Source organism: Pteronotus mesoamericanus, unplaced genomic scaffold (genome assembly GCF_021234165.1).
Source record: "Pteronotus mesoamericanus isolate MK-2021 breed Mesoamerican mustached bat unplaced genomic scaffold, CSHL_Meso_final scaffold_137, whole genome shotgun sequence".
In the NCBI taxonomy this organism is placed as follows: domain Eukaryota; kingdom Metazoa; phylum Chordata; class Mammalia; order Chiroptera; family Mormoopidae; genus Pteronotus; species Pteronotus mesoamericanus.
Genome location: NW_026555306.1, coordinates 419,994 through 564,172, shown reverse-complemented (window position 1 = coordinate 564,172; position 144,179 = coordinate 419,994). Strand labels below are relative to the sequence as shown.

Sequence of the window (144,179 nt, the reverse complement as noted above, 5' to 3'; positions counted from 1 at the left end):
ACTGGTTAAGTAGTAACAAACTCTTTTAATTATTTTTGGTTTGGTAAGATCTCTATTGCCTCTTCCTGTTGGGAGACACCTCTCCTGGTCTCAGAGATTGTAGTTTCACTGACAGGTGAGAGGACTCCAAGGCTGGAAATAATCAAAGAGGCCTTGGGAAAACTGGCCACTGAGGACACAAAACTTTCCCCCTGGCAGGGGTGCAGCCCCTGCCTCCCTCATGTCACCCTGCTTGGCCCTGTGATGGTCAGTTGTTGATGACAGGAAAGTTCTTTCATGAGGAGAGATGACCTAAGCCAGACATTAGCCAATATCAGAAGCAGACAAGAAATTGGAAGACATGAAGAAAGGGCCAAAAGACCCGCACCCCTTGGCTGGCTTGGACATGGCTGGAGTCCTCATTATATCTGAAATAAGTCTCCTTAACCCTTGGTGGCTCTGCCCTGCCCACCTGGATCCAGCTTGAAACAATACTAAAGGAGATACATCCCTAAACAGAATACAGTGGATTCCAGGGACAATCAGGCCCAGAAGTAAGTTTCTCTAAATATATTTTTTCTTACCTCAAAAGCTATGATAACTGGCTAATACTGGGAAAGAGATTTACATTATTCACAGACCCTGACCTGAGATAGATTTCTTGTAATCATTTATCTATGATTTCTGTTTTCTGTAAACATAGCCTTTTGACATTGATTGATGAGCTTTGCATCCATTCTTCTGTGCATATGGTTCTCAATAAAAGCCTTTGGACATGGGGGTTTGAGACTCTTGGAAACCCCAATCTCTGTCACTGGATGAGTGATAAGGGTGGAGGCTTTGCTACACTAGGGCTGCAGGGTGACTCTTCCACAGCCAGGCCACAGCCCTGGCTTTGAGAGCCATCCGCCCAGCTCACCAGGGCTGATCTGGATGCTGGAATACTTGCCGTCAATTTGTGCTCATGATCCGTGTACCTTGGTCCTTCCCCAGGTTTCATTCATGGCAACCCTCTGGCTGGTGTGCTGTCCTACGACCTCTCCTGGTCTTTCCCTCTATTATCCAGTCATGTATAAGCCAGAGATGAGCACAGCAAGCCTAGGAATTAACTTCAAAATATACAGATCTGACCTTAAGGCATCTCAGATATGGGAGATTTGTTGACTTTCATTTGCTGACCTAAAAAAGTTAGTCAACATGAAATCAGGTTGACTAAACCAGGATGACACACATCAGAGTAACTTGCCTTATCAGAAGGGTCTGTACTTGTCTGCATGTAGAGAACTTCTCAATATTCTCCCTGGATCTCTTTGTTTCCTTTCCTCTTCCTCATTATAAAAACCTCTGCCTATACTGAGCTGTGGAGATGGGTTTTGAGACAAGAGTTTCCCGTTTTCTCAGGGAGATGGACTTTGAGGTATGAGCCTCCCATCTTCCAGATGGGCTGACACATGAACATAAACTACTTTTCTCCACACCAGCACCTGCCTCTTGCATATTGGTTTTTGGAGTGGCAGGAAACCAGACCTGGGTTGGGTTATAGTAGACAGGGCAAAGATGTATAATGGCTGGTTTCACTCCCAAAGGAGCCACCGGGGTTGTGGAGGTGTATCTCAGCTGTGGGGGGTTTCCACTGAGAAACTCGAGGCTTACACTTCAGGCTACCCTCCACAGCCTAGGATTCAGAGACAGGAAGAGGCACTGACATAACACCCAGCTTGAGAAAAACAGAGTTTCTGTCTGCCAAGGAAAGATGGAATCTACTGGACACACAGGTGCTGTATTAAAGGTCAAACACACAAAGTTAACTCACAGCCACTCACCCAGGGCTTTGGGGGATGGAGGGATGTGTAGCCTAAGGGTGACTGAAGAGTATCTGGGGTTTAAGTCTCTGAGAAGAAAGGTTGGGATCAGCCATCAGGATCCTGGTACAGGCTTATATTCTAATACCACAGTTGCCATCTTCATTTGGTGAAGCGTTCCACTCTGAGAAGCATCAGCCTGAAGAAAAGCAATTACCCCACCCTGTGGAATTGCCCACCCTATGAGTCTTAATCTCTTCTGAGGAGTCAGCTGCACAAGCTGGAATTTAGAAGTCTAAGCAAACACAATGGGTGTGGGGTGGTCCATGACTGACTTTTTGGTGAGATCATTTGTCCAACTTTCCTACAGACCTTACTGGCATTGCCCCACAAGAGAGACCTGATAGTACCACCCATACTGGCTATTGGCAGGCTCTCCCTCTGGGCTCTGGGGACCCCACTGACTGACTACTAGAGGTTATACCATGCCTAGGTCTGAGAAAAATCTATAACAGACTAAGTTGTAGGCTCTGGAGCAGGTGATTACAACCACCACTTTGCCTGATGTCTGAATGACACCTCACCTGAGAGAAGATACACTAGCTTCAAACTCCTCATTCCACCAGTAGCTTTTTACTGTCAATGTTTTATGGGCAGCTGGCAGGCACAAAAGTATTCTGGAGTTTCTTGGGATGTTTGCTGACCTACCCCCAGGCCTTGTACTGGTAAAAGCTAATCTTAGAGTGCAGCTAAATTTCCCCCCCTACAGCCCAGCCCAGCAGAGGGAGTCATAGGGTGTGGACTGTTTATAGCTTCAAAGAGGATGCTGAGAAATAGGAAACACTGGCTTGCGCAAAAGCATCTCTCAAGAGACACAAAACCAACACATTAAGTTGTCAGCTTCAGACAAGACTGGAATGACATCCAAGAAAGTTCACAAACAGCATTTCTAAAGAAAAATTGCAGCATGCACTAAACTTTTGAGGCATTCACTTTTTTCTTTTTCTCTCTATTTTCTTTGTTTTTTCTTTTTTCTTTATATTTCCTTTTCCTTGTTTTTTTCTTCTTCTTTTTTTCTTTTGTTATTCTTAATATTATTATTGGTCAGCAACTGCACAACAGCTCCCACACTGTGGGGGTAGTTGAGCAGCACATCAGCCAGCCAGAGTTTTGATACCACTCATAAAGAGGCCAAAGGCAATGAAGACTCAATTATAATGGTTGGGCCCCATAGTCACACAAACAACATTCCTTGAGCATCAACTCAGGAGGTCAAGGAGATTGTAACACTGGGTCGCACAAGATATCTACTACCTAAGGCCATTCCAGAAAAACTAGGAGTCATAGCAAATATATCTAATACATAGAAGCAAACACAAAAACGCAGCCAGTGTAGGGGAGCAAAAGAGTCAGGCCATAAGTGAAAGAACAGGAGAGCCATGCAGAAAAAAAAACTTAATGAAATGAAGACAATTTGTCAAATATATGGTTTAAAGCAATAGTTAAAGGATACTCAGAAAACTCAGTGACAACTAAAACACCATAAAGAAGTACATAGAAACCATGAAAAGAACAGTTGGAAATGAAAAACACCATAACTGACTTCAACAATACACTGGAAACAACAAGTCACTTAGATTAAGTAAAGGATTGATTCAGGAATCTGAAAGACAAGTAGATAATGACATCAAATCAGAGCAGAAAAAAGATAAAAGAATGAGATAATTTTAAGTACCCTTTGGGACAACATATAGTGTAACAACATCTGAATCCTAAGGGTCCAATAAAGAGAAGAAGGACATCAAGGGATTGAGAACCTATTTGAGGAAAAACTGACTACAACGTTCCCTAACCTAGTGAAAGAAGAAGACACTCAAGTTGAGGAAGTGCAGAGAATCCCAAAGAAGATGAACATAAACAGACTCACACAAAGACACACTATGATTAAAGTGGCAAATGTTAAGGACAAACAGAATTCTAGAAACAGCAATCAGCAGCTAATTGCCCACAAGGGACTATTTATAAGACTCTTAGTTGATTTCTGAACAGAAAGGTTTAAGGACAGAAGGAATTAGCACGAAATATTTAAAGTGATGAAAAGCAAGGAACGACTGCCAAGGCTACTTTACATAGCAAAGTTCTTATTTAAAATGGAAGATGTTACGGGGAACACTGCGTGGGGTACTGCTGAATCTGAGGGTTACTGCCCAGAGCCAGCTGAGGATGGAGTGGGGCTCTGGATCCTGCAGAGTCCATTCCGGGGTTGTCACGGATCATCACAAACACTTCTCTGTCTGCCAGGAAAGGTATATGGTAGAGGAGGACACACTGACTGAGGCCCTCAGAGCTTCTGAAGAGGAACCTGGGCACTTAGTAAAGGAAAGAAATTAAATGGGGACAATGGCCTGATGATCTCAAAGTGCATGGAACCCTAAAACCAAGAAAAAGACTATTTGGGAAGTTTGGCAATAGAGGGTTTCTCCAGACCTCAGAGCTGTTACCACAGTTTTCCTTCTTCAGACCTTAAAGGCTATCTCTATAGCATAATCTGCTGTTCAAAACACTAAGTAAAACTTACTCATTTTTTTAGCACATATTTTTTTCGACCACAATAAGTTTACAAATTGTGTATGAAGTTATCATGCCCCCAAGTCACCCAGTTTTAAAGACACTCACCATCAGGAGCATGATTCTCACTTTTCTTAAAGCCACAACAAGGGCTGACAATACTGGAACAGAGGCTCCAGGAGAACAAAAGGAAATGGGGACAGGAGCCCTCTGTTCTGCATTACAGTGGCATGGCTTCTTATGTTGTTTAGAGATTCACATTTACACTTTCTGTTTTGAATAAGGCAGCACATTTCCAGGTCCGACCCCAAAGGTGTCTCAGGTGAATGGCCGCAGCTCTCACACCTTTTCCTTGCCATCGTCACTCTTGATTTAAGCAGGGTTTTTTCTGTCTGTTATTTCAGAAACCTGCCATCACCCTGCGTCCCCTGTCTTGTGTACCTGGAAGGCAGCCCCTGACAAGGTGGGCCCTCAGACCACTAACAGATGGTAATGCTGGAGGTTAGAGAGACACCAGCTGCAAATATTCACAAGAAAGGGTCAGCTCAACATGCTCCAGACACATGAGTCCAACATGGGAGTCCTGGACCGGGAAAGCATTTCAGGTTCAGAAACTGTTGTTAGAAATCACATCTTTTAGGGAAATGCCAATCAAAACAACGAAATTATGTAAAAAAATGTAAAAATTGAACACACTTCCCACCAATTCAACTTATGGCAATTTGTCTGAAGAAAATGTAACCACTAATTCAAAATGGTATAGCTACTCCTATTCCCTTTGAAATATTATGCTGGTTAATCATAGAGCAAATAAGGGAGCAACATAGGTGTCCATCAATAGATGACCAGAAAAACACATATATGGTAAATAGATATGTATATCTATAGAATAAAATTGAATATTTCTCAGCCATTAAAAAGTAGGAAATATTTCCATTGGTGATGAAATAGATGACCTTGAAGGATATTATATTAAGTAAAATAAATCTCAGAGGCAAAGGCAAATACTGTGTCATGTTACTGCATGTAGAATCTTAAAAAGCTAGACATATGAACATACAAAAGAAACAGGTTCATACAAATGGAAAAAAAAAACAAACAGTAGATTCCAGAGACACATGGTTCCAGGGAGGTTCCCATATGTGGAGAGACTAGTAGATTCCAGGGAGGACAGTAAAAATAGATGAAGATAATTAAGAGGTTCAAACTTCTAGTTATAAAATGAATAAAGTCACTGGGATCTAACAAACAGCATAGAGAATGTAGTCAATAATATTGTAATACATTTGTATAGTGACAAAAAGTAACTAAAACTGTCATGCTTGGTAATGTTGTCATGAATATACTAGTTCTGTCCAGAAGGTATCCAGATGTGTAATATGAAGAATAGACGCATTTATTGGGGAAGATAGAAGACACAAGAAACATTGGATATAGGACAACGATGCCTCAGTTCCCTTAAAAGTAGGCAGGTTGGGACCTCACACAGTTCTTCCAATTGCCATCAGTGGCCCCATGGTATTTTCCTGAATCTCGTAGACAGTCTCTTCCCTTTCAAAGGTGATTTGAGTTTTGGGAAAAGCCAGAAGTCACAGGACGGAAAATCTGGGCTGTAGGGGGCTGAGTCATCTTTGTGATTTGATATTTTGCCAAAAATCTCTGCACAACACATGATGCATCAGTGGCTGCATTGCTATGATGAACCTGCCAATATCAGTTGCCCATAGCTGCATCCTTCTGAATCATCCAAACAGTTTCCACAGAAGAATGAATGTTCATGCTTAATGCAAAATTTGATTCAGATTTTTTGCTCTACTTTCTCAGTCATATTTTTGTTTATTGTTGACAATTGTCTCCATTTCCCTGACACCACGTTCCTCTGCACCACCCATGCCTATCCACCAGCGTCAACCTTACCCCCTTTGCCTTCGTCCATGGGTCCTTTATATACATTATTTGACAAACTTTCTCCCATTATCCATATCCCCCTATCCCTCCGATTACTGTCCCCTCTGATTACTCCCTCCACCCCTTTGATTACTGTTCTTTATTTCAATGGCTCTGGTTATATTTCATTTGCTTGTTTGTTTTATTGATTAGCTTCCACTTATAGGTGAGATCATCTGAAATTTATCTTTCATTTCTGGGCTTATTTCACTTAGCATAATGCTCTTCAGCTCCATCCATGCTGTCACAAAGAGTAGGAGCTCCTTCTTTCATTCTGCTGCATAGTATTCCATTGTATAAATACTTTTTTTGATCCACTCATTTACTGATGGGCACTTAGGTTGCCTCCAGCACTTGGCTATTGTAAATTGTGCTGCTATGAACATTAGGGTACACATGTTTCTTTGAATTGAGGATTCAGGGTTCCTAGGGTATGACACCAGCAGTGAAATTGCAAGGTCAAGAGGCAATTCAATTCTTTTTTAATGATATGCCATTCTGTTTTTCACAGTGGCTGCACCAGTCTGCATTTCTGCCAACAGCATACTAGGGTTCCCTTTTCTCCACAACCTTGCCAGCAATTGTTTGTTGATTTGTTTTGATGGCCATTCTGAACTATGTGAAGTGCTACTGCATTTTGTTTTAATTTGCATCTTTCTGATGGCTAGTAATGCTGATCATTCTTTCATGTGTCTCCATGACCTCCGTATGTCCTCCTTCGAGAAGTGCCTGTTAAGATCCTTTGTTCATTTTTTAATTGGATTATTTGTCTTCCTGGAGTGGAATTGTGTGAGTTCTTCATGCATTTTGGAGGTCAAACCCTTGTCTTTGGTATCATAGGCAAATATATTTCCCCTTGCGGTTGGCTCCCTTTTCATTTTGCCAATGTTTTCTTTAGCCATGCAAAAGCTTTTGATTTTGATGAAGTCCCGTTTGTTTATTCTTTCCTTTATGTCGCTTGTTATAGGGGACATATTGGTGAAAATATTGCTGTGTGGGATATCTGAAATTTTCCTGCCTATGTTTTCCTCTACTACTTTTACGGTGTCACAACTTATATTGAAGTCTTTTATCCATCCTGAGTTTATTTTTGTGTATGGTGTAAGTTGGTGACTGAATTTAATATTTTGCATGTAGGTGTCTAAATCTCCAAACACCATTTGTTGAAGAGGATATTTTTACTCCATTTTATGCTTCTGCCCCTTTTGTCAAATATTAATTGACATAGAGACATGAGTTTCTGAGCTCTCTATTCTGTTCCATTGATCTATGTGTCTGTTCTCATGCCAGTGCTAGGTTGCTTTGATTACTGTGGCCTTGTAATAGAGTTTGATATCAGGTATTGTGATCCTTCCTACTTCATTCTTCCTTCTGAATATTGCTGCAGCCATTTGGGATAATTTATGGGGTAATTTTGAGGTAAAAAAAATCAACGTTTGTTCTTTATCTGTGAAATACATCATTGGTATTTTAAGAGAGAGTGTGTTGAATATATAAATTGCTTTGGTTAGTATGGGTATTTTGATGATGTTAATTTTCCAAATCCATGAACAGAGTATGTTTCCACTTATTTGTGTCTTCCTTCATTTCTTTCTTCAATGTTGTGTAGTTTTCTCAGTACAGGTTTTACTTCCTTCTTAGGTTTGCTCCTAGGTACTTTACTTTTCTTGTTGCTATAGCAAATGGGATTGTTTTCTTGATTTCTGTTTATGATATTTAATTGTTGGTGTACAAAAATGCCTTTTATTCCTGAATATTGACTTTGTATCCTGCTGCTTTGCCAAATTAACTTATTAGGTCAAGTAGTTTTCTGTTGAAGTCCATAGGGTTTTCTATGTACACTCTCATGCCATGTACAAAGAGTGACAGTTTTGTAGATGTAATTTGACAATATTTTGTTGAGGATTTTTATATCTATGTTCATCAGCAATATTGGCCTGTAGTTTTTCTGTTTTTATAATTTTCTTTTTCTTTTCAAGTTCTAGGGCATTTATTTCAACTCATTTTCTTTTCTTTGTTTTTAATTTATTTTTTCAAATACATTTGTCTCTGCCTTCCTTCCACCACTTTCCCTTGCCCCCTCTCCCCTCCCTCCCTCAATCTTTCCCCTTTGGTTTTGTCCATGAGTCCTTGCTATATGTTCCTTGACTTTCCCTTTCCGTTCTTTTTCCCCACCCCTCCTCCCTCCTTCTCTCTCATCTCTGTTGATTTCTTTTCCTTTCAGTGTTGCTGGTCTTATTTTCCTTGCATCTTTGTATTGTTGGTTAGGTTCTGCTTATAGGTGAGATAATATGGTATTTATCTTTCGCCCCCTGGCTTATTTCGCTTAGCATAATGCTCTATAGTTCCATCCATGCTGTTGTAAAGTTTAGTAGTTCTTTTTTAATTTCTGCTGCATAGTATTCCATTGTGTAAATATACCATAATTTGGCCTGTAGTTTTCTTTCTTTTTTTCTGTCTTTATCTTATTTTGAAATTAGGATAATACTGACCCCATAAAAAGAGTTTGGGAGTCTTCCCTCTTCTTCAATTTTCTGGAGTAGTTTGAAAAGAATCAAGGTTAGCTGTTCTCCAAGTGTTTGGTAAAATTCTCCTCTGAATCCATCTGGCCCAGGGATTTTGCATGCCAGGAGTTTTTTTTTTTGTTTTTTTTTTTTTTAATTACTGCTTCAATTTCACTAGCTGATATTGGTATATTCAGGTTTTCTGCTTCTTCTTGACTCAGTTTTGGAGGGTTATATATTTCTTTAAATTTGTCCATTTTGTCCAGGTTTTCAAATTTCTTGGCATGTAGTTGTTAGTGGTAATTTCATATGATCTTCAGTATTTCTGTATTGATGGTAATTTCACCGGTTCTGTTTCTGATTTTATTTATTTGGGTCATCCCTCTTTTTTCCTTGATAAGTCTGGTTAAAGGCTTGTTAATTTTGTTTATCTTTTTAAAGAACCAGCTCCTGGATTTTTCAATCTTTTGGATTGTGCTTTTAGTTTTTATGTCATTTAATTTGGCTCTGATCTTGATTATTTCCTTCTTCTACTCACTTTGGAAAAAGATGGGAGTTTTAACAGCCACACAATTTTAGGAAACTTCACCCACACACCTCACCTGCAGTTTCCCTAGTTTTGGGTGATGCCCTGTCATCTAAGAAACATCAACATAACCATTGGGCCAAACTTAGCTTCATAAAGAGAGATGTTATTTTCAGTTTGTGGGCATCAGTCTGAACCTGGGCATTTGAATCAAAGCTTTATTTGTATTACTAATGATTCTTATTATATCCTATTAATAAAAGGGACAGAGTCATGCTAAACTTATGCAGATAAACTTACTGCCATGAAAATAAGAATACCCAAGAAGTCATTAGAATTTATGGAAAGAAGTCAAAGAAAGAAAAAGAGCTCAGAGTCATTACCCACGTAGGTGCCTTTTAGCTTATTCTTGTCCACACAGTGTCCAGGTGCTCTCCACAGGACCCCTGGAAAGAGGACCGAGTGGGGATTTCTGCAAGCTTATCACATCCTACCACTGGTCATCACATGACATCTGCTCATACACGAGGGACATGGTGTCTCCTGCTCTTAGATCACCCAAAGGTGGGGTCTGATGTAAAATGTAACTTTAAATCAACAGTGACACTGTCACCTTTTATTATCGAGCATTTATTGACTCAATGTAAGTGTTGAAAATTTTTTTCACTTACACGACACATCTATTTAAAAACACCAAAATATTTATTCAGAGTTAAATAACAGGTGAGGAAAGAAGGGGAACTCATATTTTATACCCAGGTTGAGGGGCTCACTCTCAAAGAGATTGTAGGATTTCCAGATATCACATTGACAATTCCCTCATCTTTTCTCCTGACAGGGTCTGAGATGAAGGTCCTGTAGCCACAGGACAGCATCATTCTCTTAAAGAGCCAGAGACCCTCACTGTCATAAACCACTGAATGGAGTCCACAACTGAGTAGCAGCCATAAGCACCGTGTTGAAATTCTGTGTGACTGTGGTGTTGCTGGCTAGAACGTTGGCACACTCACAGCTCTGTAGGGAAACAGAGGTTGTGGCTGATAGAGAGTGGGCTTGGTACCTGGGGCCACTCTGCACCTTCAGCCATCTCAGCCACCTGTAGTCCATAGTTTAGTTTGTAAAGGTCACCTGAGGGTGGTCCTCACCCCTGAAGAACCTTTGTTGAGGTGACAATGTGGAAAGAGAGGGCTAGACATTTTCTCTCAACCCACATTACCCCAGAGTGAGCTCTGAATTATTTCCATGGACGTCTCTATACTGTCAGCACAGAAAACCCCTTCCCAGCTCATGTGTCCTATAACCTCAATATCAGGTGAGAGATGGGTCTCTCAAGACCCATCATTGATCTTTTTCATGAACTTATTTGACTTTAAAAAGTTCAGGTCCCTCTGCTCCTATAAATGCTTGTGTATGTCAGGAAAGGCAAGCTTATACCCTCTGTCCAAATATGGGGCCAAGCAAATTTTACAGTTAGTGGGAAGGGACTTATCTTTCATGAAAAACTTTATTACTCAATAAAGGTAGCCCAAACTATTCTTCATGGCCTTGTATGTGAAGAATTTTTATCTAAAATTGTATTTTTTCTGTTTGAATAGGACTTTACTTTCTTGTCTGCAAATTGATAAATGTGCTGAAATAAATCTCTAGGGGAGAATCAAGAAGGCAGAGGAGTGAGTGGAAGTCACACTGACCTACTCCCAGGACCAATCTGGAATTACAACTAATGTAATTTCATTACCAGGTATAAATACAATCAGGTGGTTGTAGAGAAACCACCTGGAACAAACAACTGAATAATAGCAGGAAAGGAGCCTTATTACCTCAGACAGACAGAAGAATCAGCTTGAAAACAACCTAACTGGCAAGAAGTGTGGTAGAGACTCAAGAAGGCGGGCAGGGTGCCCACAGAAGGCAACACCAGAAATATATTTAAATGGACAGCTGGATTCCCCTGAGAAGACTGGAGTCTAAACCATAAGCAGAGATCTCCAACCTACAACACCAGAGCCCAAAAGTACACAGATAATAGCCAGCTGCAAAAAGTGGCAGGGCGGCTCTCAGTCAGAGATGGGCAGCTGGAGATGCAAAGACCCATTTAAAGAGCCAATGCATAAATTTTTATTTGCAGCCACTTACCCTGGTCTCTGGCAAAGGCGGGGGCAGAGTGGGCTACAGACACCTGAGAAGAGACTGGGGAAGGAGGTTTTGGGGAGAGAAAAGAGGGAGTCATCGGCTAGATCCCAGTACTGACTCATTCTTCATACAGCAGAAGCCATCTGTCTCAGGCAGACCACTTCCCCAAGCAGCAACAGCATGAGAGGACCCAGTAACTGTGCCCTGAGGAGGGACTCAGCCCAACCCTCTGCTGCCTAAGCCAGTTGGCTGAGTGTAGAGTGGCAGCCACAGATAGTAGATCCCTGGTTAAAGGGGGCATAGAGTGATCTAGAGACACTTGAGGAGAGACTGGAGACAGAGGCTTTGGGGAGAAAATGGAGAGAGTAGGTGGTGGGATCCATGTGCTGAGTCCTTCCACATAAAGCAGCAGCAGTCTGGCTCAGGTAGACCACTCCCCTGTGGGCAACAGATTGAGAAGACCCAATAACCACACACCCCAGGGCTCTGCTCTGCCTGTGGTGCCTAATCCAGCCTGTTGAGTGCAGAGTAACTAGATTAACAGCTGAAGGAGACAGCCACAGGTGGTAGATTCCAGAAAGTCTCAAACAGACTGCCTAAGGCCAGACAGGGTCAATATCTGACATCATCAGAGGTCCAGAAAGAAAAAAACAGCGGTCTCCTACCATAGAAGTTCACACCACAAAGTCAGGAAATCAAGACAGACCAATTTAAGAAGCAGAAGCAAAAAGGAAGAGTCTCACAAATAATGAGAAGACAAAGAAACAACCCCCAGTTGAAGGGAAAGGAGGAATCTCCAGAAAGAGAGCTAAATGAAATAGAGACAAGTAAATTATCAGATATTGAGCTCAAAACAACAGTTCTAAGGGAGCTCGATGAGCTCAGTGAGCTCAGAGAGAATTACCAAAAACTACAGGGAAACAATGAGGAACTTACTGCAAACTATATCAGCATGAAAAAGGACATAGAGATTATCAATAAGAGACAAGAGGAAATGAAGAATACAATTTTTGAATTGAAGAATGCAGTTGAAGGAATCAAAATCAGGCTAGATGAAGCAGAAGAATGAATCAGTGAGCTAGATGATAAGATAGAAAAAAGGTACCAGAAAGAGCAAGAAAATGAAAAAAGACTGAAAAGGAATGAAGTACTGAGGGAAATGAAGGACACCTGAAACTTAATAATATCTGTATAATAGGATATCAGAAGGAGAAGAAGAGAAGCAAGGGATAGAGAACCTGTATGGAAAAGTCATGATGGAAAACATTCCACATTTGAGGAGAGAAAAAGTCACACAAGTCCAGGAAGCACAGAGGGTCTTATTCAAGAGGAACATAATGAGGCCCACTCCAAGACTCATCATTAAAATGGCAAATATCAGAGACAAACCTAGAATCCTAAAGCAAGCAAGGGAGAAAGAGGTAATAACATATAAAGGAGCCCTGATAAAGCTAGCAGCTGGCTTGCAGTGTTGCTCAACAGAAACACTGCAAGCCAGAAGGGAATGGCAAGAAATATTCCAAGTCATGAAAAGCAAAAACCTGCAACCAAGACTGTTCTACTGAGCAGGACTCTCAATGAAAATATAAGGTAAAATAAGGAGTTTCCCAGACAAAAGAAGGCTAAGAGAATACACCTCCACCAAACCAGCATTGCAAGATATGCTAAAGGCACTGCTTTTAGAAGATGAAGTAAGAGTGTATGAATACCTACTTCCTTTCACAGTCACCAATATTTGATATTACCAATATTTTTAATATTTATAAATCTGATTATGACAATGATGTGTTATTTTAATTGTTACTTTTCTATTTGTTGAAACTAAACCTGTTTTTGTATATATATTTTTTGCCTATTTCTCTTATTTTCTTAAAAAAGGTTTAAATGACACTTTGGTATTCTTTATCTATTCTCTGATTAAATTTTTGTACAATTTTTTCTCTAAAAAGACAGACAAAAAAACCCCAAACAACTATTAACCCTTTTTTAGATATGTTGCAAATACTTTCCTAATCTATTACTTGCCCTTTAACTGTTTTTATGTGTGTATTACTGGATAGTCTTAAATGTTGAATACAGTCATATTGTCAACATTTTACTTTATAGTTTCTCGGTTTGAATATGTTAGTTCAGAGTAAGAAAAATATTATTTTGTATTTTCACCTAAAACTCTTTAGAATTTACATATTGATTTTTAACTCATGTGAGTATTTTTTGTATAATGTGTGAAATAGGGATATATATTTATTTTATTTCAAGGAACACTGATCCGTACATCTCATATGTCGAATAAGCCTTATTTTCCCCATTGATTTGACATATCAATTTAATCATATATTACATTGTTAGATATATACATTTGTTTCTAGAATGCTCATTTTATTTCATTGATCTGCTTAATTATTTCTGTGCAGCTCTCATGATTGCTAAGACCTTATAATAGATTTAAATTTTTAAATATTTTATAATGGGTCTTGATATTAAAAAATAAATAAATAAAATCAATCTGCATTAAAAAAAGAAAAAAAGAAAGAAGGAACTCCTACCCTTTGTGAAAATTGAATGGAACTGGAGAATATTGTGCTAAGTGAAATAAGCCAGTCAGTGAAACACAAATACCATATGATCCACCTATAAGTGGAACTGATTTAACACAATAAACTAATGAACAAAATAAACCACAGACAAGGAAACATGGAGCAGTTTGAAACTGACCAAAGGGAATGGGGAAGGATGACAATGGTGGAAAGAAGGGTAAGGGACTAGATGAAGAACATGTATGAATGACCCACAGACATGGACAACAGAGTGGGAATTGACTGTGGGGAGGGGAGCAGAGTGGGATATGTGGAGGAGGGAAAAGGGGGAAAAATTGACACAACTGTAATAGAATAAATATGATTTTAAAATAAAAAATTACATAAATGAAGCAGAACGAATTTAAAAAAAGAAATTGGAGACATTTTTGTATACCAACAATGAAATATCAGTAATAGAAATTAGAAGAAATATTCCATTTACTTTAGCAATAAGAAAAAAAAATACTTAGGAATAAATTTAATGAAGAAGGTAAAAGATCTGTACTCAGAAATCTGCACAACACTGAAGGAAGAAATTAACAAAGACACAAATATAAGGAAGCATATACCATATTCATGGATTAGAAGAATTAACATCATTAAAATGTCCATACTACCCAAGGCAATCTATAGATTCAACATAATCCCTATCATACCAGTGACATATTTCACAGATATAGGACAAACATGTCAAAAATTTACATGGAATCATAAACAGCCCTGGATACCTGCAGCAATCTTGGGGAAAAGAGCAAAGCAGGAAAGATCACCATACTTGATATCAAACTATATTACAAGGCCGTTGTAATCAAAACAGTCTGGTACTGGCATAAGTACAGACACATAAACCAAGGGAACAGAATACAGAGCCTAGAAATAAATCCATGTCTATATGGTCAATTAATATTTGACAAAGAGGATAGGAACATAAAGTGGAGTAAAATGACCTCTTCAATAAATGGTGTGGGGAGATCTGGGCAAGTACATGAAAAAAATGAAATTAGATCAGCAACTTACACCATACACAAAAAAAATCAAGATATTTTAAAAACTTAAATATAAGTCATGGCATCATAAAATTCCTAGAGGGAAATATAGGCAGGAAAATTTCAATTATTCCACACAGCAATATTTTCAACAATACATCCTGAAGAGCAAGAGATATAAAGGAAAGAATAAACAAATGGGACTACATCAAACTAAAAAGCTTCTGCATGGATAAAAAACAAACAAAAAATGCAACAAAATGAGAAGGGAATCAACATATGGGAAAATATATTTGCCAATGATACTTTGAAGAAGGGTTTGACCTCTGAAATATATAAAGAACTCACACAACTCCACACAGGGAAGACAAACAATTCAATTAAAAAATGGGCAAAGGATTTGAATAGATATTTCTCCAAGGAGGACATATAGAGGGTCCAGAGACATATGAAAGGATGTTCAGCATCACTAATTATTAAAAAAATGCAAAAAAAAAAAAAAACTGCAGTGAGATACCACTTCATACAAGTCAAAATGACCATCATTAATAAATCAACAAACAAGTGCTGGCGAGGTTGTGGAGAAAAGGGAACCCTAGTACATTGTTGGTAGGAATGCAGACTGGTGCAGCCACTGTGGAAAACAGTTTGGAATTTCCACAAAAAAACTAAAAATAGAACTACCTTTTGATCCTGTGATCCCACTGCTCGGACTATACTCTAAGGACCCTGAAACAACAATTCAAAAGAACCTATGTACCCCAATGTGTTATTTACAACAGCCAAGTGCTGGAAACAGTGTTAAGTGCCCTTCAGTAAATGAGTGGGTCAAAAACTGTGGTACATTTACACAATGGAATAGTACTCAGCAGAAACAAAGAAGGAACTCCTCTCATTCATGACAGTGTGGATGGAGCTGGAGAGCATTATGCTAAGTGAAATAAGCCAGGCAGTGAAAGGCAAATGCCATATGAGCTCACCTGTAAGTGGAATCTCATCAACAAAAGAAACAAATTATGAAATAAAACCAGAGATTTAGAAACAAGGAAAAACTGCTGGTGACCAGTGTGGAAGGAGGAGGGAGATAAAGGGGAAAGAAAGGGAAGGGGCAAGCAAAGGACACGAAAAGAGGCCTCATGGGCATGGACAAAGGTGGGGATTGACTGTGGGAGTTGTGGGGGGACGGGGGACGGGGGAGCCGTGGGGAGAAAGGCAGGACAACTGCACCTGAACAACATGACATTTAAAAAGGTGCTCCAATCTTATATTCTATAGAAAAACCTGCATCAGAGTAAACTATGTGTTGAACGTCAGTTTCTCTTCACTTAGTAACAAATCAGGAGAAAACAAGTTACGGCAGCCATATTGGAGGATCAAGAATACTCTTGTGTGGGAAGAGGCCACACCCCCAAAGAGCCAAAAGCTGAAAAGCACGCATAGACACCCCAAAAACACCCAGTGCAGGTGTGCACACTTGCGTCGAGTGACCGGCGAGGGATGGCCAGCGTGTCTGTGACCCCCGCGGGCTGTCGAACGCTTGCACAGGCTGGCAAGGCCTCCCACAGATTGACACCAATACAGCCTGTGAGGGAGTGCACAGAGCACCAAAGGCAGGCGTAAATTGACCCGCCCGCCCACGATTGTGGAGCAGCCCACAAAATTAGTTGATCACAGGCCAAAGGGGTCACAGAGCTGCCCAGAGTCCCTGGAGGAGAGACCGGAGACAGGATTAACCAGAGATTCCTGGAGCTGACTTCCTCCAATTTCCGTAGTCCCCATTTGGCGAGGGCAAGCAACGCACCCAAAGAGCTAAAAGCGGGGAAAACACACAATAGAAGACCATAAACTGACCAGTGCTGGGGAGCTCGCCAGCCAGGGGGGCCAGATGAGTACACGAGGTCGCGAATAAGCCCCCTGGTCTGGGGCAAGCACATGTGAGCCCAGGCAGGCGGGGGATCCTGCCCCGCTGGAAGCGAGCTCAAGGAGCCGGCGTGAGAGTGCAGAGCGATCCCAAAAAATAGCCCAGCACTGACTGAAAGGCTCACAGAGCTGCTCCAAGCAGGAGTCAGACACAGACAGAAGACTCCTGGAAGGCTCAAACAAACAACCCAAGGTCATATAGGGTCAACAACTGACATCATCAGAGGCAGGCCCAGAAAGAAAAGTAAAGAACAAAAATACTTAATAGACTCTCACAAAAAAGGGAAGAAAAAGAAGTTCCCCCAAATGAGTGGAAAAGGGGACTCCCCACAGAGACAGCTAAATGAAATAGAGGCAAGGGAACTATCAGATATGGAATTCAAAACGATGGTTCTAAGGAAGCTCAATGAGCTCAGCCAGCTCAAAGAGAACTATGAGAAACTGCAGAGAAACTATCAGGATCTTACAGCAAACTACATCAGCCTGGAAAAGGACATAGAAACTATCAAGAAGACACAAGAGGATATGAAGAATACCATTTCTGAATTTAAGAAAACAGTAGAAGGAATCCAAAGCAGGCTGGATAAAGCTGAGGATCGAATCAGTGAGATGAAGGATAAGGTAGAAAGAAGCTCCCAGAAAGAACAAGAAATGGAAAAAAGACTCAAAAAGAATGAAGAGACATTTAGGGAAATGCAGGACAACCTGAAACACAATAACATCCATATAATAGGGATACCAGAAGGAGAAGAAGAGGAGCAAGGAATAGAGAACCTCCTCGAAAAAGTAATGATGGAAAATTTCCCTAATTTGAGGAGAGAAAGGCTCTCATGGATCCAGGAGGCACAGACGACCCCACTCAAGAGGGACCCAAGGAGGTCCACTCCAAGACACATCATCATTAAAATGGCAAATGTCAAAGACAAAGAGAGAATCCTCAAGGCAGCAAGGGAGAAGGAGAAAGTAACATACAAGGGGGCCCCGATATGCCTAGGAGCTGACTTCTCAACAGAAACACTACAAGCCAGAAGGCAATGGCAACAAATATTCCAAGTCATGAAAAGCAAGAGCCTACAGCTAAGGCTGCTCTACCCAGCTAGGCTCTCCATTAAAATAGAAGGGGAAATACAGAGTTTCCCAGACAGGAGAAGGCTAAAAGAATACATCTCTACCAAACCAACACTGAAAAATATGCTAAGGGGACTGGTTTAAGCAGATGAAGGAAAAGAATGAGACAGAGAGGAACACAGGTACAAAGAGAAAAGATGAGTAAGTTTCTATCAGTAATATCTCTCAATGTGAATAGACTAAATGCCCCAATCAAAAGACACAGGGTAGCTGAATGGATAAGAAAACATGACCCACACATATGCTGCCTACAAGAGACCCACCTCAGAGCAAGAGACCTACACAGATTGAAAGTAAAAGGATGGAAAAAAATATTCCAAGCAAATGGGCAAGAGAAAAAGGCCAGGGTTGCCACACTTGTATCAGACAAAGTAGATTTCAAAACAAAGGCCATATATAGAGACACAGAGGGGCACTTTATCATACTTAAAGGAAGAATCTATCAAGAAGACATCAACATTATTATATGCTCCCAATATAGGAGCCCCCAAGTTTATAAGGAAATTGTTGGATGACTTCAAAAAAGATAAACAACAACACATGGATAGTAGGGGATTTCAACACCCCACTGTCAAAAATGGACAGATCTTCCAAACAAAACATTAAACAACATATTTTGGTGCTGAATAACACACTTTTTCAAAGAGACTTAACTGACATATATAAAACCTTACATCCCGAAAAAGAAAAATACACATTCTTTTCAAATGCTCATGGCAGTTTTGCAAAGATAGACCACATGATAGGACACAAAGCAAACCTCGGCAAATTCAGGAAAATTGAAATAATACCAAACTTTTCCTAAGACCACAGAGATTGAAACTGGAAATCAACTCAAAAAGAAACTTCAAAAACTTGCAAACTCATGGAGACTGAACAGTAAAATATTAAACAATGAATGGGTCAATAATGAGATAAGAGAAGAAATCAAAATATTTCTGGAAACAAATGAAAATGAACAGACAACAGTCCAAAACCTATGGGACACAGCAAAGGCAGTCCGGAGAGGGAAGTTCATATCAATACAGGCTTACCTAAAAAAGGTAGAAACATTTCAAATAAAAGACCTCACACTACAACTTCAAGAACTGGAGAAACAACAACAAATAAATCCCAGAGCAAGTAGAAGGAAGGAAATAGTCAAGATTAGAGAACTGAATGACATAGAGACAAAAAGAACAATTCAGAGGATCAACCAATACAGAAGCTGGTTCTTTGAAAAGATAGATAAAGTTGACAAGCCTTTAAGCAGACTCATCAAGAATAAAAGGGAGAGGACCCAAATTAATAATATCAGAAATGAAAGAGGAGAAATAACAACTGATACCACAGAAATACAAAGGATCATCAGAAACTACTATGAACAATTATATGCCAAGAAATTTGAAAATCTTGATGAAATGGACAAATTTTTAGAAAAGTATAATCTTCCAACACTGAAGGAGGAAGAAACAGAAAGCTTGAACAGACCGATAACAGCTGGGGAAATTGAAGCAGTAATCAAGAAACTCCCGGCACACAAAAGCCCAGGGCCAGAGGGTTTCATAGGAGAACTTTACAAAACATTTAAGGAAGAGCTAACCCCTGTCCTTCTCAGACTATTCAAAAAAATCCAAGAGGAGGGAAGACTCCCAGACTCTTTCTATGAGGCCAGCATCACCCTGATCCCAAAACCAGATAAAGACCCTACAAAGAAAGAAAACTACAGGCCAATTTCACTGATGAACATAGATGCTAAAAGCCTCCACAAAATATTGGCAAACCGCATCCAGCAATACATTCAAAAGATTATCCACCACGATCAAGTGGGATTCATCCCAGGGATGTAGGGATGGTTCAATATACGCAAATCAGTAAACGTGATACATCACATAAATAAAAGAAAAGACAAAAGCCACATGATCATCTCGATAGATGAAGAAAAAGCATTCGATAAGGTACTGCACCCATTTATGATCAAAACACTCAGCAAAATGGGAATAAATGGGGCATTCCTCAACTAAATAAAGGCCATATATGAAAAACCTACAGCCAATATCATATTCAACGGGCAAAAACTGAAAGCTTTTTCCACTAAGATCGGGAACACGACAAGGATGTCCGCTCTCACCACTTCTTTTTAACATCATATTGGAAGTCCTAACCACAGGGGTCAGACAAGAGAAAGAGATAAAAGGCATCCAAATAGGAAAGGAAGAAGTAAAGCTATCATTGTTTGCAAATGACATGATAGTATACATAGAGACCCTGTAGACTCTACCAAATCACTCCTCAACCTAATAAGTGAATTTGGCAAAACAGCAGGATACAAAGTCAACATTCAGAAATCAAAGGCGTTTTTGTACACCAGCAATGCAATAGAAGAAGAAGAAATCAGAAACAAAATACCATTCGATATAGCAAGAAGAAAAATAAAGTACCTAGGAATAAATTTAACCAAGGGGGTAAAAGACCTGTATGCAGAAAACTATACAACATTGAAAAAAGAAATTAAGGAAGACACAAATAAATGGAAGCATATACCGTGCTCAAGGATTGGAAGAATTAATATCATCAAAATGTCCATACTACCCGAAGCAATTTATAGAGTCAACGCAATCCCTATTAAGATACCAATGACATATTTCACAGAAATAGGACAGACATTTCAAAAATTTATATGGAACCATAAACGACCCCGAATAGCTGCAGCAATTTTGAGAAAGAAACACAATGTAGGAGGGTCACAATACCAGACATCAAACTCTACTACAAAGCCACTATACTCAAAACAATCTGGTACTGGCACAAGAACAGACCCATAGACCAGTGGAACAGAATAGAAAGCCCAGAAATAAGCCCAGGTCTCTATGGGCATCTAATATTTGACAAAGGGGGCAGAAACATAAAATGGGGCAATAATAGCCTCTTCAACAAATGGTGTTGTGAGAGCTGGACGGTTACATGCAAAAAATTGAAATTAGATCATCAGCTGACACCATACACAAAAATAAACTCAAGATGGATAAAAGACTTAAATATAAGTCACAACACCATCAAAGTCCTAGAGGAGAACATTGGCAGGAAACTCTCAGATATCCCATGCAGCAATTTTTTCACTGATATGTCTCCTAAAGCAAGGGACATAAAGGAAAGAATAAACAAGTGGGACCTCATCAAAATAAGAAGCTTCTGCACGGCTAAAGAAAACATCAGCAAAATGAAAAGGGAGCCAACCCTATGGGAAAATATATTTGCTAATGATACATCAGATAGAGGTTTGATCTCCAAGATATATAAGGAACTCACTCAACTCCACTCCAAAAAGACAAATGATCCAATCAAAAAATGGGCAAAGGACCTGGGCAGACGCTTTTCCAAGGAGCAGATACAGAGGACCCGGAGACATTTGAAAGGATGATCGGCGCCACTAGCCATCAGAGAAATGCAGATCAAAACCACCATGAGGTACCACCTCACACCAGTCAGAATGGCCATCATAAACAGATCCACAAACAACAGGTACTGGTGAGGCTGTGGAGAAAAGGGAACTCTAGTCCACTGTTGGTGGGAATGCAGACTGGTGCAGCCACTATGGAAAGCAGTGTGGAATTTCCTCAAAAAGCTGAAAATGGAACTGCCTTTTGATCCAGTGATTCCCCTAAGAATTCCAAAATGTCAATTCAAAAGCACCTATGCACCCCAATGTTCATAGCAGCACAATTTACAATAGCCAAGTGTTGGAAGCAACTGAATGCCCATTAGTAGATGATTGGATCAAAAAGTCATGGTACATATACACAATGGAATACTACGCAGCAGAAATAAAAAAAGAACTACTAAACTTCGCGACAGCATGGATGGAACTGGAGAGCATTATGCTAAGCGAAATAATCCAGGGGGCGAAAAACAAATACCATATGATCTCACCTATAAGTGGAACCTAACCAACAATACAGAGATGCAAGGAAAATAAGACCAGCAACACTGAAAGGAAAAGAAATCAACAGAGACAAGAGGAAAGGAGGGAGGGTGGTCAGGGGAAAAGGAAGGGAAGGGGCAAGTCAAGGAACATATAGCAAGGACTCATGGACAAAACCAAAGGGGAAGACCTGAGGGAGGGATGAGGGAGGGGGCAAGGGAAAGTGGTGGGGGGTAGGCAGAGACAAATGTATTTGAAAAAATAAATTAAAATAAAATAAAAAAAATACTCTTGTTCATTTTATATGATGTTTGAGCGAAAAAAAAAAAAAAAAAGAAAGGTGACTGCAGAGAGATGTAAAAGCCCAGCCTCCTGGGAGATGCAATCGTGGCTCTGCTCGAGGACTCTCAGCTATTTTGCCCTAGTGCCTGCCTTGCTAGGAACTGTCACCTCTTTATAAATTGCAGGAACTGATGGAGATGCAGACAGGCTTTTGGCTGAAAGAGATTCAATTGTGGGTCCCTCCACTGTGAAAAAGGCATTTTTGTTTTGACCTGGAGGCCTTAATACTCCCTCAGAGGCAATAACCTATTGGCAGTTTCTTCCTGATTATAGGCCTCTGACATCTATTTTTTTAGACCATTTGATTAAAAATGGAATTGCAATTCGGTAATTGTTGATTCTTTATTTGGTCTTTTGAAACATACGTAAGTGTTTCTGAAAGCTTCTAGCCAGTATTAAGAACCAAAGAATATCTGCCTCAAATACCTGGTCCGATTACTGTGAATTTTAATATTCCTCCCATGCTAGTGTACCAGTCTCTGAGGAAGAGGAGAAACCTACCGTGGTTGTAGAACTTCACAACCAAAGCATAAAATGCCCTCCTCTTCAGGTTTTATAAAAGGTTTGCTTTTCTTTGTCTAAAGTCAATTAGGAAACACAAATGCCCATGGTTTTCTCTGCTCTAAAATCTCTCCAGCCATTGAATCAGGCCTGTTGAGTTCTGTCCTACTGCTCTATTGCATGAACTTGAATAAAGTCTTACTTTCATTTTTAAACTTGTTTGATGCATGTTTTTCTTTAATGTAATCCCCCCATAACTAGTTAATTATGCCATTTTACTCAAATTGGCAATCCTTAACATAATTTTAAATCTTCTATTTTTTTCCTTATCTTCTTAATTAAAAAAAAATAAGGTTTGCAATTGCCCTGCCTCTCTTCTGACTGGGTGTTTGCAGCAGGAGATGACCTGACTGCCCAGACACTGCTGGGGCCCCAGGTTGCGTCAAAGCAGCCCTGGCTCAGAATCCATGAGGACGTGCCAGCAAGAAAGGGCGCATTCCCACAGAGCCCCGACCATCGACAGCGTAGCCATTCCACACCATTCGTACTGCACCTTCAGGAAACAAGATCACAGAGATTATAAAAAATATTCTATCGTAAAATTCAGCTACCTGGTAAACATGCAAGTGTCTTACGTCAGCCACCCATAGGCCTGCACGGAATGAGCCTCTTTCAAGCCCACTTTAACCTGTACCTCGGGGCAGGTGTCATTGGCTTCATTCTTTGTCTTATTTGTTCTTTTTATGAATTCCACATGCTTGCCCTTAAAGAGCCTGCATCCAGAACCTGGGAAATGAGAAATAAATCTCTTTTTTGTTTCTATATCCTGACATAGATAGACCTGACATGCTTATGGGGGACTCACACAATAACCAAACAACAACAATGACAAAAACGTATGGTAGTGTGTTAGAATAATATAATGCATACTCGGGTGATGTTCTTTGTTCAGTTCAAAAATGTTGGCACAGCAAAGAGGATGTGAATGAACTTACTGGACCAGACAGATCCAAAAATGAGAGTAAATGAAGTCACAAATAAAGAAGCCACTGACCAGACCCTTGGCTTTACTCTGAGTGAAGTGAGGAGCCACTGGAGGGTTGAAAGAAAAGAGATGTGAGTAAACTGGGTTTATTGATGGAAACCAATGTTTTGCCACCCTGAAAGTTTGGATTTAAGTTGTTGATTTTAAGCTATTTATTTGGAAATGCAATGCAGAAAAGAACCATGATCCGCCTCACATTCCTACCAAGAGATTCAGACAAGGAATATGCTTCAGGAGAAATCATTTTAGGCTAATTGGTTGTGTATGGTAAGTACAAGGCTTTCAGGAAGGCAACTGTTAGCTAGATACCCTCTGTTTCCCAGTGATTCTGAGTTGCCCAGAAAAAATTCTCTTGTCATATCGGACCTGCTCTTCTCATTTGCCTGTAAAGCACTCTCTGACTTCTGAAACATAAGGGCCCATTTTCCCTTTTTTTCTCCTTTTATCCAACATTTTTTTTAATGTATGCAATATTGCCATAGTGTCATAGCAATTTTTATGCTTATGTGAACTCTCCATGATCACATATTAAAAACTGTATTTCCTTCTGCTAATCTCTCTGTTATTTTCATGATTACACAAGCCAAAAAAAAAAAAAAAAAATAGAAGGTGGTAGGAAGAGTACTATTATCTTTTAGCTTCCAAATAGCCAGGATTTGTGAGGCTGCTGGATTGCAAGCAGGGAGTTCAGTGAGAAGACAAGTGCATCATCAAGGTGATGGGGGAAAATAGTTGGACCAGCATGGGGAAAAAGTGTCATTTATGGGTTTTCCTGAGCACCTGGAGTCAAAGAGTTTTCTGAAGAATTTAATGTGGGGCAAAAGAAAAAGAGAGGAGTTTTGAAAATACAAAGGGACTCAGAAAATTTCTGGAGAATCACATTGAAGTCAATAATTCAGCCTGGGTTAAACCTCTGAAGGCATTCTTAAGGGTCTCTTAAATATAAGTTGTCAAGGAAATAGTTCGATAACAGCAGTCATGTCCAATTGGTCTCTTTCATCCTCTACAGTGTCCCCAGGGCCCCAGACAGCACCAAGTAGGTTGTTTACAGTATGAGTTCATTACACATTCACAGAATCTACAAATGTACAAGTAATGAACAATCAAACTGTCTCCTGGACACCCATACACAACATTTCTTTGACTAAGAAGAGACAGCAGCACCACAGAGTCCCATGACTGCAGGGCCCTCATGAACTCATTTGTTGAGTGAGTCCCATCAGGGCCTCTCTGCAGCATTCATGGAGTACACATTTTTCCGAACTAAGTTAAGTTGAACATAAAAGTACTTGAATGATATTGAAACTGAGCAAACACCCCTCTGGGAGACTTCCTGGTCCCAGTTCCTCAACAACAGAAATGAGACTGGAGTCCTTCAGGCAGCAACAAGCTCAGCAATTTCTAATTAAAATTGGGGACAAGATAAAACACAATAACTGATGTGATTAAGCAATAAGTACTGACAGCATAAACACCAAACTGAGACATGAGCCAGGGTCACAGGACTCCTTGTTCTTCCTGAACAGCAGTGGATAACATCATAACACACGTGTTCAGTTACTTTCCAGGAATTAAGATGCCCCCGATTGGGAACCTGTGAACACCGACACTTGGAACATTTTTATTAGCAGGTTCAAATGTGTCCCTTAAATTTTGTATAAGAATTCAATAGTTGATACACTTGGATTGACAAAACAATGCCAGTATTTTGTCTTGCTTGGTAATATTTTAGGTACATAATGACTTTAGTTAATGCTTAGGTGTTGTAGGATTGAGCTTTCAGTTAGATTTGTCAAGGCAGCTGGGGGTTAGTGGCTGGGCTGTGAATGGAAGCAGAGTTGCCACCCCAGAGTTGCCTTTTAGGATATTGATTCTGATCTTGGTACAGGGAACCAGAAGGCTCAAAAAACCCTTAGAACTTCCCTCTTAACTGCTTAGAATGTTATCTGATGGAGGACCAGCTCATGGAGGAACAGGCACATGGAAATGTCAAGTAAACATTTATTTACCATTCATTTGCTGTGGAATCTCCAAGGTATGGCGTGTGTGTGTGTGTGTGTGTGTGTGTGTGTGTGTGTGTGTGTGTGTGTGTTTTGAAGCCTCAAACCACATTGCTTTTTGTTTTATATCTTCAGGATGGCATATGTCTTAACTGTCCAATACTTTGGGTTTTTCTGTTTTTCACTTCAGAATATTACCTAGTATAATAGATTATTATACTACACTCTAAGTATTTGCTGTATAATATAATAAGCTGTAAGTAAAAAAGTGGAAACTTGTCAAGAAAGCAGGTTACATGAAGTATGTTGCTCCCTGTAAGAGGAGGATGCCTGTTAAACACAAGGTAGATAGATCTGTTTTCTGCTCTTACATTAATGGCACCAACACAGTCTCAAAACTGGATGCAGCGCTTTGTGTTGTCTGCAAGCCGGGAGACCTCTGGACTCTAGTAACCAACAGCCCCCAAGCAGAATGATGGCAGGGGAGCAATCATTCAGATATAAAAGACAACAAAAATAGTAAAATGGAGGTGAGAAATCGTGCCTCCATGGCTACAAACTCTCAGCCACATTCCCCTCATTACTACTCTGGCAGACAGACAATAAATAAAAAGATTTTATTTGCAACTAATTACACAAGTGCAAACATTTGATTAGAAGTAGTATCAATTTGTGAGCGAAAAAGTAGAAATCTGTTGACATCTAATTAATTTAGGCATTAAAATTTTTTTAAAAGACTGCTCTAAATTTTAACTGAATAAAAGGCAAGCACATCTTTATTGGAAATTAGAAGCTTCTAGTAGAAGCACAGGTAAGTCCTCTCTTTAAAAAAAATAATATAAACTTTTAGGGCCTGTCTCTGATCTAAAGAAGGCTGCTATAGCTAATAAATGCGAGCACCTCATTCCTCCTACTACTACATTTCCATCACTACATTCTTTGCCTCTAATGTTTTTTTGAAATTTAGTCTGAATTTCCATCTTTTTTCTTATACTATCCTTTTGTCGCTTTTGTATCTCTTCCACTACTACTCCCTAATAATCTTTGAGAAAAAGACAATATAAATTTAGAGAGAAATAATCCAGGAATTCTAGCAGCCCCCTTCAGAAAAAAAGGAAAAAAAAAAAACTCCTTTAAGCAGAGGACAATGAGGGATTATATATATTCCTAAAACTAAAAAAGAACATAAAAATCTACCTAAAATTTCAAAGACTTTTTCTAGGACCCAGATAGGTTGGCAAAAAAGTTTAATTTTACTGTTGGCATATAAGATCATGGTTATTCTGACCTACTCCAAAGAATGTACCTACTGGTTGCTGGAAGTAAAGCAGCAGAATTACCCAATAAAGTTCAATGGGGAATTCTACAGAGAAGTCTGTTCACTTTCAAAGAGGATATAGAAAACTTAAAAAAGACTTAGAAAAAGCAAAATACAAAAGCAAGCATAATGTTGCTCGGAGGACTTTCCCTTTCTCTTTCTCTTTACTAATAGTTAAAAAGAAATTAAAATTACTACAACAGTGGAAATTCTTAAGGCCCTTATAGGTACTGGAGCTATTCTATCTGTTTTTAACAGCACCTAATTAAGAATAAAGCTTCAGTGCAAATGGCAGGGATACCTAATCAACCAATGACTATTCCTAAATCTCAACCTGTCCCTTTCAAACTATAAATTGTAGTGAGGCAACAAATGTATTTAGTGGTCTAATCAGCCCCAGTACACCTGACAAGGAGAGAAATTTCTTAAACTCATGGAACTCACATATTTTTTCCTGGAAGGGTAAAATGTATTTGAATATTGAAACAATTGGGAAAATAATAATTATGAAAGAACTTCCACAAGAAGAAGAAAAATAATTCAGTCTGAATGTTTGTTGCAGGATGTTCCAATGGAATTTGAGCCATTTCCACTATAGATATTCACAAGATCAAGTCAGCCACTCCTATTAAAAATAACTGTTGATAATACTTTCCTTCTGCCAAACATTTGCATTAACCTCTAAGATCTGATGAACTAGCTGGAATTAAGCCCGTTATACAAAATTACTTTTAAAAGGAGACATAATTTGTATCCCAGCTTCTGTTATTCTGTTATTACTAATTTGCTGGTAAAGAAACAAAATGGATGAAGAATGTACATAATCTCTGATCTATAAATAAAATAGTTATTTTCAGATATCCTGTGATTCTAAACACATATACATTATTATCCTTAAGATTACAGCTTCCAAGGGTACCAGCTAGCAGAAATCAGATTTATATTGAAGAATTAATAATTAATAATAGGAGAGCCATAGTAATAAGACCCCATCTCATGGTAAAATTGTTAAAACTGGATCGGTGTATAGTGTGCCCTCAAACTGTAAGTAAATGTAATACAAGATGCAAAACACAGAGAAATGGGAAAGGAAAACTTAGGTGATGACAGCTTACAGGTTAGAAATGACACAGAGTGCTTTTCTAAGAATGGCCTGTGGAGCCTGACTGCCTCCGCTTTACCTGCTTTTCACTTCTGAGAACCTCCGGCTTTGACCTCTGCCCCAGGTAAGGTCTTCTGCATCACCCATGGTTGGTCGCTCAGCAACACGAATCCTGCCGCTAAGACTTCTAATAACCCCTTCCTAGCACTTGAGACAGGATTGTCTCACTGAAAGATTGATTGCCAATGCATTCTTTAAGTTGACTTATAACCAAAACAGTGTGGACAAGAAAGGGGCCACATACTAAACCTGACAAGCTCCGGGGAGGCCTGTGTGATGGAATTTAAAACACATAAACTTAGGTAAACACATAGGATGGACTGAAATTAAAACTCTTAGCCAAAAGTGAGCCACGGAGGGCGGTTATGCCCTAGGCTGATATCTTTGCTGACAAAACTCAACCTTTACCTTAACTGAGGGTGTTTACTGTCTTTCTGCCTCTACCATAACATTCCTCTAAAATGTCAGGGTGATTTTCTTTTCTCCAGACCCCTCACTGCACCTTAGCAGAGGCCACATATGTTCTCTTTACTAAGGTTGTTGTGTTCATTGATAACTGCCAACTTTCCTGCACCAACCAGCCTCACAATTACATCTATTTGTTTTACTCTTTACCCAATATCAGACATTCCTGCACTTTTCTTTCTCCAACCTCCATAATCTATTGCTAATGCATTTAACATAACCCCTTAGGTCTCTGCCTTTGACTGTACTGTATAAAATAAGGTGCAAATGGGCCATTCTTCGGAAGATTATCTCAATCCATTGTGATTTGGCTTCCCGCAATTCGTCATGTTTGGGTCAAGGAGATTCATAAAAATTCTCTTCAGATTAGACATTTCGTACATTGACAGATGGAAATTCCAAGTTTCTGATCAAAACTTGGTCTTTCTGGTGACCTGCCTAACTATGCAACTACTCAGAGGCCTGAAAGAGTTGTCTCTTCACAGCAAAAGCACGCTTACTACCCACATCACTTACAAAATTCCAGGAGTTTTAGATGCCCTTTTCTAAAATCCAAGAAAGATGACTTATCTGAGGCCCTGTCTCTGTTACAAGAGACAACTTGATAAGCACAAGGCCCACATATGTCTTATTCTTCTTGGAGTTTCCAGGGCCGAGCCAATAGCCTGACCCATCACAAATGGTCTGTGAATGACCATTAAATTGTTAGGGGAAACCACATCATGGAAGCCTGTCAGTCTGAGTGACCCTTGCAGTCAAATTATGTTCCTCATAGACACAAAGGCATTGGTGTCAGAATTACAGGAGGCCACTGCCTGCTTGGGAACATCCTGCTGTTACTGCTCATGCAGTCAGGAGGAAGGGAAGGATCCTCCTAACAGTGAGAGGTTGGACTGCATTTTATTCTTCCAAAAGCACTGCCCTCCACAGTCCCGCCCTGTGAGTCATGTCTCACCTCCCCAGGCCTGTGATCTTCCTGTTCTCACAGGTACCTGACCTGACAGAATCTCCGGATTCTCAAACCCTTGTAAAGTTGCAACCAGGGAAGGAAAAAGACACCCTGACCTTTTAGGAATGAGGGATAATGTTTCATTCTCAGAATTCTAGCCTGTGGGACACCTGCTTGTTGTTCCTGAAGACATCTGTTTATGGCATGATGTCCTGGGGAACAAAGGAAACTTCTTGTGCAGAATGGGAGAGGAGGACCCGGAATCTGTGGTGGCTTCCATCTCAGAGGGGCTCAGGGTTCTATGACAACCTCTCTTCCGCTAACAAAAGAACACGCAGGGCCACTGGTTGAGTATTCATGAGTATTCATGGTGCAGCTGCTCTACCTCCTGGACCCTGGGCGCAGACAAGGACACAAAAATGACTTGCATGCAACACCCCAAAGTACTGATGGAGGACACACAGGGCATTTTAGGGTCAACCCTCCATGCCAGCATCTCTCCCAAAAACCTCCGGAAACCTTCACCAGGCCATTCCCTTAGATACTTGAAAGCAAAGAGCTCTGTCTGAGGCAGCACATGCCCCTGTTGGGACAGTTCTCCTGACACTGGACTCAGAGTGCCCTGGACAGTGCCTGCCTTTTCACTGAGCTCACCCTACACCGGTCAGCATCCCTCTACAGCACCTGGAATTGGCGGCCGGTCCAACTCCGTCCTCCAGGGGACAACATTGAGACTGAGAGGAAATAGAGGAACCTGCCTTTGTCTGGGAAGATGGAGAAGGAGCTTGGTTTTCATCCCCTGGTTCACCAGGCCTTTTTCAGGGCCCTGTCTCATGACTGTTCTGTCCGTCCTGCTGCTTTTAGAGACTGTAAACAATAAGGGGCTGTGCAATAAACTGACAAGCTCAGTGGACCACATGGCAGGACTGACAAGCCTCACCAGTTACTTGGATCAGAAATTTCTAACTGGGTGGATGATAGCAGATTGTCACACCCAGGCCTCTATTTTCCTTGTCAAAAGCCAGTCTTTAGCTTGAGTGAGCCCCGATCCTCTCTCTCTCTCTTTTTTTTCTTTACCTTCGGTAGCATAACTTTGACACATCACAGTGATTTTCTTTACTGGACCAATCAGAAGCACAGAGTCTGGGACTAGTGTATGAGACCACAGAACCCTTTATATTATCTGGCCCCCTGCACACCTTGTCTGTGTCCATAAATGTTAATTATCTTACACCCACCAAGGTACAAGTATCTTTCTCCATTTTGCATTTTTTTCCAATTCTAGAAATTTCCCTGCTATATTTTCTTTCACCTATTAATGGATTTTATGTAACTTTTTTTCAAATTCTACTTTGATTATAATGTATAAGATATGTTGGAAAACTGCCATTCTTCACAGGATTTGAGACTTTCCTCCCAAGCACATGTGGTCATTATGGCTCTGGTAAACCCATTAAATTGCTCTTCAGGTTTGGATTTTTTTTTTTTTACTTTGACAGGGCCTACGAGCACCTCCTTTCTCAGTGGTTTCTGTGCTGCTCTCTGCCCCATGCCTGGCACCACCTATGAGCAAAGTGAGGTGACCCCAGGAAAGCTGCCCAGCAGAACTTAAATGCCAGAGAGCACAAGAACAGGTCCCCCAAACACATGCAGAGGGATGGTCTGCATTAAGCTGTCCCCTGAGAACCAAGAAGCCCCCAGGCACCTGACCTTTTGCCACAGTCCTTTCTTCCTGGGACATGCAGGACACCTCCCACTTCACACACAAAATCTGCACCTCCTACTGAGACTTCTTGTTTTAAGTCTTTGTTCCTGGAAGCAAAATCCAGCCTGGTGACAACCTGAGGTGGAAGAAGGGACCCCTCTGCAGTTTTCACTCAGTCTGACCCCTTCTCATCCCCAGATTCATCTCTGTGACCTTCCTGCTGGGAGGAAATAGAACTTCCTCAGAGCATTTGTGAACATGGGGAGGATCCGCTGCCCAGCTGGGTTACTGTGTCGCAAACAGAAATCTCCTGCATTTCTCCGGGACACCGGAGCCTCCCTGTGGGGTGCTGACAGAGTGGAAACTGAGGTGCAGCAGAGACCGATGCAAGGTGAGGGGTCATCCTCTCAGGGACACAAGCACCCCCATCAGCCTTGCTTTGCAAGTGAGCTCCACAGGCCAGTAAATCAACCTTCCAAGAGTCTGTCACTTGCAGAGTCTCTGACCCAGCGCACCCCACTGAGAATCGGCGGTTTAGTGGGATCTGAAGGCTCCCCCTGTGCCAAGGAGAGCCAGAGAAGTAGTTCTACCCTCACGAGAAGGGAACTCATTTTATTTTTTGTTTTGTTTTTTGCTTTTTAAAAATTAATTAATTTATTTTTTCAAATACATTTGTCTCTGCCTACCCCCCACCACTTTCCTTGCCCCCTCCCTCCCTTCCTCTCTCCCTCAAGTCAATCTCATTTTGAATGGGCACCCACATTAGCTGGATAGATGCTGAAGCTGCATTTTTAAGATGCATCTGGGCATTGTGATACTGACAAAGTTTCACAGGTGATCGGATGCACAACAGAGGTGACATCCTTTTGACAGCTTTTTCTGAGTTACTTCAAGAACTCCTGCTCTGAAGGGAGAGGTCAAATGTGAGTGAGAGAGGCTGTGGGAAAGGCTACGGGGCACCTGACAGGGAGGCGTGGGGAACCCTGGAACCCAGACACCCCAGGGTGGTGCTTTTCCTAACACAGCATGAGGGCGGGTGTTTGTGTGTGTGTTTATACTCGTGTGTGTGTGTGTGTGTGTGTGTGTGTGGTTTTGAGATGCCTGAGGAGTTCTCAGGAAAGCAGAATACAAAGGATCAGTACTGGTAGGAAGGGATTAGGGTGGCAAAAATGAGGACAGAGAGTTAACTGGAGGGTACTGTGCCCAGACCCTGCCCCCAGCTCACATGACAAGAATGGAAATCTTGCCCCAGCATAAAGCTGAGCGCACAGGTAGGACACACAGCAGGTTGCACCAGTCTGGACACAGGTGCCTGTGAGCCTCACAGATCCTCAAGCTTTTCTCGAAGAGGGAGCCACAGAGAAGGTAGCAGCCACCATGGGATCCCTTTCAGTCTCTCTGCACAGAGGACTTGTCCACTGGCAAGGGCTCCTGCTGGTTGGTAAGTAGGACGCAATTCCTTAGGGTAGACTAAGGATCTGCCACAAAGACTGGCTGGGATCTGCTGAGGAGATCAGTGCTCTAGAAAAGAGGGAAGGATTCTGTTTGTGCCTGAAGGTGGAGGAGAAAGGAGCAGAGTAGGAGGGGAAGGGGCTCAGCAAGAGGAAATTCTAATGATGTGGAAGTGGTGAGAGGCAGGAAAACCTCAACTGCTACTCATTTCCAAAGTTATTCATTGTCAAGTATTGAATTATGAAAACTGATAATAATAATATTGATTTATATCAGGAAACACCAGAAAAAACTTCACCATGGAGCATATATTATCTTCACCACAAACCTAAGAGATGGGCAAATATACCCCATGATTTACCAGACCTTTGGAAAACTCATTCATTCAACCCCATGTGTTTTCAGGCTGCTGCCCTCACTGGAGGTACAAGGTCAGAGAAGCCCTGCTCTCATCCACCCCGTGTTCTATGGAGGAGAGAGGGACAAGGAAAGGTCTAGATGTGATGTCAGGTGCCCTTTTTTTAAAAAAAAGAAAAACAGAGAAGGGACAGATCAGAAAGTGAGAAGTTAGAGAAGTTGGTCAGCAGAAGTGTCTTTCAAAAGTGCTCCTGAGTGTCAGAAGGGGTCTGAACACAGTGAGGGGGTAAGACAAACATGTGGAGAAGAGCATTTGAAACAGAAAAAGTAACAGCTTCAGAGGCGCTGAAGCAATTGTGGCCATGCTGTCGATGTTGACCTTGGGAGACACACACTCTCAGGTAGACCAAGGCTGAGATGAGAAGCCAGCTCAGGACTCAAGGCCTCATCTTTCCAATGCAATAGACAGATACAAGTATTGATCAATTTCTTTTTCTTATTTCCTAGGCTCACTCTTAAACTTCTGGTGCCTGCCCACCACAGTCCAACCAGCTATTTGGACAAAAAATGCTGCAGAAGGGGAGGATGTGCATCTACGTATCCATAATAAGCCTTCTGATGCTACACACCTCCGGTGGTACAGAGCAGGAGGCAGGGGCAAAAATTGTATAATTGCATTTCTTACAGCAACCTCAAGATACCATTTAAGAGGTCCTGCAAATGGACGAGTGAGAATAAACCATGATGGGTCCTTGCTGTTAAAGAAGGTCACCGTGAAAGACACAGGAATGTACACCGCAGTAATCCAACAAGATTCCAAAATACGAATAGGATTTGGACAGCTTATTGTGTACCGTGAGTGATGGCTCTCTGACCCATGGGTGCCGGGTGGGTGAATTCTACTTCACACACAGGACTGATAACCCTGGACTCTGCCTCCATTTCTCTCTGCATTTTGTTTCAGGTTGGATTTTGGCATGCAATGCAGGATACACAGAGTGTAGACAAACTTCTTAAGATCTCAGTTCCCTTCCCAACCTGCAGCCCTGCAGGCAGTCACTGCAGACAGAAAGATTATTCTGATGGGGGTAACTCAGCAGAGTGAGACCAGTCTCAGCTCAGCACCCTGAGGATCTGCCTCTGAACTTGACCTGAGGTGACCCTGCTATACTGGGTCAGAACAGGTTCTGTGAGGCCCCCTGAAATTCTTACGGAGCTCAGCTCAGAAACCCCTCCCCAGAACCCTGTGCCTGGGTTCTTGACTCCAGGGACCCTGGTGAGTCTGGGCTGGGTTGGGTTTGGCCTCTTCAAAAGGGCTGAGTGTAACAGTAATGGGTGCCCACGTCCCAAGGCTCCTGAGCCATTCACCCACTGGGGCTCCTGTCCAAGAGACACATCTTGGCAGAAATGGAGTTTGGTCTGTCACCTGAGTCTGTGTGCGGAGAACACAGTTAGACAATGCCCTTGGATATCACCATCTGTCCTTGGGGACTTAGAAAGATTCAGAAAAAGGTAAGCATCCCCAGAAAGAAACTGAGAAAAAAAAGATGCTCCCTGCAGCTCATTCACCAGGGATCTCTCCTGGATTCAACCAATAAGAGATACCTCTTATTTGAGTAGCTCTTTTCTTCCAAGATTGAGGCCAGGTACTGTATATACTTCATAGTTGCTACACTGAGAACTTGGTGGCCAAATATTCACTGAGAATAAACTTAGACATAGGAAAATACTGTCACTAAATCAGTCACACAAACCATGAGCAGCTGATCAGAGTCGCTTGAGTTCTCTCTGTAGCCATCGAGTTAATTTTTTTATCTCGGGGACCATACGAGGGAGTCTTTGGAATCCTAAAACATTGAAATGGTTCATATCCTTTTTTCTTAGGCGTCCTCAGCTCATAGGAGTACATTTTGTCCTATGGAGTGAACAAACTGGAGAAATAACCTATTTCACTCTAGAACCTAATTACCTGCAGTAGCAATCAGTCTCTGCATAGACCGCCCAGGCGACTCCCCCAGGTGGCCTTTCCACTCCTCCTTGCACTGGCCTTGAACACAATTACTTATTTGTTCCCTGTTGTGGTGCAGTCACTCCCAGCAGATATAAAGGAAAGGACTTCGCCTCCTCACTCCCCACCCTACCCTTGAAACCAGCTAAGGACCAATATCTAACAAACACTCAGTTGCTTTTGTAAGAAGAAATAAAGGGTGATTGAGTGAATGAATGAATGAGTGAATGAATGAATGGGTGATCCAAAATTTCTTCAGAGCCAAAACCTGGATGCAGAGTCTTTGGAATTCTCACCACAGGGGATAGGGTTTCTCTGCCTCCAGGACCTGACACCATCATCTCAGATCCTTTTCTTTTCTATAATAAAATAGTCCTTTTTGCAGTGGCCTTAGGACCTGGGGTATTTATAATCATTTTCACTACAGAAAAATTTTAAGTTTTTTCCAAATTTCTATCTCATAGTCGCCTAATACAAATTGCCCACAAGCACCAGAATTTCAGCAAGCCCATGGTCCCCACTTGGTGTAAATCATTTGATTTCCATTTGCACACATCCCCACCTGCCCTTAGTGGAGAAAGAATGACTTTATTGATCAAGGGCAGAGCATAGGATTCTGTTGCCCAAATCAGCTTCTGCCTGTTCTTTTTCTTTCCTAAATCATTTCTTGAACTTTGCTGTATCACTTATTGGCTCACTGGCTCATTTCAGTCACATTCACCTGGAAAACACCTGACCCACCTCCTGGCCCAGAGACCTGAGTAGGCAGCTTACTGCTGGCTTGCTTCTGGTCCTTATGTGTTAGTTTTGCTCATACCCTAGTCTGTAAGACGCCATGGGACATGTTGCCTCATAAGAATACACCTCAGCTTGGCAATAGAAGTCTGTGCATCTGGAAGGAAAGGCTTCTGGTCAACTAGGCAGCCAGGTGGTCAGTAGAAAACCAGAAGTGCAGAGGTGTCTCCCTGACTTCCAGTCATGTCGTTCCATAACCAAATGCTGATACGTAGCTGTCACCCCAGACAGTTTGTATTTTTCCTCAGACATATCATTGGAGACCATACATTCTCTGTGCACTCAGATTCCCAAATATTTTCTTGTGATACACAGACCAGCCTTGTTGTTTCAAAGACTCAAGTCACTGAGAAGTGAGAGGTACCAATTCTGGTTGAAGAAGCTTTTGAGAAGCCAAAGTTACCACACAGGGCAAGTTTTTACCTCTTATCTGCAGAGCAAAGTCAACCACACCAGCATTGCAAGCAAGAAATTCAACCTTGAGAGCTTTGGTTTTCTTTTTTTAAAAATAATAATGGTGTTGAGCATCTTTTTTTTTTTTTTTTTTTTTTTTTTTTTTGTGACTCGGCCATTTGTATATATGCTGTGGAGAAAATTCTACTCAACTGCTTTGTCCTTTCAGAAATCAGATCACCACAGGACATAAAGCAAGTCAGTATGTTTCTGAATTCCAACTGTGGACAGTTTAATTACATTTCACCAAGGGATTAGGTGTCACACAAATTGGTATAGCTGTGCAATATTTTATGTTATTAAACATTCCTTTATAGGTAAGGAGTCTCTGAAAAGTAAATAATATAAAAATAACCAATATGAGTTAGTGAAAAAGAGACAATTATGTGAAGTTCTATAAACATTGGAAAGATAGTAAAAGAATGTTATTAACAACTTGATGCCAATAAATTTGAAAGTTAGATGAAATAGATAAACCAGAAAAATATATCTCATGAAAAACAATTCATGAAAAAAATACTTGGCTTGTTGCATAACTGTTAAAAAAAGTGAGTCAGATGTACAGTAGGCCCTCCCTAACCCCTAGTTTCACACCTGCAGGTTCAACCAGCCTTGGATCAAAAATAGTATGCATTTTTAAAAATATTATATTTGTTTATTTATTTATATTTAGAGAGAAGGGAAGGGAGGAAGAAAGAGAGGGAGAAAAACATCGATGCATGAGAGAAATATCAATTGGTTGCCTCTCAAACGTGCCCCAGCTGGGAACCCAGCCCACAACCCAGGCATGTGTCCTGACCAGGAATGGAACTGGCAAATAAATAAATAAATAAATAAATAAATAAATAAATCAGATCATTTGGTTTTCTGCTTATTGTTGAGTTATAGATGTGTTTTTTATATTCTAGATATTAACCCTTTATTTTCCATATGATTTGCAAAATATTTTCTCCATTTCATAGATCACCTTTCAACCTGTTGTGTTTTTTGACGAAGAGAAGTTCAGAGATGAATGTATTTAAAAATAAAGAAAGAAAGAAAAAAATTGTTAACATTAAAAAAAAAAGTTCTTCATTTGGACAAAATCCAAAATGTCTATTTTTTTTGGCCTGAGTTCTTGTTGTTATATTCATAAAATCATTGCCAAATCAATGTCATTATGCTTCTGCTTATACTTTTTCTAAGCATTCTATAGTTTCATGTCTAACCTTTAGAATTTGATCTATTTTGGCTAACTTTTGTGTGTAGTAGAAGAAAACAATCTGTGTCATTTCTTTGCATGTGGATATTGCTGTTCATCACCATTCATTGAAAAGACTGTCTTTTCTCCATTGAACAGTCTTGACCTTTTCGTTGACACAATTTGACTGTGTCTTGATGAACAGCAGTTTTTATACCCGTGTTACTCAATTTGGTTACTTTAGCGTTGCAGTAAGCTCTTAAATTAGGAAATGTGAGACCTCCTATTGCATTCTTTTTTTTTAAACCATTTCAACAATTATTTCATTGAAATTCCTTATGAAATGTAGGATGGATTTTTCTATTTCTGAAAGACCTTGGGATTACAATAGTGATTGTATCAAATATGTAGATAGTGTGGGGTTTTGCAACAAATGAACACCCATTGATTGTGTGTTTTCCCATTGATTTGTGTCTTTTTTAATTTCTTTAAAAAATATTTGGTGATTTTCACTGTATACTATTTCTACATTACTAATTGAGTTTATTCCTAATTATTCTAATTTTTGATGCTATTGAAAATGGAACTTTTTTCTTAATTTCATTTTGAAATTTTCCATTGATGTTGCAGAAAAAGAAAGTAATGCTCAGTGTTGATTTTATCTCCTGCATCTTTGCCTTATTTATTAGTTCTAAGTATGTGTGTGTGGGTGTCAGAAACTTTATGGTTTTCTACATATAAGATTATGCTGTCTTTCCAGAAAAGATAGTTTTATTTCTTTACCAATTTGGATACAACTTTTGTCATCTTCTTGCAAAAATGTTGTGGTCAAAACTTCCAGTACTACATTGAATATGTGGAAAAACCATATCCATTTCTTCTTCATGATATTAGTAAAGATTTTTCAGTGATTCATGGAATATTGTGTTAGCTGTGGGCTTTTATGTGTGGCCTTTATTAGAGCGAATAATTTTCTTCTATTCCTACAACTAATATCTTTTTTAAAAACTATAACCACTTCCCTCTAGAGATTAATTGTTTTCTTTTTTATTCTTCTATTATTGTTTATTAATTATTGTATTATTTTTTAAATTTTTGAGTCATGTTTATTCTATTAGAGTTGTCTAATTTTTCCCCCTTTGCCCCCTTCCACCCCTCACCCCACCCCCTGATCTCACAGTCAATTCCCACTCTGTTGTCCGTGTCCATGGGTCATTCATACATGTTCTTTGTCTAGTCCTTTCCCCTTCGTTCCACCATTATCCACTTTCTCCATCCCCTCTGGTCACTTTCAGTCTGCTCCATGTTTCCATGCCTGTAGTTTATTTTGTTTGTTAGTTTATTTTGTTGAATCGATTCCACTTATAGGTGAGATCATATCATATTTGTCTTTCACTGACTGCCTTATTTCACTTAGCATAATATTCTCCAGTTCCATGCATGTTGTCACAAAAGGTATGAGACCCTTCCTTCCTTCCTTCCTTCCTTCCTTCCTTTCTTTCTTTTTCTTTCTTTCTTCCTTCCTTTCTTTCTTTCTTTCTCTTTCCTCTCTTTATTTCTTCCTAATGCAGATTGATTTTATTTACTTTTTTAAATGTCAAAATCCATTATAAAATATTAAAAAATTTAAATCCATTATAAAGTCTCAGCAATTAAAACAACATGACAACAGCACAGAAATAATGAAATAGATCAATGAAATAAAATGAGTATTCTAGAAACAAAAGTATATATCCATCTAACAATGTAATATATGATTTAATTGCTAATTCAGATCAATGGGGAAAATGAGAGTTATTCAACAAATAAGGTGGATGGACTATTACTTGAAATAAAACAAATACAGAACCCTCTTTCACACATTATACAAGAAATATTCAGGTGAGTTAAAAATAAATATGTAAAATCTAAGGAGTTTTAGGAGAAAATACAAACTAATATTTTTTCTTTCCCTGATGTAAAATATTCAAACCCAGAAGCTATAAAGTAAATATTGACAATATGACTATATTAAATATTTAAGACTATATAGTAACATACATATAAAAAGAAGTTAAAGTAATAGAATAGGAAAGTATTTGCAACACATCTAAAAAAAGGTTAATAGTTGTTTTGTTTAGTATTTTGGGGGGGGGAATATTCTACAAAAATTTAATAAAAAAATGGATAAATAATACCAAAAAGTCATTTAAAGTTGTTTTTAATAATAGAAATAGGCAAGAAATATATAAAAACAGGTTTAGTTTCAACAAATAAAAAAGTAACAAAATAACACATCATTGTCACAATCAGATTAATAAGTATTAAAAATATTGATAATATCAAGTATTGGTGGCTGTGAAAGGAAATGGGTATTCATAGACTCTTCTTCTTCATCCACTTAAAGCAGTCCCTTTGCATATCTTGCAATTCTGGTTTGGTGGAGGTGTATTCTTTTCACCTTCTTTTGTCTGGGAAGCTTCCTATTTTGCCTTCCATTTTAATTGAGAGCCTTGCTGGGTAGAGCAGTCTTGGTTCCAGGCCTTTGCTTTTCATGACTTGGAATATTTGTTGCCATTCCCTTCTGGCTTGCAGTGTTTCTGTTGAGAAGTTAACTCCTAGCTGTACTGGGGTGCCCATATATGTTACTACCTGTTTCTCCCTTGCTGCCTTTAGAATTCTCTGTCTTTGATAGTTGCCATTTTAATGATGATGTGTCTTGGAGTGGGCCTGATTGGGTTCTTCTTGAATGGGACCCTCTCTGCTTCCTGGGCCTGTGTGACTTTTTCTCTCCTCAAATTAGGGAAGTTTTCCATCTTGACTTTTTCTCTATCCCTTGCTCCTTTTCTTCTCCTTCTGCTTTCTCTGATATATAGACATTATTATGTTTCAGGTAGTCCTGCATTTCCCTCAACACCTCTTCATTATTTTTGAGTCTTTTTTCATTTACTTGCTCTTTCTGGTGCCTTTTTCTACTTTATCCTCCAGCTCGCTGATTAGATCCTCCGCTTCATTGAGCCTGCTTTTGATTCCTTCTACTGTGTTCTTCAATTCAGAGATTCTATTCTTCATGTCTCTTGTCTCTTATTGATAGTTCCTATGTCTTTTTTCATGCTGATATAGTTTACATAAAGTTCCTCATAGTTTCCCTGTAGTTTTGGTAATTCTCTTTGAGCTCACTGAGCCATTGAACTTCCTTAGAATTGTTTATTTGAACTCAATATCTGATAGTTTACTTGCCTCTATTTAATTTAGTTCTCTCTCTGGGGACTCCACCTTTCCCTTTGATTACAGAGAGGTTCTTTATCTTCCCATTATTTGTGAGACTCTCCTTTTTTGCTTCTGCTTCTTAAATTGATCTGTCTTGATTTCCTGACTTTATGTTGTCAAATTTTACGGTAGGAGACTGCTGTTTTTTCTTTCTGGATCTGCCTCTGTTGAAATCGTATGTTGACCCTGTCTGACCCTAGACAGTCTTAATTTTAACTTGGTTTTGAATCAGGGGGCCAGGAAATAAAATCTTGTTCAGACTTAGAAGTGTTTTAGACAGAAACCCTCCAGGTCTGCCATCATGAAGATTGGATTGAGCCATCTTTACTACCTAATAGATTATTTAACAAAATCTAAATGCTTTTCCACACACTGTAAACTTCCCTTGGCTTTAGAGATGGACAAATGTGGTAAGCCTGCCTTCCCCAACATACATAAAAGTTTACATAAGTAGTGGGATTTTTCCTGAAGTCATAAAAGTTCTAAGAAAAGATCAATAAATGCTCATGAGAGGAAAAAGTCTACATGATGATGAGGTTATAAGACATATGGGCTGGGAAGGGGTTTTGTGTGCTGTTACTAAAGAGATGTCTGAGGGAACAGGTATAGAATCACCCTGAGATTATATGGGGTCAGAGAGGAGGTGCAGCTCTCTCTTTACATAGTGTCACCTAAACATAGACAATTGCCCTTCTGCAAATGTCAGAATCTTACTCTGGAGACTTTACATAGCTTACTGTGGGCTGTGAGTGGCTGAGATCTCTGAGGAAGCAGCGTGGCTCCATGTCTCAAGCCTACTCTCAATCAGTCACATCCTCTGTTTCTTCACAGGGCCTGTGAGAGTGCCCACCCTCCTAGCCAGCAACACCACAGTCATAGAGAACAAAGATGCTGTGTTCTTGACCTGCTACACAAATGCAATCTCCACCAAGTGGTTGTTCAATGGCATGAATCTACAGCTTACAGAGAGAATGAAGCTATCTCAGAACCACCAAAGACTCACCATAGACCCTGTCAAGAGGGAAGATGCTGGGGTTTACCAGTGTGAAATCTCCAACCCCATCAGTTCTGTTGAAAGTGCACCCCTTGAGCTGGATGTGAAATTTGAGTGACCTTCCTTTCCCTCTCTATGTTGTTAAAATCTAAATGAGCTTTTTTTTGCATTATTATAATAGATTTGTTCTGAAGGTGAATAGTTCTTTAAAAATTTGCATTGAGTCAATAAACAGTCAAAATATCTGAGGTGACATTGTCATTATTCTTGACTTAAAGTCACATTTTAGACCAACTTCCACCTCAGCTTGTCTCACGTGTACCATGTCCACAGTGGAGCTGACACTGCATCCCTCTGAGGATGAGCAGTGGTCATGTGATAACCAATAGGGTCAGGTAAAGAGCTTAGAGAATGTGAGCTCTGTCCTTTCTCCATGCAAACATGTGGAGGCACCTGTACACTGTTGTAGACAATAAGAGTGGACAAAAGGGCACCCATGTGAGCAGAAACACTGATTTTTGTCTTTCTCTTTGATGTCTTTCAAAAGATTTCTGAAGTCTCTGGAGTATTATTGCTTATATGTGAATAAAGTTATTTGTATGAGTTCAGTACCCTTCTGTTCTTTTCATTAAAAAGATATAATTGGAAACTTTGGTAATAATACCAAGGCTTTAGTACAAATGTCCTAGTTCAGAACCTTGCACATGGAATTAGAAAAGACCTCACACTTTATAGAGCTAAGTTTGAACTCTATTGTCTGTTGATACCTCTTGTAGTAGAGGACATCACCCAAAGCTATAGAAATAGAAGTGATGTGTGAAGGTGAAGCTTCCTAACCTCAAGTGGCTGTTAATATTCCCATCATATGTTTTACAGAAAAACCTTCATCAAGTCAAACTATTGGTGAGTGTCAGCTCCTCTGCAATTTGGTGCTAATCAGGCTAAATCAGGTGACACTAACCATGTTGTAGGATCAAGAACACAATTCTTCCTTAGTGATTATTTTTGATGAAAGAGAAGGTGACTATAGAGATAAATATCATGTCTGAAAGGAAAACTCCAGAAGCATTGTCTTTTGGGAGATCAGATCCTGGCTCTGTGCAAGGAGTTTCATTTATTTTTCACCTCTATAAATGACAGAGATTTATGTAGATGCAAAATGTATCTTGGCCGAAAGACATTTAGTTGTGTTTCCATCCACTGTACACAAATCAGGTTTGTTATGACCTAAAGGTCTTAATGTTCCTTCACAGTCACTAACCTTTAGACAGGTTCTTCCTAGATGGAGGCAGGCTTCTGACCTCCATATTTTAGGGCATTTTCTTCAGAAATGTAATTGCAATTTTTAATGGCAGATTCTTTCTTTTTCTTTTTGCCCATTTGAAATATGCATGAGTATTCTTAAAATTTTCTTGCCACTGTTAGGATTCAGAGAGTATCTGTCACAATATCCTGTGCCCATCCCTTAAAATTTAATCTCCTGAGTCTCTGTGTCTCTGTCTCTGTGGAAGGAAAAAGCCAAACTTGGGTGAGGGCATTTAAAACCCTGAGGTCAAAAGACGTCCTGTGAAGATTTTATGAAAAATTTCACTTTTCTTTTCTGTAAAGCCAATTAGCAAACAGAGATGCCTTTGATTCTTTCTTCTGTTCTCAAAAATTTCCACAGCCTTCTGTTTCATGGGTGTTGAGTTCTGGCTCACTGTACTAATGCATGGTTTCTAATAAAGTGTTTCTTGCCTCATATTTGTCTGATGCATGTTTCACTCTGATACCATCTGCGTGTTATCACCTAATCCTGTCATCTTGCTCATAGTGTCCATCCTTACCATATTTTCAAATCTTCCGATTATTTTAATCTCGCTGATATTTTTCAAGCAAATATTTCCAGTTGTCCTACCTCCATCCTGAATTGGTGTCCACAGCATAAGATAACCTCACTGCTCACATTGTTCTTGGAACAAGGTTGAATGAAAATGGCAAAATACATTTTGTGACAGCATGGTTGGAACTGGAGAGTATTATGCTGGATGAAATAAGCCAGATGGTGAAAGACAAATAATATGTGATCTCACCTGTAAGTGGAACCAAACAAATGAGCAAAATATAACGAGAGACTTAGAAGTAAAGAACAAACTGACAGTGACCAGTAGGAGGGAGGTGGAAATTATTGGGGCAAAGAATGGGAAGGGTTGTCAAGGAATATGTATAAAGGACCAATGGACAAAGACATTGGGGGTGAGGATTGAATGTGGGAGGTGTGGGAGGGTAGGGCAGGAGGAGAATAATGAGGGGGAAAGTGGAGACAACTGTAACTGCACAACAATAAAAAAAAATGAAGCCTTTAATGGAAAAAAAGAATAAAGTTTTTAAATACTGAGGTTAGCGCCCTGCCATCAGGATAAGAGGAGTACCAGTTGTACATTCAGGCATCGGTTATGGGACAGAGGACCTGGGATAAAAGACTAGGGAGAAAAGTAGATGAACATCCAGCAAGTGGCTTGGAGTCTTAAGAGTGATGAGACATGGTAGGATTGGAAACACCATGAATGCAGAAGATAACCTGAGGTCGTTTAGAAATTTGTGTGAGGAAGGAAGTTGGAGTGATGAGCAGTCAGACTAGAAAAAAGGTTTGATTAAGCCTATGGAAGGTAGGGAATGAAGGCCAGGATGGGAGTAAAAATCAAATTTAGGGCCAGAGTTGTCTAGTCTCCATTTCTGACACAGTAGACATGTATGAAGCTGGCTCTCAAAGTGTGGCCTGGGGAAACAGTTTGCAATTGTCCTGGAAGGGCTATAAAAAGTCAAATTTAATTCCTGTACCATGAGGTGTATCTCAGCTGAGTCAACAAGTTAGCCACATATTAGGAAGTGTGTACCTCAGTGAGTAAAGCTGACTAGGACTCTGGGGACAGGGAAGGGAGGGGCTAAAACAATGTATGTGAGAGAGGGGAGATTGAGGGCTGGGATGAACATGGGTTGAGTGGAGTCTTTTACTTTGTTAATTAGTCAAAGTGAACTTTCTGTGATTCCACAGATAAGAGCAATGTAACCCATCACTATAATGGAGTGGTTGATGCCAATCACCTGGGCCACCTCTCCTTGTCTAATCCAGAGTGTATTACTTTTATCTTTGATGGATATGGCTCTCTGCAACTGACCTTATGTTGATGGGTGTGATAGAACCCAGGTCTTGATGACTCTTTCTGGCTACATGGTCCCATTACAGCACACATTCAGCCACCCTACTTTTCCTCAGGCATACCAGCCAGGTGCAAACTGTGGTTTTACTTTTGTAAAAGGCATGGCCTTGCTACAAACCCTAGGAATAGGCATGCAATTATCTAAATAAGTCTAACTAGAGGAGTAGCATATTACTTTTTTTCTATCACTGATTGCATAATGGTACAAGTACAGCAATTTGTTCTTCACTCCAGAGGATACATCTAGCATGGACAACACTATTGGAGCCATAATAGCCTCATAGAGGTGGCAGATGCATGGAGGGTCACAGATGTGGGTGTCCCCACAGCATATTATTTGCTGATATTGGTGATCACTAGAGATGATTTTTATCACTGGTATCACTGTTATCACTGATGCCATTCTCTTAGCACACTGACATAAGTAAGCATATACTTGCACCCTTAGGAACATGCGCATCCTACTAGGGCATTTAAAAAATGATATTTTGTTCATCTTTAGTGGTCAGGATTCTAGTTTTGGGAAAGTGTGTCCCTCAGGCTGGATGTAAAATATGACTAACCTTCCTTCCTCCTCTATGTTATTAAATTCTAAATAAAAATTTTTGAACTTTCAGGGGCAAGGGAAAGTGGTGGGGGAAAGGCAGAGACAAATGTATTTGAAAAAATTAATTAAAAAATAAAAATTTTTGAGCTTTTAAAATAAATTTGTTAGTAAAGTAGAAAGTTTTCAGAAGATTTGCATTTAGTCAATAAATGCTCAAAAATGTGAGATATTCTGTCATGGAACTAAACATCTCTAGGAAATAAGGTGATCTCCGTCACATCAGCTAAGTCAGGCCTAGGCTTAAAAGACACTATTTTGGGCCCTCCATGACCTGGTACTCTGGCCAGACATCAGTGCTTTGGTTCTTTGCTGTTTTCACAAATTCCACACACCTGCCCTCGGAGTGTTCACAACCATAACCTTATACTTGGAAATAAATTTTGTCTCTTTTTCTATTTTTCTCTTGCTTACTGTGGCCTCTGGATTATTTGACTGAAATCGTTGAAGACCCAACCCGAGGTGGAATGTTGGTAAGCCAAGGTATTCATACAGTGGGGTGTTGAAGGATGAGTTCTGCATACCTTCAGAATGAGTATCATAGGCACTGGGATGTTTGAGGGTCTCAGAATTATATGGGTTCAACATGATCTAGGGTGCCATATAGGAGGGCTTTAGCAGGTCTCATGAGAAAGCTAAAAGTGAGTGGGGGGCAGACCTGCCTGTTGAGGGAAGACCCATGGAGCTGGTGCTGTGAAGCTGGGGTGCCATTTTTCTAGATTTGTATGTGCATGAAGGGTTAGTCTCTGTGTTGGAAGAAAAGATAATGTCTTGAACTGGGATAAGTTCCCTGACAATGGGACAAAATAAAGCATCAGATGGACAGGCTGATAAAGGGCATGGGACAGAAGTCATTAATGTGGGACAAGCAGATGAAAATAAGCATTCTGTGGAGTGCTAGGAACCTGGAGAATAATAAAATATTGTAGGATGGGAACAACTTGAAACCAGAATATATGTGAAGGAAGTTTGGGGATATGGGTCTGGAAGGTAGTTGGAATGTGGGGTAATCAGCCTAAAAAAATGGGTTGGAAAGGAGACTACAGAAGGTGGGGAACACAGAGCAAACTGGGGATGAAAACCAAGTTTTGAGACAGAAGTGTTAGTCTCTGCTTCTGACCCAGTAGAGTTGTGTACAACTGGTTTTCAAAGTGCGCTCTGGGGGCTGCAGGTTATACATGGCCAGGGAGAGCTGTGAAAAGCCAAAGCTCTCCCTTGGACCCCAAAACATCACTCAGCTAAGTCAGCAAGGTAGCTATGTCCCAGGAAGTTTGTGTGTCAGTGGCTAAGTCTGACTAGGAGCCTGGAGACTTTTAGGATGTGGCTGAAGGTGTGTGCACATGAGAGGTAGGATTGAGGGCCAGGATAAACTTAAAGTGAGGGGATCCTTTTTCTTCTAGTCAGAGTGAACTGTCTGTGATTCTCCACATAAGAGCTATGTGACAGGTCACAGTGCTGGAGTGGCCAAGTGCAACCACTTGCTTGTTACTCTGGAAGGTAAGTGCAACATGTCCCAGACCACAGGAGCCATGAAAGTCTCATAGATGTAGCAGGTCCCGGAATGGTCACAGATGTGGGTGTCTTAGAGCTCAAGCTTTGCTTAAACTTCTGATCAATAAAACTGATCCTGTTACTGGTGCCACTGTCATCATTGATGTTATTGTCTTAGAGCATTAACATCAACAGGCATGCAATTTTATCTTTCAGGGCACATGTCTAAGAAATTTTTAAGAACTTGTCATTTAGTACATCTTTAGCAGGAAGGCATTTACTTTTAACGATTGAGGATGACATTAAGTATAGGTCTGTAGGCTTTTTATGATGAATTTGGAGTGGAATTGACTTGGTGGTTGAACACATCCATTTCTAGTGCTACACATGGCCAGCTTCATGGGCTTGCAATCTGTAAAGTCACTTTGAACAGCCTGTGGTAGGTTTAATCTCTGCTTTTACCATCATAGAATGCTTAATGGCTTTTGAATAAAGAGCCCTGAATTTTCATTTGGTACTTACTTTTTTTGGTTTTGCTTCTAGGAGTGACACTGGTTCAAAAAAAATTCGTTGATCCTGTTGGGGAATGCAATTTGTAATGTGGCCATCAAAGGGTGACACCAATGCAAGGGAACCTGAAGGAGCTGTGAAGGGACATAGAGGAGTTTTTGGCCTTTTCACTGTATTTTTGTCATTACAAGTGTCTAATGAGCTGGACCACACTTCCCCCACATCCATAGCTCACAAAGAGCTGATTATCCATCTGCGATGTACTTCAGATATTAAAATTTAAAAAACAAAATCACAGGTAGTTTGCTTGAATGTGAATATCATTAAACAGACCCAATGAAGTCTGCCCTAAATATTTGCCTTTAGAAAAATACTAGAGAGAGAGGATGGGCAGAATGAGTGTGTGTGTGTGTGTGTGTGTGTGTGTGTGTGTGTGTGTGTTTCTGTGTTGGTGATATTAAGAAAAGGCAACTCACTCCTTACATTCCAGGAGAAAAGCACTTGAATTAGATAATGCCTAAAATGTAATAAAAAATAAGGAACCTCAAAGACTGTCATTGAGACATGACTTTGGTTCCATTTGGGGGAGCCATGTTTGTTTGGAGTGGACATCATTAGTGTTGCCCAGACAGGGAAGCCAGAACCTTCCTGTGATCTCTTTGAACAGCACAGGCAGAGACACAGGCTTATCATGGTGAAGTATGGTGTTGCCAGAAATATAAGAAAGAACATCCAACACGAGGGAGCCAGGAACTGTCTTTGCTCACAGTGTGAATATCAGACTTAAAATAATAATTTCATGTTCCAGCCACAGTGAGAGTAAAAATCTCCTTGGGGTTGCAGGTGATCATTTAAAAAACACTCACTTTGTGCATTACACACAGATTAGGATTTGTCTGAGAAAACCAAAGTTTTTGGCTTTTTCTGCAAATGCCCTTAACAGAGCACTGAAAAGGTTTTTTGTATGTGCTGTGTTTTGTTTTGTTTTGTTTTAATGTCAAGAACATATAATACAAAAATTATAATCTTTAGTTTATGAACCCATTTTGTATCCAAGCAGACCAGGGCCCATCCATGTGGCACCTTGGTGAATGACCCAACAATTAATGCTGGATGGAGCAGGTCTTTATTTACAACATTCCAATCTTGGGAGAGGGGCTCAGTGAATGTCAACCAGAGCCCTTCTTTCCCATGAGACCCAGTGCTTCCCATGGTCCTCACCAGGCTACTAACCAAAAGCATCCCCGAAAGTTTCCCATGTCCTTATTTGTGCAGGATCTGAAATACATTGCCATCAACCTCTGTGTAATAGTCAAACAAAACAAAACAAAAACCTGTGCAGTGTTCCTCTGGATCATGGTGAAACTGAGGAAAGGCAGAGGTCTTAATAGTCCAGGTTAAGTACAGGTGTCGCAGGACAGGATCTTGCAAGGAAGTCCTTTGCAGCCCTGGAGTCAGCTAGAGCCAGCACGCTCACAGCAGCAGCACCTCCTTCCTTACTGGTCCAGGCTGCATGGCCACCGTTCTCACTATAAACTACACAGCTGCTTGCTTACTTCTCCCTTCTCGAAACCTACTGCTTTTCAAACTGCAGGCCAAAACTTCCTTACTACAGACAGCATGTGTCTTCCCTCAGTACTACCCCCTGCAGGGTCAAGAGCCCTTGTCATACCCAGTACTGTTAACCTGTGAGAATCATGTAAAGAAGGGCCTGCTTCCTGATATCAGTGGCTATGTAACACAAGACGCCACACTTAAAATTTTGCATGACTGGCATAGTGGATAATCTGAAAACAATGAAATTCAATCACAATGACAAATTACTTTTTCACAAGGTATTAAAGACACAAAATAATGAGTGAAGCTCTCTGGAAAAAGGACACTGGGGTTTGCCTAAAGGGTCTTCCCTCCTGGGTTTGTATGACTCTCTTTACTCCATCTGTGGAATGATCCTGAGAAACCTGCCCTCTTTTCATTCTGTGTGTCAGTGAAAAAATGGGCTCATCCTGGAATTGTCTTATAACAGGGCATGAGATCCTGTTGGACTATTGTGTTGTTCTCTGTACTTACCTTCACATGTTACATGGATTAGACACATGGATCAGTACTTCTACTTTTTACTGAATATTGTATCTCTGAGATACATCCAAGTTGGCATGCGTGGTCTTTCTTTTTTAATTTATATAAGTATTTAATAATTTTTATTGTTGTTCAATTACAGTTGTCCCCATTCTTCCCCCATTACTCCCTTGCCATACACACCCCTCACATTCCACATTTAATCTTCCCCCATTGTCTTTTTCCATGGGTCCTTCATACATGTTCCTTAAATTGCCACTCACCTTCCTTCCTCTGTTATCACCCTCCTTATTCATCTTGCTGTCATCAATACTATATTTTTACTCTTCCTCAAAAAAAAAAGAAGCACACACACAAAAAGACAGGATCATCAATCTCTACAGGGCATGATACAGATATTTTGAAAGTCCATTATATGTTTAAAAGCATATTACTTGTTTCAAAGGGCAATGCCTCTACAATGAATAAGAAGACAAGATCATTTCATATTCTATAAGGACAGGATCGTTACTTTTAAAAAACTTAGTATGGTATTTTAAAGTAAACATAATTATTTTCTTGTTTGAAAAAATGCCATTTTTTTAATAAACGGCTTTATTAAGGGAAAATGTCACATCAAAATGGTCATTATATTTTTGTACAAATGTGTTTTTTTATTAAAGATTAGGCAACTACATTCAAAGACAAAGGATTATAAAACAAGTTCTAGAATGTAAATTTATAAGCTAAGTTATCTATACATCCTGAGAGCTGATACCATGTACATGAAATAACAAAACATAATCAAGCTAACGCCTAACTCCCCGAGTCAGGAGATAGTGCCTTCCAGGTCTCAGAGTCCCTCTGTGCACAGTGCTGGCCACAACACCCTTTCTTAAACTCAAAGTGACAATTTTCTGACTGTATGGTCTTTCCCATTATTTATTTCCTTCAGTTTTTTCAATTACATTAAATCTAGAGATTGAAAATGAGCGTTTGTCTTCTCAAATTACCAATAATGCATATCTGACAGCAAGTACTAACTTATCCTGAATGTGTCACTCTCTGTTAAGCTGTAAGTGTCAACCTCATTTTAGTAAATTGAGTTATTTTTATTGCAATAAAATACACATGAATAAAATTTGTCATTGTGATCATTTTCATGTGTATCTTTTTTTTTTGCAATTAAGTGCATTTATAGCATTGTGTATCCACAAGTACAGTTTATTTCCAATGTGATTTTTTTCATTTCTTTTATTTTTAATTTTTCAAATACACTTGTCTCCATTTACCTGCCACCATTTCCCCCACCCCACCTACCCTCACCTCGCCCTCTCAATCCTTCCTCACCTTGGCTTCACCCATGTATCCTTCACACCTGTTCCTTGACCTGACCCTTCCTCTTCCCCTCCCTGATACTGCCTACCTTCCTCTCTCCTGTCCCTGTTGGTTTCTTCTTTCTTTCAATGAGGCCGGTCATATTTTCCTTGCCTTCTTGCTTTGATGATTAGGTGCCACTTGTAAGTGAAATAACATGGTATTTTTCTCTCACCGCCTGGCTTATTTCACTTAGCATAATGCTCTCCAGTTCCATCCATGCTGTAGTGAAGGGTAGTAGCTCACTCTTTCTTTCTGCTGCATAGTATTCCATTGTGTAAATATACCATAGATTTTTGATCCAACCATTTACTGATGGTCACTTAGGTTACTTCTAGCACTTGGCTATTGTAAATTGTGCTGCTATGAACATTGAGGTGCATAGGTTCTTTTGAATTGGTGTTTTGGGATTCTTAGGGTATAATCCCAGCAGTGGAATTGCTGGGTCAAAAGGCAGTTCTGTTTTAGCGGTTTGAGGAAATTCGAAACTGTTTTCCACAGTAGCTGCACCAGTCTGCATTCTCACCAACAGTGTTTGAGGGTTCCCTTTTCTCCACAGCCTTGCCACCACCTGTTGTTTATTGATGTGAGTATGATGGTCATTCTGACTGGTGTGAAGTGGTATCTCATCATGGTTTTAATTTGCATTTCTCTGATGGCTAGTGATGCTAAGCATCTTTTCTGGGCCTTGTGTATGTCCTCCTTGGAGAAATATCTGTTCAGTTCTTTGCGCACTTTTTAATTGGACTGTTTGTCTTCCTGGAGTGGAGTCATGTGAGTTCTTTATATCTTTTGGAGATTAAACCGTTGTCTGAGGTATCATTGGCAAATATATTTTCCCATATGGTTGGTTCCCTTTTCATTTTGCTGATGTTTTCTTTAGCTGTGCAGAAGCTTCTTATTTTGATGAAGTCCCATTTGTTTATTTTTTCCTTTATGTCCCTTTTCTAGGGTACACATCATTGAAAATATTGCTACCTGGGATATCTGAGAGTTTCCTGCCTATGTTCTCTTCTAGGACTTTTATGGTGTCATGACTTATATTTAAATCTTTCATCCACCTTGAGTTTATTTTTATGTATGGTGTAAGTTGGTGGTTTAATTCCAATTTTTTTCATGGAGCTGTCTGGCTCTCCCAACAGCATTTGTTGAAAAGGCTATTTTACTCCATTTTATGCTTCTGCACCTTTTGTCGAATATTAATTGACCATAGAGACACAGGTTTATTTCTGAGCTCTCTATTCTGTTCCATTGGTCTACTTGTCTGTTCTTATGCCAGTACCACAGTGTTTTGATTACAGTGGCTTTGTAATATAGTTTGATGTCTGGTATTGTGATCTCTCCTACTTTGTTTTTCTTTCTCAAAATTGCTGCAGCTATTTGGGGTCATTTATGGTTCCATATCAAGTTTTTTAAATGTCTGTTCTATGTCTGGGAAATACGTCATTGGTATTTTAATAGAGATTGTGATGTATCTATAAATTGCTTTGGGTAGAATGGACATTTTGATGATGTTAATTCTTACAATCCATGAACACGGTATATGACTCCATTTATTTGTGTCTTCCTTAATTTCTTTCTTCAGTGTTGTACAGTTTTTCTGCACACAAGTCTTTATTATCCCTATTATTCCTGGTATCCCTATTATATGCATATTATTATGTTTCAGGTTGTCCTGCATTTCCCTCAACACCTCTTCATTCTTTTTGAGTCTTTTTTTCATTTTATTGCTCTTTCTAGGAGCTTTTTTCTATCTTGTCCTCCAGTTCACTGATTTGATCCTCAGCTTCATCTAGCCTGCTTTTGATTCCATCTACTACATTCTTCAATTCAGAGATTGTATTCTTCATTTCTTCTTGTCTCATTGCTAGTTTCCATGTCTTTTTTCATGCTGATATAGTTTGCAGTAAGTTCCTCATAGTTTCCATGTAGTTTTTGGTAATTCTCTCTGAGCTCACTGAGCTCACTAAGCTTTCTTAGAACCATTGTTTGGAACTTCATATCTGATAGTTTACTTGTCTCTATTTCATTTAGTTCTCTTTCTGGGGACTCCTCCTTTCTCTTCGATTGGGGGGTGCTTCTTTGTCTTTCCATTATTTGCGAGACTCTTCTTTTTTGCTTCTGCTTTTTCAGTTGATCTGTCTTGATTTCCTGAGTTTGTGGTGTGAACTTCTATGGTAGATCACTCTTTCTTTCTTTCTTTCTTTCTTTCTTTCTTTCTTTCTTTCTTTCTTTCTTTCTTTCTTTCTTTCTTTCTTTCTTTCTTTCTTTCTTTCTTTCTTTTCTTTCTTTCTTTCTTTCTTGATCTGCCTCTGATGGTGTCAGCTCTTGACCCCATCTGACCTTATTCAGTCTTTAGGAGACTTCCAGAAACCTACTGCCTGTTTCTCTCTCCTCCACTTGTTAATCTACTCACTCTGCCCTCAGTAATCATGGTAGGACAGAGTCCCTCCTGTGGGTGGGACTATTGTGTTCCTTCACGCTGCTGCCACTCAGAGGAGTGGCATGCCTGAGCAAGATGGCAGCTACGGAATGGTGGTGAGTCAGCACAGGGACCCCGCCATCCACTTACTCAGTTCTTCCCCCCAAGCCTCCCTCTGCAGTCTCTTCTCAGGCAGCTCCAGCCCACCCTGCCCCTGCCTCCACCAGAGCCCAGGGTATGTGGCTGCTACTACAAATTTTTGTGTTGGCCCATTAAATGGCTTTTGCATCTCCAGCCACCTGTCTCTTGCAGAGAGCACACTGCTGCTTTTCACAGCTGACTCTTATCTGTGAGCTTTTTGGTCTCTGGTGCTGTAGGCTGGCGATCCTCGCTTATGGTTAGACCCTGCTCTTCTCAGGGGGGTCCAACTGGCTGTTTCAATATTCCTCTGGCAGTGCTTCCTATGGGTGCCTAGCCCACCTTCTTGAGCCTCTACCACACTCCTTACCAATTAGGTTGTGCTACAGCCAATTCCTCTGTCTGTCTGAGGTTTTAAGGTTGTTCTCTTACTATTGTTCAGTTGTTTTCCAGGTGATTTCTTCACAATGTAGTTGTAATTCTAGATTGGTCCTCGGAGGAGGCCATTGTGACTTCCACTCACTCCTCTGTCATCTTGAAATTCTCCAATATGATTTTGTTATTTAAACATTTCAAAACAATCTGTTTTTTCCAGATATGTTACTCAATTTGTAATTAAACCACAATAACTAAGCCACAATCCCTGCTATTGGTTTGCAACACATCACCTGAAAAGGATTTTGTTTTTATTCTATTTTTTACTCTATTTTAATTATTGAATATATTACAATTGCCTTCATTTTCCCATTCTTTGCCCGCCTCTATGCAGCACCCACCTGTTTCCTGTGGCCATGACCACACTTTGTCTGCATCTGTGGGTTACACATAGATGCTCTTTGGCTAATTCTATCATTTACTTTTATCCAATTGCATCTCCCCTTCCCTCTGACAGCAGTCAGTACATGCAATGTATCCATGCCTTTGTTTCTGTTTTGTTTGTCAGTTTATTTTGTTTATTAGGTTTCACATGTGAGATCATATGGTATTTTTTTTTCTTGACTGGCTTATTTCACATATCATATTATGAGTATATTCTAAAAATTTCAAAACATCAAATCAAAAATTTATGTATTCTAAGAAGTGGGGTCTCTGACCAAGAGACAGGTTAGTTTTTACTTTTCTGAAAAAACTCCACACTCTTTTCCACAGTGGCAGCACACATCTGCATACTCAACAACAGTGCACTCAGGTTTACTTTCGAGACATCCTCACCAGAACTTCTTGTTTGTTGATATATTGATAGTAGACATTCTTGCAGGTGTGAGGTGATATCTCGTTGTCATTTTAATTTGCATCTCTCTGGTCATTATAGACATTGAGACCTTTTTTATATGTCTATTGGCTATTTGCATGATTTCTTTGGAGAAGTGTCTATTCAGTTTTGTAATTGGACTGAATTCCATTTCCCATTTTTCCCATTTTGTAATTGGAATGATTATGTCTCTGTTTTTGAGTTGTATAAATTCTTCATATATTTTAAAATTGACCCCTTATCCAATATATCATTGTAAAAAATGTTTTCCCATACTGTGGGTTCTCTTTCCATTTTATTGATGGTTTCTTTTGCTGTGCAGAAGCTTTTTAATTTGATATAGTTTCATTTGTTTTTTGTTATTTTTCTTGCCCTTACAGACATAATGGAAAAAGCAATGTTACAGGAGATATCTCTTATTTAGCTGCCTATTTTTTTCTAGAATTGTTATGGTTTTACAAATTTCATTTAAGTTTTTTATCAATTTTGAGCTTATTCTTGCATGGTGTAAGTTTCAGGTCTAATGTCTTTTTTTTTTCTTTCTGTATCTGTCCCATTTTAACAGCACTACTTATTGAAAAACTGTCATTACTCCATTGTATGCTCTTGTCTTCTTTGTTAAATAATTTTTCACATAGATGTGGTTTAATTTCTGGGCTCTCTGTTCTATTCCATTATTTTATCTCTCTGTTCTTATTACAGTACAAAGCTGTTTTGATTAAAATGTCCTTGTAGTATAGTTTCATATCAGGTATTTTAATCTCTCCAACTCTGTTCTTTTTTTCCGAAGCTTATTAAGCCCATTTGGGTTTTTCTCTTTTGTTTCCATATACCTTTTTAGAATATATGGTATAGAACTGTGAAATATGCCTTTGGTGTTTTAATAAGAATTACATTAAATGTATAGATTGCTTTGGATAGCCTGGACATTTTCATGATGTCAATTCTTCCAATATATAAACATGGTATATAATTTCTCTTATTTGACCCTTTCTCAATCTCTCTTTTCAATGTCCCTTAGTTTTCACAGAACAAGTCTTTTACTACCTTGGTTAAAGTTTTTCTAGTCACCTTAGATTTTTGTTGTTATTGTTGTTTTTCTTTTGAAATAGTAGCTGGGGTTGTTTTTTAGTTTCTCTTTCTGATATTTCATTATTGTTCTATGTAAATGTTACCAATTTTTTAATATTAATTTTACTTTCTACTACTTTGCTGAGTTTATTTATTTGATTCAGAAGATTGTTGATGGGACTTTTTTATGTACAATATCTTGTAATGTGTGAATGATGCATCTTATTTCCTCCTTTCTAATTTGGATGCCAATTATATTTTTTCTACTCTGATTGCTGTTAATAGGATTTCCAGTACTATGTTGAATGACTGCTGAAAGTGGACATCTCAGCCTTGTTCTTGACTGTATAGGTAACATTTTTAGGTTTTGCCCATTAAGTGTGATGTTGGCAGTTGGTTTGACATAATGGCCTTTGTTTTCTTTGTTTTTACTATGCTGAGAGGTTTTTTTTTTTTTATCACAAATGGGTGTTGGGTTTTATCAAATGCTTTTTCTTCATTTATTGATGTAATCTTGTAGTTTTTATAGTTTATATTATTTATATGGTGTATCACATTAACTTATTTTCAAATGTAGCAACCCTGCATGCCTATAACAAATCCAACCTGAACATGGTATATGATCCTCTTAATCTACTGTTGAGTTCAAATCTCTAAATTTTTGTTGAGGACTTTAGAATCTATATTTATGAAGGATATTGACCTATAATTTTCTTTCATTGAAGAGTCTCTATCTGGGTTTTCAATTAGGATAGCGCTTGCCTAACAATTGAGCTTGGAAGTTTTCTCTTTTCTTGGATTTTCTACCCCCACTTTATTCATTTCTGGTTTCTTGAAATATAATTTTTCATCCCTTTACTGTTAGTCTGTGTGATTCTTCACATTATAACTAAGTCACCCTCTTGCAATGATTTAAAGTTTGCAAATTTACTGTGGCCCCAGAAGCCATTGAAAATGAGCTTGTAAACTAAGAGTGGTAGAGGGATGGGAAGAGATTGAGGTCCTATAGGCCTTAGTGTTTGTGCAACATCAAAAATAGAGAAAAAGGAGAATAACCCCCAAGGACTGGGGTCAAATTCGTGAGAACACATTTTTCTAAGCCTCAGAATCATTTCCAGAGTTTTCCTTCTTCAGAAATCAAAGCCTCTCTCTGAAGTATAATGAGGTATTTCAAGCACTAATCCAAATGGCCCATTTAGGACATGCTTTTTCCACCACAATAGGTTTGATGTAAAACCAAATGATATTCACAAATTATGTGTGACATTATAGTGCCCTGATTTTCCCAGTTTTAATAAGATTTTCACCACCAGGAGCATGTAGTGCTCTCCTTTAATAACCACAGAAAGATGCTGGAAATACTGGAACAGATGCTCCAAGAGGATAAAGGACATCAGGACAGGATCCCTCAGTTTTGTTTTAAAGTGGTAGAACTTCCCAGCGTAGTGGTAGAGGTTAACATTTACACTCTCAGTTTTGAGAGTGGAGAGACATCTTCAAGTCAGTCCAAAATAAATGCCCTCCATGGAATAGTTGTTCCCCTCACATCCTTTTCTCACCATGGCATTCTTTCCACAAGCAGGGGTTTCTTCCTCTGTAACTTCAAAGATCTATCACCACCCTGCACCCCAACACATGTGTGCCTAGCAGAACATCTCTTGCAGAGTGTGGAGCTTAGACCACTGACAAGTGGTGGCATTGGAGTTTAATGAGAAACATGCTGCCAAGATTTTCAAAAAAAGGTAGGGTAATATCAATACACCTACAACGTTGAGTTTAGCATGAGGACCACAGCCCAGGACTGTGTGTTAGGTTCAGAGACCGGTAAGAAAATGTCTCATAAGAAAAGGCTAATTAAAAAGTCAATGATATTTTGTTAAAAATTAAAAGTAAACCTTCCATACAACTTAACAATTTACTTGTGGTTATTTGAAAAAAATTTTAAAGCACTAATTCAAAAATGTATAAGCACCTCTATTTATTACAGCCCTATGTCTTATTAATAGTAGCTAAAATATGGAAGCAACCTAGGTGTTCATCAACAGATGAATAAATAAAATAAATGTAATATACATACCATATATATTTAAATACACATTTATACTAAAAATGTTTCTCAGCCATTAAAATATGTGAAATCTTGTCATTTGTGACAAAATATTAGATGTTACTGGAGAAGATTATGTTAAGTAAAGTAAGTCTCACAAATAAAGACAAATACTGTGTGATATACTGTATGTGGAATCTAAAAAGCTAGACAAATGAACAAACAAAATAAATACAGGCTCATAGATACAAAGAAAAAACTGTAGAATCAAGAATGATGTGAGTGGAAGAATGCAAAAAAATATTTGAAAATGATTAAAAGGTGCAACCTTCCACTTATAAAATATATATGTCTTTAGAATGTACCAAACAGCATAGAGAATGTAGTAAAAATATTGTAATAAATTTGTATAGTGACAGAGGGTAACTAGACTTATCATGATGATAACCTTGTCACATAAATATGAGTCACTATGTTGATTACCTGAAACTAATACAATATTGTAAGTAAACTATACTTCAATTAAAAAAAAAACAACAAAAGCACAATAAGATACCCTCTAACACCCACTAAAATAGCCATTATCAAAAACCAGAAAATGGTAAGTGTAGTGATATTATGGGTAGGTCAGAATGCTTGTGCATTGATGATGGAAATGGCAAAATGATAAAATATAATGAGGGTTGCACCGCAATGTGAATAAAATTAATACCATTGAACTGTACCTTAAAGTGTTTAAAATAGTAAATTTATACGTATATTTTACCATCATAAAATATTTTTTTAAAAATTATGTCTTTAGGCTTTTACCTTATGTGATAAATTTACCAAAAGAGGCAATTTCAGAACACATGATGGGATTTTTATAAAAGGGCTTGGAACCAACTGAACACTAGCTGGAGAGAAGCCTTATATCCACAGACAGATGGAAGAAAACACTTCAGCACAACATGACTGGTAGGAAGTGGGGAAGAGGCACGAAAGTGTTGTCTGGGACCCAACAGGCAGCAGCTGAAGTTCCATAGGGATATTTCAGAGGCAGGGGATTTACCTTTGAGTAGTGTGGGATCTAAACTGCAAGCTGGGATCCCCAGCTTACAGCAACAGAGCTGGAAATAAATCCAGATAACATCCAGCTGTGAAAAGCAGCAGGTTATCTGTCTGCCAGGGACAGAAGCCTGGAGATAGAGTCTCTTACAAGGGCAATTCACAAAAATTTTTTGCAGCCACTTACTTGTGCTCCAGCAAAAGAAAGACAGAGTGGACTAGAAACACTTGAGAAGAGTCTGGGTTTGGTTCTTCTGGAAAGAAACTAAAGAAACAGCTACCAGGATCCCTATCCTGAGTCATCCCCCAGACTGCAGAAGCCATCTTTCTCAGGCAAAGCCCTCCTCTCCAGGTGACATCAACTGGAGGGGAAGCATTAGCTCCACCAACAGGAATTACTCAGCCACCCCCACCCCCGTGGTGCTTAAGCCTGACGGCTTATTACAGCTTGATCGGATTAACAACCGATCAGTTTAAGGACTGATTAGTTCAATATATAGGGCAGAAAATACAAACAAGCAGCCCAAATGGGAAGCTAAAGAAGCAAACCCCAAAAGAAGGAACAAGAGAATTCTCAGGAAGAACTAGATGGAATGGGGTAATAAATTAATCAGATAGGCAATTTAGAATAATGATTATACAGATACTCAATAATATTAAAAAAGACATGTAAAACATAAAAAGAACCAAGCAGAAATAAAGAATAAAATATCTGAGCTAAATAAACACTGGAAGGAATAAACAATAGGTTAGATGAAGCAGAGGGTAGAGTTAGTGTTTCGGAAGATAAGATAGGGGGGAAAAAATCCGGACATAGCAGCAAAATGAAAAGGAATGAAAAAATGAGAAGAACTTAATAAAAATTTTGGACAACATGAAATGTAACAACATCCACATCATGGGAATACCAGAAGAATATGAGCATGAACAAGGGACTGAGAACTTTATTTGAAGAAATAATGACCAAAAACTTCCCTAATCTGGTGCATGAAATGGTCACACAAGTCCAGGAAGTTCGGAGATCCCAAGCAAGTTGGACCCAAAGAGGCATGCACTGAAACACATCATAATTAAAATAACAAGGCTTAAGGGATACAAGATGGTGAAGGACTGAGTGAAAGTTACACTAACCTCCTCTCAGGACTAACCTTGAATTGCAGCTAAATTGTGGAGAAATCATCTGGAATAAACAACTGAACAACAGTAGGAGAGAAGCCTTATAACCACAGACACACAGAAGAAACAGCTTCAACACAACATGACTGCATGTGCACAACAGTATGCAAGACTTGGTGGGTGGAGAGATGCTCAGTCATCCAAGTGGAGGGAAGGACCTACCGAAGAATGACCCAACAACAATTAAAGCCCAATTACATTCAGAGAGCCAACATAAATGGCATAAAGAAGATCCCAAGAGCATCAAGTTTAGGAGATCACAGAGACTCCACCACTGAATCCCACAGGTCTATCATAGAAGAACACACCACAAAGACAGGAAATCAAAGCAGATCAATTTGAGAAGCAGAAACAAACAAGAAGAGTCTCCTCTAAAAGAGGGAGACAAAGAAACAAACACCAATCAAAAGGAAAGGAGGAATCCCCTGAAAAAGTACTAAATGAAATAGAGGCAAGTAAACTATCAGACACTGAATTCAAAATAATGATTATAAGGATGCTCAATGAGCTCAGTGAGAATTACAAAGCTCTATAGGGAAGCTACAAGGAACTTACTGAGAACCACATCTTCATGAAAAAGGACATATAAACTATCAATAAGGACCAAGATGAAATGGAGAATACAATTTCTGAATTAATGAACATAGTACAAGGAATTAAAATCAGACTACATGAAACAGATGATCTAATCAGTGAGCAGAAGGACAAGGTAGAATAAATCCCCAGACAAACTAAGAAAAAGAAAAAAAAACTCAAAAAAGAATGAAGAGTGGTAAAGGGAGCTGGAGGAAAATATGAAATATAATAATATCCATATAATAGAGATACCAGAAGGAGAATAAGAGGAGCAAGTCATGGAAAACTTGTTTGAAAAAGTAATGACAAAAAAACTTCCCTATGCAAGGAGAGAAAAAGTCACACAAGTCCAGGAAGTTCAGAGAGTTCCAATCAAGATGAACCCAAAGAATCTTATTTCAGACACATTATAATTAAAATGGCAAAATTCAAAGAAAAAAAAATCTTAAAGGCAGCAAGGGAGAAACAGGAAGTAACATGCAAGGAAGGTCCGATAAAGATATCAGCTGACTTCCCAACAGAAACACTACAAGTCAGAAGGGAATGGCTAGAAATATACCAAGTAATGAAAACCAAAAGCCCAGAACCAAGGCTATTCTACCCAGCGAGACCCTCATTTAAAATGGAGGTGAAATAGGGAGTTGCCCAGACAAAAGAAGACTAAAATGTACACTTCCACTGAACCAGCATGCAAGACATGCTAAAGGGACTGCATTAAGAAGATGAAGAAAAAGAGGGAGAGAAGAACACAGGTACAAAGCAGAAAAATAGCAATGGATAAGTACCTATCAATAATAACTTTAAATGTAAATGGATTAAATACTCCAATCAAAAGACATAGGGTAGCTGAATGGATAAGCAAACATGGCCCACACTTATGCTGTCTGTAAGAGACCCACCTGAGAAAAAAATACTTACATAGACTGAACATGAAGGGTTGGAAGAAAACATTCCAAAAAAATGGACAGAAAGAAGAAAAAAGCCAGGGTAGCAATACTTATATCAGACAAAATATACTTTAATACAAAGGTCATAAAAAGAGACAAAGAGGAACACTGCATAATACTCAAGACAATAAGATAGAAACATTGTAAACATATATGCACCCAACATAGGAGCACCTAAATATATTGGGAAAAATTTAGAGAACTCCAAGAAAGATATAAACAGCAACACACTTAGAGTAGAGGATTTTAACACCCCCATGTCAGCAATGGATAGATCTTCCAAACAAAGCGTCAACAAGGATATTGTGGCACTGAATGATGCACTAGATCAAATGAATTTAAAAGACATGTGGAACCTTTCACGCTAAAGAAGCAAAATACACAATATTTTCAAATGAACATGGAACATTTTCAAAGACACTAGAGGAGAGTACACAAAGCAAGCCTCAAAATTTGAGAAAACTGAAATAATATCAAATGTTTTCTCATACCAGAAGGGCTTGAAACTAGAAACCAACTTCCAAGAAAAAACTCAAAAACAGTCAAATTCATGGAAACTGAATAACATATTATTAAATAATGAATGGGTTAATAATGAGATCAAGGAAGAAATCAAAAAGTGTCTGGAAGCAAATGAAAATGAACATGTGACAGCCTAAAAACCTATTGAACACACTGAAGGCAGTCCTGAGAGGGAAGTTCATAGCAGTACAGGCCTGCCGATAAAATACAGAAACATTTCAAATAGGCAATCTAACCCTACATCTACAAGAACTGGAGGAACAACAACAAACAAAGCCCAGAGCAAGTAGAAGGAAGGAAATAATCAAGATCAGAGCAGAATTAAATGTCATAGACTAAGAGGCAATTCAAAGCATCAATAAATCCAGAGACTGGTTCTTTGAAAAGAAACAGAATCGACAAGCCTTTATATGGGCTCATCAAGAAAAAAACAAAACAAAACAAAACAGAGAGGACCGAAATAAATAAAATCAGAAATGAAAGAGGAGAAATTACTACTGACACCACAGAAATACAAAGGATTGTAAGAAATTACTACAAACAACTATATGCCAAGAGATTTGAAAACCTGGGTGAAATGGACAAATTTCTAGAAACATATAATCTTCCAAAACCAAATTTAAAAAAAATAAAGCAGAAAGCCTCAATAGACCAATAACAGCTAGTGTAACTGAAGCAATAATCAAAAAACTCCCGACACACAAGAGCCTTAGACTGGAGAATTTCACAGGAGAATTTTACAAAACATTTATTGAAGAGCTAAGCCTATTCTTCTCCAACTATTCCAGAAATTCCAAAATGAGTGAGGACTCCCAAAAAGTTTTTAAGAATCCAGCATCATCTTAATCCCAAAACCAGATAAAGACATATCAAGAAAGAAAACCACTGGCCAAAATTGCTCATGAACATAGATGCTAAAATCCTAAACAAAATATTGGCATACCGCAACCAGCAATACAAAACAAAAAGATCATATACCATGATCAAGTAGAATCCATTCCAGGGATGCAAGGATGGTACTATATTTGCAAATCAATAAATGTAACATATCATATAAATAAAAAGAAAGACAAAAATTGCATGGTCATATCAATAGAGGCTGAAAAATCATTTGTTAGAGTACAGCATCTATTTATGGAAAAAACACTCAGCAAAGTGGGAGTACAGGAAGCATACCCTGACATAACAAAGGCCATATATGAGAAACTTACAACCAACATCATACTCCATGAGCAAAAACTAACATCTTTCCCCCTAAGATCAGGAAAAAGACAAAGGTGTGGGCTTTCACCACTCTATTCAACACAGTGTTGGAAGTTCTAGCCCCAGCTTGAGACAAGAAAAAAATAAATGGCATCCAAATTGGAAAGGAAGACGTAAAACTACCTATCATTACTGCTTAATCATTTCTTCTGTTGTGTTTTTACATGTCCCTAATTTAATATTTGCTGAGCTTGTTGCTGCTTGAACTGCCAGTCCCACTTCTATTGTTGAGGAATTGGGACCAAGAAGTCTCCCAGAGAGGTGCCTGCTCAGTTTCAAAATCATTCAAGGAGTTTTATGTTCAATTTGACTTAGTTCCAAAAATCTGTGCAGCACTAATGCTCAAGAAAGGTCCTGATGTGACTTATAAGAACCCCTGGTACTCATAGTATATTTGTGGTATTGCAGTATTTTCTTAGTCAATAAGAAATATTTTTTATGATTGTCCAGGAGACATGTTGATTGCTCATTATGGGTTCACTTATAGATTCTGTAAATGTGTAATGAACTCATACTATAAACCTACCAGACACTGTCTGAGGCACTGGGGATATGGTAGTGGGTGAAAGAGACAAATGGATATGATTTCTGATGTCCAATTATTTGCTTGACTACTAACACTTAAAAGACACTCCAGGATGCTTTAAATTTTTTAATCCCAGTTGAATTATTAAACTCAATGTACTCCTACAGAATTTTTCTGAAACTCTTTGTATTTTCACAAGTCCTCTCTTTTTCTTAGACCCAGCATTAAATTTTTAGGAAAATTATTTGACTCAGTGCTAAAAACAAATCCAGAAACTAACAGTTTTCTTTTCCCCCAATGGTCCAACCATCCTCACCTGCCACCTGGATGACTGCACTTGTCTTCACACTAAACTCCCTACTTGCAACCCAGCAGCCTCACAAGTCCTGGCTACTATGGACACTAAAAATAGTAACACTGTCCCTCCCATCGTCTAAAAATTTTTGGCTGAGCTAATCACCAAATTAATAGAGACAGATTAGCAGAATAAAATAAAGTTTTTAATATACGATCATGGAGAATTCGCATGGCATGAAAATTCCAGTGACTGAGGCAACATTGGGTATATAAAATTTTTTGAGGAAAGAGAAAAAAGGGAAAATGGGGTCTTTTACTTCAAAATCAGAATGAGTGTTTATGGATAGTCGAGAAGAGTAGATTCCACATGGCAAGAAATTTTTTTCTGGGCAACTCAGAACCAGTGGGACGCAGCAGGTATCTGGCCAACAGGTGCCTAAAACCATTTATTCACCATACCTGATCAATTAGCCTAAACTGAACATCCCAATTTTTCTCCTGAAGCACATTTTCTATATGAATCTCTGGGAAGGAATGTGGAGAGGGTTAACAGTTTTTCTCTGAGTTTTGTTTCTTAATAAACAGATAAAAATCAACATTCTAAAACCAACATTTCTTGGTGGAAAGCACTTGCCTTCACCCTGAACTTCCTGCTTGCAACCCAGCAGCCTCTCAAATTCTGACTAATGTGGAGGCTAAAAAATAGTAACACTGTACCTCTCACCTTCTAAATTTTTTTGCTGGGATAATCACCTAATTAATATAAACAACTTAGCAGAAGGATATAAAGTTTTAAATATAAGATCATGGAGAATTCACATAAGCAAAAAATGTCCCATGACTGTGAGTCAACATTGGTTACATAAAACATTTTGAACAAAGTAAAAAGAAATGGAAAATGGGGTCTTATTACAGAAGTCCGAATGAGCACTTTACAAGTAGTTGAAAAAAGCAGATCCTTCATGGCAAGAGAATTTTTCTGAGCAGCTCATATAAGTGACAGACAGTAAACCACATATGTGTAAAGTTTAAAGTCAGATGAGTGTCAGCATGTGCACACACTCCATGTGTATCCATTTCACACAAAATTTTCTCATGTGCCTTTGTAATCATTCCCTTTCTCTGCTCTCCATCCAACCTCCTTTTCTTTCTTTCTGAGTAGATAAGTTTGCATTTTCTGAAGTTTTGTATAAATAACATCACATAGATTGTTCTCTTTTTGATCTGGCTTCTTTAATTTAGCATGATTATGTTATGAGGTAAAATTTACATAATAAAAATTCATCAATTTAAAGTGAAAAATTCAATGTCATTTACTGTAGTTACAATGTTATGTAGCAATCATATCTACCCGGTACTAAAATATATTATTCACATAAAACACTGTACCCTTTGAGAGGTTGCTCCCCATTACCCAATACCCTAATTTTTGGAAAGTACCAATGTTAATTCTGCCCTGTCTGCTCTTTGTTTTTGGCCCCATACACCCTGCATCAGGACCCCTGTGAGCTTCTACACCTGGTGCTCCCACTCGTCAGGAAGCTAATCTGAGTCTTCAAAACATGATCCATTCTCCCAATGCTGTGTCTTACTGTCACACCCATCCTGTTCTTGGAAAATGGCACCCCCACTTCACCACACAAGCTCCATTGACTCTCCTTCAACAGGTAGATCAGACTCCCACTCCTATTATTCACCTTCATTCTGAGCCTCCAATATAAACCCCCCTGGATCGCACCCTTAGTGCCCCTTGAAACCATGCAATGCCTCACACCCTCTCAACTCCTGGGCTTCACAGTTTCTCATCTGACCCTGAGCAGACCCCATTCCTCCATGACTTCACTCTGCGTCCACCTCTGCTTACACACAATCCACCTCTGGCCAGGCCCCCAAGAATCTCAGCCATATACCAGAGGCCACAGGGAGCAAGGCAGGAAATGGAACCAGAGAAGTGATTTCTTTCCCAATTCCCAGGTTCTGGGTGTAGTCTCTTTAAGGACAGGCATGTGGAATTTGTAAAAACAACAAAGAAAACAAAGAATGAGGACACTGATGTCTGCCCTGAGCTGCGGGTCATAGAGGGCACCAAGGAGGCTCATTCCTGTGGGTGGCTGACGTAACAGAGACCTGCATGTTGCCTAGAGTGGCTGGGTTTTATGATAGGATATCTTTTATAATCTCTGTGATCTTGTTTCTTAAGGTTCCGTGAAAAATTATGTGGGATGAGTACCCTGTTGATGGTTAGGGTCCTGTAGAAATGCGCCCTTTCATGCTGACGTTTGTCCTAGGATTCCGAGCAAAGGCTGCTTTGAGGCCACCAGGGGCCACAGGGGGGATCTGGGAGGTCAGGTGTTCTGCTGTGAACATTAAGTCAGAGGAGAGGCAAGTCTATTAGAAACCTTTTTAAAAAACAATAGTAAGATAAGGAAAAATTTGGAAGGTTTAAAATATCTTAAGGATAGACATGTTGAATAAGACAACAAGATTAGGTAGTTAAAGGGTGGTAAAGGAAAACATGCATCAAAACAAGTTTAAAAATAAAAGAAAGACTTTATTAAAGACCATGCATTAAAGTGGTGAGACAGAACTCAGCACCAGTCATCCAAAGGCTGGAGAGATTTTAGAACAGAAGGAACCATGGACGTCCATGTTTGCTAATTGACATTACACAAAAGAAAAGCAAGACTTTTCATAAAATACTGACAGGAGGCCCTTTTATGTTTTTGCTGTAAATTTCCCCAACAGAGGTGTGCTCCTACTGGGACACAGGAAGATTAAAATTCTAAGTAATGGGACCAGGTATTTGAGTGGTTCTTAACACTGGCAAGAACCTTTCAAAAGACTTATGTATGTTTCAAAAGACCAGAAAAAGGATCAGCAATTACCAAATTGCAATTCCATTTTAAATGAGTGGTATAAAAAATAGATGTCAATGGCCCAGAGTCAGAAAGAACCCGTCTAAAGGTTCCTGACTCTGAGGGAAGATTAAGCCCTCCAGGCCAAAACATAAATGCTTTCTTCACAGTGGAGGGACCCACAACTCAATGTCTTTCAGCCAAGACTCAGTCTGCATCTCCATCAGTTCCTGCAATTTATAAAGAGGTGTCAGCTCATAGCAATGTAGACACAGGTGCAAAATAGCTGAGGTCCTTGAAAAAAGCCAAGATTTCATTTCCCAGGAGGCTGTAGCTTTATATCTCTATACAGCCACCTTTTTTTTCCCCCTCAAATGTCATATCAAATGAACAGGAGTATTCTTGACTCTTCAACATGGTTTCTACAATTTTCTTTGTTCTGATTTGCTACTAAAGGGAAGAGGAACTGACATTCACCACATAGTTTGTTCCAATGCCAGTTTTTCAATAGAACATAAGATAGGAGGTTAACGGCCACTTGAAGTTGGGAAGTTTCACCCTCACACTTTACTTGCAGTCTCCCTAGTTTTGGGCAATGCCCTCTTCACCAAAAAAATGCCAAAATAACCATCAGGTCAAACATAGCTCCATAAGCAGTGAGGTTATTTCCAGTTCTGTGGGCATTAGTCTCAACCAGAACATTTGAACCAAAGCTTTGTTTATACTACCAATGATTCAAATTATATTGTATTAATAAAAGGGACAGAATCATGCTAAATTTATAGAAATAAGCTTAATGCCATGAAAAGAATAATACTATGGAAAACATTAGAATTTATGGAAAGAAGGCAAACAGAGAGAAAGAGATCAGAGTTTCTACCCACATAGGTGTCTTTTAGCTTAGTCTTTTTGTTCACACAGTATCCAGGCATCCTCCACATGAACCCTGGAAAAAGGACAGAACCTGAATTTCTGCAAGCTTGTGACATGCTCCCACTGGTCATCACAGGACAACTGCGCATACTCTGATAGAGTCGGTTTCTCTGCTCTGTAACTGAGCAGATGCATCTGAGACCAACCAAACATGGGACCGGATGTAAAATGTAACCGTAAGTCAACAGCAGTGACAATGACTGCTTTTATTATTGAGCATTTACTGACTCCATGCAAGTCTTAATATTCCACTTCTACAACAACTCTCTTTAAGAAGTGAAAAACATTTATTCAGAGTTTAATAACAGGTGAGGAAAGAAGGGTCACTCAAATTTTATATCTATTTTGAGCATACTTTCAATGAAACTATGGGGTCGGTGACATCATATTGATAATTCCCACACCCTCTCATGCATTTAAAGAGTCTGTCCTCCTGGGCTTGTATGACTCTCTCTACTTAGTCTCTGGAATAACCATGAGAAATCTGCACTCTTCTCATGCTGTTTCAGAAAAACAAACAAACAAACAAACAAACAAACAAACAAAAAACAGGCTAATACTGGAATTGTCATATAACAAGGCATAGGAAGCTGTTGAAGTATTTTGTTGTCCCCTGTACTTACCTATACACACTCCATGGGTTAGACACATGAATCAGTGTTTCTACTTTTTACCAAATACTGTGTCTCAGATACATCCAAGTTGGCATGTGCAGTCTCATACCCCTGCCTCTCATCCCTGTTGATTTCTATGCTTCCTCAAGAAAGGACACATTATTAAAGACAGGATCATCGATTGTCTACAGGACACAATGTAGATATTTTGAAAGGCCTTTACATGTTTAAAAAAACATTGCACTTTTCAAAGGGCAATGTCTTTACAATTAATAAGGTGACATGGTTATTTCATATTCTATAAGGACAAGCTCATTACTTTTAAAAAACTGAGTATGGCAATTTTAAATAAACATGATTACTTTCTTATTTGAAAATGATATTATCTTAATAAATGGCTTTATTAAGGGCAAATTTTTCATTTATCAAAAATAGGTCATTATATTTTTGTAAAAATATAGTTTATACTAAAGATAAGGCAATAATAATTCAAAGTCAAAATGATTGTAAAACAAAATCAAGTATGTCAATTTATAAACTACTTTATTTACAAGGCATGAAAAAGTTGATACCATGTACACAGTAATTAACAAAACATAAGTAACAACTGAGTAACCACTCAAGTCAAGAATCAGTGCATTTTCAGCATTCAGAAATCCTTCTGTGACAATAGTGACCCCACAGTCTCCTTCCTTAAACTCAAAGTGACAGTTTCTGGAAGTTATGGTGTTTTATGCTATTTATTTACTTCAGTTTTTTCAACAACAATAAATTTAGAGATTGGAAATTATAGTTTGTCTTTTCAAACTACCAATAATGCATGTCCTATACCAAATGCCAACTTATAAATCTTTCATTCTCTGTTAAGTTGTAAGTGTCAAATTCATTGCAGTAAGTAGAGAGTTGTTATTTTTTTATCTTTATTTTTATTGTAATAAAGTACACATGAATAAATTTTGCCATTGTGATCATTTTTAGTGCATATTATTTGGAATTAAGTACATTTATAATGCTGTGTATCCTGTAAGCACTGTTTATTTCCAATGTGATTTTGTCATTTAAACATTCCAGGGCAATCTGGTTTGTTTGTTTGGTTTTTTAGATATTTTACCCAGTTTGTCATTAAACCACAGTAATTAAGTCACAACCATTGTTACTGGTTTGCAACACATCACCCTAAAATGATATTGTCATTTTATTTTTATTCTATTTTCACTCGACTCCCTTACAGTTGTCTTCATTTTCCCATTCTTTGCCCACCTCTAGGCAGCACCCACCTGTTTCCTGTGGCCATCACCGCACTGTTGCCTGTGTCTGTGGGTTACGCATAGATGCTCTTTGGCTAATTCTATCACCTTCTTTTATCCAGTTCCTCCTCCTCTTCCCTCTGACAGCAGTCAGTCTGTTCCATGTATTCATGACTCCATTTCTATTTTGTTTGCCCGTTTATTTTCTTTATTAGATTCTACATATAAATGAGATCATATGGTATTGTTTTTTCCTGACTGGCTTATTTCACGACCATAACATGTGTATATTCTGAGAATTTCAAAAACATCAATTCAAAAATACGTATTCTCAGAAATGGTCAAAAGGGTTTTATTTTTACTTTCTTTGAAGAAACTCCTCATGGTTTTCAACAGTGGCTGTATCAGTCTGCATCCTCAATAAGAGTGCTCTGGGTTTCCCTTTCTGTACACCCTCCCAAGCATTTGTTGTTTTCTCATTTATTGATGGCAGACATTTGGCAGGTGTGAGGTGATATCTCGTCGTAGTTTTAATTTGCATATCTACAGTGATTACTGATATTGAGCCTTTTTAAAAATGTGTCTATTGGCCCTCTGCATGTCTTCTTTGGAGAAGTGTCTATTCAGGTCCTTTGCACATTTTTTAAATGAATTAATTTTTTGTGGTGTTGAGTTATGTATTAATTCTTTATATATTTTGAAAATTGACTCCTTATCCAATACATCATTACCAAAAATGTTTTCTCCAACAGTGGACTCTCTTTTCATTTTGTTGATGGTTTCTTTTGCCTCTTTTTTTTTAATGTAGTCTTATTTGTTTACTTTTTCTTTATTTTCCTTGCCCTAGGAGGCATATAAAAAAAAATGCTACAGGAGATGTCTGACATTTCACTGCTTATGTTTTCTTCCAGGATTTTTATGGTTTTGTGACTTTCTTTTAAGTCTTTTGTCTGTTTTGAGTTGATTCTTGTATGGTGTAATTTTGAGGTTAGTTTCTTTCTTTTTCTTTTTCTTTTTTTTTTTTGTATGTACCTGTTCAGTTTTCCCAACATTATTAATTAAAATACTGTCTTTACTCCATTGTATGCCCTTGTCTTCTTTGTTAAATATTAATTGTCTGCATAGGTGTGGGTAAATTTCTGGGCAGTCTATTCCATTCCACTCATTTATCTGTGTGCTTTCATATCACTACACAGCTGTTTAAAGTAAAATGGACTTATACTATATTTCATATAAGGCATTGCAATCTTTCCAACTTTGTTCATTTTTCTGAAGCTTCCTAAGGTCACTTTTTTTCTTTAAGTTCCATATATATATTTAGAGTATATGGTGTACAACTGCAAAACATGTCCTTGATGTTTTAATAAGAACTATATTAAATCTATAGGTTTCTTTGGGTAGCCTGGATACTTTCATGATGTCAGTTCTTCCATCTTATGAACATGGTATATACTTCCATTTGTATCTTCCACAATTTATTTTCAGTGTCCCTTAGTGTTCACAGTACAGGTATTTTACCATCTTGGATAAATTTTTCCTAGTTACCTTAGGTTGTTGCTGCAGTTGTTATTGTTATTTTGTTGCAATAGTAAATGGGGGTGTTTTTTAGTTTCTCATTCTGACAGTTCATCACTGTTCTATAGATATATTACAAATTTCTGAATATTAATTTTTTATTCTGCTAATGTGATGATTTCATTTATTTAGTGCAGAAGCTTATTGGTGGTGTTTTAAGGTTTTCTATGTATAGCATCCTGTGATATGAAAATAATGAGTTTTATTTCCTTCTTTCTAATTTGGATGCCTTTTAATATTTTCTTCTTCTCTGTTTCCATTAGGATTTCCAGTATTTTGCTGAATAAGAGTGGTGGATGTGCACATCTTTGTCTTGTTCTTGATTTTACAAGCAGCACTTTTAGTTTTGCCCACTGATTTTGATGTTGGCAGCGGGCTCATCATTTATCATTTTTGATTTCTCTATTCTTATTTTGCTGAAAGGTTTTGAGATCATATTTGAGATCATATTTGCTGAAAGTTATGAGATCATATCTCATAAATGGTTCTGGGTTTTATCAAATGCTTTTTCTGCATATATTGATATGATCTTGTAGTTTTTATATTTTATTTTGTTTACATGGTGTATCAAATTTGTTTATTTGCAAATGTTGCAGCTACCTTGCATCCCCAGAACAAATCCTACTTGATCATAGCGTACGATCTTTAAACTATTGCTGAATCCAGATCGCTAAATTTTTATTGAGAGTTTTAGGATCTCTATTTATCAGGGATATTGGCCTATAATTTTCTTTCTTTGTAGCATCTTTAACTTGTTTGGCAATTAAGATAATGCTTGCCTCATAAATTGAGCTTGGATGTCTTTCCTTCTCTTGAAATTGCTACCTCCACTTTTTTTCATTTTCATTTGCATGAATTATAATTTTGCCTCTCTTAACTTTTAGTACGTTTCTCCACCATTATACCCAGGTCATACTATTGCCACAGTTTTTTTTTTAATATTTCATTTTTTATTGTTGTTCTATTAGAGTTGTCCCAATTTTCCCCCATTGCTCTCCTTTTCCCCATCCACCCCAAGCTCCCACAGTCAATCCCTGCCCTGTGATCCATGTCATTGGTTGTTTATACCTGTTCCTTGACTAGACCCTTCTCCTTTTTTCCACCCTTATCCCTCTCCCCCCTCAACTCTGGTCACTGTCAGTCTCGTCCTTGACTCCATGCCTCTAGTTCTATTTTGCTCATTTGTTTGTTTTGTTCATTAGGTTTCACTTATAGGTGAGATCATATGACATTTGTAATTTACCACCTGGCATATTTCACTTAGAATAATACTCCCCAGTTCAATCTACGCTGTTGTAAAAGTAGTAGTTCCTTCTTTCTTTCTGCTGCATAGTATCCTATTGTGTATTTGTCTCATAGTTTTTTGATCCAGTCATTTACTGATGGATATTTAGGCTGTTTCCAGCACTTGGCTATTGTAAATAATGCTGCTATGAACATAGGGGTGCATAGGTTCTTCTGAGTTAGTGTTTCAGGATTCTTAGAGTGTAATCACATTAGTGGAATCATTGGATCAAAAGATAGTTCCATTTTTGTTTTTTGAGGAATTTCCATTCTGTTTTCCACAGTGGATGCAGCAGTCTGCATTCCCACCAACAGTGGAATAGAGTTCCCATTTCTCCACATCCTATTCAGCACTTGTTTGTTGATTTGTTAATGATGGCCATTCTGACTGGTGTGAAGTGCTATCTCATTATGGTTTTAATTTGCTTTTCTCTGATGGCTAGTGATGCTGAGCATCTTTTCCTACATCTATGGGCTCTCTGCATGCCCTTGCAGAAGTGCCTGTTCAGGTCCTTTGCCCACTTTTTATTGGATTGTTTGTCTTCCTGGTGATGAGTCATATGAGTTCTTTATATATACTTTGGAGATCAAACACTTGTCTGAGGTATCATTGGCAAATGTTTTCCCACACAGTTTGTTCTCACACATTTTGATATTTTCTTTAGCCATGTAGAAGCTTTCTAATCGAATGTAATCCCACTTGTTTATTCTTTCCTTTATTTCTCTTGTCCTAGAAAATATATTGGCAAAAATATTGCTGGATGTGATCTGAAATTTTACTGCCTATATCTTCCTCTAGGACTTTTAGAGTGTCTCTGCTTATATTTAAGTCTTTTGTCTGCATTGAGTACATTCTAGGTTTATGGTGTAAGGTGGTGTTCGAGTTTGCATTTCTGAAGGTACCATTCCACTTCCCCCAAAACCATTTGATGAAGAGGTTAATTGTACTCTATTTTAGGCTCTTGCCCTTTTTTATAAACATTAATTGACCATAGAGACATGAGTTTATTTATGGGCTTGTTATTCTGTGCTATGTGTCTGTTCTCATGCCAACACCAGAATGTTTTGATTACAGTGACATTGTAATGTGGGGGAACCTGTCCCATGAAGTACCCTGGTTCACCGTGAATGAGTCGTTCTAGACACCAATTACCTGTCATGAAAAGGGGGTGGTGATTTCCTCTAGTGAGGAATGCCCTGAACCCTTCTCTAAAATGGCTTTTATTGAGAATGATATGTGCAGAGGTATAGAGCGTATGTGAAAAGCTTATCAATCCATGTCAGAGAGCTATAGATAACAATAAGAGGAACACATAGATCAGCCTTGGGTTAGGGTCTGTCAGACATACTTATGTCAGATGGTCATCAAGCCAACATTCAGGGGCTCAGGGATCTTCTCTCTTGTTTTGAGACTGAACACTTTTTTTTTCCTATTCAGAGCAGTGCAAAGCAGAGCAAGCTTCAGTAAATATAATGCATTTTTTAGGCCAGATTTCACAAGATACCCTCAATGCCAGTATCGGGTCCTGTCTGCCATTCAGTATTTCCCGTTTTCTGGCAGAGACATACAGGCCCTTTTTCAAGGTCTGGCTTGCACGGGGCTGCAATTCCCGATACCATACAAAGTGGTCCCCGACATTGTATTATAGATTGATATCAGGTAATGTGATCCCTCCTAATTTGTTCATCTTTCTCAAAATCTCTGAGGTTATGCATGGTAATTTTTGGTTTCTTATGAATTTTTTTTCACTGAAAATACATTTATTTAAATTTATTTATTCATTTATTTATTTATTTATTTTTATTGTTCAAATACATGTGTGTCCATTTTCCCGCCACCACTTTCCCCTGCCCCCCTCTCCCCACTCCCTCCCTTAATCCTTTCTCATTTTGGCTTCGTCCATGGGTCCTTTATACATGTTCCTTGACTTGATCTTTCCCTTCCCTTCCCCTGCCCCCGCTTCCCTCTTGATTCTGTTGATTTCTTTTTTTCTTTCAGTGTTGCTGGTTATATTTTCCTTGCTTGTTCGTTTTGTTGGTTAGGTTCCACTTATAGGTGAGATCATATGGTATTTGTCTTTCGCCCCCTGGCTTATTTCACATAGCATAATATTCTCCAGTTCCATCCATGATGTCACAAAAAGAAGTAGATCCTTATTTCTTTCTTTCTTTTAAAATGCACATTGATTCTATTTATTTACTTTTTTAAATGTCAAGATCCATTGTAATATATTTAAAAAATTAAATCCATTATAAAGTCTCAGCAATAAAAACAACATGACACCAGCACAGAAATAATCAAGTAGATCAATGAAATACAATGAGCATTCTAGAAACAAATATATATATATATACATATATATATATGTCTAACAATGTAATATATGATTAAATTGATATTTCAAGTCAATGGGGAAAACAAGGCTTATTCAACAAATAAGGTGCATGGACCACTATTACTTGAAACAAAATAAATATAGAGCCCTATTTCACGCATTATACAAGAAATGTTCAGGTGAGTTAAAAACCAATATATAAAATCTAAGGAGTTTTTGGAGAAAATTCAAAATAATACTTTTCTCACCCTGAAGTAACATATTCAAACCTATAAGCTATAAAGTAAAACTTGGACAATATGACTATATTAAACATTCAAGACTATATAATACTATACCTATAAAAAAGTTAAATGACAAGTAATAGATTGGGAAAGTATTTGCAACACATCTAAAACAAGGTTAATAGGGTTCTTCTTTTTTTAGGGCAAAATTCTACAAACCTCTAATCAAAAAATGGATAAAGAATAGCAAGAAGTCATTTAAATCTTTTTAAAAATAATAGAAATAGGCAAGACATACACAAAAACAGGTTTAGTTTCAACAAATAATAAGGTAACAATTAAAATAACACATCATTGTTACATATTCAAGACTTCCAGGAATCTACTGTTTGTGGCTGTCTCCTTCACTCTGCATGCAGCAGGCTGGTTTAGAGATACCATAGGGTGGAGAAGAGTCCCTCCTGGGAGCAGGATTATTGGGTCCTCTCACACTGCTGCTGCTCAGGGGAGTGGTCTCCCTGAGCAAGTGGTCTCCCTGAGCTGCTGCCTTATGGGGGAGGAGTCAGTAACTGCATCCCACCCGCTACTCTCTCTGTTCTCTCCCCAAAGCCTCCATCTCCAGTCTCTCTTCAGGTGTCTCTAGCTCACTCTGCCCCCACCTTTGCTGGAGACAAGAGTAAGTGGCTGCAAATAAAAATTTATGTGTTGGCCCTTTAAGCAGCTCTTTGTGTCTCCAGCTGCTTGTCTCAGACAGAGAGCACACTGCCACTTTTCACAGCTCAGCTGTTATATGTGTACTTTTTCGGATCTGGTACTGTAGGCTGGGGATCCCCACTAATGGTTTAGACCTCATCCATCTCAGGGGGATGCAACTGGCCATTTCAATATCCTTTTGGTTCTGCTGTCTGTGGTGCCTCCCCCCGCCACCTTCTTGAGTCTGTACCACACTCCTTACCAAGTAGGTTGTGCTAAAGCTGATTCTTCTGTCTATCCAATGTTATAAGGCTCCTCTTTCACTATTCAGTTGCTTGTTTTGGGTGATTTCTGCACAATTTAGTTGTAATTCCAGGTTGGTCCTGGGAGGAGGTTAGTGTGACTTCCACTCACTCCTCTGCCATTTTGTTCTCTTAGTTTTTGAAATATGTGTTTTAAATCTGTGAATGACGCCTTTAGTATTTTAATAGGGATTGCATTGAATCTATAGATTACTTGGGGCAGTATGGACATTTTAATGACATCAGTAAGTGATTTAATCCAAGAACTATGGTACATTTACACCATACTACACAGCAGAAAGAAAGAAGGGGCTTCTACCCTTCACAGCAGCATGGATGGAAACAGAGAGCATTAATGTAGGTGAAATAAGCCAGGTGACCAAAGACAAATACCATATTATCTCAACTATAAGTGCAACCTAATCAACAGAACAAACAAGCAAGCAAAATGTAACCAGGGACATTGAAATAAAGAACAAACTGACAGTAACCAGAGGAGAGGGAGGAGGGGAATAATGGGGGAAAGAAGGAGAATTGATGTTAAGGAACATGTATGAAGGACCCAAAGTGGTATAGGATTCAAGGTGGGAAGTGGGGCTGGGTGAAGCATGGGAAAATGGTGGTGGGAAAATGGAGACAACTGTACATTAACAACAATAAAAATATTAAAAATATATTAATATTTAAAAAAAATATTTGAATCCATGAACACAGCATATGCTTCCATTTATATTTGTATTCCTTAATATCTTTCTTCAGTGTTATGTAGTGTTCTGAGTACAGGACTTTTACCCTTTGGTTAAGTTTATTCCTAGGTACCAGTAGTTAATCTAGTCACTCTGCACTCAGCAAGCCAGCATAGACAGCTCAGGGTGGGCTGCTTGCCATTTTAAATGAGAGGCTTGTTGAGTAGAGAAGTATTCATTGCAGGCTTTTGATTTTCATTCCTTGGAATATTTCTGACCATTCCCTTCTGCCTTGTAGTGTTTCTGTTGAGTAATCAACTGATAGTCTTATCAGAGCTCCCTTGTATGTTACTAGCTTTTTCTCCCTTGCAGCCTTTAAGATGCTCTCTTTGCCTTTAAGTTTTGTCATTTTAATTATGATATCGTAGACTCTTTGGATTTAATTTTATTGGGACCCTTGGTGATTCCTGGACTTGCTTGACTTTTTCACCCTTCAAGTTAGAGAAGTATACTGTCATTACTTTTTCAAACAGAACTTCCCTTGTTCCTCTTTTTTTCCTCCTGTTATCCCTATGTTATGTATATTATTATGTGCTATGTTGTCCTGTACCTCCTTAATCCTCTTCATTCTTTTTTAATTTTTTTCATGTCATTGTGCTGTCTGGGAATTTTTTCCTACCTTATTCTCCAGCTTGCCTATTTTATTCTCTGCTTCATCTAGAATGCTTTTAACTCCTTCTACTATGTTCTTCATTTTATATATTATATTATACATTTCCTCCTGGTTCTTATTCATAGTTTCTATATTCTTTTTCATCCTAGTATAGTCCACAATAAGTTCCATGTAGTTTTCTGGTCATTCTTTGTAGTTCTCACTGAGTTCATTTAGCATCCTTATAACCATTATTTTAAGCTCAATGTCTGATAGTTTGGTTACATGTATTTCATGTAGTACTTTTCATGAGGATTCCACCTTTCCTTATGATTTGGGACCTTTTTTCTTTTTCTTCCCTTTTTAGGTGATTCTTCTTATTCATTTCTGTATATTAGATTGGTCTGTTTTGACTCTGTCTTCATGGACTGACCTTCTGTGATAGGAGATATTTGGGATCCAGTGGTGCAGTCTCCTTGATCTCCTGAACTTGATGCTCTTGGGATGACCATTATACCATTTATATGGGCTCTCTGGTTGTAATTGGATTTTGCTTATTGTTGTGTCATTCTTGGTGGGTGCTTACTTCCAACTGGCTGACTGAGAGTCACTCTGCCCACCATGTCTTGCATGCTGTTGTTCAGAAAAAAACTAAACAGTACAGGGGGGAAAAAAACCCACATCCCTGAAAATAACTTCCATGCACAATCACACTATCAACAGCAAAGTAGCCAGTATTAATAAAGGTATAAAGAGACTGAGACTATTATAAGAAAGGAAAAGTGAATTTGCGATAACTAATTGAGAGTAAAATGAGTTTGAGACAGTACAGGGAAAGCACAGTGATAAGAGTAGAGAACAAGGACAAGGTAAAAAAGGAAATAAAGTAAAATTTACATCATAAATAAAAAAGGGAGGGAAGATGTCAGGATGGAGTAAGAGAAGAGAAGCATATATTTTTAGATTTGAACAGAAATTTAAAATATACTATGAGAGAGAAAAAATGAAGAGAGAAAAAAATAGGAAGCAAATTGGGGGAAAAGATCCACCACAGTACCATCAACAACAATTAAGCAAAGACTAAAGATTGTAAGGGAATGAGGTAAGGAAAAAAAAAAAGAAGATGATGAAAAAAAAAAGCTTAAGAAAGATCTAGAAAAAAGAGAAGTGATTTTGTGATGATAGAGGGAGAAGGAATATTAAGAGTGAGGAGTGAAAACCAGTATAAGACAGAGAAAAATTAAAATTTAAAAGGCAGAGACAAATGCATTTGGAAAAATTAATTAATTAATTAATTAATAATAAAAATTTAAAACAAAAATGAAAGGGCAGAAAGAAGCCACATGAATAAGAGAGAAGAAAGGTAAAATTTGAGATTTGCAATACAAAAATAGTGAGGATCTAGAAATAAAATTGAAGAAATGCACCAACAACCACCAATTCACAACCAACAAGCAAAGATTGATGGAGGTGTGGAAAGAATAAGGTAATGTTAAAACCAGAAAAAAAAAATGTGAGATGACTAATTACAAAAAAAATTGTTTTGACAACCTGGAGAGGGGAGAAATAGTAAGAGCATGGAAACAAGTTGTAGCAAGAAAGAAAATAAAATTTAAACTGAAAATAAGAAGGAGAAAGAAGGTAGAATGGAGTAAGAGAAGAGAGGAGCAAAATATGAGATTTTAAATAAACTATAATATAAAAACTAGTGACTTAATATGCACAAACTGAAGGACCAGACATTAATGTTACAAAGCCATGTAGGAGAGAAAATAAAACTAATCATGAGAAAGACTGTGGTGGAATTCTTCTCAGTAGAAACTAGTGTTTACTTCTGTCTTTTCTTTCTGGACTTTAACCTGGTGACATCAACTGGTGTCACAGTCTGGCCCTAGGTGGCCTGTTTGAACCTGTCACCAATCCAGTCTGTGGCTGTCTCCTTCAGCTGTTAATCTAGTCAATCTGTAATCAGTAATCAGGTTTAAACACGATAGGGTGAAGAAGAGTAATTCCTGTGGGCGGGGCTATTGCTTCCCTTCAGGCTGATGCCACTTGGAGGAGACTGCTCTGCCTGAGCAGGTGGCTCCTGCAGTCGAGGGAATGACTCAGCGCAGGGATCCTGGTGGCTGTTCTCTCCGTTCCCTCCCCAAAGCCACCATCCCCAAGCTCTTCTCAAGCGTCTCTAGTCTGCACTGTCTCCCCTTTGCCAGAGCCCAGGATAAGTGGCTGCAAAAGAAATTTTATGAGTTGGCCCTTCAAGAACTCTCCATGGCTCCAGCCATCTCACCCAGGCAGGCAGAAACCTTGCTACTTTTCACAATTGGCTGTTATCGTGGGTTTTTTTGGCTCTGGTGCTGTAGGCTGGGGAGCCCAGCTTGGGCTCAGCACCCGCAGTTCTCAGGTAGAATATCTAGCCACTGAGATTTCTCTCTGGCACTTCAGCTGCCACCTGTGGGAGCCAAGAGCCAGCCCTTTTGTGTCTCCTTCACTCTCTGTACCAGTCACATTGTAGTGACGCGGTTTCTTCTCTCTGCCTGTGGTTATAAGACTTCTCTCCCATTCTCATTCAGTTGGTTAATTTGGATGATTTCTCTACAATTTAGCTGTTAATTCCAGATTGGTCCTGGGAGGAGGTTAGTGTAGCTTTCACTTACTCTTACACCTCCTGGATTCTCCTTCTGTAAGATCTCCTGTTGCCACAATTTAAAGTTTGTAAATTGACTGTGGCCCCAGAAGCCATTGAATATGAGCCTTGAAACTATGAGAGGTAGAGGAAAAGATAGAAATTGAGGGCCTGTTGACCTTAGAGTTTGTGCAGCACCAAAAACAGAAAAAAAGGTGAATGCCCACAAGGACTGAGGTCATATTGGAGAGAGTGTATTCTTCTAAGCCTCAGAACTGTTTGCACAGTTCTCCTCCTTCAGAAATTAAAGGCTCTCTCTATAGTATAAGGTGCTGTTCCAAACACTAATCCAAACTGCCCTATTTAGGATATACTTTTCCACCAAAATAGGTTTGATGTAAAACCCAGTAAGATTCACACATTTTGTAGGACATCATCATGCCTTGATTCACTCAATTTTAATATATTTTCACCCCAGGAGCATGTAGTGCTCTCCTCTAACAGTCACAGTAAAATGATGAACATACTGGAGTGAGGCTCCAGAGAGAACAAAAAAAGACATCAGGACAAGATCCCTCTGCTGTTTCAAAGTGGCAGGACTTTTCTTGTTGCTATAAAGGTTGATATTTACAGTCTGTTTTAAATGATGAGAGACATTTCCCAGTCATCCCAGAATAAATGTCCCCAATGAATGGTTGTTCCCTTCACATCCTTTTCCCATTATGGTATTCTTCACCCATGCTGGGGGTTCTTCCTCTGTGACTTCAAAGATCTGTCACCACCCTGCACCCCCACACATGTGTGCCTAGCAGGGCATATCCTTCCAGAATTGGACACTCAGACCACTGACAAGAGGTAATGCTGGAGTTGAGTGAGACACAGAGGGTAAAACTTTTCCAAAAAGGGAGAGAAAGTTCAATATGCTTCAGACAGTTGAGTTAGCATGAGGGTGACAGCCCAGTGCTGAGATTAGGTTCAGAAACTATGATTAGGTGCAGTAAGAATGCATGTTTGATTAAAAATGTTAATCAAAAAGCCAATGAGATGTTTTTTAAAATTAAAACTAGAACTATCATTCAACTTAGCAGTTTAACTTCTGGTCATTTGTTTGAAGAAAAGGTAAACACTAATTCAAAAAGTTAAAAGCACTTGTAGTGTTCATCAATAGGTGAAGAAGGAGCAATTCTTCCAAATGTGGATATGGTCTTGAGAGCAAGATGGCTTTTGTGGAAAAAGAGTAAGGTCTTTGAAGTCTCATAAGTGTCTTTGATACAGAAATCAAATATTGGGGAATTAATGGCAGAGGATGTGTTTTTCTACACATGGGGTGAAAAAAAAACATTGAAAAAACTCATAGCTCAGAGTGGAAGAGGGGATGGGTGTGTAGGAATGGGGGACAAGAGAGAATGGATCCCTATACAGAGGTGACCAGAGAAACATGCTCCTACTTACCCCTGAGGGAACAGTAGCCCAATTTGTAGGGTTTGGCCCCAAGGAAATGAGAGATGGGATGCTGGGAAGGAGATAAGAGGGAAACCAAGGATGAAAAAAGGCTAAAATTTCTAGAGTACCAGGAAGAGAGGGCACATGGTCTGTGCTGTCTGGCTGTTTGCTGGGGAGAAGGAGGGAAATGATTCCAAAGAGAGAAGTTAGGGGCACAGAGGCAGATCAGAGAAGGGTAAGAAAGTTGGACAAGGTGGTGTGGGGGGAGTGTGCAGGCTCGAGTCCAGGGATGTCAGTTTTCAGAGAGTTAGCTAAAGTTCTCTGCACTTGGATTAGACCAGGGCAAGACTGCTGGTGCTCTTCACCCAAGATGAGTCTGTGTCAGGCAGACTGAGCTTCACCCAGAAGCTCCATAGTACCTCACGTCTATTTATGATCAGTCTACAACACAGTCAGGGCCAAAAAAGACACACTGAGTGGAGACTGAGGAGCTGCCTGGGAGTGATTGTTGGGGTATCTGTTGGAAATGGGTGGAGGCACAGTGTCTTTGGAGCTTGCTGTGTCATTAGGTTTTTGATAAAGATTGCATCAGATATGTATATGATTGACAGGCTTTCAGTCCATAAATATAGGTGTTTTTCTATTTATTTGTTTTTAATTTTTAATTGTTTTCTAGAAAATTTGATAGTTTTCAGTGCATACATCTTCCACACACCTGGGTCATTTTTTTTCTAAGTATTTTATTCTTTCTGATGCTGTTTGAAATGAAACAGTTTTCTTAAATCCATCTTGGGATTGTTCATTATTATTACAAAGAAATGGGAATGATGCTATTGATTTTGTCTTTTCCAACTTGACTGAATTTACCAGTTTTCTCAGTTTTTTTGTTTGTGTGGAGGGCAGAATCTCTAGTGTTTTTACATATAAGAGTAAGTTGTCTGTTGAAGAGATCAATTTTCTTTTTTTCTGATTGGAATACCACTTATGTCATCTTCTGGCCAAATTGTTCCATCCACAGATTCTAGTAGCATGTAAAATAGTGGGGAAAACGTTACTGTCAACTTGTTCTCTGTTTTATTAACATTTTAGTGTTTCTCCATGAAATGTTGCATTAACTATGAGTTTTCATGTATGCTGTTTATTGTCTCAAGTAGTTTCCTTCTGTTCCTGCAGTCCCTATCTTTTGTTAAAATCATCAACATGTCTTTCTAGAGAGTTATTTCAGCATGTTATTCAATCCGTAGGCCAGAAAGTAAGTCTTGTTCAAATTGACAAAAAGTTAGATAAAACTCCTTCAAATACTAGGTCATAAAGACTAGGTTGGGCTATCTTTATGGAATAATAAAATATTTAACACCAGGTCAATGCCTTCCCACTAACTATAAAATTTCCTTGGCTCCAGAGTTGTACAGAGGATATAAGCCTGCCTTCCCCGACATACACTAACATTTATGTGAGGACTAGGACATGATTCTATGAAGTGAAATGAATTCTAAGAAAAGATCAATGAGAGGTCATGAGAGACAAAAATTTGACCTAATTACTAGGTTATAGGACACAGGAGTTGAGAAGGGATTTTCTGTGCTGATAGTACAGAGATGTCTATGGGAACATTTCCAGATTCACTCTTGGGTACTATGGGGACAGAGAAGACGTCAAGCCCTCTCTTTACACATTGTCACCTCAAAAAAGGCAATCATTATTCTGCAGAGGTCAGGGCCATCCTCAGGTGACCTTTACAAAGCTAACTGTGCACAATAAGTGGCTGATATTTCCGAAGGTGCATAGTGGCTCAAGGTCCCAAGCCCATTTTCTATCTGTCACATCTTCTGTTTCTCCACAGATCTCATGAGTGTGCTAAAGTTTTAGACAGCGACACCACAGTCACAGAGCATAAGGATGTCGTGGTGCTGGCTGCTGCACCAGTGTGATCTCCACTCCGTGGTTGTACAGCATGGAGGGCCTGAGGATGTTGTAGAAGATGAAACTGTCCTGTGGCTGCAGAGCTGTCACCATAGACCTTGCCAGGACAGAGGATGTGGGGATTATGAATGTGACGTCACCAAAGACATAGTTTCTTTGAAAGTGAGCCCCTCAAATTGGGAGTAAAATATGAATGACCTTTCATTTCTCACCTGTTATTAAACTGATAATAAACATTTTGCTCTTTTTAAATAAGAGTTGTGAAAGTGGAAAGTTGTTAGAAGAGTTGCATTAAGTCATAAATGCTCAATAAAAGAAGCTGACATTGTCATTGTTGTTGACTTAAGGTTACATTTTACAGCAGATGCCACCTTTGGGTGGTCTCAGGTGCACCATCTTTACAGTGCAGTTGGCAGCGTGTCCCTCAGAGTATGGGCAGTTGTCATGTGATGACCAGTGGGAGCGTGTGATAAGCTTGTAGAAATTCAAGCTCTGTCTCTTTTCCAGGGGTCATGTGGAAGGCACCTGGACACTGTGTGGACAACAAGAATAAGCTAAAAGATACCTATGTGGGTAGTAACTCTGTTCTCTTTCTGTTTGACCTCTTTCCATAAATTCTAATGTCATCTTTAGTATTCTTATTTTCATGGTGGTAGGCTTATTTCATAAGTTTAGCATGACTCTCTCCTTTTTATTAGTAGAATATATTGGAATCATCAGTAATACCAACATGGTTTTGGATCAAATGCCCTAGTTCAGGCTGATGCCCACAGAATTAGAAATAACTTTACTCTTTATGAAGCTAAGCTTGACCTCATGGTTATTTTGGCATTTCTTGGCGAAGAGGGTATCCCCCCAACCTAGGGAGACTATAGGTAAAGTGTGAAGGTGAAGCTTACTAACTTCAAAAGGCTGTTAAAACTCCCATCTTAGGTTTTATAGAAAAAACAGCATCAGAGAAAATTATTGGAGAATGTCAGTTTATCCTCACATCAGTAACTAATCAAAACAACACAAACAGAACATCGCAGCAACCATACAATAAGATATAGAATACTCTTGTTTTTTTTATATGATGTTTGAGTGAAAAAATAGAAGGTGACAACAGGGAGATATAAAATCCCAGCCTCCTGAGAGATGAAATCCTTGCTCTGTTCAAGGACTCTCAGAAAGTTTGCACTTGTGTCTACATTGCTCAGAACTGATATCTCTTTATAAATTGCAGGAACTAATGGGGATGCAAACCGGGTCTTGATTGAAAGGAATTTAGTGGTGGGTCCCTCCACTGTGAAGAAAGCATATTTGTTATGACTTAGAGACTTAAGTTTCCTCAGAGTCCAGAGCTTTTAGAAAGGTTCTTTCTGACTATAGGCCTCTGACATCTATTTTTGTGACACTTCTTTAGAAATGTGATTGCAATTTGGCAATTGCTGATTCTTTATCTGGTGTTTTGAAACACACACGTCTTTTTTAAAGCTTCTTGCCAGTGTTAAGAACCAAAGAATACCTGTCTCAAATACCTGGGCCTACCTTGGTTGGGGACCTTTATAAGGAAAATGTAAGAACCTCCTGTCAGGATTTTATTCAGAGTTTTGCTTTTCTTTGGTTTAAAATCAATTAACAAAGATGCCCATCATTCCTTCTCTTCTAAAACCTCTCCAGCCTTTGAATCAGGGGTGTTGAGTTTTGTTTCACTGCCTTAATGCATGGTCTTTAATACAGTCTTACTTTTTTTTAAAAAAATTTTTGATACATGTTTTACTTTAACATATCTTACTTTTAAGTAGCTATTCATATCATCTTACTTAAAGTATCAAATCTTAACATATGTTAAATCTTCCAATTTATTTCCTTATCTTGTTAATTTAAAAAAAATAGGTTTACATTCTCTTCCTCTCTTCTGACTTGATGTTCAGAACAGGAGGTGATATGACTTCTCAGATCCTCTTATGGCCTAAAAGCAGCCTTGGCTCAGGATCCACAAAGATGTACCAGCAAGAAAGGACACAATCCCACAGCGCCCTGACCATCAACAGGTGCCATCCTAAAGCCCTTTTCTTTACCATTCATAATCAATTAGCCTAAAGTGAACATCCCAATTTTTCTCCTGAAGCACATTTTTTCTCTGAATCTCTTGGCAGGAATGTGGAAAGGGTGTGGAGTGTACTCATTCCACACCATTCTTGCTGCACCTTCAAGAAACAAGATCAAAGAGATAATAAGAAATAGTCTATAAAAAACTCAACTACTTGGTAAACATGCAGGTCTCTGCTACATATGAGCTTCTTTCAAAGGCCTCTTTGACCTGCAGCTCAGGACAGACATCATTGTCCTCATTCTTTGTTGTCTTTGTTGTTTTTACAAATTCCACATGTCTGTCCTTAAAGATCCTGCAACCAGAATTGGGAAGTGGGAAATAAATCTCTTCTCTGTTTCTCTTTCCTTCCTTGCTCCCATTGGCCCCTGGTGTGCTGAGAGATCCTTGGGGACCTGCCCAGAAGTGGAATGTGTGCAAGAATTAGTGAAGACAGAACTAAGTCATGGAGGGATGGGGTCTTCTCAGAGTCAGATGGAAAATTGTAAAACCTGGAATGTGTTAGGACATTAGGCATTGCAAGGTTTCAAGGGCACCTAAAAGTGCCATGCAGGAGGGTGTATTTTGGAGGCTCAAATTGGAGCTGAATAGTATGAGTAGGAGGAGATCATGCAGCGAACTGGGGGAGTCACTACCCCAGACTAGGATGGGCATGTGGGGAAGACACAGAGTTGGGAGAAAGGGTGATGTTTTGAAAACTCAGATTAGTTTCCTGACATTGGGACAAGTGAGAGCACCAGGTGCACAAGCTTCCTGGGGGCATGAGACAGGGTGTATGAGGAGAGGAAGACAGAATTAAGTTTAGTGCTGTCCACGATTTAGGGAATGGGGCAAAACAGAGCTATTTATTAATGGGAACTGTGCTTTAAAAGAGCAATTGAAATATTTTAGTGCTAGGTAGATGTGGTGGCTGTAGAACACTGGGACCATAGCAAATGCCACTGCATTTGCCTGGGCCCATTCTCTCTTAGATGTTTCTCATTAAAAAAACTTTTAACTGGTCTTCATCTAGGTCAGAATTCCAGTTATGTGAGGTCATAACACTCCATATTTTACCCTTTTAACCATTATCATATTTGTAATTTTTTAATCATCTATTAAAGAACACTGATCCTGTGCTCACCATCTGCCTGACACTCTCCTGATCACTAGAAAGAAATCAGACAAAATTTCAGCCCTCATAGAACTAACATACCAGTGTGGGAATCACAGAATAATAAAAAACAAAGTGACAACAATAATATATGATAGTATGCTAGAATAAAATAATGCCTACTTGGGTGATTTTCTTTGTTCAGTTCAAATATGTTGGCTCAGAACAGAGGATGTAGACTTATTGGACCAGACAGCTCAGGAGATGAGAGTAAATGAAGTTAGAAATAGAGAAGCCATCGGCCAGAGCCTTGGCTTCACTCTGAGTGAACTGCAGAGCCCCTGGAGGGTTGAGAGAAAAAAAGAGATGCGAGTAATCTGTGTTTATTGTAAGAAACCAACATTTTGCCACCCTGAAATTTTTGTTTTAAGACATTGATTTTAAGCTGTTTGTTAACTTACCAAAACTCAGAAATTGTTCACCCTCTCCACATTCCTACCAAGAGATTCAGATAAAAAAAATGTGCTTCAGGAGAAAAATTGGGATGTTCACTTTAGGCTAATTGATTATGAATGGTAAAGAAAAGGGCTTTAGGATGGCCTCTGTTGGCTAGATACCCACTGTGTCCCACTTATTTTGAGTTGCCTGAAAAAAAATTCTCTTGCCACATATGATCTGTTCTTCTCAGCTACATGAAAAGCACTCATTCTAACTTCTGAAGTGTAAGACCCCATTTTCTCTTTTCCTTTTTCAAAAAATTTTTATAACTCAATGTGGCCTCACCGTCATTGGAATTTTTATGCTTATGTGAACTCTTGGCAATCATACACTAAAAACTTCATTTCCTTCTGCTACTCTGTCTCTGTTAATTTGATGATTAGCCCAGCCAAAAAACAACTTAGAAAGTGGGGCGGATAGTATTACTATTTTCAGCCTCCACGTTAGCCCCGATTTGTGAGGCTGCTGGGTTGCAAGCAGGGAGTTTGGTAAGAAAGGCAAGTGCATCACCCAGGTGACAGGAGAGGATAGACCAGTGTGGAAAAAAAGTGTCAGTTTCTGGATTTGTTCTGAGCATGAAGTCAAAAGATTTTCTGAAGAATTTAATGTGGGGTGTAAGAAAAAGAGTTGTGAAAATACAAAGAAATTCAGAAAAATTCTGCTGGAGCACATTGAGGTCAATAATTTGACTGAGATGAAAAATCTTAATGCATCCTGAAGTGCCTTTTAAATATTCATTGTCAAGTAAACAGTTGGACATCAGCAATCATGTCTGACTTGTGTCTTTCATCCACTACCATGTTCCCTGTACCTCAGACAGTGACTGGAAGGTTTACAGTAGGAGTTCATTACACATTTACAGAATCTATAAATGAACGGGAAATGAACAATCAAACTGTCCTCTGGACACCCATACACAACATTTCTTATTGACTAAGAAAATACAGCAACACTATAAAGTTACTGTGACCGCAGGGGCCCTCATAAGCCCATTTGTTGTGTAAGTCACATCAGGGCCTCTCTGCAGCATTCAGGCTGTAGGCATTTTTGGAACTAAATTACGTTGAACTTAATTAAAGTTCTTGAGTGATATTGAAACTGAGAAGGCACCCCTCTGAGAGACTTCCTGGTCCCAATTCCTCAACAACAGAAAAGGGACTGGAGTCTTTTAGGGAGCAACAAGCTCAGCAAATACTAATTGAAATTAGGGACATGTAAAAAACAAACAAAACAAAAGATCTGATTTAGCAGTAAGCACAGACAATATAAACACCAAACTGAGACATGAGCCAGGGTCACAGGACTCCTAGTTCATCCTGAGCAGCTGTGGATAACATCATAACACATGTGTTGTGTTACTTCCCAGGAATTAAGATGCCCACAAGAAGGAAGCTATCTTTTTTTTTTTTTTTTTTTTTGCAGATTCAAGTATATCTTTTAAACTGTAATAACAAGTCAAAAGTTGATATGCTTTTCTTTACAGTACTATGTTTCAGTATTTTTTCTTGTTTGGTAATAATTTAGGTACTCAATGACTTTAATTAAATGACTAGGTGTACTAGGACTAAGCTTTCCATTAGACATGTTAAACCAGCTTAAGCATCATGTCTCTGCTGTGAATGGAAGCATAGTTGCCACCCCAGATGTACCTTTCAGAATGTCGATTCTGATATTGCTACTGGGAAACAGAAAGCTCAGGAAAAAAAAGAAACAAACAAACGACAACAACAAAGAAAACCCTTAGAACTCCCCTCTTAATGGCCTAGGAAGTGTTTAGATGGAGGACCGGGTGAATGAGGAATATCCACATGGAAATGCCAAGTATGTATTAAATCACTATTTAAGTGCTTTGGAATTTCCATGCAAATGTTTTTTTTTTTTCTTTTTCTTTTTTCTTTTTTTTTTTTTTTGCATTTTGAAGTTTTGATTTGCAGTGTTTTTTGTTATTTATCTTCAGAATAAGATAGAAGTCTTAACTAACCAACACTTCTTTGAGTCTCTCTTTTTATCACTTCAGAATATTCATTAGTATAATAGACTAAATACATTGTGTCCTGCTAATCTATCTCTGATATTTGACTAATAGATTAGCTAGAGGAATTGAAAAGATAAGAGAAAAATATATCTTTTGCTCCCACAGCTGGCTGTCATGATTTCTAGTTGAAGAATGAATGAGAACCTGACTGGTGTGGCTCAGTTGGTTGGCATTGTCCCACAGAGCAGAACAGTGTTGGTTTGATTAGAGGTCAAGGCTCATGCCTGTGTTGCAGGTTTGGTCCCCTCTCAGGGTCCACACAAGACCCAACCGATTGATGTTTCTCTCTCACATCAATGCTTCTCTGCCTCTCTTTCTCCATCCCTTCCCTTTTATAGAAATACATCCATACATCCATACATAAATTTTTTATAAAAGAATAAAAGGTAAAAGCAAAACAACCTGGCACCTGTGAGTAAACAAGTGGAAACTTGTCAAGAAAATAGGTTACAAGAGATAAATTGCACAAGATAAAAGGAGGATGTAGCCTGCTAAACATAAGATGGATAGACCTGTCTTCTGCTCTTAAATTAACATCACCAACACAATCCCAAAGTGGTTGCAGCACTTTGTGTAGTGTGCAAGCAGGGAGATCTCTGGACTCTAATAATCAATAACCCCCAAACAGAATGATGGCAAGGGAGCAATCATTCATATTTAAAGGTAATAAAAAGCTTACATAATAACTGAGAAATCCTCACATCCTGTGTCTTTGAAAATCCTAAACATAATTTTTTTCACTTCTTTCTGTTAAAAGACCTTAAATGTAAGCCACTATGCAGTTCTAGTTTCAGAACATTAGTTGCCCATTCTCCTTTCCAAGCTTCCTCTGTTATACCTGCATATGTTTTTTTCCCCCCTTCATTGCAACCTGGTGTCTTTTTTTTTTTCCTTTTAGCTTCTTAGGCATTGGAAAAATAGCCATACTTTAGGGTAGACAATAATATGTATAAGTTTGCAGGCCTGTATCTCCACTGCTCCTGGGATATGAAGTAAACTGTCTCAGGCCTCGCTCAGGGAAAACAGAGAAAAGAAAAAAAGGAAAGTCTTCTTAAGGTCTTAGGAAGAAGGGAAGTGAACACAAAGTCTTCTCAAATTCCCTGAGCAACTGATGTAGGCAGGTTACAGACATTCAATCAATTCTAGCATCACATCAACCAGGTTTATTTTTTATATGAGATAAAGGATTTTTATCTTTCATCATCAACCAATTCTCCAATGGCACATCCTACCATTCAACTTAATTCTAACACTAACTACCCAGAACAAGTGCAGACCCCACAGGTTCAAGGCTCAGTAACAAGACCGCCATCACTTCTGATGTCAATTGCAAGTGGGATATCCAGGCTACTTACATTTCTGCCTAATCAACTACACATTTGGGGATTTTTATTACCCCTCTTATGTATACTAAGTCTCTAGAAAAACACATAGAATGGAAAAAAGGCTTTATTTGCTAATACTGGTTTATTATAAAGGCATCGCTCATGATCAACAACATGGAAAAGACACACTGGGTTAGGTAGACATTGAGTGATATTGATGGAGCTGCCATATATTCCCTGGGTCCCACCTTCTCTGAAGCTCTCAGATCTTATGCTTAGGGTTTTGGGGTTTTTTTTTTGGAAGTTTACTTTTATTGGTATGATTGATTAAATAATTGGCCATTGTTAATTATTTGTAGCTCCTCTCCCTTTCAATGATTTTGGGGGATTGGAGTATATGGATAAAAATGACATATACTAAATTGGAAAAACTCAGTGGAGGCCTGCATGGTTAACCTTATGAACACAGAGACCATATAGGATGGTCTCAAATTAAAACTTAGCAACTACAAGTGAATCATGGCAGGTAGTCATGTTTTAAGTCTGGATTCTTTTATAAAAATGATCAGTCTTTTGTCTAGTGTCTTTTGCATCCTCGATAATATAACTTTACAATGTCAGAATTACATGTTTCTCTAGAACCCTCACTGCACCAGAGAAGAGACTAGTTTCATTGTCATTGTTATCATATTAATTAACTAACTATCCTGTACCCATCAATGTAAAAAAAAAAAAGTCTATTGTTTTAATTTTTATCCAGTCCAAGAAATTTCACCTGTTTTTCATTCTCTTAACACTCTAATCCAGCAACAGTAAGTTTTATGTAACCCCTATGATTTTTCCTTTTATTTTAATGAATAAAATAAGGTGCAAATTGCCATCCTCAGGAACACCTTTTCAGTTTGTTGAGATATTGTTTCCCATTTGAAATTAACTACTACATTTTCTCTACATGTTTAAACATTTCTTACTTTGACATTTACTTGGCACAGTGTGGCAAGATTCCAGAGAATTTCAACCAGAACCACCTTACTAGATATCAGCAGGGGCTCATTGTTCTTCGCGATCTTGGTATTGTAGCAAGTGAGCTTGCAGAATTTTTTTCTCAGAATAATGGACTTCCCTGTTTTAAGGTAAAAGGTCAAAATTTATGTGAGCTACTGTTTTAAGTCCTCAATGCAAGCCCAAATATAAAAAGTTGAGAAAAAACAGGCTAACTATAAGGGTTGAAAACCCAGCCCCCCCCCCCAAAAAAAGGCTGCTTTTTAACCTTGGCTTTCAATTGAAATTGCTCTTTGACAGTCTGAATAAAACATTTTGGTGGATAAATGAGAGACTGGACTTGCTTGGCTCTGAAGACAAAAGGCACTTCCTCCCTGAAGGTCCAATCTCAGGTATTATTAGGAAACTAAGAATCTCTAGTGCAGGGGTCTGAGAAAATCCCCCAAACCATGTAAGACCTCATAGAGAATTCCAGCTCAACTATAATTAAATAAAAGACTCATACAAGGACGTGCATGTAAAGGTTGCTTACCTATCACTTGGGAGGAAAACTGAGACACACAAGCGAGTTGGATGCAACTCAGGAAATGACAGCACCTTGGAGTTCAACCCATAAGCAGCACACGTAGTGCTACCATGCAGTATCCCCAGAAATGTACTCAGCCTCTGCAAATATACAAAGAAAAGTGCAATTGATGTGAAAAATCATTACTGCAAGGTTAAAATCTCTCAGTCCCAGTCTCCTCATTACTGCTCTGGCATACAGACAATAAATATACCATTATACCAAATTACTTTAAAAGGAGACATAATTTTATATAGAAGCTTCTGTAATTCTATCTTGCCAGTAAAGAAACCAAATAAAAAAAGGATGGAAATTTGTATATAATCTAGAGCTATGAACAAAATAGTTATTTCCAAATATCCTGTGATTCCAAATCCACATACCTTATTAACAGCCATTTCTGTGGACTGTAACTATTTTTCAGTAATAGATGTATGTAGATTCTTGTTCAGCATTTCAATAAAAAAATAATACACAGTCCATAGTGTTATGCCTTCACCTGGGAAGGCTGACACCTTACTTGGACTAAAATGCCCCAGGGATAGAGAGAGGCCCACCTATTTCTTCCAGATATTAAGAGCTGATTTAAACAATGTTAAATTTCTTAAAGTTTCCACTTTGATCCAGTATGTGGATGGTTTACTTGTATGCTCTAGGACATTACTAGACCTACAAAAGAACACAATTTTGCTATTACAACAACTGGCAACAAAAGGATATCAGGTCTCAAAAGTTAAGCTTCCATTTTGCTTACCCCAAGTAAAATACATTGGCCATCTTGCATCTAAAGAAAGATACTAATCAATCTTGAAAGACTCCGAGGAATCTTATTTTTCTCTCCTTTAAAACAGGAAAAGAAACTAAGAAGATCCTGCTTCTCACATTATATTGTCACAGTTGGTTTTAAAATGTTTCCAGTTTCTATACGTTCTATTAAAGTCAAATTGACGTGACCTAATTCATGAACTTCCCCCCCACCAAAAAAAAACAAAAACAAAAACAAAAAACACAGAAGATCTAAAATCTCTGAAGAATTATCTAAAACTCAAATTTGGACACACAATAAGGATAAACTTTCTAACTTTTTATACAAAAACATTTTGGAATTTCTAACTCAAAAATATAGAGATTTTCATAGACCAATAGGATATTATCGCCAGCAATTAGACTAAGAAGCCAAAGCCAAAGGGATCCCACCTGGTATGACAGTCATTTCTGCTCTGTGTGTGTGTGTGTGTGTGTGTGTGTGTGTGTGTGTAATGCAAACAAACAGAAAAGATAGTTATGGACTCTCCATTTTTTTTTATGTTTTCATTCTTTTGAATTGCCGCTGAATATCCATCATAATCAACACTTCTGTAACATACTTGATTTCCACACCTATTTTTTTAACTTCATGTGACAGTATTAACACTGCAAGTTTGCTTCCTTCTCTGCAGAACGAAGACATCCACGATTGCATTTTGCCCACTGACCATCTTCTTGTTTCCAGGAATGATTTACAAGAAACTCCTTGATGATGTTGACTTAGTTTGCTTTACATACGAATCCGTGGAAGATGAACAGTAATATTACAAACGTATATGAATAACTTCTATGATCGGCACAGTTAAAGGTTTTTATATACCTGAGTAGGAAACTCACAACAGTCTGAATTAATTGTTCTAACGTGGGCTTGTCAGTTGTCAAAAAATCAAGTACCCAGTATTTGCACTGACTGTAGCTTTGCCCTCATTGTTGTTCACTACTCTAGAATGCTGTGGAAGCAGCAAGGCCTGAACTTTCTCAGGGGGAAGTACATTAAAGAGAGAAAATATTTGTAGAATTTGCAGATGTTATACATATTTGAAACAACTGGCAATGATCAGAATTTGAAGACATTCTAAAACTGATATCATGAAGCAAAAGGAATTCATTTAGCTGCTGCTGCAGTTAGGCAGGCTGTGTTAAACAGCCAAATTATTTTGATCTGAGAATGCTTGTCCCTTCCTATTAAATCAATAAAAGACTCTTTTACAGTTCAAAGGGGCAGTGGCAGAAAAGGAAAAGGGGTGTGGCAACAAATGGGGTAACTTTGAAGAAGCTAAACATATATGGGGTCAAACAGGAACCAATCTTATCTATAGGGACTCAATTATTGAGACTTCAACATGTATATGAACTAACACATTGAGTTTTTAAAAATATGATTTCATGAAGTAAACAATACTACTGGAAACCTCATACTGTAGCTCATAAAGTCTGTACCTGAAGTTCTAGCTGACCAAATATGACACTGGAAAATCATTCAACTAGGCCCAAATATATTTCCCACTTTTTTCAGATCCACTTGAAATATGGTAGTTGAATTGTATTTAAAGGCTACCCTCTCAAGAATACATAGATGTGGCAGTTTTAAATTGTATATTTTTCTAGTTGTATTGAGGCGTATTCTTGCAGGAGAGCAATGGCCTCAACAAAGGTAACTTTTTTGGGAGAAATTAATATCAGTTGGGGAACCCCTCTGACTTACAGTGACTGGGGGACTCATTGCACTGGGCAAATTTCTAACATTTGCCAACTTTACAATCTTTTCATTGTGTCCATCACCATAATTTTCTGGGTTGGTGAAACAGACAAAATGTGCAATTAAAAGTTACCTGAATAAATTTTCAGAAGTGTTTAACCCCCATTAACCAAAAGCTTTTTAACCTAAAATTTACTCCTTTTTGTAAACACACAGCTTTTCTCCTCATTAAATAGTAACTGGTGCATCTAAAGAAAGGGAATACAGAGCAACTTTACAAAGAATGAGACAGTCTGCATTATTATGAAAAACTTATTAATCAAATTATAAGGACTGATAAATTGGCGATCTTCATTCACCAGTGCACTCCTAGGCAATGATGATGACTTCAAAGACAATGGCATAATTTGTCTAACAGAAGAGACATCAGTTAAGTACACTCGCCAGCATTATTGGAAAAAAACCTTATCAGGTGCCCAACAGCCAATGTATATCTGCCCGTGTCTCTGCGACTTACTTCTCCTTATCACAATCAAACATGTTTTAAGAATGAGAAGTTGCTGGTATCAGAGATAAACAGCTATGCCAATAAATCAACAAATGCTTGTCTACAAATTGATGTTGAACATTTTAAGTTTCATTGTCTTTACCTACTGCTAATATTAGTCACAATAACAAGCATACTTGTTTTATGAGCTTTATGTAAACAGTATGTGTATAAGCACAGCTGTTAGTAATTTCTAAAGGTGTATATGATAACTTTTATATTATCCAAAATGCTCTTTTATGGTTTTTCTTTTGAGGCAGGGTAGTAAGGAGCTAGAAATATCCTTTTGCAAGTGAAATGGGGAAATTGAGACAGACAAATAAACAAACTGGGTGAGCAATTTACAGCTGGATGCAAAAGTTTACCCAGGTGAAAAGACCCAGGTTCTTAGCAATAAATGAAATGTGTTGAACTTTGCTTTCAGGGTGGCTTTTCCCCTTCTGGTAAATTGCTGGTCATGTAATTTAGACCTTCCCCCTGGTGCTGTCCAGTTAGTGGAGGCTACGACCCTGAAAAGGCCCATCTGAAAAAGCTGATGACTATTATCTTGAGATGTTCCCTGAGACCTCACTTAAAATTTTCACCTGTTCAAAGCAATGAAACTCCTCAAGATGAATAAATGAGTGTGCACCCTTCTTTTTGTTTTTAAAATATTTTATTCACTAACCTTTTAAAGACAGGAGAGGGAGAGAGTGAGAGAGGAGAGAAACAGTGATGCTTGAGAGAAACATTGACAGGTTGCCTCTTGCACACCCACAACAGGGAGCTGGCCCACAACCCAGATATGTACCCTGACAGGAAATTGAACCAGTGACTTTTCAGTTCATAGGCCGATGCTTAGTCTCATGAACCACACCAGCAGGGCAGCATGCAAACTTCTTGAGGCACAGCTAATGAATTCTTTTTCTTTTGGAGGGAGGTAAATTTCCTTTCTTTTAATCTCTGAGGGGTTCCCATGAGACTCGCAACCAAGGGAGCATGGGCAGCCATAGGTTGTCCTAAATAACCCCCCTAAACCTTTCCATAAGGCCGCCTTTTCTCTGACTCTGCAATGAGCTGACAGCAGCCCCTCCTAGCCTTGCATCTTTCCCATAGTGTGTGAGGAGAGGAAAAGCAGCCCCTCCTAGTCTCTCTTCTGCTACTGGTTTTATTATAGGTCCATCCTTGTTTCAGTGTCCCAGTTTAATAAAACACACTTTCAAAATTACCTGGGCTTGTTATGTGAGATTCTTCCTGCACGAAGTCAAGAACCCATGCACTACCGGCTAATTGTAGGCAAACCAGCCCCGAACCGGGCCCCCATTCTGATAACATGTTGAAATTTAGCAGAAATGCTATTGCAAAAGGAAGAAAAGTGATGGGTGTGTGTTTTAAGAGAATTTAAAAGTAAGTCGTTTGTCCTACTAAGTTGGTTATTTATAAGTGAGTGAAAAGAAATTAAGATCAAGGAAAGTTGTTGAAGGGTACAGCAATAAAAATATTGAGGCAGGGATTTTATAAAAAAAATGCTAGAACCTAATTATATGAATGCCGTCATACCCTAACTCAATAGGGACCACTAACTATAATAATTTAAATGGAAGCTGAAGTGGCTATAAAACATGACCCTCCATACCTGCTGCTGAAGCAGAGGAAATTTACTAATGAAACTCTCACTCTCCTCATCCCCCTGTGGAACTTTCAGAGGGTGAACGTAATTTACAACATTGTGTTCTTATAGCCTGGTCCACAGACATGCCTTAAGGTTACAGCTTCCAAGTGTACAACTAGAAGGAATCAGATTAATAATGAATAATGAACATAGAATAATAGGTGGGCCATAGTAAATAAGACCTCATCTAATGATCAGATGCTTAAAACTGGATTGGTGTACAGTGTGCCCTCAAACTGTAAGTAAATGTTATACAAGATGCAAAATGCACAGAAATAAGACAGCAAAACTTAGTTCATGAGAGCTTATAGGTTGGAAATAATCAAGATAGTTTTTCTAGTAATGACCTGTGGGATCCGCCTGCCTCTTATTTTCATCCATTTTACTTTTGAGAACATGTGTCTTTGACTCCATCCAAGGTTAAGGTCTTCCTGCTTCACCAATGGTTTATTGTTCAGCAAGACAAACGCTTCCACTAAAACTTCATAAAAACCCCTTCCTAGCACTGTGAGACAATATCATCTAACTAAAAGACTGGTCACCGATGCCTTCTTTAGAATGATTGATGACTAAAAGGGGCCACATACTAGACCTGAAAAGCTCAGGGGAGGTCTGCATGGTGGGACTTTCAAACTCAGAGACCTAAAGTAACCACATAGGGTGGTCTGATATTAAAATTTTAACCAAAAGTGAGTGATGGCGGTAGCCATGTCCTAGCCTATATCTTTCCTGACAAAAGTCAGTCTTTACCTTAACTTAGGGTGTTTTCTTTTTCCTCTACCATAACATGCCTTTAGAATGTCAGGGTAATTTTCTTTTTTTCCAGACCCCTCACTGCACCACAGCAGAGACCACAGACCTTCTCATTACTATTCTTATTGTGTTAGTTGTTAGCTGCTACCTTTCCTGCACCAACAAACACAACAGCTGTATCTGTCTATTTGTTTTACTTTCTACCCAGCCTCAGAGATTTCTGTACTTTGCATTCTCCAACTCCTTAATGTATTGCCAATGGATTTCATGTAACCCCTTAGGCCTCCAGCTTTCCCTGCACTGTATAAAATAAGGAACAACGTTGCCATCCCTCTGAATATCTTCTCAATCCATTGTGATTTTGCTTTCCAGGAATTATCGTCATGTTTGGCCCAAGAAGACTCATAAAAATTCTCGTCAGGTTAAACATTTCTTACATTGACAGCTGGAAATTCCAAGCTTCTGATCAAAACCTGGCCTTTTGGTGACCTGCTCTCCTTCTACAAATACCCAGAGCCCTGCCCAGAGTTGCCTCACCACAACAAAAGACACTCTTATCACCCTTATGACTTAGAAAATTCCAACAGACTTAGCTGCTCTTTTCTAAAATCCAAGAAAGAATACCAAACATATTCTTCTGATATTACATGAGAAACCTGAGACTTCTTGCAGTGGGGTCACTCACCTAGAGTGACACAGCCTGTAAGTGACTCAGATATGCCATGTGTTGTCTATTGGCACTTGGCATCTATGCTCCTTTTTTTTGTAGGTTTCCCTTGTATCAGAGGGATTGAAAGGTTAAAAAGTACCTTTCCCCAGTCCTAGTGACTGAGAATCCAGATTTGAATTAAAAGCAGTTTCTGAGGTGCACTGGTTCTTAATTTAGAAGCTGGAAGGGAGATGGGCCTTTATTTCTGCTACTGTTTTGATAGATGCGTGGCCTTGGCAGACACAGCTTTATGCGAAGCAGCGCATGTTTCTTTCCCTCTGGGTGGCGCTGTGGCTGTGCGACCTTGAGACCAGCCTCCCAGGGGTGACTCCCGGCCTTCCATTTCCCTAGCTATTCAGTGGTTTCACAAGCACTGGTTATTTGTGTTAAAGGCTGTTCTGCACAATTGTTCATGGCAGGTTTATTTGTAATAACCCCAAATTGGAAACAGCACAAATGTCATAAAGGGGTGAATAGATAAACAAAATTAATGCATCCCTGGAATGAGATAAAATTAGAGAATTAAAAGAAACAGCTATGTCAAAATAATTGTGTTGAATTAGAAAATCAACCTAGGCCTAAAATTACATACTTTATGATAAAAATTTTGAAAATTCCAGAACATGCAAATGAATTTAAAATGAAAAAAGCCAGTGAGAGTTTCCTTAACACTCTAAAACAAGGTGGAGAGGAGAAGAATAAAAAGATTACAGGAGGGCATGAGAAGAGTTTAATAGTAAGGGACATGTTCTTTATTTTCATTATAAGAATTTCTCTGGTGCATGTATCTTTAAAAATTTCATAAATTGTATACTTTCAATATGTTAAGCTTATTATATTCAAATATAATTCAATAAATATATTAAAGTTGTGTATATACATATATGCGTGTGTGTATATTTATATATATATATATATGTTAAGTATTACCTAAAGTATAAGGTGAAAAGAACATACAAAACTAAAACAAACAAAAAACCTAACCGTTAAAGACATTTTCTTGCCCATTTTTCTGCTTGTCCACCAGGGGGCGGCAGAATTACTCTGCAGGCTGTAGCCTCTCTGGGGCACCACTGACCCCACTTCTGCTGCACCCACAGCCCAGTAGGGCCCAGCCTCACCAAAATCAATCATTACACAGTCTTTCTAACTCTTCAATATTTCCAGCGGACTCTGTCTGCTCCTCCATCCAGCCAAGGGTCAGCCCACCAAAGGTCAGTCTAATGCAGGCAGCCTTTTTTTTTTTTTTTGGACACCTTCTGTTCTTCAAGGAGTAAATGGCCACTCACTGTTGATATCTCAGCCAAAGAGGTCACTTTCTCAGAAGTGCTCTCTGTGACCCCCAGACCAGCTGAGACTCAAGTACAATGCTGTGTATGCACCAGAAGTATTCTTTAACGGCCCTTCACTGAATAATAATTAATCCCCTAGAACCATGATTATCTGAGGGTCTGTCTCTCTTACAGGGTAAACTCAATCAGCACAGGGTTCACACATGTCTTATTCTTTTTGGACTTTCTGGGGCCCAGCCAGGAGCCTGACACATGACAGATGCTCAGTAACCACTAGAGATACCTTTCCATTCCCAGAGTTCCTGGTCTCTGGGACACCTGTCTGTTGTTTCTGAAGGCACCTGTCTAGTTCATGCTGCACTGGCAAAAAAGGGAAACTTCCTGTGCATGATGGGACAGGAGACCCCAGAATCTGTGGTCGCTTCCATCACAGGAAGGCTGAGGGTCCCATGAGAACCTCTCTGCCCTGAGTATATTCATGTGCAGCTGCTCCAGCTCCTGGGCCCTGTGGGCAGACAGGGACACAAAAATGACTTATATGCAACACCCCAATGTAGGGATGGAGGGCACACAGGACATTTTGGGGATCAAACCTCCTGGCCAGCATCCTCTCCCAAAAGCCTCAGGAGAACCTTCACCAGGCCCTTCCTTTGAACACTTGAAAGCAGAGCTCTGTCTGAAACGGCTCTTGCCCCTGGTGAGACAGCCCCCCTGCCACTGGACTCACAGTGCTCTGGGCAGCGCCTGTCCTCTCACGGGGCTCCCCCTGCACGGGGCAGCCTCCCCCTGCCGCACCTGGCATTGGCTGCAGGTCTATTTCTATCTTGTAAGAGAAATCACTGGGACTCACAGGAAATAGACATAAGAACCTCCCTGGCTTTGGCTAAGAAGATGGAGCAGAAGCCTGATTTTCACCCCCTGCTTCAACAGGCTTTTCTCAGGCCCTCCCTCATGACTTCTCTGTCCCACCTGCTACTTCTAGAGGCTGTTAACAGAAAGGGGCTGTGAAGTAACTGACAAGCTCAGTGGGCCCCGTGGCAGGCCTGACACGCCTCACAGGACATTGTGATCAGAAATTTCTAACTGGGCAGGTGATGGCAGGTTGTCACATCTCACGCCTATATTTTCCTTAGCAAAAGACAGTCTTTAAGTGGGCCCTGATCCATTTTTGTGCATCTTCGATAGCCTAACTTTGACATATCAGAGTGTTTTGTTTTGCTGGACCATTCAAGTCACAGAGTCTGGGACAGGTGTATGAGACCACAGAATCTTTTATGTTATCTGTTCCCTGCACACCTCCTCTGTGTCCTCTAAATGCTAATTATCCTGTACCCACCAATGTACAAAAAACATATGTTACTCCATTTTGCCTTTTTTCCCAGTTCCAGAGATATCCCTGCTATGTTTTCTCTCACAACTTATTTGATTTTATGCAATGTTTTTCATTTTCTACCTTGATTATAATGCATAAAATAAGCTTCAAGACTGCCTTTCTTTATAGGATTTGAGGCATTGCTCCCAGGCATATGAGGTGGGGTTGACTCAGATAAACTCATTAAATTGCTGTACAGGTTTGGAATATTTTTTTCTCTTTGATAGAGCCAAAGAGCACCTCCTCTCTCAGGGGTTTCTGTGCTGCTCTCTACCCCATGCCTGGCAACATCCATGGGCAAGGTGAGGTGAGCACAAGAAAGCCTTCCAGGCACAAATCAGAGGTTGTCCCAAAAGCCAGGGTGCACAAAGATGTTCAATAGACAGACATGGAGGGGAATAGTCTACCCGAAACCATCCCTTGAAGACTAGGAAGTCCACAAGTCCTCTGTTCCTGGGACTTGCAAGACATCTCCCACTTCACACTCAAAAACTGCTGGTCTTATTGGGACTTCTGGTTTTGAATCTTTGTCCCTGGAAGCAAAATCCAGTCTGGTGACAACCTGAGATTAAAAAAAAGGGTTCCCTCTGCAGTTAGCCCCAACCTTGTGCCCTTCTCACACCCAGAGTCTTCTCTGTGACCTTCCTGCTGCAAGGAAATAGAACCTTCTCAGAGCATTTGGGAACATTGAGAGGATGCAGTGTCCAGATGGGTTTCTGTGTCACAGACAGAAATAATTTCCATTCTGAGGACACCGAAGGTTCTCTGTATGGTTCTGACTTGGCCCATGGCCAAGTCATAGCAGAGGCCAACGCTGGCGCGAGGGGGCCATCCTCTCAACGACACAGGCGCCCCCCTCAGCCGTGCTATCGCACGTGAGCTCCCCAGGCCAGTGGGACCAGCCTCTCCTGAGAGCTTGTCAGGTATAGAGTCTGACCCACTGTGACCCTGCCCAGTCAGAATCTGCAGTTTAACAGCATCTGGAGACTTCCCTGTGCACAGGAGAGCAGGAGAATTTCTTCTACCTTCACGTTAAGAGATCTCATTTTGAATGGGCACCCACAATAACTGGACAGCTGTTGGAGCTGCATTGATAAGGTGCTACTTGGGAATTGCAATGTTTACAATGTTTCACAGGTGATCTGATACACAGCAAAGATGACATCACTCTGGCAGGTTTCTCTGAATTAGCTCAAGAATTCCTGCCCTGAAGGAAACAGTCAAACGTGAAAGAGAGAGGCTGTTGGAAAGGCTACTGTGCACATGACAGGAAGCTCTGGGGAATGTCTTAAACCTGAACACCCCAGGCTTGTTCTTTTCTAAACATAGCGTGAAAGTGTGTGCTCTTCCAGAGAACCAAAATATAGGGAACTAGTACTGAAAAGAAAGGACAAGGGTGGCAAAAATGAAGGCAGGGAGTGGGAGGGTCCTGTGCACAGATCCTGCCCCCTGCTCACATGACAAGAATAGTAAACACGTCCCAGAATAAAGCTCAGTGCACAGGCAGAACACATAACAGATTGCACCATTCTGGGTAGAGGTGCCTGTGAACATTAGGGAACCTCAAGCTAATCTCAAAGAGAGAGCCACACAGCAGGTGGCAGACACCATGGAATCCCTTTCAGCCTGTATCTGCAGAGGACTTGTCCACTGGCAAGGGCTCCTGCTGGTTGGTAAGTAGTTGACAGTCTCCTGAGGTAGACTAAAGATCTGCCTTAGAGACTGGCTAGGATCTGCTCAGGAGACCAGTGCTCTAGAAAAGAGGTAAAGCTTTTGTTTGTACCAGAGGGTGGGGGACAAAGGAGCACAGTAGGATGGGGAAGGGGGCTCAGCAAGAGAAATATCTCATGATCTGGAAGTGGTGAGAGGCAGGAAAACCTCAGTTGCTGCTCTTTTCCTGTTATTCATCATTGAGTATTGACTTATGAAAACTGATAATAATAATGATTTATATCAGGAAATGCCAGAAAAAAAATACTTAACAGGCATATTACTCATTGTCTTTACCACCAACTTCATAAATGACCAAATATTTCCCACTTGGTACAGGACCCTGGGACCACTCATTCATTCAATCCCTGTATTGCAGCTTGTTACAGTCACTGGAGGTATAAGATGAGACAAGCTCTCCTCTCATGAAGCCCATGTTTGATGGAGGAGAAAGGGACAAGGAAAGATCTAGATATGATGTCAGGTACCTACAAGTGCCATGAAAAAAACAGCATGGTCAGGTCAGAAAATGAAGACAAAGAATCTTTAGAGAAGGTGGTCAGCAAAGGTGTCTTTCAAAAATGCCCCTCTGTGTCAGATGGGGTCTGAGTAAAGTGAGGGAGTGAGCAAAATTAACACCTGGAGAACAGTATTTGAAACAGAAACAATAACAGCTTCAGAGGTCCTGAAGTAATGGGGACCATGCTGTTAACCTTGACCATGGCAGACACTCTCATCTGTAGACTAAGGCTGAGAGAGAAAGAGACCAACTCTTGATACAGGGCCTCATCGTTCCATCCCAATACGTAGATACAAATATCGATCTTTTTTTTTTTTATTTCCTAGTCTCACTCTTAACCTTCTGGAGCCCGCCCACCACGGCCCAACTTGCTATTGTGTCCACCAACGCTGCCGAAGGGGAGAATGTGCTCCTACATATCCGCAACAAGCCTCCCGATGCTGTAGCCTACTTATGGTACAGAGGGGAAGGCACATACAAAAGTCGTATACTTGCATTTTTTGCAATGATCCTAAATGAAGATATAAAAGGTCCTGGCTACACTGGACGAGAAACAATAAATTATGATGGATCCTTGTTGATAGAGAATGTCACCATGGATGACTCAGGAATCTACACTGTAGTAGTCTACCTTCCAGATTTAATAAAAGAAATAGGATTCGGACGGCTTAATGTATATGGTGAGTGATTGCTCTCTGACTTCTGGGTGTGGGGTGGAACGAATTCTACTTCACACACAGGACTGATAACCCTGGGCTCTGCCTCCATTCCCTCCTGCATATTGTTCCAGGTTGGATTTTGGCATTTAATGCAGTATACACAGAGTATAAACAAACGTCCTCAGATCTTAGTTCCCTTCCCGAATTCCAGCCCTGCAGACAATCACTGCAGACAAAAGAATCATTCTGATGGAAGTGACTCTGCAGAGGGCTACTCATCTCAATTCAACAAAGATGCCCCTAGCAGTTCTTCATTCACCAGGGATCAGCCCAGGGGATTCTCTCTTGGAGTCAATCAAGAAGAGATGCCTCTTATTGTAAAAGCTCTTCTATCCCAGGTTTAGATCAGATACTGTAAGTATTGTAGTTTATATACTGACAACTTGGCAGCCAAATATTCACTGAGACTAAAGTGAGGCAGTTGGAGACACAGTCACTAAAATAGAGTCACAAAGACCACAAACAGCTGATCAGAGTCACTCAAGGTCTGTTTATAGCCATAGACTTTATTCCTCTACCTTAGAGGCCACATAAGGGTGTCTTTGGATACTTAAAGCAACAAATTTGTGAAGGCCCATTTGTCTTAGGCATTCTTAGATAATAAGAATACAGTTTGGTCTGTGTAGTGAAAAAAGGAGAAATAATGTATCTTATTCTAGAACCAAATTACCTGCAGGAACCGTCAGAGTCACTGCACAGGCCTCCCCCTCGGGTGGCCTAGCCACACCTTCCTGCACTGGACCTGACAACACTTATTTATTTGCTCTTTTTTTGGTGGACTCACACCCAGCAGATCAAAGGAAAGGACTTGGCCTTCTCACTCCCCACTCTTACCCTGAAACCAGCTCAGGGACCAAAATGTAACGAACACTCTGTTGCTTTCGATAAATCAGGAAGAAAGAAATGGAGATTGAATGCGTGATCCAAAATCTCATCAGAGCCTAGAAGCTGGATACACAGTCCTCTGAATTCTTGCCGTGAGGGACAGGCTTTCTGTACCCCAGGAATGAAGCCCATCATCTCAGACCCTTTTCTTTTCTCTAGTAAGACAGTCTTTCTTGCAATTGGTCTGAGGCCCTGGGATGTTAATAATAATTTTCACGTACAGAAGAATTTTGACTTTTTCCAAATTTCTGTCTCTTAGCCACCTAACACAAATTTCCCACAAGGGCCCGCATTTCAGCAAGCCCATGCTCCTGACGTGCTTGAAGACACTTGTTTTGCAGTTGCACACGTCCTCACCTGCCCTCGGGGGACAGAGGATGACTTTAATGATCAAGGGCAGAGCACAGGATTCTGCTGCCATAATCAGCTTTTACCAGTCCTTTTTCCCCTTTCTTAAATCATGTCTTGGTCTCTGCTCTATCATTTAGAGGCCTTTGTGTCATTTTAGTCACACTAACCTTGAAAGACCTCGGCCCAGTGACCTGAGTAGTCAACTACTGGCTTGCTTCTGGTCTTTCTGTGTTATTTCTCCTTAAATCTCAGTCTCTAGGATGTCCCAGGAAATGGTGCCTCATAGAAACCCACCTCACCTGGACAATAGAAGTCTGTGCAGGTGGAAGGAAACAGTCCTGGTCAGCGAAGCAGTCAGTTGGTCAGTGAAGAACCAGAAGTGCAAGGGTGTCTCTGTTATCAAGTCTTATGTCCTTCTGTAAGCAAAACTGATACTTAAATGGCATGTGAGAAAGCCTGTACTTTCCCTGAGACGTACACCTGGAGGCCATACATTCCCTGGGTTCTCAGATTCCCATGCATTTTCCTGTGATGCACAGGCCTGCCTTGCTATTTCAAAGACTCAAATTGACTGAGATGTGACAGGTACCAACTCTGGTTGAAGACGCTTTTGGAGAAATCAAAGGTAATACACAAGGCAATTTTTTTCACTCTTACCTGCAGAACAAAGTTGACCGTTTCCAACATCACACGCAACAAATTCACCCTTAAGACTAGTGACTTTCATTTTTGTAAATTCTGGTGTTGAACATTTTTTTCTGTGACATTTGGCCATTAGTATATATTCCCTGGAAAAATGTCTATTCAAGCACTTTGTTGATTTTTAAGTCATTTTATTTCGTTTTGATGTTGCTGTTGAGTTGTAGATTTTTTATATATTCTGGATACTAACCTTTTATTTTCCACATGATTTGTAAAATATATTTCTCATTTCATAAGTTATCTTTCAACTTGTGTTTTTGATGAAGAAAATTTTTTTCATTATGACAAAATCCAGTTATTTACTTTTTGCCTGTGTTCTTAGTGCCATTTTCATAAAATCATTGCCAAATCAATGTTGTAATGCTTCTCCCTATACTTTTTTATGAGCATTTTAGAGTTTTAGATCTAACCTTTAGAATTTGATCTATTTTTACTTAATTTTTCTCTCTAGTATAAAACAATGATCCATGCCATTTGTTTGTCTGTCAACATTGCTGTGCAACACCATTTGTTGAAAAGACTGCCATTTCTTCATTGAAAAGTCTTTATTGCCTCAAATTATTTAAAAAAACTAAATGCTCTTCCTTTACTATAAACTTCCTTTGGCTCCAGAGATGAACAAAGTGGTAAGCATGCAGTTCACAACATCGATAAAAGTTTACATAAGTGGTGGGATCTGATGTCTGTTGAAATTAATAACAACAGATGACTGAGGGAATAGGTATGGAGTCACCCTGGGGTTATAGGGGGTCAGAGAGGAGCTGCAGCTCTCTCCTGACATAATTTCACCTGAACTTAGACAAGCGTCCTTCCACAAATGTCAGGAACACACTCTGGTGACTGTTGCGTAGCTCACTGTGCGCTGTGAGTGGCTGAGATCTGTGTAAGCAGCGTGGCTCCATGTCTCAAGCTCGTTCTTAATCAGTCACATTCTCTGTTTCTCCACAGACCCTTTGTTAAGGGCCAGAGTTGAAGCAAGTAACACCATAGTCACAGAGAATAAGGATGCCGTGGTCTTGACCTGCCACACAAATGGGGTCTCCATCCAGTGGTTGTTCAATGGCATGTATCTGCAGCTCAGGGAGCGCATGAAGGTGTCCACAGACCACCGAAGCCTCACTATAGACCCCGTCAAGAGGGAAGATGCTGGGAATTACCAGTGTGCAGCCTCCAACCCCATCAGGGCTATTGAAAGTTGGCCCCTTACACTGGATGTGAAATCTGAGTGATACTCTTTTCCTCCTATATGTTATTAAATTCTAAATACAAATTTTTTTGCATTATTATAATGGAATACTTCTGAAGGTGACTAGTTCTTAAAAGGTTTGCATTGAATCAATAAACACTCAAAAACGTGAGCAGACATTGTCATTATTGTTGAATTAAGGTCACATTTCAGACCAATTCTCATCTCAGGTTGGTCTCATTTGTACCATGTTCACAGTGGAGGGGACATTGCATCCTTCAGAGGACAAGCAGTGGGCATGTGATAACCAATGGGAGAGGTGATGATCTCACAGAATCTGAGCTCTGTCCCTTCTCCATGCAAACATGTGCAGTCACCTGGACACTGTTGTAGACAATAGAAATGGACAAGAGGGCACCCATATGAATAGCGATGCTGATCTTAGTCTTTCTCTTTAATAGATTTCAAAAGATTTCTAAAGTCTTGAGTATTCTTAGTTATATGTAAATAAAAGTATGCCCATAAATTCAGTTCATTTCTGTTCTTTTTGTTAATAATATGTAACTGGAAACTTTGGCAATAAAACCAACACATCTCAAATATCCTAGTTCAGGCCAATGCCCTCGGAATCGGAAATGACCTCGCTCTTTATGAAGCTAAATTTGTCATCCTCGGTCTTTGGTATTTCTCAGAGAAGAGGACACCACCTGTCGCACTGTGCGCCAGCTATAGGGGGCACGCAAAGAAAGTGCAGCGCCCTGATGGACACCGGTAGGGGGGGCCGGCTGAGGCGGGGGCAGGGCTCTGAAACCCACGGAGCTCTTCCCAGGATTGTCACAGATGAGGGGGAATAAGCACAAAATGTTGCAAACACTTCTCTGTTAGCTTTACAGTGTTAGCCTTTGACTGGACCTTCCCTCCATGTTTACCCCTTCTCTACTATAAGTCCAGCCTCAGGTGCCTGGGCAGCCAGCCATTCTTTTTCAGGGTGATTCTTGCCCCATTTCCAATATATTATGTGGGCCTCCTTCAACTGCCCCAGCTATCCACAGACCCTGGGCAGAGCAGGCCGTAGACCTCTCCACAGAACAGGCCATAGTTTGCTTGGGTTAAAAGACATTTATTTAACTTTTATTTTCTTATTTATTCTATCTACTGCATTGGATGCTATGTAAATAGATTGTTGCATAAGTAATTTTTGAATTACCAATATTTTCGATGTATAATGATATTTCCATGAAGCAATATGGAGAAAGGCAAGCATTCATCAGTTATACGTATTCAGTTTTTGTAAGCCACATTTGCACACTTGGTTCATGAAGCGTCTTCTTCTTAAAGAAGTATTTGATTTTTTGACAGTGTGGACAACAAAGCCTATTTCATAACAGCCACAATCATTCTCATTAGAAAGATAAAAGTACTTCAATCATATATGTACACATCAATTTCATGAATGTCCTTGACTTATCCTTTTGATATGTTATTAATACTTATGGCAAAACAGCACTATTTTATTTATGAAAAAATGTTGTCCATTAATGAACTGGAAATTAGGTTCATTTTGGTATATTTCTTAATTTATGTGAGCCAATTAAGTAGAGGCATTTTCATAAACCAATTGTAATTTTTCCCAGAAGGGGCGGGCATACAGACATATACAAAGAGACACAGCTGATGACATGATTGTTTAATTTAAAAAATAATTAACATTCTGAGAATATTGAGAAGGCCTCAGGGCTTTACAACATCACTTAGGACAAAATTCAAGAAACAGTTAAAATATAGGGAAAAGAAATCTCATGAAATAGTGAGCAACTTGTGAAAGCCATGGAGGAGTCAATTAATGAATATGCTATTAAGCTTGGAGATGTATTTGGATCATATATGAACAGGTGTAGACCGAAGCCCTAAACCATGCTCAGGATGACTTGACATTGTTTTCTCTGCTGGAGCTGAGAATATAGTTCTCTGGCAGTCTGAGAGTCAAGCAACCAACTGGCATGAGTTTGAAGCCATGGGAAGATAAGATGATGCTGTACAGCTATATAATCAAATTGTACATGAAAATCCAGCTATCACTGCTGAAAAAAGAGTTTTAAATTACTATTTGAAAAGCTCAGGGAAAAAGACTAGAGACCAGTCAGGGACTGAATAAAAGTCTGGAACAATGTTGGAGACCAGGAAACCTAGCATGAACTTGTAGGGCTTTATATCAATGAATGTGACTATGTTAAAGCAACCTTTTGTTTGGAGAAGCTTAGGATGACTTATCAACACAGCCACTAATACTATTAGCAGGATAATGAGGTTAAATATATCTTAGGTGGACTTGAAAACCTTGACCTTTTAAGAAAGTATTTTGTACAAACATTGAAACTGAACAAAAGCAATCTGAGAGCTTTGTGTGGACTTTACATATGGGCAAGTCCTATTGCTTCTAACTCGAAAGCTAGTGTGAAACAAAAGAAGTCCAATATAAAATGTGCTAATTGGGCAGCTGGTCAAATAAACAGAGTTTACCATTTTGCAGGTAAGAAAAAGATCAAATAGTCTCTTAAGGTGGCCCAAGGAATATTAGAAACATAACAGATTACCCAGTCTATAGGTTTCAAAACCTTTTTCAAATTACCTTTCACAATTGTACAATTGAATTTATTGGCCTGTGACTTATTTCCTAATGCCCAGCACTGTTTGTATACTAATTTTCTGTTTAGGCAGTTGTAAAGATATGGTTCATGTAAACCTGGAAATGCCTTTTATTGCTAAGTGAAAAGATTAGGAAAGTCCATGAAATAAAGATTTAAAAGGAGTCTTATTGATTGTACATAATTTTCTTCAAATGACACACAGGTAACTGCTTTTAAACTACAGCCTGATATAGAAGTTAATTCATTAAATAAACCATAATAATTTATTTTTAAAAATAAGTAAATAATTACAAGTTCTAGCCATGAGACAGGTACAAAAATGCAAAAAAAAACCCACATTAATTTATAACAGTGATAATAAATTGAATTTATTCATTCATATGGCTAAACCCTTTATTATTTTTTGGAGAAAAATTTTAAGGTTTGTGTTTGCCCGGCTTCCTGCCCTCCCGCATCCCTGCTCCCTGGGCTTCCCTCAGCCTGGAGACACCCTTGGCCACTGGGGCCCCCAGGGGGCTGCGGAGATGAGCATGGCTTTGCTGGGTGGGGGCCCCGCTCTCTCTCAGAGCTGAAAATGGGGGTGGGGGGACAGGTTCTTCTAACAATCTTATTAAATTTTATACCTGACTGGTTATGAAAAATGGCATTACACAGGAAAAGGGACAATAATCTCACTTTGAAAATCAGTTCCATTCAACAATTGTCCAAGCACAAAAACCCCCTTACACACAAGATAGCATGATCAGGAGAAGATTGATCAAATAATGCTAATTGCAGCATATCGGCTATGGCTGGGCTCTACAAACTCCCTTGTGCAGCTAGATTGCCATATTGACTCTTTTGTGAAACAATGTTTCATAGCCAACAGGAATCAGAAGAGGTGCCAACGAGCACCTGGGAAGCAGCTTCCCACACAGCTGGACCCTCCTTGGCTGCCTGGAAGCCAAGAGGAGGATGGTCTGACATCTGGTGTCTATGCAGCTCATAGTCCAAGAATAACCAGCCCATATCTACCACACAGCAGGTTTTTAAGGGGGGGGGGCAGCATATGTCATGGGGACAGCTGGTTAAATCTCTTTAAAACAGAGGTTTGTAGCTGTGTTCCAGCTCTGAGGAAGACATTTGTTCTGGCAGGAATGGAGTAGCTGATTCTGTTGCTAGTGTGACTATCATCACTGACATCATTGTCTGAGAGGCTCATTAAAAGACACCCACTTCCACCCATGAGAGCACACCTGTCTTCTAAGGCATTTAGAAAACCTGATGTATTGCTCATCTATGGTGGGAAAGTTTCTAGTTTGCACTATTAAATATAACATTAACTATAGGTATGTAGCTATTCTGTGACTTGAGTTTCTCATTGAATTCACTAGGGGAATGAACAGATACTCTTGCCCCGCTAGGGAGGGCCAGCTTCATGGGCTCACAATCTGTGCATCACTTTGAAGACTCTGCTATAGGTTTAATACTCATCTTTCACAATCTTGAAATTCTTAATGACTTTAACAAAGAGCCTTGCGTATTCACTTGATCCGTCCTTTTCCTGGTTCTGTCTCTAGCAATGACTCTAGGTTGAAAAAACTGGTTTGACCCTATTGGAAGGTGCCATTTGTAATGGGACCACCAGAGGTTCACACCAACACAAGACAACTTGGAGGATGTGTGAAAGGATGTGGAGTGTTTGGGACTTTTTTCTATTCTTTTTTATTTAATCATTACATATGTCTAATAAGCAGGACCAGACTTTCCCCACATACATTTGTTGCTGACAGAAGGAGGATTCTCCATCTCTGATACACATCAGAGATTCAAATTTAAGGGAATCAAAGTTACTTGGCTCAAATAAGAAAAGCATTAAATCTACACAATAAGATCTACACTAAATATTAGTTTTTAGAAAAGATACTGAAGAGACATAACAGAAGTGTGTGTGTGTTGATGATGTGAAAGAAAGCTGCTGAGTTGGTTGGGTTGGTTCCTTTATTCCTTTAAAATTCTTTTAAAACTCAATTCAGGAGAGCTTCTTCTCCCCTCCCCCTCCAAATTCCTCCTGTCACTTACATCTCAATCTCACAAAAATCCAGGCTTCACCACATCCCACAGTGTCCCACATTAGTGCTGCTCAAAGTGACAGGGAGGTTTCTACCAGAACATAAAGCAAGTCAGTTCTTTGGTTGAGAATGTCTTGCAATGAAGAAAATATCAAATGGAATAAATAGGATACTTAGTGATGTGGTTGGTCTAGTTCCTGTCACAGGCTCTAAAGCTCCTTACAGTTGACCCTTTGATAGCATGGTCCTAAAAAGTCAAGTTCCTGTTTATAATTCTGATGCCATTGTTTTCATTTCATTTATTCAGGCCACAGTAGTTCCTTGACCTTTGCCTTTGCCAAGGGACCTTCTTCCCACAGTCCATTGCACAGGTCTCTCTCTCTCTCTCTCTCTCTCTCTCTCTCTCTCTCTCTCTCTCTCTCATATTAGCTTTCACTAGAGATTTCCATGATCCCTTTTACCTCCTTAGGTCTCACTCAAATGTTACAGTATCATGGAGATTCCCTGACCATCTTACATTACTCAGTAAGCCTCAACCCATCCACCATTCCCTCTCTCCTTCACCCCAGTTGACTATCCTTTAGAGGATTTATTGTCATTTTAAATGCTGCTTTATCTCTTCTCTTACATTACTAGAATATCAGTTCCTTAAGGCCAGTGACAATCAGGATGCCCTTTGTGTTTCTACAACCACTATAATTCTGTGCAGAATGTCTGCTTATTCTTCAAAAGGCAACTAACTAAGCTGTTAATAATTGCACTTTAGAAGTGAGTACCTTCTCTTGGGTTTCACTGTCTGTAAAATGTGACTAATTCCAGGCTTGTCAATGTGTAGGAATCATTCTAGTAATGGGCCTCATTTCTGATATCTTTTGCTCAGTCACAGGAGACTCCAAACTTAAAATTGCTGCATATCTTGGTAAATTGAGTTCTGGCCAAGGTAGAGGTGTACGTACATATGCTTAGGTTCCTCACACAACCAAAGGAAGGATAACAACCAATTTAAAGCCAGGACTCAAATCAACGATTTATAACAAAAGGCAGTAATAAACATTTAAATTGAACAGAATGAAGAAACAAGAATTCAAAAAAGGGAGGAGAGGCTTAGGAACCTCTGGGACAACTTTAAACATTCCAACACTGGTATCATAGGGGTGCCAGAAGAAGGAGAGGAAGAGCCAGATATTGAAGACTTATTTGAAAAAATAATGAAGGAGAACTTCTCCAATCTGGCGAAGGATATAGATATACAAGTCCAGGAAACTCAGAGAGTTGCAAATAACTCAGAGAATTCCAAAGAGGAACACACCAAGACTCACCATAATTAAATTACCCAAGATTAAAGATAAGGAGAGAATCTTAAAAGCAGCAAAAGAAGAAAGTTACCTACAAAGGAGTTCTGATAAGACTGTCAGGTGATTTCTCAAAAGAAAAATTACAGGTAAGAAGAGGCTGGAAAGAAGTATTCAAATTCATGAAAATAAAGGACCTACATCCAAGATTACTCTATCCATAATATCTGTCCCTTAGAAAAGAAGGACAGATAAAGTGCTTCCCAGATAAGGTCAAGTTAAAGGAGTTCATCATCACCAAGCCCTTATTATATGAAATGTTAAAGGCACTTATCTAAAAAAAATAAGAAGATCCAAACTATGAACAGTAAAATGACAACAGACTCACAACTATCAACAACTAAACCTCAAAACAAAAACAAAAACAAAGTAAGCAACCAACTAGAGCAAGAACAGAATCACAGAAATGGAGAACACCTGGAGGATTATCTGCAGGGAGCAGGTTGGGAAGAATAGGGAAAAAGGTACAGGAAATAAGAAGCATAAATAGTAGGTACAAAATAGACAGGGGAAGGTTAAGAATAGTATAGGAACTGGAGAAGCCAAAGAACTTATATGCATGCGCCATGGACATGAAATAAGGGGCGGGGGGATTCTGGCAGAAGGGGGTTGCGGGGCAGAGAGGAATAAAGGGGAAGGAAAAATGAGACAACTGTAATAGCATAATCCATGAAATGTACTTAAAATAAAATAATAAAATTGCTGCAAATCTCACATGATAAAGAGCATTAAAATAACAAACTCTAATCAGGATAATAAAATAATTTTTTTCAGGCGGCACTGAAGGCCCAAAATCTTGCATGAAGGTCCCTGAAGAAAAAACATTGGTTGCTTTTGCAGGGTTTTCGTGGTCCTCTTCACTCTATCTTGGAATGACCCGAAGATCTGCACTGTTCTCATGTTGTGTTTCAGAAAGGAAACAAAAAAACAAAAAATCACCCCTAGTAGGGTTGTCACTTAACAAAACACAAGCCTCAGTTTGACTATTGTCATCCTGTGTACTTACACGTGCTACCTGGATTAGGTAAACAGAAGACTGTTTCTTCTTTTTATTGCACATTGTGTTCTGAGATCATCCATCCACACTGGCATGTGAGGTCTTATTCCTGCCATTTCCATCATTGCATGATTTTTACATTTTGTCAAGAAAGGACACATTTATTAAAAACAGGATCATATACTCTCTATGGGACATAATCTGTATATTTTAAAAAGCAAATGCCATTACATGTTTGAAAGCATATAACACCTTTCAAAGGGCAATGTCTTTACAATTAATAAGAAGACATGATCAATAAGGCTGCTATGAACATTGGGGTGCATGGGTCTTGAATTAGTGATTCAGGATTCTTAGAGTAGAATCCAGCAGTGGCTTCACTGGATCAAAAGGTGGGTGCATTTTAGGCTTTTTGAGGAAATCCCATTCTGCTCTCCACAGTGGCTGCACCAGTCTGCATTCCCACCAATAGCGAATGTACTAGGGTTCCCTTTTGTCCACATCCCCGTCAGCACTGTTTTGTTAATTTATGAATGATGGTCATTCTGACCAGTGTGAAGTGGTATCTCATTGTGGTTTTGTTTGTAGCCATGTAATGGCATGTGATGTTGAGCATTTTTTCATGTGCCTATGGGCTCTCTGTCTGTCTTCCTTAGAGAGGTGTCTGTCCAGGCCCTTTGACTATTTTTTACATTGTTCATGTACAGTTGTCTCCATTTTTCCCACCACTCTCCTGGCCCCACTCACCCCCAGCCCCACCTCATACTCTCAATCCTACCCCCCCTTTAGCTTTGTCCATGGGTCCTTTCTACATGTTCCTTGATGACCTTTCCCCTTCTTTCCCCATTATCCCCCTTCCCTCTCCCCTCTGATGACTGTCATTTTGTTCCCTTTTTTCAATGTCTCTGGTTTTCATTATAAAGGGCAAAGATCCAATTTATTAAAAATGGATCATTTTATTTCTGTTAAAATATTGTCTATATTTAAGATAAGGCAATTATGTTTAAAGTCATAATGATTTTGGAACAAAACCATACTGTAAATTAATAAGCTAGTTTATTTAGAAGACATGAGAAAGTTTATACTATGCACACATGAATTAGTGAAACACAATGAAGCCAACAACTGGGTAACCACCCAAGCCAGGGAACAGTTCATTGCCAGCTTCCAGAAGCCCCTCTACAGCCAGGGCCGCAGACTCCTCCTCTGAACCCAGAAGTGACAATTTCCTGAGTGTGTGGTCATTTCTATTATTTATTGACTTCAGTTTTCCCTATTACACTAAATCTGTCAGTAGAAATTGGGGCTCAGACTTTACCCAAGCTCCCAATAATGCACATCATACTCCAAGTGACAATTCATCTTGAATCTTTCACTCCATATTTAGTTGCAAGTGCCAAGATCATTACAATCACTTCAAACCTGTCAGAATGGCCATCATAAATGAATCAACAAACAACAGGTGCTGGCGAGGCTGTGGAGAAAAGGGAATCCTAGTACGCTGTTGGTGGGAATGCAGGCTGGTGCAGCCACTGTGGAAAGCAGTGTGGAATGTCCTCGAAAAGCTAAAAATGAAACTGCCTTTTGACCCAGTGATTCCCCTGCTGGAATTATATCCTAGGAACCGCAAAATGCCAATTCACAAGAACCTATGCACCCCAATGTTCATAGCAGCACAATTTACAATAGCCAAGTGTTGGAAGCAACCTAAGTGCCCACCCGTAGATGAGTGGATCAAAAAACTAGGGTACATTTACACAATGGAATACTACGCAGCAGAAAGGAAAAAAGAACTACTACACTTCCCAATAGCATGGATGGAACTGAAGAGCATTATGCTAAGCGAAATAAGCTAGGGGACGAGAAACAAACACCATATGATCTTACCTATAAGTGGAACCTAACCAACAAAACAAATAAGCAAGGAAAATATGACCAGCAACATTAAAAAAAAACCAACAGAGTCAAAAGGGAAGGAGAGAGGGATGGGTGGGAAAAGAGAAAGGGAGGGTCCAGTCAAGGAACATATATCAAGGACTCATGGACAGAGCCAAAGTGGGGAAGGATTGAGGGAGGGAGGTGGGGGAGGAGGGGAGGGGAAAGTGGTGGGGGGGGGGGAAGTGCAGACAAATGTATTTGAATAAAAAAATAAATGAAAAAAATTTTTAAATTTAAAAAATAAAATAAAAATAATTATCCTGGTGATTAAAGAAATGTCAAGATAATTACAGATAACTGGATATAATTCTTTTTAATTTCTTTACTTTTATTGTGGTAAAATGTACAAAATTAAATTTGCCATTGTAACCATTTTTTAAATTATTTATTTATTTGTTTGTTTGTTTGTTAAATTTATAACTCATGTTTATTCTATTACAGTTGTCTCAATTTTTACCCCTTTACCTCCCTCCACCCATCCCACTCCCATAGTCAATTCCCACTTTGTTGTCTGTGTCCATGGATCATTCATACATGTTCTTTGTCTAGGCCCTTCCCCTTCTTTCCACCATTGTCCTCTTTCCCCATCCCTTCTGGTCACTTTCAGTCTGTTCCATGTTTCCATGCCTGTAGTTTATTTTGCTTGTTAGTTTTTTTTTGTTGAATAGAGTCCACTTATAGTTGAGAACATATAGTATTTGTCTTTCATAACTGGCTTATTTCACTTAGCTCAATATCCTCCACTTCCATCCATGTTGTCACAAAAGGTAGGAGTTCCATCTCTATCTCTTTATTTCTTAAATGCAGATTCATTTTATTTATTTTTTTAAATGTCAACTTAATTATAAAATATTAGAAAATTTAAAACCATTATAAAGTCTCAGCAATTAAACCAACATGACACCAGCACAGAAATAATCAAATAGATCAATGAAATATAATGAGTATTCTAGAAACAAATGTATATATCTGTCTAACAATATATGATTAAGTTGATATTTCAAATCAATTGGTAATATAAGGCTTATTCAATAAATAAGGTGCATGGATCACTATTAGTTGAAATAAAACAAATAGAGAGCCTTATTTCACACATATACAAGAAATATTCAGGTGAGTTAAAAATTAATATGTAGAATCTAAGGAGTTTTTGGAGAAAATACAAAATAACATTTTTCATGACCTAAACTAAAATATTCAAACCTAGAAGCTATAAAGTAAATATTGACAATATGACTATAGTAAACATTTAACTATATAGTAACATACATATAAAAATAGTTAAAAGACAAGAGATAGAATAGAAAAGTATTTGCAACACATCTAAAACATGGTTAATAGATTTTGGGTTTTTTTTTTAAAGTTCTACATACCTTCAATCAATAAATGGATAAGACTACCAAAAAGTCATTTAAAGTTTTTATTTAATAATAGAAATAGGCAAGAAATATAAGAAAACAGGTTTAGTTTCAAGCAATAATAAAGGAACAATTAAAATAACATCATTGTCACAATCAGATTAATGAGTATTAAAAATATTGGTAATATCAAATATTGGCAACTCTGAAAGGAACTGGGTATTCATAGACATTTTTTCTTCATCTTAAAGCAGTTCCTTTAGCATATTTTGCAGTGCTGGTTTGGTGGAGGTGTATTCTTTTAGCCTTCTTTTGTCTGGGAGAATCCTTATTTCACCTTCCATTTTAATGGATAGCCTTGCTTGGTTGCAGGCCTTTGCTTTTCATTACTTGGAATATTTCTCACCAGTCCCTTCTGGCTTGCAGGGTTTCTGTTGAGAAGTTAGCTGCTATCCGTATTGAGGCTCCCTTATATGTTATTACCTCTTTCTCCCTTGCTTGCTTTAAGATTCTCTGTTTGTCTTTGATATTTGCCATTTTAATGATGATATGCCTTGGAGTGGGCCTCATTGGGTTCCTCTTGAATGGGACCCTCTGTGCTTCCTGGACTTGTGTGACTTTTTCTCTCCTCCAATTAGGGAAGTTTTCCATCATGACTTTTACAAACAGGTTCTCTATCCCTTCCTCATCCTTTTCTCCTTCTGGCATCACTATTATGCAGATATTATTACATTTCAGATTGTCCTGCATTTCTCTAAATGCACCTTCATTCTCATCGAGTCTTTTTTTCATTTTCTTGCTCTTTCTGGGAGCTTTTTTCTACCTTGCCTTCCAGCTCACTGATTCGGTCCTCAGCTTCATCTAGCCTGCTTTTGATTCCCTCTACTGTGTTCTCCAATTCAGAAATTGTATTCTCCATTTCCTCTTGTCTCATTAGTAGTTTCGATGTTCTTTTTCAGGCTGATATAGTTTGCAGTAAGTTCCTCAAAGTTTCCCTGTAGTTTTTGTTAATTCTCTCAAAGCTCACTGAGCTCATTGAACTTCCTTAGAACTGTTGTTTGGAACTCAATATCTGATAGTTTACTTGCCTCTATTTTATTTAGTTCTCTTTCTGGGGACTCCTCCATTCCCTTAAGTGGGGCGTATTTCTTTGTCTTCCCATTATTTGTGAGGCTCTTCTCTTTTGCTTCTGCTTCTTAAGTTGATCTGTCTTGATTTTCTGACTTTGTGGTGTGAACTTCTATGGTTGGAGACCGCTGTTTTTATTTTCTCAATCTGCCCCTAAGGATGTCAGATGTTCACCCTGTCTGATCTTAGGCAGTCTGTTCAAGACTTTCAGGAATATACTGTTTGTGGCTGTCTCCTCCAGCTGTTAATCTATTCACTCTGCATTCAGCAGGGTGCCTTAGACAGCTCAGGGCAAGGTGGAGTCCCTCTTGTAGACAGATTTATTGAGTCCTTTCATGCTGCTGCCATATGGGGGAGGAGTCCACACTAGTATCCCTCCGGCTACTCTCTCCATTCTCTCCCCAAAGCCTCCATCCCCACTCTCTCCTCAAGTGTCTCAAGACCTCTCTGTGCCCCCTTTAACCAGGCATCTACTATCTGTGGCTGCCATTCTGCACTCAGCAGGCAGCTTAGACAGCACAAGGCAGGGTGGAATCACACCTCAAGGTGGGGCTATTGGATCCTCTGACACTGCTCTCACTCAGGTGGAGTGTTCTCTGCCTGAGCAAGATGGCTGTTGCCGCATGGAGCATGAGTCAGCACCAAGATCTCGCTGGTTACTCTCTCAGTTCTCTCCCCAAAGCCTCCATCTCCAGTCTCTCGTCAGGCGTCTCAAGTCATTCTGCCACTGCCTTTGCAGAGACCAGGCTAAGTGGCTGCCAATAAAAATTTATGCATTGGCCCTTTAAACAGTTCTTTGCGTCTCCAGCTGCCTGTCTCTGGTAGAGAGCAAACCTGCCGCTTTTCGCAGCAAACTTTTCTGTGTTCTTTTTGGGCTCTGGTGCTGTGGGCTAGAGATCCCCATTTTTCATTTAGACCCTGATCTTCCCAGGGGGATCCAACTAGCCGTTTCAATATCCTTCTGGTGCTGCCACCTGTGGGCACCCCCCCCCCACCTTCTCAGGTCTGTACCGCATTCCTTACCAGTTAGATTGCACTAAAGCTGATTCTTCTGTCTCCAAGGTCACAAGACTCCTCTCTCACTCTTGTTCAGTTGTTTGTTCCTGGTGATTTCTCCACAATTTAGTTGTAATTCCAGGTTGGTCCTGGGAGGAGATCAGTGTGACTTCAACTCACTCCTCCGCCACCTTGATTACATCCATTGTAGCCATTTTTAAGTGCACAATTTGTTGGCATTCAGTATAGTTATAATGTTGTGTATCCATTAGCACCATTTATTTTCAATGTGATATTATCTTTTATACATTTCAAGACAATCTTGTTGTTTAGATAGTGTGCTCCTTTTTCAGCAATAATTAAACCACAATCATTTGTATTTTTTTGCAACATATCATATAAAAATAACTTTTTTTTATTTTTGATACTATTCCAGATGTTCTTATTTTCCACTTTTATGCCCACCTCCACTTAGCTCCCAAGCCCCTTTCTTCTTGTCATTAGCACTCTGCTGTCTGTGTCTATGGGTCGTGCATATATGTTCTTTGGCTAATTCCTTTAATGTCTTTTACCCAGTTTCTTCTCATCCCAACCCTCTGTCAGTCTGCTACATGTACCCCTGCTTCTGTGTCAGTTTATTTTGTTCATTAGAATTCACTTTCTTTTCAGATTTTTAGCATAGTTTGAGAACAGGTGTCAGTTCTTCTAGGAATGTTTGATGAAATTCACCAGTGAAGCCATCCAGTCCAAGACTTTTGTTTGTTGAAAGGTTTTTGGCCCTGGCCTGTATAGCTCAGCTGGTTGTGTGTCATCCTACGAACTGAAAGGTTGCAGGTTTGATTTCCAGCAAGGCACAAGCCTGAGTTGAAGTTTCTGTCCCCAGTTGGGGTGCATGGAAGAGGCAACTGATTATTGTTTTACTCCCACATCAATGGTTTTCTCATTCTACCTCTTCCTTCCTCTCTCCTAGAATCAATACAAAAAAAATGTTTAAAAAAAAAACCCTAGTTTTTGGATTACTGCTTCAATTATTCTACTTGTAATCTTTCTATTAAGATTCTCCAACTCTTCTTGATTCAATTTTGTAAAATTGTATGTTCTGCAAATTTATCCATAAATAACAGGGTGTCCAATTTTTTAGCATATAGTTGTTCACTATTTTTTACAATCTTTTGTATTTCTTCAATGTCAGCTGTCCTTCACTTTTGGACTTCACTGACTGTCTTAACACTGTCAGTGTTACTTCACTTTTTTTCCCAATTTTATTTATTTAAGTTCTCCCCCTATTTTTGATGAGTTTGTTTAAAGTTGAGTCAATTTTGTTTATCTTCTCCAAAAGCCAGCTCTTGTTTTCATTGATATTTTGTATTAATTTTTTAGACCCTACTTTGCTTATTTCTGCTCTGATCTTTATTATTCTTTCTTCTCACTTTGGGTTTTGTGTGTTGATTTTTTCCAGTTGCTTTAAGTGTAAAGTTATTTATTTAAGTTACTTTTTTTATTGTTTCCTGCTATTTATTGTATGCCTGTGATGTATAAATTTTTCTCTTAAATCTTTATTTGTCTTGTCCTATAGATTTTGAGTTGTGTTCTCATTTTCATTTGCTTTGCAGTAACTTTTTATTTCTTACTAAATCTCATTTTTAACCCATTCATTGTTTGGTAACGTGTTTTTTTCTTATGGCTAGTTTCTAGTTTCATACCATTATGGTCAGAGGAGATGCTTGATATGATTTCAATTTTCTTAAATTTATTGTGTGTTTTGTGTCCTAACATGTGGCCTATTTTAAAAAATTTTTCATGTGCACTTAAAAATAATGTATATTTGGCTCCTTTGGGATAAAATGCTCTGAGGGTATCAGTTAAATTCATCTGATCTAGTGTGTCATCTAAAAGTGCCACCACCTTTTTGATTTTCTGTCTGGAAGATCTATCCTTTGATGTTAATTGGGTGTCAAAATCTATTACAATGACAGTATTGCTGTGAATATCTCTTTTTACATCCATCAAAATTTGCATTACATATATAGGTGCTTATATGTTGGGTGCATAAATGTTTACCAGAGTTATATACTCTTGTTGAATTGAACTTTTTATCTTTATGTAGTATGATTCTTTAATTCCTCCGATATTTTTTGTTTAAAGTTCATATTAGATATTAAAATTGCTACTCCAAGTTTAAAAAAAATGTATTTGTATAAATTTTTATCCAATTACATTTACTCTGTATGTCTTTTGTTCTGAAGCATTTCTTTTGTAGACAGCTTTTATATGTGTCTTGAGTTCTTGTCTGTTCAGCTATTCTGTGTCTTTCAATTAGAGTACTTAAGCCGTATACATTTATAGTGATTATTGAAAGGCATTCATTTATTGCTAATTTATTCTTTTAATAATTCTCCTTCTCCTCTTCCTCCTCCTCTTCCTCCTTCTTCTTCAAGCAGGACTTTTAACATTTCTCATAATACTGGATTGGTAGTAACAAATTCCTTTAGTTATTTCTGGTCTGGGAACATCTCCATTGCTTCCACCATTTTAAATGAGAGCCTTGCTGAATAAAGTAGCCTTGGTTGTTGATCCCTGATTTTCATCACTTTAAATATCCATCCCAACCCCTTCTGACCTTAAATGTTTCTGTTGAAAAATCAGCTGAGAGTTTTATAAAGCTCCCTTGTAGGCAATTAATTGCTTTCTGCTGTCTGCTAATAAGATTCTGTTTGTCCTTAACTTTTGCCATTTTAATAGTAGTGTGTCTTTGTGTTGGTCTGTTTAAATTAACCTTGTTTAGGACTCTCTGTACTTCCCGGACTTGAGTGTCTTCCTCTCTCACTAGGTAGGGAAGATTTTTGTCATTATTTCTAGAAATAGGAACTCAATCCTTTGCTGTCTCTCTTCTTTCTTGGATCCTTATGATGCAGATATTATTACACTTTATGTTGTCCCAAAGCTTCCTTAAAAAATTCTCATTCTTTCTAATTATTTCATCTTTTTGAGGCACTGATTAGGTGTTTTTATCTACCTTTTCTTCCAGAATGTTGAATCAATCCTCTACTTCATCCAACCTACTTCTTATTATTTCCAGCATATTCTGATGTCAACTATCATATTCTTCATTTCCAACTCTTTTTTTCATTTTTTCTATGTAGTTTTTCATGATATTTTAGTTCTGAGTTTTTTGAGTGTTCTTTAACTATAACTTTCTGGTGTCATTACTTATATTTAAGTCGTTTATCCATCTTGAGTTTATTTTTGTGTATGGCATCAGTTGGTGATTGACTTTCAATTTTTTTGCATGTAGTTGTCCAGCTCTCCCAACACCACTTGTTGAAGAGGCTATTTTGATTCCATTTTATGCTTCTGCACCCTTTGTCGAATATTAATTGACCAGAGACATGGGTTTATTTCTGGGTTCTCTATTCTGTTCCATTGATCTAGGTGTCTGTTCTTATGCCAGTACCAGACTATTCTGATTACAGTGGCCTTGCAATATAGTTTGATGTCCGGTATTGTGATCCCTCCTACTTTGGTACATTTACACAATGGAATACTACGCAGCAGAAAGAGAGCTACTGCCCTTCAGAACAGCATGGATGGAACTAGAGAGCATTATGCTAAGTGAAATAAGCCAGGTGGTGAAAGAGAAATACCACACAATCTCACCAATAAGTGGAACCTAATAAACAAAACAAACAAGCAAGGAAAATACAACCAGCAACATTGAAATAAAAAAGAAACTGACAGTAATGAGAGGGAAGGAGAGAGGGGGTAATGAGGAAAGGGAGGGGAAGGGTCAAATCAAGGAACGTGTATAAAGGACCCATGGACAAAGCCAAAGTGGGAACGACTGAGGGAAGGGGAGTGGGGTAGGGGAAAGTGATGCTGGGAAAGTGGAGACAAATGCATTTCAACAATTAAAAAAAAAAAAAAACTCCATGAGGTAAGGACAAGACAGGGTTTTCGAGGCTTTAGACCAGGAACTGTGAGAGGAAATTAAGAAAGCTAAACTCTTTTCCAGCTTTTGTTTCATTCTGGTTTAACTGTATGCAATGGTGACTCTATTCTGTAGTCTATCATCTCTCTTATGCCAACTCTAGCTCAAATAAAACAATTTCACTTGGAAATAAGAAACTTCTTCTGTAGAAAACATCTGTTTTAAAATTTTTTACAACAGGTTCATTAGGCATATCACTAATTTGTCATAAATACTTGAAAATCATCCATGAGAAATGCAGTCATATTATCCACTAGAAATTCTAAAGCTTTGTCTTTCATAAATGAAATATTTGAATCTTTAGAAGATTTTGTGAGTGTGTGTGTTAGCCTTGGTTCCAAGAATGAGGTCAGACCTCAAGGATTGGCTAATTACAAAGTCACAGATATGACTAGAGTGTTTTATACCCTTAGAAATGGCTCTCATATGAGGAGTTTGTCCCCTGGTGCCCAAACCCATTTTCATTCCAATTCTGCTCATTCCTGGAATCAGAGTGTCTGGATAGATATTTGGCAACACAACGGCCCAAAAGAAAAGGAAGCACTCATACCCTTCTTCAGGGATGGGACAATGAGGAGCTATGGCTGTGAAGAAAACATTTACCTTGTTCAAGGACACAGGAGTGCAGCAGGGTATATTCAGAAAGCTTTTAGCCCCCTTGCTTTTGTTCTCCCGGTAGAACTTAGCACTGGTAAACTTTGCTTGCCTGCTAACAGGCTCAGTGACCTATAGTTCTTTACTGCATTTGCAAGATGAACAGAGTTTCTGGGATTTTCTCCTGTAACACAGCCCAGCACCCAGGTGGCCAGAAGACCAGTAGTCAGCGGCCCCCGCCAGAAAACAGGTGAGCAGGTGTTCCCTCTATGGTAATAGTATCAAAGGGCCACGACAGCCCTTTCTTCTGAGGACTTATATAGTTGGTGGGATGGGGATGAAGGTTTTACATAACGATTGACCTGTTAGAGGGTGCCAACTTTCCCCAGGAAGATGTGACTACCCCAACTCAGGTATGTGTCAGGGTCTATTAGCACAAATCCTTACCTTGCTCTACCAGGGCTGTCCAACCTTTTTGCATCTCTGGAACACACTGAAGGAGGAAGAGTTGCCTCAGGTCACACATTAAATACACAGACCCCATTAAATTTTCTTCTAATGAAGAAAACGTTAAAGTAAATGTATGGTTTTGTGTTGGGTCACATTCATAGCCATCCTGGGCCACATGCCACCTACTGACCATGGTTTGGACACTCCTGTCTAGATATTATTTTTTTCATTTTGCATATGTAATGGGAGTCAGTCAGTTAACCAAAGTTATTTTATGAGCTTTCTTTGAGCATTATAGAACCCCTCCCCTACTCACTTCTAGGCCTAGAGGCGAATACACAGTCTCAAGGTTTTCATTTTCCTAGTCAGTGGAGATGATACATACAGACTTTCAAGGGCTTCCCCTGCACGATCATAGTTTTACTTACATCACAGACTGACTAGGTAAATGGGGGAGGCACGTCTTCCTTTGCTTTTAGCCTCCTGCATTAAGTACTTTGTTAGATTACAATGGTGAGGGCCCCTGAAAATATCCTGAGTTATGTCCCTCATCCTGTGACTGTTATATTCTGCAGAAGACACACTGCACCGATGGTGATGTTATATGTGATGAGATGGAAAGCCTACTTTGGATTTTCTGGGTGGTCTCTCCATGTAATTGTTTGTGTTTTATGACTTAGAGAAACAGAGGAAAATCAAATTACAGAAGAAAAAAGCAGATGTGGCCATGGAAGCAAGGGTTAGAAAAGTGCATGTGGTGGGGGAACAAGAAACAAGAATAAGAACAGAAGCTGGGAAGGCACAGATTTCCCCAGAGAGTCTGAGAAGGGAGCAGGGTCCTGCAGAAGCACAGCAGAATTTCAGCTCAGTGATGCCCACTCAGGAAACTGGTCTCCAGGACTGTTAGGGAATGTGTAAACTGGCTGAATGCCTTATCCACCCAGGTGTACTTTGGAGACAAACAAGTTACGACCTGCTCTTTCATTCACCCCCTGTGTGAAATTTTCTCCACAGTCTTCAGGGGATGGCACAGGGCCAAGGGAATCATTAAGGTGTTTTCACTAACATTGGCAGGAACACTGAGCAAATTTCATGTGTGGAAAATGACAAACCCTAACCACCAACATTGTTCTAATTCTACATGCTTTTTCACCTCACATGCACAAATGTTCAAATATAGTTTGTAATAGAACCCTGACTGTGTGTGGAATACAATGACTCCTTAAAATGCAGTGGGGTATGTCCCCTGCTCTTTGTCATGTATATTCAATGACTTCACTGCCTTGTGATCAATCAGAGTCCTCTGGGCTAAATCCACAATACAGAACACTTTCTAGGCTTTTGTTGGCATTTTCATAAACTCTGGGTGCTTGACTCAAGGAAAGTGTACAAACAGGATACATGGTATAGGAAAACAGACATTATTCTCAGGGTTAATTTTAGCTTTGTTAGCTCTGGTTGGCTTTTAATTATAGATAAAAATCTTAGAGATATCTACAGTTCAGATGACCTTCAGAAATCAGAGAGCCATGAGGGGATATAAGAAGGGGTAAGATCTCAGGCAGAAATAGAAGGAAAGTTGTGATGATTAGAGAAGCACAGCAAAGAAGAATAGTGTGTGTGGCTACGTTGTTTTAGTAGGAGGAGAATAAAGAAGGAAGAGGGAGTGGGGCAGGTTTTCAGGAAGAGGCTGAGGACCCCATATTGTGGATAAGGATGGGTTTGGGGGGGCACCCTCCAAGGAGAGAGTCACTGGAGTAGGAAAATTTGGGTGGGGAAGAAGAGGGGGCAATTCTTCCAAATGTGGGTGTGGTCTTGGGAGACAAGATGGCCTTATGGAAAAAAAAAAGAATAAGATCCTTGAAGACTCAGATATGTGTCTTGATACTGAAACCAAACATTTGACTTGGGAAATCAGTGGGGGGTGGGGCTATACCCTTCATTACATGGGGAATAAAACAAAAAGTCATTGAAAATGGTCAGACCATACAGTGGTAGAGGGGTGGGTGGGTGTGTAAGAATGGGGAAGAAGAGAGACTGGAACCCTAAAGAGAGGTAACCAGAGAAACATGCTCCTCTTTATTCCCAAGGGAACAGTAGCCCAAGTTGTAGAGCTTGATGGGCCCAGGAAAAATGATGGGATGCTGGGAATGGAATTAGAGGCAGACCAAGAGTGAGAAAAGACTAGTAGCTACTCTGGGACAAAATTTTTAGAAATCTGAGAGTGATGGGAATGCATGAGGACCATGCAGTCTGGCTCATGGCTGAAGAGGAGGTGGGAAACAATACCAAAGAGGGAAGAAATTACAGACACAGAGGTAGATCAAAGAGAAGAAAGAGTAAAAAAACTGATGTGGCGAATGCAGGCTAGAGTACAGGGATCTCAGTTTTCAGAGAGTAAGCTAAAGTTCTCAGAGTCTTGATTAGACAAGGGTTAGATTGTTGTTGTTCCTCTCCCAAAGCAGGACTGGGTCTGGAAGATTGAACTTCACCCACAAGCTCCATAGAAATGCAAAAAGTTGTTTTTTCAATACCCCAAGTCTTCTTGTCCTCAGGCTGCAAATGGCAGTTAGTGCCTACAAAAGACACACTGAGTAGAGGCTGAGGAGCAGCTGGGCAATTGTTCTGGCAGTACCTGTTGGAACAGGTTAGAGGAAGGTTATCTTTGGAGCTTACTGTGTTGTTAGGCTTTTGATATAGATTGTATGAAATATGTATGATTGGAAGCATTTCAATCCAAAAACAGATTTTTTTCTATTTATTTTTATTCTATTTTATTTTTCCAGAAAATTCGGTAGTGTTTAGTGTGTACATCTTTCACACGCTTGGTTAATTTTTATCTTAATTATTTTATTCTTAACGATGCTATTGTAAATGAAACTGCTTAAATTCATTTGGGGTTTGCTCACTGTTGTTACAGAGAAATAGAAGTGATGCTGACTGTTGATTATGTCTTTTGTAACATGACTGAATTTATTAGTATTAGTTCTAACAGTTTTGTGTGTGTGTGTGGAGGGCAGGATTTCTAGTGCTTTTTACATATGAGAATAAGTTGCCTGTTGAAGAGAGAATTTTTCTTCTTTTTTTTTTTTCCAATTTGAGTACCACTTAGGTCATCTTCTTGCCTAATTGTTCCACCAATGGCTTCCCTAACTATTTGAGTAAGCGGGGAAAAATTACTTTCATCTTATTTACAATTGTATTAACATTTGGTGTTTCTCCATGTAGTATTGCGTTAACTATGGATTTTCATGTATGGCCTTTGCTGTCTTGAGTAGTTTTCTTCTATTCCTACAGTCCCTGTCTTTGGTGAACCATAAAAACTCTCTAGAGAGTTATTTGAGCATGTTATTCAACTTGCTGGCCAGAAAGTAAAGTCCTGTTGAAACAGATAAAAATGTTTAGATAAAATTTCTTCATATACAATGTCATGAGGATGACATTGGACTGTTGTTATTGAATAAAAAATTATTTAACACCATGTAAATGCCCCCTGACTGACTGCTAAATTTGCTTGGCCCCAGAGTTGGACAGGCAATAGAAACCTGACTTTCCCAACGTGCACATTTACATGAGGAGTGGGGCCTGACTTTTGTGAAGTCAGATAAATTCCTCGGAAAAGATCATTGAAAGGTCATGCGAGAGGAACATTTTTCTCTGATGTTGAGGTTCTAGGACTCATGAGCTGCGAGTGCCCTGCCCCTATCCTGTTCTAACGGGCACTGCCAGAACCACTGCCCAGCGGCTCCTCAGCCTCAACTCAGTGCAGCTTATTGGGGGCACTGACTGCCATTTGCAGCCTGAGGATAAGAAGACTTGGGTACTGAGGAAGCAACACTGCATTTCCATGGAGCTTCTGGGTGAAGTTCAATCTTCCAGACCCAGTTGAAGGGGCTCTCTCTGCTGATAGTACAGAGATGCCCACAGGAACATTTCAGGGCTCACTCTGGGATACTCTGGGGTCAGAGACAAGGTCCAGCCCCCTCTTTGGCACTTCAACAAAGGCAGAAACAAAATATTTCACTCTCAGTTGACCTTTACAAAATTAACTGTGGACTGTGGTTCGCTGAGATGTCCGAAGGTGCACAGTGGCCCAAGGTCCCCAGCCCACTCTCTATCAGCCACATCCTCTGTCTCTCCACAGAGCTGCGAGTGTCCAACTCTCTAGCCCACAACACCACACACACTGAGCATGAGGACCCATGGTTCTGGCTGCTACACAAGTGTTTTTACAGAAGTGAGAGCCTGCAGCTCCTTTAGAGGATGACACTGTCCAGTGGCTACAGAACTTTCAGCATAGACCTTGTCAGGAGAAAAAAATGTAGGAATCATCAGTATGATGTCACCAACCCCATAGTTTCTTTGAAAGTGAGCCCCTCGGGATGGCAATGGACTTTCTATATCTTTCCTGGGCACCCACTCTCAGAACATCTCTGATCCTTAGGTTTAGATTATGGGTTTTTTTTGGGGGGGGGAGCAGTGAATGTTTCCTTGTATTGGTGTTTGATTAAATAATTGTCCATTTTTCATTATTTGTAGCACTTCTCCCTCTCAAAGGTTTTGGAGGATTGGGATATATGAATTTTAAAAAAGGCACATACTAAACCTGATAACCTCAGTCAAGGCCTGCATGGTGACCCTTATGAACCCAGAGACATAAGGTCACCTCATAGGATGGTCTGGAATTAAAACTTAGTAACTAAAAGTGAATCAAGGCAGGTATCCATGTTTTAGTCTGTGTTCTTTTATTTGAAAATGTCAATCTTCTGTTTTTCATGCTTTTTTCCATCTGCTAATATAACTTTAAAATGTCAGAATTATATCTTTCTTTCTTGAACCTGAACAGAGATTTAAAAATTTTTTCATTGATATTATTATCACATTAATTAACTGCCACTATCTTATACCCATTATTGTAAAAGCATGTCTATTTGTTCTAATTTTTACCCAATCCCAGATTTCACCTGTTTGGCTTTCTCCCAACTCTGTAACCCATCACAAATACATTGTTGTAACCCCTACGTTTTTCCCCTTTGACTGTAATGTATAAAATAAGGTGAAAAACTGCCATTCCTTGGAGGTTTCTTTCGATTTGTTGAGATATTGTTTGCTGTTTCAAATTAACTCCTAAAAATTCTGTACATGTTTAAGCGTTTCCTACTTTGAGATTACTTGGAGCAGTGTGGCAAGATTCCAGAGAAGCCCGTCCGGGCCCACTTCCCCGGGTACCAGCAGGGACCCGTTGTTCCTCACCAACTCCTGGAAGTGTATCCGATGAGCTTGCGTGAGTTTTCCTCAGAATTCTGGGCCTCCTTGGTTTAAGGTAAAAGGCTGGAACTCCTTTGGGCTATTTTTAAGTCCTCCACATGAACCGAAATGTTAAAAATTCAGGGAAACCAATTAACAGTGAGTTGAACACTCTGACAAATACAAAAAATGATGTCTGTTATTTTTTTAATTCAGTTTTTATTCTCTTCTCCATCACCAATTAGTCCCCTTATACTCCCCACCCCTCAGCAGTCACCACACTGTGGTCCAGGCCTGTGAGTCCTTCTCTCTTTTTGCTCAATCCCTCCACCCTCATCCCCCCACTCGCTGTCATCTGTTCCTTCCCTATGAGTGTGTTTCTGTTTTGCTTGTTAGTTCTGTTTCTTCATTGGACTCCACATATGGGTGAAATCCTATGGTATCTGTCTTTCTCGTACAGGACATTTTCTTATGAAACTCTTACCGTCCTCCTCACTTGTGGCACTTCAGGCAGTAATTGAAATTTTCAGCCCGGTGTTCTTATAGTCTAGTCCCCAAATAAACCTTGAGGTTGCAGCTCCCAAGTGTACAACTAGCAAAACTCAAGCTAATATTAAAAAATGAATAAGGAACAATAGGTGGGGCATAGGAAATAAGACCCCACTTCATGGTCAGATGATTAAAACTGGATTGCTGTATAGTGTGACCTCAAACTATATGTACGCATAAGACAAAATGCAAAATACGGAAGAATGGAACAGAAAAACTTATTCCATGATAGATTATAGAGTATAAATGATCCAGAGTGGTTTTCTAATAAAGGTCTGTGGGACCTGTCTGCCTCCCATTTACCTGCTTTTCACTTTTGAGAACATCCGGCTTTGACCTCCACCCCAGGTTAGGGTCCTGCTGCATCACCAATGGTTTGTCGTTCAGCAAGACAAATGCTGCCACTAAGATTTCCTATTAATCCCTTCCTAGCACTTGAGACAATATTATCTAATCAAAAGACTGGTCAACATACATTTCTTAGATTGATTTATTATCAAAAGGAACAGAGTGAACAAAAAAAGGCCCATTACTAAAACTGACAATCTTGGGGGAGCCCAGCTTGGTGGGGCCTCCAACTCAAAGACTGAAGGAAACCACGTAGGATGGTCTGAAATTAAAATTTTTAACCAAAAGTGAGTCATGGTGAGTAGTCATGTCCTAGGCTGGTATCTTTCCTGACAAAGCTGAGTCCTATCTTTAACTGAGTGTGTTTGTTGTCTTTTTCCTCTTCCATAACATACCTTTAAAATGTCAGGGTAATTTTATTTTTCTCAGACCCCTCAGTGCACCATAGCAGAGACCACAGACCTTCTCTTTACTATTGTTATTGTGTTAGTTGTTAACTGTTAACTTTCTTGTACCAACCAACCTAACAAATGGATGCATCTATTTGTTCTACTTTTTGCCCAATCACAGGGATTTCTGGACTTCGCCTTCTCACATGTCTCTAATCTATAGCCAGTGGATTTAATGTAACCCCGTAGGTCCCTGGATTTGACAGCTCTGTATAAAATCAGGTGCAAAATTGCCATTTTTGAGAACATTATCTCAATACATTGAGATTTTGCTTCCCAGCAATTATCATCATGTTTGGTTCAAGTAGACTCACAAAAATACTCTTCAGGTTTAAACATCTCTTACATTGACAGCTAAAAATGTCAAGCTTTTTATTAGATCATCATCTTTCTGGTGATCCACCCTAACTCTGCAACTGTCCTGAGGCCTGCCAAGAGCTGCCTCCTCACAACAAAAGACACTCTTATAACTGCATCACTTAGAAAATTTCAAAAGTTTTATCTGTTCTTTTCTAAAATCCAAGAAAGAAAATAAAATATTTATCTACAATATCACATGAGAGTAGTGAGGCTTCTTGAGGTGGGGTCACTCCCAGAACTGCAAAGCCTCCGCATAGACTCAGACAGTCTGTGGATTTTCTATGGGCACTAGGCATATGTGCTTCATATTTTTTTTAGGTTTCCTTTTATATAAGGACTGAAAGTTTAAACACAACTTTTTCGATACTCCTAATGATTGAGAATCCAAGTGAGAATTACATTCAGCCTCTGAGGTGGACTTGTTAATAATTAAGAAGCTGGAATTCAGATGGGGCCATTTTTCCACATCTGTGTTGGCTGCAGGGCGGGCTGGTGCAGACGCAGCTTCCTGTGGAGAAGCAGATGTTTCTTTACCTCTGGGGCTGTGGCCGTGAGACCTTGAGACCAGATGTCTAGCGGTAACTCCCTACCTTCCATTTCTCTAGCTATTTAGTGATTTTACAAGCACTAATTTTTTGTGTTAAAGACTTTTCTGCACACATGTTCATAGCAGGTTTACTTCCATAGCCCCAAATTGGAAACAAAGCAGATGTCCATAAAGGGGTGAATAGATAAACAAAACTAATGCATCCCTGGAATTAGATATAACTAGAGAATGAAAAGAAATAGCTATGTAAAAACAATTGTGTTGCATCAAGAAGCCAACATCAGCTGAAATTTATGTACTTTATAATAAAAATTTGAAAATTCCAGAAAAGGAAAAAGAATATATGAAAAAAAGAAAAAGCTGATGGGAGTTTCCTTAACATTAAAATAAGTGGAGAAGAGGTGAAGAAGGAAGAGATTAGAAGAGGGCATGAAAAGACTTTAATAGTAAGGGACATGTTCTTTATTTTCATTGTACAACTTCTATGGTGCATGAGTCTGAAAACAATTCATATATTACATATTTTTCATAGGTTAAGATTATTATATCAAAATATAATTCAATAAATATATTAAAATTATACATACATATATTAATTACAGCCTAAAGTATACGTTGAACAGAAAGCACAAAACAAAACAAACACCTGATACATGACATTTTCTTGCCTATTTTCCTGCTTGTCCACCAGGGGGCAGCAGAATTACTCTGCCGGCTGAGCCATTCTGGGCAGGGATAATCCCTGCCCCCTCGAGCTGCACCCAAGGCACAGCAGGGACCAGCCTCACCAGTACTAATCATTACGCAGTCTTCCTAACTCCCCAAGCTCCCCATGTGGACTGTGTCTGCTCCTCCATCCAGCCAAGGGTCAGCCCACCAAGAGCTAGTCACCTGCAGGCAACTATTTTTCAACACCCTCTGTTCTTCAGGGGGAAAATGGCCACCACGCTTCAGGTCTCAGCCAAGAGGTCCTTTCTCAGAGGTGCTCTCTGCAATCCCCAGGTGAGCTGAGACTCAAGTGCGTGCTATTAATGCACCAGAAGTTTCCCTTTATGGCCCTTCACTGGATGTAATTAACTCCCTAGAGCCATGATTTATCTGAGACCCTGTCTCTGTTACAAGGCAAACTCAATAAGCACAAGGACCACACATGTCTTATTCTCTTTGGAGTTTTTGGGGCTCAGCCGAGAGCCTGACACATGACAGATGCTCTGTAAACACTCATTAAACTGATAAGGGAAATCATACAATGGAAGCCTGTCACTCTGTGTGCACTTGCTGTCAAATCATGCTCCTCAAAGACCCAAATACTTGGTGTCAGCATGACAAGAGGACACTGTCTGCTTGGGCACATCCTAGGGTCAGCCTTTCACTTCTCATGCAGTCAGCAGGAAAGAAGGAACGTCCTAACATGAGGGTTTCGACTGCATTTTATTCGTCCAAAAGCACTGCCCTCCACAGTCCCGCCCTGTGAGTCATGTGTCACCTCCCCAGGCCTGGGTTCTTCCTGTTCTCAGGGTACCTGACCTGACAGGCACTCTGGATCCTCACCCCCCTGGAAGAGTTACTGCCAGAGAGGGAAGAGCACAGCCTGACCTTGTAAGAATCAGGGATGACTTTTCATTCCCAGAGTTCCTGGTCTGTGGGACACCTGCCTGTTGCTTCTGAAGACGTCAGTCTAGTTCATGATGTCCTAAGGAACAAGGGAAATTTCTTGTGCATAATGGAAGAGGAGAACCGGGAATCTGTGGTTTCTTCCATCCAGATGGGCTGAGGCTTCTACAAGAATCTCTCTTCTTCTAACAAAAGTACACACAGGGCCGGTTAGTCTCCTGGTTAGATCTTCACATGGAGATGCTCCAGCTCTGGGCCCTGTGGGCTGACAGGGACACAGAAATGACTTTTGTGCAACACTCCAGAGCAGTGATAGAGGACACACAGGACATTTTTGGGATCAACCCTCCTGGCCTGCAACTTCTCCCAAAAGCCTCAGGAGAACCTTCACCAGGCCTGTCGCACTGCATGGCAGCTATAGGGGTGTGCCGTCATGGGGGTGTGCCACAGAGAGCCCAGCGCTCCCTGAAACCTGAGGGAAACTGGATTTGGCCAACTGAGGTGGGAGCAGGGCTCTGAAACCCGCAGAGCCTCTCCCCGGGTTGTCACAGAGGAGGGGGAATAAACACAAAACGTTGCAAACACTTCTGTGTTTGCCTCCAGAGCAGAAGGGGTACTTTCCTCCTACTGGAGAAGACCCTGGCACATCCCTATGTGGGGAAGACCCCGTTGTCCTTTGTTCTAAAGCTTTTATTGAAAAACTTATCAATGAGCTAGACAACAGGAACGCGTATGTATACTTGTTATATTAGCATGTTAAATTTCACAGAGAATAGATACTTTTAAGGAAACAAGTGACAGGAATTTATTGATTTACATGGGTCTGAGAGGAGACCAGTCTAAACAAAAGAGAGTGAAGACAAGGGCAAGTGCCTTAATGGTAAAGGGAAAGGGGTATAAATAATTTGAAGGTCCTTTGCAGCATGAGATGACCAGAGACATGAGGGAGGAATAGAGCTCACTCTAAAGAATTTACTTTTAGGCCTGATTACCCTGGCAACCACCAGATCTGATTTAGTGCTGTTTTTCCTGCACTGTTTCAAGCCTGAGCCAGGCGGGGGAAAGGAGCCACCAAGAGATAAGGAGACTGCTTCTCAGCTGTAATGAGGACTCTGGCCGTGCCCAGGTTAAGCCGAGAGATGTGGGTGCCTCTTTGCCCCTTTTCTGTGTCCCCCAATTTCTTATCTGCTGCCTTTATCGGCCAATACCTGTCTTAGGTTGCCCCTCCCCTGAGGGGTCTTACCCGTCCTTGGCAGGGACCATCATAAGGCAAAGCAGAGAGGCAGGGGTTATGCCCCTGCCCAGGGGAACAGTTCAAGTCACCTCAGGAGTCTGTTTTTCCAAGGCCTCCTGATTATTTCCAGCCTTGAGGCCCTCCAGGCTGTTGGCAGGGTTACAGTTCCTGAAACCAGGCTGGGCGTTTCCCAACATCTCCCCCTTTTTTGTTTGTGAAAGCAGACATTGAGGCAAGTCAGACAAAACTAGCAACTTGTTTTTCTCTCACTTTATTTCTCACAGATATAAAGTACAAGAACTACTTGTAAATGCATTGCAAGGCACAGAAGACAATAATGATCAATAAACATCCTACAGCACCCATAATCCATAAATGGAGGTTCAGACCCTCAAACCAAGTTTTAGGATTAGACCAATAGAAATTATCATTTAGAGTTTGGGCAGTTTCCAGCTTAGAGAGTCCCTTAATGTCCTGAAGTTGTTGATGCAGCTCAAGCTGGAGCTGATCGATCTGACCTTTCAAATTGGATGAGAAGGCCCCTCTAAGGCGGTGTTGCACTTCTGCCCAAGAGTGTTGGCTGGAATTCCATTGCAGTGGGGTGATGCACAGCTTGGAGAAGCCTGGATCACAGGTGAGCTGCTGGTGGGTGACAATGGCATCCTATCATTCTCCCAGCCATATCACGGCTGATTCCACAACTGAAAGCCTGGTGAGGATCTCCTGATCAATTCGAGTTTGCTGGATCCTTTCCTGTGTGGTGTTAGTGAGAAGAGTATCAACAGCATGAGCAGTTTGGACGGACTCAGCAAGGGCAGTGCGGGCTGCTGCAGCAGAGGCAGCAACAACAATAGCAGATGCAATGCAAGCAACAGGCATGCCTATAAAGCATTTTACTCTGCTCTGGGTGAAGGCCCGATTCAGGGCTGCCAGACCTCCTGGGTCCAGGTGACATCCACAGGCAGCCAGATTTCTGTTTGCCTCCGTATGACATAAATGGAAGTAAGTTTAAGGGAGGTCATATTAGCATGAGTGAGGCAACTGGCATATATAGATTCAGGACTAACTTGCAAAGTATATGTCCAGGACTCCTTGTTAAAGGACAACAGAAAGTTTCCTGGAACAGCCAGAAACAAATAAGGATGGGAAGTATAGACAGTAACCGAGGAATCATTAGTTTTCTAGATAACATAATATCCTTTTCCGGTGTCTTGCTTCCGATATGCTAATTGACCCCAAGCTCTTTCTATAAATGGGAGTCCCATCTTCCAGGTGTTGGTATGCCAAAGACTGGTATGACTCTTAGAAATAATTCTAATGACAGGTGCTCCCGTTCCTTCTCCAGACCAGCTGATGTCAGAATACCCTCTAGACCCTCTCATAGGTTCTGCAGGGCTTTTTGCTGGCCTATTAAGGACAAAATCTTTCTATCTGGCACCTCAATTTTCAGCTACTAGTGGGGTGCCGGGGATGTCAATGAAGGAAGGAGTTTGATCCCTATAAGGGGACCAGACAAGTGGATTATTAGCCCTGCATTTAAATACATACATAGATATATTTGGGGGATATATATTTTCCCATTTTATTCTCTGTCAAAACCTAATGCTCCAATTAAGGGGAAATTAATTTGGAATTCTCTGTTTTTTTAAGGCATAGACATACCATTTAAAGGTTATAGGCAGGCACAGTGTGTCAGGCAAGGTAGAAGAACGCGCTGGTAGATGATTAGAAACATACACAGCATTATTTGGGACGACATTCAATGTCTGTCCCTTTGCAGAGGTCCATCGGGGGGAGCCAAATACCTCCCGTCCTCTTGGTGTCATTATTGGACAATGGAGGTTCTGGATTCCACCAGGTGTGTAGCTTAAACACTGGTGGGTCTAAGATGTGACTCCCAATAAATAAACTGATCATTGGCTGCAACCTGTGAGTTTCCCAAGCATAGTAGAATAAAGCAAATGGCTATTCTCACAGGGCTGGCAGAAAACATAGAAAGATATGCTAAAGACTGATTTTCAGGGGGTGAGAGAGTCCTGATTATTGACGTCTCCGGCTTCTGGTGGCAGGTCTGCATGCTTCGTCGCTTGGTTATGACGATCTGGGATAGCTGATTGGTCAGGTGTCTCTATTCGGTTCATTCCGACTGGTTGCACACAGTGGTCCTGCTGAGACTTAAAAACAAACATACCCTTTTCCCTCAGGTTGGTAACTCTGTCGGTCCTTCACAGTTTCCATTCCTAGGGGGTCCCTGTAAGATACCAAGGGATGAGGCCCTTCATTGGGCTTCCTCCAGTGGAAATGTTTCTCTATTGGAATATTAAGTGATTGTCACAATGAGAATTTACAGGTACATATGGCTATTATTATCAAATTTTTAGTAAGGTTTTAGTAAATTTTTACTGGAGGACTTCTGATTCTCCTTTTTTTGTTAGAGGAGAGACTTAAAGGTATGAGGAGTATACTCCTCAATTGCTTGACTGATAAGATTACAAGAGATTCCTGTTTTATATTGAATTTCCATTTGTTTAAAAATTCTTCAGTTGACTTTGCTGTGCAACCTGGCCACTATCAGTCTTATAAGTAGGCTGAGATTGTAGGCCTCAGGCCTCAGGCACAGCTGAAAAACCGCCTGAGTTTAAAAGTGCCACTTTTTTTCCTTCAGTCCAGTAGAAGCAGACATCCTGCTGTTAGGATTAGCAAGTTAATTACTTTATTGTTCTCATGACCTAGTCACTTCTAGGTCTGAAAGTAATGGTGTTTCAAAAGACTTTTACACTTATTTTTCATTCATTCATTTTCTATTTTTAATATCCTTCCTTCCCATGCCATATATGGATGTAGTATATATTTCTTTCGTGTATTCCTTCTTACTCTTTTTGTCTATAATCCTTCACCTTCTTATTTCCTTCCCTATCCTTCACTTTCTTCAATTCTTTCTTTTTCCTTCTTTTTCCCTACACAATCCTTCTTGAGCTTTCATAGATCATTTATGACTTAATTGACCCTTCTGCAACATATATACCCAACATTCTAAAATAAGTATAATAAATTCTGACATACTATAAGGATTCCATTTCCTTGAAGCCATTTCAGTTTCTCTTCGACCTTTTCCCATACTTCCAAATCCAAATAACCTTCTTAAAATTATGGACAGTATTTCTTTACTGTCTGCAACAAATTAACTATATTTTTCTCTTTAACTTTGCATCCTGCAGCCTTAAGAAGATGCTGAAGCAGTTGAGAGTATATTTTCTGTTCCCTAGAAAGTTGTGAGCCCATTTTTGTGGCTGGGATGCTGTTGTTTCTGTTTTCCAACTCCAGTTTCTCTCAACTCTACTCCGCTTTTTATGAAAAGCGTGGAGCCCCGAGCTGGGAGGAGGGCGCCTCTTATCTTCAGAGCTGCTCAGGGGAGACTGAAGCTCTCATTCACTTTCCTGACTGTTTTATTACTTAATGGCTGGAGACTTCCAATTTGAAAAGTGGAGGGGAAGGAGAGAAAGGGTCTGAAAAAAACTACACTTTTCACTCCAAGCTAGAGTCTTACTTTCTCGTTTGGAGAGTTAAAACCTAGATGTGAATGTGCCGCAGGGTTGGGACTGTGAAGGCTTTGACCGTGTGCCTCTCGTTGCGTGGACTTTGTCTTCCGCCTGGAGGGAGACCTGCCTAGTGTCCTGTGCCGGTCCACGTCCAGCTTATTCTTTCACGGGAGTCTTTATATCCGCAAGCGCCCTATTGGCATTTAAATGCTCGACCTGTGCCTGAAATGCAGCTGACTCAAGGGAGAGAAAGCAAGTTTGCAAGGAGGGTTTCTCTCTTCTTTCTCTTTCTTTCTTTTTTCTTTTGAGTTCAGATTGAAACTTTCAGATGCTAGCAAGGGGAAGGGAAAACACAGGACAGGAATTCTAAATGAATTAAACCTACTCTACCAAATGGGCACCGGCCCTAAGCTCTCCCTGAAACTTACCTGCACACGCCCGCAGCTCCACCCACACAGGGATGGCGTCGCTGATCCCCTTCCCCAGGGATGAGGCGCCTCTCCCAATCCAGTCGGGGTGTGGTCCGTGACGGTCCTCGCTTCAACAGCTGCTGGCCAGGGAATTTTCATGGTCGCTTTTAGACCCCATCTACGCTGGGTTCTAATGGGGTGCGAAATACCAGGGGACGTCCCTGTTCGGGCACCAAATGTCGCACTGCGCGGCGGCTATAGGGGCGCACCTCCGCGGGGAAGTGCCGCAGAGAGCGCAGCGCTCCCTGAAACCTGAGGGAAACGGGCTGGGGCCAGCTGAGGGGGGAGCAGGGCTCTGTAACCCGCAGAGCCTGTCCCCGGGTTGTCACGGAGGAGGGGGAATAAACACAAAACGTTGCAAACACTTCTCTGTTTGCTGGGAGAGCAGACGGGGCACTTCAGTCCTGCTGGAGAAGGCCGTGGCACATCCCTCTAGTGGGGAAGGCCCCGTCGTCCTTTGCTCTAAAGCTTTTATCGAAAAACTTATCAATGAGCTAGACAACAGGAACGTGTAGGTATACATGTATATTAGCATGTTAAATTTTACAGAGAATAGATATCTTTAAGAAAACAAGCGACAGGAATTTACCGATTTTCATGGGTCTGAGAGGAGACCCGTCTATACAAAAGAGAATGAAGACAAGGGCAAGCGCCTTAATGATAAAGCGTAAGGGGTGTAAATAGTGCGAAGGTCCTTTGCAGCATGAGCTGATCAGAGACATGAGGGAGGAACAGAGCTCACTCTAAAGAATTTACTTTTAGGCCTGATTACCCTGGCAACTGCCAGGTCTGATTTAGGGCTGTTTTTCCTGTACTGTTAGCCAGGCAGGAACCACCAAGGGATAAGGAGGCTGCTTTTCGGCTGTAATGAGGACTCTGGCTGTGTCCAAGCCAAGCCAAGAGGAGTGGGGACCTCTTTTCCCCTTCTCCGTGTGCCCCAATTTCTTATCTGCTGCCTTTATTGGCCAATGCCTGTTTTAGGTTGCCCCTCCCATGAGGGGGTTTTACCCATCCTTGGCAGGGACCTCACAAGGCAAAGCAGAGGGGCAGGGGCTACACCTCTGCCTGGGGGAACAGGTCAAGTCGCCTCAGGAGCCTGTTTCGCCAAGGCCTTCTGATTATTTCCAGCCTTGAGGTCCCTCCAGGCTTCTGGCAGGGTTACAGCTCCTGAAACCAGGCCAGGCCTTTCCCAACACGGGCCCTTCCACTGAACACTGGAAAGCAGAGGGTTCTCTGTTTACAACAGCACATCCCTCTCGAGGGACAGTTCTCCTGACACTGGACTCATAGTGGTCTGGACAGTGCCTGCCTTCTCACGGGGCTCACCCTGCACTGGTCACCATCTCAGTAAAGCAGCTGACATTAGCTGCGGGTCTACTTCTGTCCCGTAAGGGAAAGTATTGAGACACCCAGGAAATAGGACACAAGAACCTGGCTGGACTAGGAAGATAGAGAAGAAGCCTAATTTTCGTCCCCTACTTCACCAGGCTTTCCTGGGCCTCCCTCATGAGGCTCTGTCCCACCTGCTCCTTCTAAGACTGTTAACAGAGAGAGGCTGCGCAGTAACCCTGACAAGCTCAGGGGCCCCATGGCAGGCCTGACAAGCCTCACAGGACATTGTGATCAGAAAGCTCTAACTGGGCAGGTCATGGCAGGTGGTCACATCCCAGGCCTCTGTATTCATTAGCAAAGGTCACTCTTTAGCCTGAGGGAACCCTGATCCTTTTTTATTCTTATTTTTTTTAAGTCTTGGAGAGCATGACTTCAACACATCAGAATGCTTTCCTGAGCTGGCCCATACAAAGACAGAATCTGGAACAAGTGTATGATAACAGAGAACGTTGTATATTATCTTGTCCCCTGAATACCCCCTCTCTGTCTGTAAATATTAATTACCTTATGTCCACCAATGTAAATAATATGTGTCTCCATTTTCCTCTTTTCCAGTACTGGAGATTGCCCTGCTGTGTTCTCTCTCACCTACTAGTGGATTCTGTGCTACATTTTCACCGTATACTTTATTTGCAATGTACAAAATAAGGCCCAAAACTGCCTTCTTCAAAGGATTTGAGTCCTTTCTCACAGGCTTGTGCGGTCAGTTGGCTCAGATAAGCTCATGCCATTGCAGCACAGGTCTGGACTTCTTCACTCTGACAGGGCCTGGGAGCCCCTCGCCTCTCAGGGGTGTCTGGCTGGTCTCTGCCCCAGGCCTGGCATCGTCCGTGGGCAAGGTGAGGTGACCAAAGGAAAGCGTCTCGGCCAGAAACCGGAGGTTGTTCCAACAGTCAGGGAGCACGAGGGCAGGCCCAACAAACAGACACGCACAGGGAGGGTCTACCTGAAACTGTCCTGCGAGGACCAGGGAGCTCCCAGGCACCTGACTTTTCACCACAGTTTTTTCTTCCTGGGACACACAAGACAACTGCCTCTTTATACCCCAAAACTGCTGGCCTTATTGAGGCATCTGGTTCTCAATAAGCAAAGCCAGTCTGGTAACAACGTGAGGTAGAAGAAGGGTCCCCTCTGCAACTATCACCAAGCTGGACCCTTCCAAATCCCCAAATTCATCTCTGTGACCTTCCTACTGGGAAGGAATAAAAGCTTCTCAGAGTATTTGGGAATATGAAGAAAACTGGATTCCCAGCTGTGTTCTGTGTCACAAAGAGAAACAACCCCTGTTTTTTTGACCTGGGCATCTGCCTGAGGTGATGACAGAGCCAACACAACTCACCACAGAGGGCAACGCTGGCACGAGTGGGTCATCCTCTCAGGGACACAGGTGCCCCCATCAGCTGTGCTATTGCACGTGAGCTCCCCAGGCCAGTGGGACCAACCTCTCCTGAGAGCTTGCCAGGTGCAGAGTCTCTGACCCACTGCATCCTTTCCCAGTCAGAATCTGCAGCTTGAGGGAAGCTGGAGACTTCGCCTGTGCACAGAGAGGAAGAGAAGTGATTCCACCTTCACATCTAGAGATCTCATTTAAAGTGGGCGCCCACAGTCTCTGGACAGCTGCTGAGGCTGCATTTGTAAGGTGTCACCTAGGCATTGTGATGTTTACTAAGTTTCACAAGTGATCTGATGCGCAGCAGGGGTGACATCCCTGTGACAGGTTTTTCTGATTTAAGTCAAGAACTCCTGCTCTGGAGGGAAAAGTCAAATGTGGAAGAGAGGCTTCAGGGAAGGCTGCTATGCACCTGACAGGGAGGTGTGGGGAACGCCCAAAATCCGGACACCCCAGGCTTGTACTTTTCCAAACACTTCATGAGAACGTGTGTGTATGTGTGTGTTCATATGCATGTGTGCATGTGCGCCTGTGTGTGCGCATGTGTGGTATTGCGATGCCTCAGGAGTTGCCAGGGAACCAAAATATAGGGGAGCAGCACTGGTAAGTAGGGGCAAGTGTGGCAAAATGAGGACAAGGAGTGGGAGGGTCCTGTGCACAGACCCTGCCCCCAGCTCACATGACAAGAAGAGTAAACATGCCTCAGCATAAAGCTCAGCTCACAGGTAGGACACACAGCAGATTGCACCATTCTGGACAGATATGCCTGTGAGCCTCAAAGAACCTCAAGCTTTTCTCAGAGAGGGAGCCACAGAGCAGGCAGCAGACACCATGGGATCCCTTTCAGTCTCTCCCCACAGAGGACTTGTCCACTGGCAAGGACTCCTGCTGGTTGGTAAGTAGGAGACATTTCCTTGGTGTAGACAGAGGATCTGCCACAAAGACTGGCTGGGATATGCTGAGGACACCAGTTTGCTGACAAAACAGGGAAGGCTTCTGTTCGGACCTGAAGGTCAAAGAAAATGGAGCAGAGTAGGATGGGGGAAGGGTCTCAGAAAGAGGAAAGTGTCATAAGGAGGACGTAGTGAGAGGCAGGAAAACCTCAACTGCTGCCTCAATTCTTTTGTTGGTAACCACCAGAGTATTGAATTATGAAAACTGATAATAATAATGATTTATGTCAGGAAACCCCAGAAAGAAAACTTAACCAACGGCACTAGGCATTGCCTTTATCACCAGCCTCAGAAATGGACAAACACCCCACAAGGTACAAGCCTGGGTTTGCTCATTCATTCAACTGCATGTATTTGCAGCCTGTTGAAGTCACTGGAGGTACAAGATGAAACAAGCCCCTGCTTCCATTGAGCCCATGTTCTATGGAGGAGAGAGGGAAAAGGAAGGATCTAGATCTGACATCAAGTACACACAAAAGCCATGGGAAAAAAATAAAAAACAGAGCAGGGCAGGTCAAAAAGTGGTGATGAAGGATCTTTAGAGAAGGTGGTCAGCAAAGATGTCTTTCAAAAATGCCTCTGAGTGTCAAAAGGAGTCTCCACACAATGAGGGGATGATTAAAAAAAACACCTGGAAAGAGTATTTGAAACAGAAAAAAATAACAGTTTTAGAGGCACTGAAGTAATGGGGGCCACGCGGATGACCTTGACATGTGAGACACACCCTTACATGTAGACCAAGGCTGAGAGATAGAGACCTGCTCAGGATTCAGAGCCTCATTTTTCCATCATGACACATAGATACAAATATTGATCAATTTTTTTCTTATTTCCTAGTCTCACTCTTAACCTTCTGTTGCCTGCCCACCATGGCCCAGCTCGCTATTGTGTCAGTCAATGTTGCTGAGGGGAAAGATGTATGTCTACAGATGCTCAATAAGCCTCCTGATGCGGCTGGCTTCCTGTGGTACAGGGGAGAAGGAGCTGACAAACATCGTGCAATTGCATTTCTTTCACGAAGCAGAAGAATGTATGTAAATGGTCCTGAGCACAGTGGTCGAGAGAGAATAAACTCAGATGGAACCTTGCTGATAAAGAAGGTCACCATGAAAGATGCAGGAATGTACACCGTAGTGGTCTTCCTTACCAAGTACAAAAAGGAAATAGGATTTGGACGGCTCAGTGTGTACTGTGAGTAATTGCTCTCTG

At 39.8% G+C, this 144,179-nt stretch overlaps 1 protein-coding gene across 1 annotated transcript in view; it reads left to right on the top strand.

The window, feature by feature from the left end:
- The first annotated feature begins 143,839 nt into the window (after nucleotides 1-143,839).
- LOC129082648 (carcinoembryonic antigen-related cell adhesion molecule 3-like) overlaps nucleotides 143,840-144,179 on the top strand; it is a 4,087-nt gene continuing 3,747 nt past the window's right edge. The window contains exon 1 of the mRNA XM_054588377.1: nucleotides 143,840-144,161. Within this exon, the coding sequence (XP_054444352.1) occupies nucleotides 143,840-144,161 (322 nt within the window). The remainder of the gene's footprint in view (nucleotides 144,162-144,179) is intronic.